Source organism: Panulirus ornatus, chromosome 51 (assembly GCF_036320965.1).
Source record: "Panulirus ornatus isolate Po-2019 chromosome 51, ASM3632096v1, whole genome shotgun sequence".
NCBI lineage: Eukaryota > Metazoa > Arthropoda > Malacostraca > Decapoda > Palinuridae > Panulirus > Panulirus ornatus.
Genome location: NC_092274.1, coordinates 4,469,852 through 4,614,030, shown reverse-complemented (window position 1 = coordinate 4,614,030; position 144,179 = coordinate 4,469,852). Strand labels below are relative to the sequence as shown.

Sequence of the window (144,179 nt, the reverse complement as noted above, 5' to 3'; positions counted from 1 at the left end):
GTGTGTATATAAGTGAATGGGCCAGTCTTCATCTGTTTCCTGGCACTACCTCGCTGACATGAGAAACAATGATGTTGTATGTATATATGCTGGCTCTGCAAAACAGGGAGAGTTCATCTACTTACACTCGATTTGGTCAGTAGATTTAACATGTTCATTTAGATTGCTAAAATGCTTACTTTTTTTCTTCTGATGCACGTAGTTTTTTTGTAACTGAAGACATCTCTGTATATGGAAAGAAGGATGCTCCGGTGTAATCATAGTTATTTGTAACTTGAGACCTCTCTATGTATATAGAGAATGCATACTTTTGATTTAAACTGAGTGTGGGAAGAGGACATATGTACAAGTAAGAGTAGAGTCCTGCCAAAGTCTATGTGGCAGGAATCCTTTAAAGAGTGTAAGGTTTTTTTTTTTTTAGAGTGATTAGTATTGTATTGTTATTTATATTTTGTATTTTTGTGTTATGAGATACCAACCTGAGAAATCTGACCTAGATTAACCAAGCTTAACATAACTAGATGGAATAGAATTCTGGTTATGGAGCAAATCTGTTGATAATGATTTTCATTGATATTGGTTAGTTATTTTTCCTTGATCTTAGGGCAAGTAGTTTCAAAAAATTTTATTTTGTAAGTCAGGCCTATATCTGACTTTGGAGAATGTCTGAGAAAAGAAGAAAAAGGAAGGTAGGTGAAAATGCAATGATTGTTTCTGAGAAAGATGAATTTCTGTACAAAATACAGTTGTAAAAGATGGATATCTTAGAAGATTTTAAAGATTTTGGTCAAGATTGGATGGTTAAGTGAAAGATAGAACACTGGGATGGTATTGATATATGAAGAGAAAGGATGATCATTAATGAATGCAAAAGAAGAGAAGGATGGACTGTTTTTGAATGCGAGAAGGCTGTGAGGGAGAAATCTGTAGAAATGTATCAGGATTATGGTATATTAAAGAGGTCCAACATGGACTACCTCACTTGAAAGGAGAAAGTATATAGGATATCAAGAGATGTTCAAATATTGAAAAGAACTTAGTGTGAATCCTCAAATAAGCATGTTGTACATAGACTTGACTTGCAGAATTTTTTTCATTAGGAACAGCTTGTGGTTGGCCATACCTGATAGGAGGCTTTATAGTGGTTGTAACTATCGCTCTTCTACTGCACCCTATCCTCCCAGAGTCACCAACTTACTGTTACGTCATATCAATGGATGATACCAAGGGTTTGAAAGGTAAGAAACTGTTGATTGTATTCTTTGTCCTGCAGTATTCTTTTTCTTGTGATTATACATTTCATTCATAAAAATAATACAGCATATAAGAATCTCATTATTGAGGAAACCTGGAATAAAAAAGCCACCAAATTGTCTTAATATAGACTTTGAAATGAATATTTAGGTAAATTTGTATAACTTCACCAAGAAAACATATATGACTATTTATGACAAAACACTGACTTGTGAGGAGTAGTCACTTTTGGCAAGGTTGTAGCATCGACATTAGGTGGAAAAGAAAATACTTGTTGAGAACCTTCTTACTTTCTCAGAGTCCATCATTTCCCTGTTCCTTCTTGGACTGTTGTTATGAAGCTGCAATAGCCCTGGTAAAGGGGTTCTAGGGACGTATAAGAATGAGAATAGTAATCTTTTCGTTTCCGTTATATTTGTTCACCATTCCCCACTTTAATGAAGTAGCACTATGAAAAGACTGAGAAAAGACCTTATTCACCTACATCCATTATCTAGCTGTCACGTCTAATTCATTGAAACTACAGCCCCCTGTCCACAACCAGGTTCCACAGACTGTTCCATGATTTTCTCGAACACTTCAAATGCCCTCGTTCAGTCCATTAACAGCATGTTGCCCTTACTATTCCACGTTACTTCATTACCTATGCATGCCCCTCACCTTTTTGCATGTTCAAGCCCCGAACATTCAAAACTTTATCATTTCATCCTGCATTCCCCAATTTGGTCTTTCCCTTTCCCCCTGGCTTCTGACACATACATGCCCTTTGTCAACCTCTTCTCATTCATTTTTTCCATATGTATTTCAGCACACTCCCTTCATATCTGTCAGCCTTACTTATGTTATTAACACATTTTCTATCCCATCATTACTTACTGTTAACCTTCCTCACACTGCAATTTGTCCTTAGATGTTTCCAACACATTCTCTGTCTTCCATGCATTCTCATCTATAATGTATGCCTTGCATTTATACAACTTGATTTGAACTTCCTCTTCCACTCCTGAAACCACATCGCTCCTCCCCAGTCTGATGATCTGCGTATGCCACCATCCTCTCTTTCAGCATTCTCCCATACAACTTTCCAGGTACACTCAAATTCAGGCATCTGCTTTACCTCACTCCCTTATGCAGTGGCACTATACAAGTATTCTACCAATTATCAGGCACCTCACCGTGATCTATACATACACTGAAAATCCTAACTGACCTAGCATCAACACAGTCACCCCATTTCTAAGAAATTCAACTGCAGCACAATCCACTCTAGCTGCTTCATTACATTTCATCTTATTTAAGGTTTTTACCACTTTTTCTCGTTTACCCTTAACCCGCTCACTTCACATTACTTCCCCGACCTGATTTCTCCTAACACTGTGAAAGAAATGGTACCTTTAGAAGGTTGTGTCATCATGTAAAAGAGTGCATTCCTATCATTGAATTTTGCATTCTAAAGAAGGCCATCATTTCCCTGGTCCGGTTGGAGCACCGTCTTGAAGCTGCAGGAGACCCATAAAAAGGATTATTGGGTTATGTATTTATGTATATACCCTCATAGATGTTGTTGAACTCTTCGTACGTATAGTTACACAGCAGATAAGCCACCTTTGACAAAGCTATAACATCATCATTGGATAGCAACGAGTGTAGAGTCATCAGTGACATATTGACACCAAATGGGTTCATCATTTCGCTGGTCTCGTGTTGAGTGCTGCCTCAGATTTGCAGGAATGTCATGAAAAGTGCCCTGGGATATATGATTATATGTGCATATAAGTACTATTTGATAACCATAGTAATTCTCAAAAGAGAACTTATGGAGACCTTTTTGTCATGGCCTTCCCTTGAGGGATGGATAGACAGGTTGATAGATAGAATTTGTATCTTCCAAGATATACAATACCAGCCAAGTTGCATAACACTAGAGTAGATAGAGAATTAAAGCATCAAACTGCCTGATAGACCAGACTTTCACTAAGGGAAGTTTGCTCACAGACCAGGTTGCAGAGTTACAGAATACTTCCTACGTATTCCCTGCGTGTCTTAGAAGGCAACTAAAAGGGGAAGGGGGGGGGGCTGGAAATCTTCCCCTCTCATTTTTGATTTTCTGAAAGAAGGAACAGAGAAGGGGGGCCAAGTGAGGATTTCCTTCAAAGGCACAGTCCTCTGTTCTTAACGCTACCTCACTAACGTGGGAAATGGCGAATAGTATGAAAAAAAAATCTATTTATATCTCTGATGCCTACTTCCTTTTAGAATTCCCTCAAGGGGATGGCCATAGCATGTATGTGTGTGCATATGTATCTTTATTTAAGATAATTCCATGATACTTTTGTCGCTTGACAGCTGATGCCACTAGTTGAACTATATCTAGTAGCACCAGTTATGAGATACTCTTTTATGTTAGGGGTTTGTAACAGTAAAGGCTTGCATTTCATGTCATTTGTGTAATGTTTATCTCCAAAAATATTAAGAAAAATGACTCTTTTATGTTAGGGTTTTGTAACAGTAAAGGCTTGCATTTCATGTCATTTGTTCTATGTTTATCTCCCAAAATTGTAAGAAAAATTAGAAGCTCATTTTGATTCTGCTGATCTTTGCCAGAATTGCAACGCTTACGTGGAGACAAAAAATACATTGAAGTAGAAGTGTCATCATTGAGAATGCTCGCCAGCGCTGGAAGTAAAACTCGCCATGGGAAAGCATGGGGACTTTTGAGAGTGCTGCAGTCCCATGGATACAGGATGTCATTAATGATTTGCATCACATTTAATGCAGGCCAACAGTTTTCTGGTATTAATGCTGTAAGTGAATTTGAATTTGTATATGTTTAAGGGTGTATTTAGGTACTACCAGATATTTCTCTTGTCCATCAAACCTAAAATTAAGTGTTGTTGCAAAATGAAGCTCTTTTAAGATTCCTGTGTAATTGTTTACCCTGTTACATGTCACTGCATGATTGCACATGCAAAACCTTCCCCATTCATTTTGGTTGTCTATCATCCTAATGTTCTCAAGTGTTGTGATTCCAGTAGCAACACTCCAAGTATTTGTTTAAGATTCTGGTACTTAAGCAGGTGCTCTTAACTTAGTGTAAAAAGATAGAATGTAGGACAAAAGTAAGTGTTTTAATAAATCTCTCAGCCTGTCTCTCAGTTGGTGTTACTGTCTGTGTTGTGGAGAGAGAATTTACACTTGTGTTGCCCCCATCTTAACCTTGTAAATATGTACAATGTCATTATTCGTATATATTTACACACACACACTCACCCTAGCTTATGTCAAGTACACATTTTATCTACCAGCCGATAGGTGGAGATGAATAGTTTAGTTAGCTGTGAACTGGCTGCCATGACCAGGATTCGAATCTAAATGGGTTTGATCCCAGGAAGACAGTGTATGCATGTTTTTCTGTTTATTCATTTATCTATCTGTCTGTCTATATATCTGTCTATCTCTCTATTTATTTATCTGTCTATCCATCTATATATCTCACCATCTGTATATCTCTCTATCTGTTCTCTTCATATAGATTATTACCATTTCCACACTAATGGTGCAAATGGGGCATATACAACCTCAGCATATATCACATTCATAACCCATGCTCAGCGGATTAAAGTCAAACAAGGTCTTCATCACTTTTTTCCCTTTACAAATGAAGTTGATTTTCCAAGTGAGACCACTTCTCTATTCATGCCACTTCCATGCATTGAATGTTTCCATTGCATCCGATCTCCTATAATTTCTCCAGCATCTAAAATATCCTTAGCCTTGAGCACTTCTCTGTACACTTATTTGTCTCTTCTGTGGTCTGTTTCTTGCAACATTTACTTTCCTGGTGTATATTTTCTTGACTATATCACACCACAAACCTCATTTTTATTCTTTCTTATGTTTATTCTCCTAACTCCAGATACATTGTGCATGTTATCCATCCCTGTTACTCATATTTCGTTCCACCTATCCTTATTAACATACACTTGGGTCTTTGTCTCCATACATTATTACTGGAACAAGCACTCATTCATGTCAGCTTCTTGCACACACTGTGCTTAGATGTAGAGTGAGAAGTTATTTGATGAGGTTGTACCCCCTTTTGTCAGCAGACAATGATACAGCTTTGCCAAGGGTGACTTTTCATTTGCATTATAGCAAAGCAGATGGAGACCACTGACAGGTGTAATGAATAGGAATATATGTAAATGTGAGATTACTGCAGTGTGTATTCCAGCCATAAACACAATAAACATAGTATCATATGGATCATGCAAAAATTAAGCCAAATGATTAAAGAAGATTTGCAAAAGTGGAAGATAATAATTTCAATTCTACTGAAGAGAAAGAAAGAGAGCACTATATGGACTCGAAAGCAAATATGTAAATACAGGTTCATAAAACGTGTATTATTCTGTTTTCTTATTATTATTATTATCATTATTATTATACTTTGTCGCTGTCTCCCGCGTTTGCGAGGTAGCGCAAGGAAACAGACGAAAGAAATGGCCCCCCCCCCATACACATGTATATACATACGTCCACACACGCAAATATACATACCTACACAGCTTTCCATGGTTTACCCCAGACGCTTCACATGCCCTGCTTCAATCCACTGACAGCACGTCAACCCCGGTATACCACATCGCTCCAATTCACTCTATTCCTTGCCCTCCTTTCACCCTCCTGCATGCTCAGGCCCCGATCACACAAAATCTTTTTCACTCCATCTTTCCACCTCCAATTTGGTCTCCCTCTTCTCCTTGTTCCCTCCACCTCCGACACATATATCCTCTTGGTCAATCTTTCCTCACTCATCCTCTCCATGTGCCCAAACCGCTTCAAAACACCCTCTTCTGCTCTCTCAACCACGCTCTTTTTATTTCCACACATCTCTCTTACCCTTACGTTACTCACTCGATCAAACCACCTCACACCACACATTGTCCTCAAACATCTCATTTCCAGCACATCCATCCTCCTGCGCACAACTCTATCCATAGCCCACGCCTCACAACCATACAACATTGTTGGAACCACTATTCCTTCAAACATACCCATTTTTGCTTTCCGAGATAATGTTCTCGACTTCCACACATTCTTCAAGGCCCCCAGAATTTTTGCCCCCTCCCCCACCCTATGATCCACTTCTGCTTCCATGGTTCCATCCGCTGCCAGATCCACTCCCAGATATCTAAAACACTTCACTTCCTCCAGTTTTTCTCCATTCAAACTCACCTCCCAATTGACTTGACCCTCAACCCTACTGTACCTAATAACCTTGCTCTTATTCACATTTACTCTTAACTTTCTTCTTCCACACACTTTTCCAAACTCAGTCACCAGCTTCTGCAGTTTCTCACATGAATCAGCCACCAGCGCTGTATCATCAGCGAACAACAACTGACTCACTTCCCAAGCTCTCTCATCCCCAACAGACTTCATACTTGCCCCTCTTTCCAAAACTCTTGCATTTACCTCCCTAACAACCCCATCCATAAACAAATTAGACAACCATGGAGACATCACACACCCCTGCCGCAAACCTACATTCACTGAGAACCAATCACTTTCCTCTCTTCCTACACGTACACATGCCTTACATCCTCGATAAAAACTTTTCACTGCTTCTAACAACTTTCCTCCCACACCATATATTCTGTTTTCTTACTTTGGTAAAAAATCTTTCACTTGGTATAGATTGAATGAAAATGAAATGAAATGTCTGTTGAAATTTTTATTGATTACATATCTCTGTTCTTCTGACAAGGTACATCAAATGTGACTTTGTACAACCAATAAATAGGTTGTGTGATATCTCAAGTGTAGATGAATAGCATCATTGATGATGTTGATTTTAGTAATTCACTTGAAATTCATTTGAACTTTTATTGTTGCCAGATAATAATTTATGCTATGTATTTGCATTATTGATGATATAAGGCATTGCTGTACTGTATTTAACAGCTTTGCTTTTTCTTAAGGTATTCTTCTATTCAACACTAATTTTTCGGACTGCTGGACTGGACTTGCATCAAAGCCAGATTGCTTCAATTGGTGCTGGAATCATCAATTTTGCATTAAGCATACTTGCAGTTCCCCTTATCAAGTAAGATATTTGTACTTAGTACTCTGAAATATGTTAACCACTTTTTTTGTGTGTAAATACTTGTCAGTGAGGATTTTTCCCTCCAAGGCTCAGCCATCTGTTTTTGATACTACCTTGCTAGTGCAGGAAATGGTGAATTTGTATGGAAAAAGTCTTTCCCATCTCACTGAGGTAGTATCAAGAAAAGAGCCTTCAAAGGGATATTCTTGCTTCTGTTCCTGCTTTTGGAAAATGATGATACAGGAGGAGAGGATTTTCAGCTCCTTGAGTCATATTTACTTCTTGTGACGCACCCGAGATACTTGGGTAGTGTTCTTTCTCTCCTGCCCTCATGAATGATATACTTGAAAGAGTTACTATTCTAATAGAACTTGATTGGATCAGAAAATTTAATTAGATAATGTATGCCCTTGAATTTGGTGGAGTTGGATTAAAAGATTTAACTAAATAATGCATGCCCTTGAATTTGGTGGAATATAAAAGAGGAATGTTACTCCACTTCTTCCATTATATAAAAGAGGATTGTTACTCCACTTCTTCCGGTGTGGTATTTCTTATACATTATAACATTCCCTTTCATGCTGAAGTCTTTGACTTCAATCTTTTAAATTTAGGTTGGGTTTATGTCAAGTTAAGTAGTGATGTAGACGCAGCTTGCCTATTTAACCGAAAATTTGATAAACTTTATCAATGTCTTTTGAACAGGCACTGCAAACGGAGAGTCCTTCTTCTCACTTCTGTTGCACTCTGCATCCTGTGTCAGGTTGTACTGATGGTGGCCCTTCGACTCATTCCTATGTCTTCATATGCACCATATGTTGCCATTGCTGCTCTCATATTTTATGTTTTGGTGTATGGGATGGGCCTTGGACCTGTCCCATTCATGATTGCTACTGGTAAGTAGAAAGCATGCCATGGTATTGTATATATGTGTAATCATCTGTTTTTTATTACCTACCTGTGTGTCAAGAGAAGCCCTGTCCCCAATATCTTTAGATGTTTTATAGGGAGAGGGGAAGATGAATGAAGGAAGAGAGTTCCACAGCTAACTGTTCAATGGGAGAAGGGGATATCCTAATAGTCAGTCTTCACATGGTTAATCTCATTTAGAAACTGTTGTTGTCTTGGGTTCAAGCCTTGATGGTAGGGACATGTGCAGACAACTCAAGATAGCAGTGGCCAAATTGATACCTGTAAGAAAGGGGGAGAGCAGCACCATGAAAGCACTGGCCAAAATTTTTTTTTTTTTTCTTTTTTTTTTGCTTTGTCGCTGTCTCCCGCGTTTGCGAGGTAGCGCAAGGAAACAGACGAAAGAAATGGCCCAACCCACCCCCATACACATGTACATACATACGTCCACACACGCAAATATACATACCTACACAGCTTTCCATGGTTTACCCCAGACGCTTCACATGCCTTGATTCAATCCACTGACAGCACTTCAACCCCGGTATATCACATCGCTCCAATTCACTCTATTCCTTGCCCTCCTTTCACCCCCCTGCATGTTCAGGCCCTGATCACACAAAATCTTTTTCACTCCATCTTTCCACCTCCAATTTGGTCTCCCTCTTCTCCTCGTTCCCTCCACCTCCGACACATATATCCTCTTGGCCAATCTTTCCTCACTCATTCTCTCCATGTGCCCAAACCATTTCAAAACACCCTCTTCTGCTCTCTCAACCACGCTCTTTTTATTTCCACACATCTCTCTTACCCTTACGTTACTTACTTGATCAAACCACCTCACACCACACATTGTCCTCAAACATCTCATTTCCAGCACATCCATCCTCCTGCGCACAACTCTATCCATAGCCCACGCCTCGCAACCATACAACATTGTTGGAACCACTATTCCTTCAAACATACCCATTTTTGCTTTCCGAGATAATGTTCTCGACTTCCACACATTCTTCAAGGCTCCCAGAATTTTCGCCCCCTCCCCCACCCTATGATCCACTTCCGCTTCCATGGTTCCATCCGCTGCCAGATCCACTCCCAGATATCTAAAACACTTCACTTCCTCCAGTTTTTCTCCATTCAGACTCACCTCCCAATTGACTTGACCCTCAACCCTACTGTACCTAATAACCTTGCTCTTATTCACATTTACTCTTAACTTTCTTCTTTCACACACTTTACCAAACTCAGTCACCAGCTTCTGCAGTTTCTCACATGAATCAGCCACCAGCGCTGTATCATCAGCGAACAACAACTGACTCACTTCCCAAGCTCTCTCATCCCCAACAGACTTCATACTTGCCCCTCTTTCCAAAACTCTTGCATTCACCTCCCTAACAACCCCATCCATAAACAAATTAAACAACCATGGAGACATCACACACCCCTGCCGCAAACCTACATTCACTGAGAACCAATCACTTTCCTCTCTTCCTACACGTACACATGCCTTACATCCTCGATAAAAACTTTTCACTGCTTCTAACAACTTGCCTCCCACACCATATATTCTTAATACCTTCCACAGAGCATCTCTATCAACTCTATCATATGCCTTCTCCAGATCCATAAATGCTACATACAAATCCATTTGCTTTTCTAAGTATTTCTCACATACATTCTTCAAAGCAAACACCTGATCCACACATCCTCTACCACTTCTGAAACCACACTGCTCTTCCCCAATCTGATGCTCTGTACATGCCTTCACCCTCTCAATCAATACCCTCCCATATAATTTACCAGGAATACTCAACAAACTTACACCTCTGTAATCTGTTGACTGGTTGGTAAGGTTATTAAATGTATGTATGACTCATGGTGAGGTGCCTGAGGATTGGCGGAATGCGTGCATAGTGCCATTGTACAAAGGCAAAGGGGATAAGAGTGAGTGCTCAAATTACTGGCCAAAATAATACTTGTAAAACAAGAAGAGAGCAGCAAAATGAGAGCAGTGGCCAAAATAATACCTTTAAAAGAGGGAGAGAACAGCAGTAGTATGGCAGACAGAGAGGAAATATGGAAGAGAGGTGATGCCTAGAGAATCAATGAGAAGGAAATAATTTGATTCCACTTTGGACTGATAAAGGTATGAAATAGCTGCTTGCAAGAAAAATGACTATGCCACATATGCAATATCTCCTGCTTTTGGGAAGCATATTTTCTTATTGTTGATTAGATAGGGGTGTCGAGGATAGAGTGGAAGATTTTTTTCATATAATTTCACCCTGTCGTGCAGTAGCAAGGTAGTGTCAAGAACAGATGACCGAGACTTAGAGGGAAAAATTCTCCCCAGTCTCCCTTTCTGTAAGGGAAAAGTCCTTACTTAGCCCCATTTTCTGTACTTTCTTTTGGAAAGTAAAACAGGAGGAGAGGACTTAAAACCCTTCGCTTCCACCCATTTTAGTCGCTTTTTATGACATGCAGGGAATACGTCCGTAGAATTTTTTCTACCCAATCCCAGGGATAGAGTTAAAGATTTTTTTTTTTTCTTTTTTTAACTATTCGCCATTTCCCATGTTAGCGAGGTAGCGTTAAGAACAGGGGACTGGGCCTTTTTTGGAATATCCTCACCTGGCCCCCTCTGTTCCTTCTTTTGGAAAATTAAAAAAACGAGAGGGGAGGATTTCCAGCCCCCCGCTCCCTCCCCTTTTAGTCGCCTTCTATGACACGCAGGAATACGTGGGAAGTATTCTTAATCCCCTATCCCCAGGGATAAAGAGTTAAAGATATGGTTATATATTTTGCCAGGACTTTGCACACATTATTAATTTTACCTCTATGGAAATGCATTAAAAGAAAGTGATATTTTTCTTCATGGTGATAAATTTTGAAAAAAAAATTGAAGTGTGATTATAACCTAATTTTTCATGAGATCCATTCATTGCCTCAGAAATATTTTGCCAGAGTTGTTTCCTGTGGGCCCTCGGTCTGTGGGGTTATCACTTAGTGGTACAACTAACTGGTTGAGCAATCTCATCGTGGGTATCACATTTCCATTGATCCAAGAGATACTTGGAGAACTTTCCTTCATGTTATTCATAACTTCCAGTTGCCTGCTCTTCATCTTCATATATAGGTAAGATTGTTTTGATGTTTTGATGTAGATTAATTTATGCTTTGATTTAGATTTTCCGTAAATGAAAAAGTTTTCTCTCGTGATTTGAACTTAAATTGTACAGGTTTTATGAGATCATCATGATCATTGTAATACTGTTCTCTGTGAATGAATCTTTGCAAGTTTATAAAAGAACTTCAGTTGAAAAACTTGGAAGGAAAAGAGTAGAAGAGGGAAAATTTGATGGATGTTAAGTAGTTAGGTTGTATTTTCAGTACTCTTATATTTATTGCAGAGATCATAAGACATATAGCAAGCATGTGTTAGTACTGCATTTAAATGCAGCCTATAGGATGCATTTTTTATTTCCATACTATTCGCCGTTTCCCGCATTAGCGAGGTAGCATTAAGAACAGAGGACTGAGCCTTTGAGGGAATATCCTCTCTTGGCCCCCTTCTCTGTTCCTTCTTTTGGAAAATTAAATACGAGAGGGGAGGATTTCCAGCCCCCGCTACCTTCCCTTTTAGTTGCCTTCTATGACATGCAGGGAAAACGTCGGAAGTATCTTTCTCCCCTATCCCCATTATGCATAGCTTGAAAAAAACTTCAAGGTGGAAGGTTGCCAGGGCAAGAAGGTTTGTAAATGGTAGGAACAACATCATTATCAGAAGGAAAATGTGTCCAAAAAGACAAAGAAAAGGTTTTCTTAATAAAGAAAGGGTTCTACAAAAGACAGAAACATTTTTTCCTGAAGTGATAAGGCTCAGTCTACCATTCACATGAATTCTCTTCTATAAAAAGTCTTGCATTATGTCTGAAGAATATTAATGTTTCCTTTCTAGGTTCCTGCCAGAAACTTTTGGGAAGGAAGTGATGTCACTTCCCCATTTATCAGTGGAGGCCCAAGATAATGATGAGGGTATTTCAACAGGCACAGAAGCAGATTCTTTAGAGGTATAAGAAAAGTGGATTTTAAGTGGCTGGTAGAAGTAGAATCTCGGTAACATCATTTATGGTGAAGTAGAATCTTGCTGAGGTCATTTACGTTCAAATTGAATTAAGGTCAGGTTGGTCGAGTATCTTCTCTTTTGTGCATTATATTTGTATTCACAGTATTTGCTATTTCAGTTAGACTCAAGATTTAAGATTTCAATTGGTGGTGACTACTTATCCTCATGCAATCGTTCAGATTTGAAATTTCAATTAGTGGTGACTACTTTTCAAGCAGTTATTCAGTCATGAGAACATGAGTTCATACACAAAAAGCAGTAATCAGAAGAAAAAATGGTGAATACTTACTGTTAAGAATAAGTGTTATAGTTCCAAGTTAAACATGTTGAAGAAGCTAAGGGAAATTTTGCATTTTATTCTTCTATTGTAGGTAGAGATTATCTTTTGATTCATTTTTACTGATTAGTAAGGACAAATTGAGGATGCATCTGTTTGTATGAAACCTGCTTAAGAAAAGGACCCTCGAACATATTAATAGTTTATCATTCAGAATCCTACAGTGGTTTGAATGTATTAATGGTGTGATTACTAAGAATAGACTGGAGAAGTATCTGTGTGAAGCCTTCATAAGAAAAGGACCCTGGAACATATTTAGAGTTTATTATTCCAAATCCTAAGGGGGTGTGGATATATGGCTTGTACAGTTAGATGTGACAGAATGAGGAAGTATCTATGTGTGTGAAGCCAACGTAAGTAAAGGATTCTCGAACACATTAAGAATTTATTGTTTCAAATCCTAAGGGGATTTGGAATTATGGATGGTACAAGTCGAATAAAATGAGGAAGTATCTATGTGTGTGTGAAGCCTGCTTAAGAAATGGGCTCTCAGACATATGCAGAGTTTATCATTCTGAATCCTAAAGTGGTTTGGATATATGGATAGTATGATTAGATAAGTATCTATGTGTGTGATGCCTGCCTAAGAAAAGGACTCTCGAATATTTAGTTTGTTTATGAGGTATGTTCTGCAGTGAGCCAAGCAGGACAAATAGTCTTAAGCATTCATATTGAATGGATCACGTATGGCAGGGCTACATTTTTTGTTCAAAATTTGATTTTTCTAATTAGAGTGAAGTTGCACAAGTCATGATACTTTATGTCATAGGGCATTTATAACTTGCATAAGTGTATATGCTTAGCATATAACTGGAGTCCTAAATTGATATAGGAAATATCTTATATTTATCAAGGAAATATCTTATATTTATCATATTATAATGTAATAAAGACAACATTTGTTCATCATCAAGTATTCTATTCTATTTGGAATATATGATGTCTTATTATCTACCTATTTTTGCAATTTTTTTTATTGAACTTACCAGATGACATGGTAAGGAATTTTCATTAAATAACTACATATTGTGTTTTTCTTATTCTCCTCTGCAGTCTTAGTAATATTAAGAGCATATACAGGTTAGCTCTCAAAGATGTTATTAGCCATGGGGTTGTTTAAGAAAGATGACCTGACTGTTTCTTCAGACAAATTTTCTTTTGCAGTTGAAGTTGTACAAGTATGTGAATTATGAAAATTGAAAGAAAAAAGTTATATATTTAACCGATTTCTAGAAAAGTTATATTGATTTTTTGATAGGGATGCAGTCCTAAATCTCTTCACATAGTTCACACAAGCTGCTTCTTTGGATACCAGCATGCAGTGAATGTCATTGTATTTACTTTATCTGTGTTGTCCCTGGTTGCAGTGATTCATCATCTACTATGACCTTTGCTTCCATCTTGCACTGAGCCAGTAGCAATAGACATTTTAAAAATTTGTTAGGATAAGCCTTACCAGTGGATCTTTGTGTGAGATTCTTTAGACTTCCATTGGCAACTGTTGGAAATCTGAAGACTTCCAATTGTGATGCTACTGTACATTCATTCAATTTTGATGCCACCCATTTTTCAGCCTGCATTCATAAGAGTTTGATTTAAAACATGAAAGAAGTAATATAATCATGTCACAGTCATATTTGGTTCTACTTTAAGTTTCATGATTCCATGTTCAGGAATACATTTAAGACTAATAACATCTTGAACCACACAAACAACATAATTTGGTCTGTTGAATCTATGTAACATGCAGTTTTGCTTTGAACATTCATGTTAAATGGAAATAGTATACTAATGACATTTACACCTGTGAGGAGTAAGTGCAGGCTATGCCAAACATGAGATCGACTGGTCAGTTACCTGACTACTAAGGTCATACATTAGGCATTTCACTACCTCCTTTGGACATCTGAACTCTGAAATTTTATAGTACCATGATAGTAAACTATTACTGAAAACATTTGATGACAGTAGGTTTTGATATAATGTATATTTTATGTAGTTTCTTGCAAACTGATGCAGCAGGTATCAAACCATTTCCAATTTGTTTTTTGTTTATATGTCTAATATGTCGATTTGAGGACTTTTAGTGATATTTCATGTATGTATGTTTGACAAAATGCTCTTCAGGTAAGTGTAAACTCAATTTGACATGAAGATTAGATAGCTTAAAACAGAATAGATAGATAACTTGCATCTCATACATGGAACACATCACTGGGAGAAATAACTACCATTCTGTATCTGATCATTAAGACATATGTATTCATTTTGGAGTGATTTTGTAGTTCCTACACTTAATGCATTCAAAATGTGTTTGCCATTTACTTTATTACTAATACAATTGGGTGATCTGGTCATACAACCTGCCATTTACTTTATTACTAATACAATTGGGTAATCTGGTGCATACAACATCTCACTTTATTGATACAGATCCTCAACCACATCTGGCATTGTGACTTGAACAAGAACTTTCCTGCTTATATAAATGATTATTGATGATTTATTTAGTATATGAGTCATTAAATGAGACCAAAACCTCCATTCACACTACGTCTATGGAGCTTGTCCATGGAAAGAGGACTCTGGTTTCAGTACATTATTCATGATAACTAGAGACTGGAAGTTTGGAAACAAGTCCATTCTTCATCTCTTCATGGCACTTCCTCAGTATGCAGAAAATGGTGAAGAGGGGCAGATATGCAGTCTGTAGTGGTTGGAGGATCTTGGGAAATGAGTTGGTTGTTTTCTGATGATACTGCCGGCAGACTTAAGTGAGAAACTGCAGAAGCAGGTAGAGTGTATGAGAGCAGAAAGTTGAGAATTAAAAGTGAATGAAAGTAAAGTGATTATGTTTAACAGGGGAGAGGGATGAGTCATTTAAAGTAGGAGGGAACCTTGAGAAATGGGCACTGGATAGTGTTGGCCATGGGGCTGAAGTAGGTTTAGTAAATAGCAGAAGTCTTCGTAGCATTAACTCATCCACTGTAGTTCCAGTTGTTGATGAGACATTTTCCAGCCACATACACCTGGACAATGTTACGGTCATCACCATTGCAAAGGAACTTCTGGACCTTGTCCTCTGTAGAGTCCTACAATAAGAAAAAAAATAGTTTTGCTATTGCCATTAAATGTAATAGAAGCATACTTGTGTGGACGTGTATGTATATATGTGTGTATGTGGGTGGGTTGGGCCATTCTTTCGTCTGTTTCCTTGCGCTACCTCGCTAACACGGGAGACAGCGACAAAGCAGAAAAAAAAAAAATATATATATATATATATATATATATATATATATCTTTCTTTCAAACTATTTGCCATTTCCCGCGTTAGCGAGGTAGCGTTAAGAACAAAGGACTAGGCCTTTGAGGGAATATCCTCACCTGGCCCCCTTCTCTGTTCCTTCTTTTGGAAAATTAAAAAAAAAAACGAGAGAGGAGGATTTCCAGCCCCATGCTCCCTCCCCTTTTAGTCGCCTTCTACGACACACAGGGAATACGTGGGAAGTATTCATTCTCCCCTATCCCCAGGGATAAAATATATATATATATATATATAATATATATATATATATATATATATATATATATATATATATATATATATATTTCCTGCGCTAGCGAGGTAGCGTTAAGAACAGAGGACTGGGCCTTTTTTGGAATATCCTCACCTGGCCCCACTATGTTCCTTCTTTTGGAAAATTAAAAAAAAAATGAGAGGGGAGGATTTCCAGCCCCCTGCTCCATATATATATATATATATATATATATATTTTTTTTTTTTTTTTTTTTTTATACTTTGTCGCTGTCTCCCGCGTTTGCGAGGTAGCGCAGGGAAACAGACGAAAGAAATGGCCCAACCCCCCCCCCCCATACTCATGTACATACACACGTCCACACACGCAAATATACATACCTACACAGCTTTCCATGGTTTACCCCAGACGCTTCACATGCCCTGATTCAATCCACCGACAGCACGTCAACCCCTGTATACCACATCGCTCCAATTCACTCTATTCCTTGCCCTCCTTTCACCCTCCTGCATGTTCAGGCCCCGATCACACAAAATCTTTTTCACTCCATCTTTCCACCTCCAATTTGGTCTCCCCCTTCTCCTCGTTCCCTCCACCTCCGACACATATATCCTCTTGGTCAATCTTTCCTCACTCATTCTCTCCATGTGCCCAAACCACTTCAAAACACCCTCTTCTGCTCTCCCAACCACGCTCTTTTTATTTCCACACATCTCTCTTACCCTTACGTTACTTACTCGATCAAACCACCTCACACCACACATTGTCCTCAAACATCTCATTTCCAGCACATCCATCCTCCTGCGCACATCTCTATCCATAGCCCACGCCTCGCAACCATACAACATTGTTGGAACCACTATTCCTTCAAACATACCCATTTTTGCTTTCCGAGATAATGTTCTCGACTTCCACACATTTTTCAAGGCTCCCAAAATTTTCGCCCCCTCCCCCACCCTATGATCCACTTCCGCTTCCATGGTTCCATCCGCTGACAGATCCACTCCCAGATATCTAAAACACTTCACTTCCTCCAGTTTTTCTCCATTCAAACTCACCTCCCAATTGACTTGACCCTCACCCCTACTGTACCTAATATATATATATATATATATTTTTTTTTTTTTTTTCTTACTATTCGCCATTTCCCGTGAATTGGAGCGATGTGGTATACCGGGGTTGACGTGCTGTCAGTGGATTGAATCAAGGCATGTGAAGCGTCTGGGGTAAACCATGGAAAGCTGTGTAGGTATGTATATTTGCGTGTGTGGACGTATGTATATACATGTGTGTGGGGGGGTTGGGCCATTTCTTTCGTCTGTTTCCTTGCGCTACCTCGCAAACGCGGGAGACAGCGACGGGGCAAAGTGAATAAATAGATAAATATATATAGGGGAGAAAGAATACTTCCCACGTATTCCCTGCATGTCGTAGAAGGCGACTAAAAGGGAAGGGAGCAGGGGGCTGGAAATCCTCCCCTCTCATTTTTTTTTAAATTTTCCAAAAGAAGGAACAGAGAAGGGGCCATATGAGGATATTCCCTCAAAGGCCCAGTCCTCTGTTCTTAACGCTACCTCGCTAATGCGGGAAATGGCGAATAGTATGAAAAAAAAAAAATATATATATATATATTATATATATATATATATATATATATATATATATATATATATATATATATATATATATATATATATATATATTCCCTGGGGATAGGGGAGAAAGAATACTTCCCACGTATTCCCTGCGTGTCGTAGAAGGCGACTAAAAGGGAAGGGAGCGGGGGGCTGGAAATCCTCCCCTCGTTTTTTGTTTTTTTTTCTAATTTTCCAAAAGAAGGAACAGAGAAGAGGGCCAGGTGAGGATATTCCCTCCAAGGCCCAGTCCTCTGTTCTTAACGCTACCTCGCTATCGTGGGAAATAGCTAATAGTATGAACAAAAAAAAAAAATATATATATATATATATATATATATATATATATATATATATATATATATATATATATCCCTGGGGATAGGGGATTAACGATACTTCCCACGTATTCCCTGCGTGTCGCAGAAGGCGACTAAAAGGGGAGGGAGCGGGGGGCTGGAAATCCTCCCCTCTCATCTTTTTTTTTAATTTTCCAAAAGAAGGAACAGAGGGGGCCAGGTGAGGATATTCCAAAAAAGGCCCAGTCCTCTGTTCTTAACGCGGGAAATGGCAAATAGTTTAAAAGAAGAAAGAAAGATTATATATATATATATATATATATATATATATATAAAACACTTTACTTCCTCCAGTTTTTCTCCATTCAAACTTACCTCCCAATTGACTTGACCCTCAACCCTACTGTACCTAATTACCTTGCTCTTATTCACATTTACACTTAACTTTCTTCTTTCACACACTTTACCAAACTCAGTCACCAGCTTCTGCAGTTCCTCACATGAATCAGCCACCAGTGCTGTATCATCAGCGAAAAACAACTGACTCACTTCCCAAGCTCTCTCATCCCCAACAGACTTCATACTTGCCCCTCTTTCCAAAACTGGGAGTGGATCTAGCAGCGGATGGAACCATGGAAGCGGAAGTAGATCATAGGGTGGGGGAGGGGGCAAAAATCCTGGGAGCCTTGAAGAATGTGTGGAAGTCGAGAACATTATCTCGGAAAGCAAAAATGGCTATGTTTGAAGGAATAGTGGTTCCAACAATGTTGTATGGTTGCGAGGCGTGGGCTATGGATAGATTTGTGCGCAGGAGGATGGATGTGCTGGAAATGAGATGTTTGAGGACAATGTGTGGTGTGAGGTGGTTTGATCGAGTGAGTAACGTAAGGGTAAGAGAGATGTGTGGAAATAAGAAGAGTGTGGTTGAGAGAGCAGAAGAGGGTGTTTTGAAATGGTTCGGGCACATGGAGAGAATGAGTGAGGAAAGATTGACCAAGAGGATATATGTGTCGGAGGTGGAGGGAACGAGAAGTGGGAAACCAAATTGGAGGTGGAAAGATGGAGTGAAAAAGATTTTGTGTGATCGGGGCCTGAACATGCAGGAGGGTGAAAGGAGGGCAAGGAATAGAGTGAATTGGATCGATGTGGTATACCGGGGTTGACATGCTGTCAGTGGATTGAATCAGGGCATGTGAAGAGTCTGGGGTAAACCATGGAAAGCTGTGTAGGTATGTATATTTGCGTGTGTGGACGTATGTATATACATGTGTATGGGGGTGGGTTGGGCCATTTCTTTCGTCTGTTTCCTTGCGCTACCTCGCAAATGCGGGAGACAGCGACAAAGCAAAATAAATAAAAAAAATATATGTTATCCCTGGGGATAGGGGATTAAGAATACTTCCCACGTATTCCCTGCGTGTCGTAGAAGGCAACTAAAAGGGGAGGGAGCGGGGGGCTGGAAATCCTCCCCTCTCTTTTTTTTCTTTTTTTTCCAAAAGAAGGAACAGAGGGGGCCAGGTGAGGATATTCCAAAAAAGGCCCAGTCCTCTGTTCTTACCGCTACCTCGCTAACGTGGGAAATGGCGAATAGTTTAAAAGAAAAAGAATATATATATATATATATATATATATATTTTTTTTTTTTTTTTTGCTGTCTCCCGCGTTTGCGAGGTAGCGCAAGGAAACAGACGAAAGAAATAGCCCAACCCACCCCCATACACATGTATATACATACGTCCACACACGCAAATATACATACCTACACAGCTTTCCATTGTTTACCCCAGACGCCTCACATGCCTTGATTCAATCCACTGACAGCACGTCAACCCCAGGTATACCACATCGCTCCAATTCACTCTATTCCTTGCCCTCCTTTCACCCTCCTGCATGTTCAGGCCCCGATCACACAAAATCTTTTTCACTCCATCTTTCCACCTCCAATTTGGTCTCCCTCTTCTCCTCGTTCCCTCCACCTCCGACATATATATCCTCTTGGTCAATCTTTCGTCACTCATTCTCTCCATGTGCCCGAACCATTTCAAAACACCCTCTTCTGCTCTTTTTATTTCCACACATCTCTCTTACCCTTACGTTACTTACTCGATCAAACCACCTCACACCACATATTGTCCTCAAACATCTCATTTCCAGCACATCCATCCTCCTGCGCACAACTCTATCCATAGCCCACGTCTCGCAACCATACAACATTGTTGGAACCACTATTCCTTCAAACATACCCATTTTTGCTTTCCGAGATAATGTTCTCGACTTCCACACATTCTTCAAGGCTCCCAGAATTTTCGCCCCCTCCCCCACCCTATGATCCACTTCCGCTTCCATGGTTCCATCCGCTGCCAGATCCACTCCCAGATATCTAAAACACTTCACTTCCTCCAGTTTTTCTCCATTCAAACTCACCTCCCAATTGACTTGACCCTCAACCCTACTGTACCTAATAACCTTGCTCTTATTCACATTTACTCTTAACTTTCTTCTTTCACACACTTTACCAAACTCAGTCACCAGCTTCTGCAGTTTCTCACATGAATCAGCCACCAGCGCTGTATCATCAGCGAACAACAACTGACTCACTTCCCAAGCTCTCTCATCCCCAACAGACTTCATACTTGCCCCTCTTTCCAAAACTCTTGCATTCACCTCCCTAACAACCCCATCCATAAACAAATTAAACAACCATGGAGACATCACACACCCCTGCCGCAAACCTACATTCACTGAGAACCAATCACTTTCCTCTCTTCCTACATGTACACATGCCTTACATCCTTGATAAAAACTTTTCACTGCTTCTAACAACTTGCCTCCCACACCATATATTCTTAATACCTTCCACAGAGCATCTCTATCAACTCTATCATATGCCTTCTCCAGATCCATAAATGCTACATACGAATCCATTTGCTTTTCTAAGTATTTCTCACATACATTCTTCAAAGCAAACACCTGATCCACACATCCTCTACCACTTCTGAAACCACACTGCTCTTCCCCAATCTGATGCTCTGTACATGCCTTCACCCTCTCAATCAATATCCTCCCATATAATTTACCAGGAATACTCAACAAACTTATACCTCTGTGATTTGAGCACTCACTCTTATCCCTTTTGCCTTTGTACAATGGCACTATGCACGCATTCCGCCAATCCTCAGGCACCTCACCGTGAGTCATACATACATTAAATAACCTTACCAACCAGTCAACAATACAGTCACCCCCTTTTTTAATAAATTCCACTGCAATACCATCCAAACCTGCTGCCTTGCCGGCTTTCATCTTCCGCAAAGCTTTTACTACCTCTTCTCTGTTTACCAAATCATCTTCCCTAACCCTCTCACTTTGCACACCACCTCGACCAAAACACCCTATATCTGCCACTCTATCATTAAACACATTCAACAAACCTTCAAAATACTCACTCCATCTCCTTCTCACATCACCACTACTTGTTATCACCTCCCCATTTGCGCCCTTCACTGAAGTTCCCATTTGCTCCCTTGTCTTACGCACTTTATTTACCTCCTTCCAGAACATCTTTTTATTCTCCCTAAAATTTAATGATACTCTCTCACCCCAACTCTCATTTGCCCTTTTTTTCACCTCTTGCACCTTTCTCTTGACCTTCTGTCTCTTTCTTTTATACTTTTTTTTTTTTTTTTATACCTCGTCGCTGTCTCCCGCGTTTGCGAGGTAGCGCAAGGAAACAGACGAAAGAAATGGCCCAACCCCACCCATACACATGTACATACACACGTCCACACACGCAAATATACATACCTACACAGCTTTCCATGGTTTACCCCGGACGCTTCACATGCCCTGATTCAATCCACTGACAGCACGTCAACCCCTGTATACCACATCGCTCCAATTCACTCTATTCCTTGCCCTCCTTTCACCCTCCTGCATGTTCAGGCCCCGATCACACAAAATCCTTTTCACTCCATCTTTCCACCTCCAATTTGGTCTCCCTCTTCTCCTCGTTCCCTCCACCTCCGACACATATATCCTCTTGGCCAATCTTTCCTCACTCATTCTCTCCATGTGCCCAAACCATTTCAAAACACCCTCTTCTGCTCTCTCAACCACGCTCTTTTTATTTCCACACATCTCTCTTACCCTTACGTTACTTACTCGATCAAACCACCTCACACCACATATTGTCCTCAAACATCTCATTTCCAGCACATCCATCCTCCTGCGAACAACTCTATCCATAGCCCACGCCTCGCAACCATACAACATTGTTGGAACCACTATTCCTTCAAACATACCCATTTTTGCTTTCCGGGATAATGTTCTCGACTTCCACACATTTTTCAAGGCTCCCAGAATTTTCGCCCCCTCCCCCACCCTATGATCCACTTCCGCTTCCATTGTTCCATCCGCTGACAGATCCACTCCCAGATATCTAAAACACTTCACTTCCTCCAGTTTTTCTCCATTCAAACTCACCTCCCAATTGACTTGACCCTCAACCCTACTGTACCTAATAACCTTGCTCTTATTCACATTTACTCTTAACTTTCTTCTTCCACACACTTTACCAAACTCCGTCACCAGCTTCTGCAGTTTCTCACATGAATCCGCCACCAGCGCTGTATCATCAGCGAACAACAACTGACTCACTTCCCAAGCTCTCTCATCCCCAACAGACTTCATACTTGCCCCTCTTTCCAAGACTCTTGCATTTACCTCCCTAACAACCCCATCCATAAATATATATATATATATATATATATATATATATATATATATATATATATATATATATATATATATATTCTTTCTTTCTTTCTTTTAAACCATTCGCCATTTCCCGCATTAGCGAGGTAGCGTTAAGAACAGAGGACTGGGCCTTTTTTGGAATGTCCTCACCTGGCCTCACTCTGTTCCTTCTTTTGGAAAATTAAAAAAAAAAAAAATGTATACTTAGAGAATGGGGGAGGAAAGATGGTCATATATTAGCCAAATGTGAGTGAATCAGTAACCTATTTGTGAGTGGGAATTGTCAATGTAAATTTCAATGCTAATCCTTTCTTTGATTTGTATTTACTTATTAAACAGGTGTTTGGATTGCCTTTTTGAGGCAAGCCATTGCGTTTTGTTCTGTTTAACTTATGGTTCTTGTCTCCATAAACAAAATTATTTATTACCTTGGAGAAAATGTCCAAAGGTGAGCCTGGTACTTCCACATCAATCAGAAGCGAGTCAAATTCTTTGCCAGTCTCAAAATTTCCAATGCGATCCTCCATGTGAACCACTGTAAAGAATTATGAGATTAAAAGCTAAAAAGTGAAACACTTTCTTGAGTTACTAGTGTTAATAATAGGTCCAATAGATAAGCTGTTATAACTGGCAGTTCTGTGGTGCTTATTCAGTTCGATTGTTTCATGTGATGTATAGCAATGCTCCTGAATGAATTATACAGATAGCCAGTATACTTGTTAAATGCCTTTTGGTTAATTTGTTTCTTCCATTTTTAAACATCTTTTTCATAATTTGTAGGAGATACTTATTATCCCTGGGGATAGGAGTGAAAGAATACTTCCCACGCATTCCTCACGTGTTGTAGAAGGCAACTAAAGGGGACAGCAGCTGGGAGCTGGAAACCCTCCCCCCTTGTATTTTAAGTTTCTAAAAGGGGAAACAGAAGGAGTCACGTGGGGAGTGCTCATCCTCCTCAGAGGCTCAGATTGGGGTGTCTAAATGTGTGTGGATGTAACCAAGATGAGAAAAAAGGAGAGATAGGTAGTGTGTTTGAGGAACGGAACCTGGATGTTTTGGCTCTGAGTGAAATGAAGCTCAAGGGTAAAGGGGAAGAGTGGTTTGGGAATGTCTTGGGAGTTAAGTCAGGGGTTAGTGAGAGGACAAGAGCAAGGGAAGGAGTAGCACTACTCTTGAAACAGGAGTGGTGGGAGTATGTGATAGAGTGTAAGAAAGTAAACTCTAGATTGATATGAGTGAAACTGAAAGTGGATGGAGAGAGATGGGTGATTATTGGTGCATATGCACCTGGGCATGAGAAGAAAGATCATAAGAGGCAAGTGTTTTGGGAGCAGCTGAGTGAATGTGTTAGTAGTTTTGATGCACGAGACCGGGTTATAGTGATGGGTGATTTGAATGCAAAGGTGAGTAATGTGGCAGTTGAGGGAATAATTGATGTACATGGGGTGTTCAGTGTTGTAAATGGAAATGGTGAAGAGCTCGTAGATGTGTGTGCTGAAAAAGGACTGGTGATTGGGAATACCTGGTTTAAAAAGAGAGATATACATAAGTATATGTATATAAGTAGGAGAGATGGCCAGAGAGCGTTATTGGATTATGTGTTAATTGATAGGCCCATGAAAGAGAGACTTTTGGATGTTAATGTGCTGAGAGATGCAACTGGAGGGATGTCTGATCATTATCTTGTGGAGGCGAAGGTGAAGATCTGTAGAGGTTTTCAGAAAAGAAGAGAGAATGTTGGGGTGAAAAAAGTGGTGAGAGTAAGTGAGCTTGGGAAGGAGACGTGTGGGGAAGTACTAGGCGAGACTGAGTACAGAATGGAAAAAGGTGTGAACTAAGGACGTAAGGAGAGTGGAGGAGGAATGGGATGTATTTAGGGAAGCAGTGATGGCTTGCGCAAAAGATGCTTGTGGCATGAGAAGCATGGGAGGTGGGCACATTAGAAAGGGTAGTGAGTGGTGGGATGAAGAAGATTGTTAGTTAAAGAGAAGAGAGAGGCATTTGGACGATTTTTGCAAGGAAATAATGCAAATGAGTGGGAGATGTATAAAATAAAGAGGCAGGTCAAGAGAAAGGTGCAAGAGGTGAAAAATAGTGCAAATGAGAGTTGGGGTGAGAAACTGCAGAAGCTGGTGACTGAGTTTGGTAAAGTGTGTGAAAGAAGAAAGTTAAGAGTAAATGTGAATAAGAGCAAGGTTATTAGGTACAGTAGGGTTGAGGGTCAAGTCAATTGGGAGGTGAGTTTGAATGGAGAAAAACTGGAGGAAGTGAAGTGTTTTAGATATCTGGGAGTGGATCTGGCAGCAGATGGAACCATGGAAGCGGAAGTGGATCATAGGGTGGGGAAGGGGGCGAAAATTCTGGGAGCCTTGAAGAATGTGTGGAAGTCGAGAACATTATCTCGGAAAGCAAAAATGGGTATGTTTGAAGGAATAGTGGTTCCAACAATGTTGTATGGTTGCGAGGCGTGGGCTATGGATAGAGTTGTACGCAGGAGGCTGGATGTGCTGGAAATGAGATGTTTGAGGACAATGTGTGGTGTGAGGTGGTTTGATCGAGTAAGTAACGTAAGGGTAAGAGAGATGTAAGGAAATAAAAAGAGCGTGGTTGAGAGAGCAGAAGAGGGTGTTTTGAAATGGTTTGGGCACATGGAGAGAATGAGTGAGGAAAGATTGACCAAGAGGATATATGTGTCGGAGGTGGAGGGAACGAGGAGAAGAGGGAGACCAAATTGGAGGTGGAAAGATGGAGTGAAAAAGATTTTGTGTGATCGGGGCCTGAACATGCAGGAGGGTGAAAGGAGGGCAAGGAATAGAGTGAATTGGAGCGATGTGGTATACCGGGGTTGACGTGCTGTCAGTGGATTGAATCAAGGCATGTGAAGTGTCTGGGGTAAACCATGGAAAGCTGTGTAGGTATGTATATTTGCGTGTGTGGACGTATGTATATACATGTGTATGGGGGTGGGTTGGGCCATTTCTTTCGTCTGTTTCCTTGCGCTACCTTGCAAACGCGGGAGACAGCAACAAAAAAAAAAAAAAAAAAAAAAAAAGATGTTTTGGAAGGAGGTAAATAAAGTTCGTAAGACAAGGGAACAAATGGGAACTTCAGTGAAGGGGGCTAATGGGGAGGTGATTACAAGTAGTGGTGATGTGAGAAGGAGATGGAGTGAGTATTTTGAAGGTTTGTTGAATGTGTTTGATGATAGAGTGGCAGATATAGGGTGTTTTGGTCGAGGTGGTGTGCAAAGTAAGAGGGTTAGGGAAAATGATTTGGTAAACAGAGAAGAGGTAGTTAAAGCTTTGTGGAAGATGAAAGCCGGCAAGGCAGCGGGTTTGGATGGTATTGCAGTAGAATTGATCAAAAAAGGGGGGGTGACTGTATTGTTGACTGGTTGGTAAGGTTATTTAATGTATGTATGTCTCATGGTGAGGTGCCTGATGATTGGCGGAATGCTTGCATAGTGCCATTGTACAAAGGCAAAGGGGATAAAAGTGAGTGCTCAAATTACAGAGGTATAAGTTTGTTGAGTATTCCTGGGAAATTATATGGGAGGGTATTGAATGCGAGGGTGAAGGCATGTACAGAGCAGCAGATTGGGGAAGAGCAGTGTGGTTTCAGAAGTGGTAGAGGATGTTTGGATTAGGTGTTTGCTTTGAAGAATGTATGTGAGAAATACTTAGAAAAGCAAATGGTTTTGTATGTAGCATTTATGGATCTGGAGAAGGCATATTATAGAGTTGATAGAGATGCTTTGTGGAAGGCATTAAGAGTATATGGTGTGAGAGGCAAGTTGCTAGAAGCAGTGAAAAGCTTTTATTGAGGATGTAAGGCATGTGTATGAGTAGGAAGAGAGGAAAGTGATTGGTTCTCAGTGAATGTCGGTATGCAGCAGGGGTGCATGATGTCTCCATGGTTGTTTACTTTGTTTATGGATGGGGTTGTTAGGGAGGTGAATGCAAGAGTTTTGGAGGGGGTAAGTATGCAGTCGCTGTCAGTGAGAGGGCTTGGGAAGTGAGTCATTTGTTGTTCACTGATGATACAGCACTGGTGGCTGATTTGAGTGAGAAACTGCAGAAGCTGGTGACTGAGTTTGGTAAAGTGTGTGAAAGAAGAAAGCTGAAAGTAAATGTGAGTAAGAGCAAGGTAATTAGGTACAGTAGGATTGAGGGACAAATCAATTGGGAGGTAAGTTTGAATCAAGAAAAACTAGAGGAAGTGACGTGTTTTAGATATCTGGCAGTTGGTTTGGCAGCGGATGGAACCATGGAAGCGGAAGTGAGTCACAGGGTGGGGGAGGGGGTGAAAGTTCTGGGAGCTTTGATAAATGTGTGGAAGTCGAGAATATTATCCCGGAAAGCAAAAATGGGTACATTTGAAGGAATGGTGGTTCCAACGATGTTATATGGTTGTGAGGCGTGTGCTATAGATAGGGTTGCACAGAGGAGGATGGATGTCTTGGAAATGAGATGTTTGAGGACAATATGTGGTGTGAAGTGGTTTGATGGAGTAAGTTATGAAAGGGTAAGAGAGATGTGTGGTAATAAAAAGTATGTAGTTGAGAGAGCAGAAGAGGGTGTATTGAAATGGTTTGGTCAGATGGAGAGGTTGAGTGAGGAAAGATTGACAAAGAGGATATATGTCTCAGAGGTGGAGGGAACAAGAAGTGGGACACCAAATTGGAGGTGGAAGGATGGAGTGAAAAAGATTTTGAGCAATCGGAGCCTGAACATGCAGGAGGGTGAAAGGCGTGCAAGAAATAGAGTGAATTGGAACGACGTGGTATACTGGGGTCGACGTGCTGTCAGTGGATTGAACCAGGGCATGTGAAGCATGTGGGGTAAACCATGGAATGTTTTGTGGGGCCTGGATGTGGAAAGGGAGCGGTGGTTTTGGTGCATTATACATGACAGCTAGAGACTGAGTGTGAACGAATGTGGCCTTTGTTGTCTTTTCCTAGTGCTACCTTGCGCATGTGCGTGAGGAGGGGGTTGTCATTTCATGTGTGGCGGGGTGGCGATGGGAATGAACAAAGGCAGCAAGTATGAATTATGTACATGTGTATGTATATGTATGTATATGTTGAAATGTATAGTTATGTATATGTGTGTGTGTGGATGTGTATGTGTATACATGTGTATGTGGGTGGGTTGGGCCATTCCTCCGTCTGTTTCCTTGTGCTACCTCGCTAATGTGGGAGACAGCGACAAAGCAAAATAAATGAATAAATAATATATATATATATTTCCCTCTAAGGCCTAGTCCTGTGTTCTTAACAGAGAACTGAGCCTTAGAGGGAATATCCTTACCTGGCCTCCTTCTCTGTTCCTTCTTTTGGAAAATTAAAACCAGGAGGGGAGGGTTTCCAGCCACCCGCTCCTTCCCCTTTTAGTTGCCTTCTACAACACACAGGGAATATGTGAGAAGTATTCTTTCTCCCCATCCCCAGCAATAATGTATACTTATTTCAACAAGTACAGCTTATAATATTTTTTATTCAAATATCAGATTAAACATGCACAAAGAAGTTTAGGGATTGTGATGGCAGGATATGAAGTTCATTATTCAAATTTGTTCAGATAAAAGACTTACCTTGTGCACCTCCAAGGGTGGCGAGACGAAAGATCTCTGATAATGAGAGATAAGTGTAATTTTCATGTTGTATGGCTAAGGTGTTGGACACATGCATTGCCCTTCGGATAGCATCCAACATCGATGGGCTGTATCCACCTGAACAGTCTATGCATATTTGTCATTAGAAATTTATGGTATTATAACTAGTTAACAGAAAAGAAAGTTATGTATATATATATATATATATATATATATATATATATATATATATATATATATATATATATATTTTTTTTTATTTTTATTATACTTTGTCGCTGTCTCCCGCGTTTGCGAGGTAGCGCAAGGAAACAGACGAAAGAAATGGCCCAACCCACCCCCATACACATGTATATACATACGTCCACACACGCAAATATACATACCTACACAGCTTTCCATGGTTTACCCCAGACGCTTCACATGCCCTGATTCAATCCACTGACAGCACGTCAACCCCAGTATACCACATCGATCCAATTCACTCTATTCCTTGCCCGCCTTTCACCCTCCTGCATGTTCAGGCCCCAATCACTCAAAATCTTTTTCACTCCATCTTTCCACCTCCAATTTGGTCTCCCACTTCTCCTCGTTCACTACACCTCCGACACATATATCCTCTTGGTCAATCTTTCCTCACTCATTCTCTCCATGTGCCCAAACCATTTCAAAACACCCTCTTCTGCTCTCTCAACCACGCTCTTTTTATTTCCACACATCTCTCTTACCCTTATATTACTTACTCGATCAAACCACCTCACACCACACATTGTCCTCAGACATCTCATTTCCAGCACATCCACCCTCCTGCGCACAACTCTATCCATAGCCCACGCCTCGCAACCATACAGCATTGTTGGAACCACTATTCCTTCAAACATACCCATTTTTGCTTTCCGAGATAATGTTCTCGACTTCCAAACATTCTTCAAGGCTCCCAGGATTTTCGCCCCCTCCCCCACCCTATGATTCACTTCCGCTTCCATGGTTGCATCTGCTGCCAGATCCACTCCCAGACATCTAAAACACTTTACTTCCTCCAGTTTTTCTCCATTCAAACTTACCTCCCAATTGACTTGACCCTCAACCCTACTGTACCTAATAACCTTGCTCTTATTCACATTTACTCTTAACTTTCTTCTTTCACACACTTTACCAAACTCAGTCACCAGCTTCTGGAGTTTCTCACATGAATCAGCCACCAGCGCTGTATCATCAGCGAACAACAACTGACTCACTTCCCAAGCTCTCTCATCCACAACAGACTTCATACTTGCCCCTCTTTCCAAAACTCTTGCATTCACCTCCCCAACAACCCCATCCATAAACAAATTAAACAACCATGGAGACATCACACACCCCTGCCGCAAACCTACATTCACTGAGAACCAATCACTTTCCTCTCTTCCTACACGTACACATGCCTTACATCCTAGATAAAAACTTTTCACTGCTTCTAACAACTTGCCTCCCACACCATATATTCTTAATACCTTCCACAGAGCATCTCTATCAACTCTATCATATGCCTTCTCCAGATCCATAAATGCTACATACAAATCCATTTGCTTTTCTAAGTATTTCTCACATACATTCTTCAAAGCAAACACCTTATCCACACATCCTCTACCACTTCTGAAACCACACTGCTCATCCCCAATCTGATGCTCTGCATGCCTTCACCCTCTCAATCAATACCCTCCCATATAATTTACCAGGAATACTCAACAAACTTATACCTCTGTAATTTGAGCACTCACTCTTATCCCCTTTGCCTTTGTACAATGGCACTATGCACGCATTCCGCCAATCCTCAGGCACCTCACCATGAGTCATACATACATTAAATAACCTTACCAACCAGTCAACAATACAGTCACCACCTTTTTTAATAAATTCTACTGCAATACCATCCAAACCCACTGCCTTGTTGGCTTTCATCTTCTGCAAAGCTTTTACTACCTCATCTCTGTTTATCAAATCATTCTCCCTAACCCTCTCACTTTACACACCACCTCGACCAAAACACCCTATATCTGCCACTCTATCATCAAACACATTCAACATACCTTCAAAATACTCACTTCATCTTCTCACATCACCACTACTTGTTATCGCCTCCCCATTAGCCCCCTTCACTGAAGTTCCCATTTGTTCCCTTGTCTTACGCACTTTATTTACCTCCTTCCAAAACATCTTTTTATTCTCCCTAAAATTTAATGGTACTCTCTCACCCCAACTCTCATTTGCCCTCTTTTTTGCCTCTTGCACCTTTCTCTTGACCTCCTGCCTCTTTCTTTTATACATCTCCCACTCATTTGTATTATTTCCCTGCAAAAATCATCCAAATGCTTCTCTCTTCTCTTTCACTAATTATCTTACTTCTTCATCCCACCTCTTGCTACCCTTTCTAATCTGCCCACCTCCCATGCTTCTCATGCCACAAGCATCTTTTGCACAAGCCATCACTGCTTCCCTAAATACATCCCATTCCTCCCCCACTCCCCTTACATCCCTTATTCTCACCTTTTTCCATTCTGTACTCAGTCTTTCCTGGTACTTCCTCATGCAAGTCTCCTCCTCAAGCTCACTTACTCTGACCACTCTCTTCACCCCAACATTCTCTCTTCTTTTCTGAAAACCTCTACAAATCTTCACCTTCATCTCCACAAGATAATGATCAGACATTCCTCTAGTTGCAAATCTCAGCACATTAACATCCAAAAGTCTCTCTCTCACGCGCCTATCAATTAACACGTAATCCAATAATGCTCTCTGGTCATCTCTCCCACTTACATACGTTTTTTTTTTATTATTTTGCTTTGTCGCTGTCTCCCGCGTTTGCGAGGTAGAGCAAGGAAACAGACGAAAGAAATGGCCCAACCCACCCTCATACACAATGTATATACATACACGTCCACACACGCAAATATACATACCTATACATCTCAATGTACACATATATATACACACACAGACCCATACATATATACCCATGCACACAATTCACACTGTCTGCCCTTATTCATTTCCATCGCCACCTCGCCACACATGGAATACCATCCCCCTCCCCCCTCATGTGTGCGAGGTAGTACTAAGAAAAGATAACAAAGGCCCCATTCGTTCACACTCAGTCTCTAGCTGTCTTGCAATAATGCCCGAAACCACAGCTGCCTTTCCACATCCAGGCCCCACACAACTTTCCATGGTTTACCCCAGATGCTTCACATGCCCTGATTTAATCCACTGACAGCACGTCAACCCTGGTATACCACATCGATCCAATTTACTCTATTCCTTGCCCTCCTTTCACCCTCCTGCATGTTCAGGTCCCGATCACACAAAATCTTTCACTCCATCTTTCCACCTCCAATTTGGTCTCCCACTTCTCCTCGTTCCCTCCACCTCCGACACATATATCCTCTTGGTCAATCTTTCCTCACTCATTCTCTCCATGTGCCCAAACCATTTCAAAACACCCTCTTCTGCTCTCTCAACCACGCTCTTTTTATTTCCACACATCTCTTTTACCCTTACATTACTTACTCGATCAAACCACCTCACACCACACATTGTCCTCAAACATCTCATTTCCAGCACATCCACCCTCCTGCGCACAACTCTATCCATAGCCCATGCCTCGCAACCATACAACATACAACATTACATACGTATACTTATGTATATCTCTCTTTTTAAACCAGGTATTCCTAATCACCATTCCTTTATCAGGACATAAATCTACAAGTTCTTCAGCAACAACACTGAACACCCCGTGTACACCAATTTTTCCCTCAACTGCCACATTACTCACCTTTGCATTCAAATCACCCATCACTATAACCCGGTCTCATGCATCAAAACTACTAACACACACACTCAGCTGTTCCCAAAACACTTGCCTCTCATATATATATATATGGGTATGTTTGAGGGAATAGTGGTTCCAACAATGTTGTATGGTTGCGAGGCGTGGGCTATGGATAGAGATGTGCGCAGGAGGATGGATGTGCTGGAAATGAGATGTTTGAGGACAATGTGTGGTGTGAGGTGGTTTGATCGAGTAAGTAACGTAAGGGTAAGAGAGATGTGTGGAAATAAAAAGAGCGTGGTTGAAAGAGCAGAAGAGGGTGTTTTGAAATGGTTTGGGCACATGGAGAGAATGAGTGAGGAGAGATTGACCAAGAGGATATATGTGTCGGAGGTGGAGGGAACGAGGAGAAGAGGGAGACCAAATTGGAGGTGGAAAGATGGAGTGAAAAAGATTTTGTGTGATCGGGGCCTGAACATGCAGGAGGGTGAAAGGAGGGCAAGGAATAGAGTGAATTGGAGTCATGTGGTATACAGGGGTTGACGTGCTGTCAGTGGATTGAATCAGGGCATGTGAGGCGTCTGGGGTGAACCATGGAGAGCTGTGTGGGTATGTATATATATATATATATATATATATATATATATATATATATATATATATATATATATATACTTATAAAAACAAATGGATTTGTATGTAGCATTTATGGATCTGGAGAAGGCATATCATGGAGTTGATAGAGATGCTCTGTGGAAGGTATTAAGAGTATATGGTGTGGGAGGCAAGTTGCTAGAAGCAGTGAAAAGTTTTTATCGAGTAGGAAGAGAGGAAAGTGATTGGTTCTCAGTGAATGTCATTTTGTGGCAGGGGTGCGTGATGTCTCCATGGATGTTTAATTTGTTTATGAATTGGGTTGTTAGGGAGGTGAATGCAAGAGTTTTGGAGAGAGGGGCATGTATGCAGTCTGTTAAGGATGAGAGGGCTTGGGAATTGAGTTAGTTGTTGTTTGCTGATGATACAGTGCTGGTGGCTGATTCGGGTGAGAAACTGCAGAAGCTGGTGAATGAGTTTGGTAAAGTGTGTGAAAGAAGAAAGCTGAAAGTAAATGTGAATAAGAGCAAGGTTATTAGGTACAGTAGGGTTGAAGGACAAGTCAATTGGGAGGTAAGTTTGAATGGAGAAAAACTGGAGAAAGTTAAGTGTTTTAGATATCTGGGAGTGGATTTGGCAGCAGATGGAACCATGGAAGCAGAAGCGAGCCACAGGGTGAGGGAAGGGGCAAAGGTTCTGGGAGCGTTGAAGAATGTGTGGAAGGCGAGAACATAATTTGAAAAAGCAAAAATGAGTATGTTTGAAGGAATAGTGGTTCCAACAATGTTATATGGTTGTGAGGCATGGGCTATAGATAGTGTTGTGCGGAGCAGGGTGGATGTGTTGGAAACGAAATGTTTAAGGACAATATGTGGTGTGAGGTGGTTTGATCGAGTAAGTAATGAAAGGGTAAGAGAGATGTGTGGTAATAAAAAGAGTGTGGTTGAGAGAGCAGAAGAGGGTGTTTTGAAATGGTTTGGTCACATGGAGAGAATGAGTTAGGAAAGATTGACAAAGAGGATATATGTGGCAGAGGTGGAATGAATAAGGAGAAGTGGGAGACTAAATTGGAGGTGGAAGGATGGAGTAAAAAAGATTTTGAGTGACCGGGGCATGAACATACAGGAGGTTGAAATGCATGCAAGAACTAGAGTGAATTTGGATAAGCCATGGAAGTTTTGTGTTGTCTGGATGTGAAAAGGGAGCTGTGGTTTCGGTGGATTACACATGATAGCTAGAGACTAAGCATGAACAAATGTGGCCTTTTTTGTCCTCTCCTAGTGCTACCTCATGGGGGGGAGAATGCTATTTCATGTGTGGCGGGGTGGCGACGGGAATTGATGAAGGCAGCAAGTATGAATATATAAATGTGTATATATGTATATGTCTGTGTATGTATATGTTGAAATGTACAGGTATGTATATGTGTGTGTGTGGCATTTATGTATATACATGTGTATGTGGGTGGGTTGGGCCATGCTTTCGTCTGTTTCCTTGCACTACCTCACTAACGCAGGAGACAGCGATTATGTATAATAATATAAAAAAAATTATATATTTATTCATTATATGTATTACACATAACCCACATGGGATGCATCAAACAGAAACATACACCACTTATACATAAAATTTTGAAGAACTGGGTTTTCAAGCTTAAAGGATAGGAGGACATACTTGGGGCAGACTTGCTTTCCTGTTAAAAACTATGTAAGAACTGTTGGCTGAGATAAAAAATAATCTTGTAATATTTTCACTTTACTTTGTTTCTTTGGATTACATTCCCAAAGAAACACTACTGTATGATACTGTTCTTGTGTTGGGTGCTCAAAAAATTTCACACATAAAAAAATAATATGTGACAGTTTTCATGCAGTGCACCATGGACATGTAAACAAATGCTTGTGATGATGAGGGTTGCAAAGAATTATGAAATAACATAACATAAACCAAATAATCTTAGTTTTTTGCTTGGTTAGTATTTATGGTCACTTGTTGATTTATGTTTGTTTGAGTTGTGTAGTCATAATTTTATAACTAGTGGTGTTCCTTACAAAGTGCAAGTTGCCATTTCACAGAATTTTTTTTCTCTGATTTTGAATAGAAAGCCCCTCACTTTTGCTACAATATTGCTACTAGAAAGTAAGCCATAGGCAACAATGGATTTGAGAATTGAACTGAAATTAAGAAGCAAGAAATTGATTGTTTGACCATGGGAGAACTACTTATTGCAGTTCTGGATCAGGCATCACTAAAACCTTTGATTGCCTTATGATAACAAGTTTTGTAATTATACAGTTCAGCAGTGAAGAGCTTCATTATTTTGAAACAGAAAGTAGGACCTAGACCTGAAAAGTTCAACTATTCCCCCCAGGACTCATAAGCTTTCAGAGGAATAGTTCCCGAGGGAAGGCTTCTTGCACTAGATCTTTATATTCTTTTGCTTCTGGTTGCATAAACACTCATCTGTCAGAACAAGACAAATAAAAACCTTGATCCCTGATCCCTTAACAAGGCACCAGGAAAGACTTTTCCATACTTAATGAAAGAAATTATTTAAACCAATGTAGATACTGAGTATCATCCACAAACAGCCTAAAAGCCCTCAGAATCTACAGATAGGAAATATACTAGAGCTTAAATTTTACCCTATACCTATATCAGGTAGAATTGTATTTACTGTACATACAAGATAAAGATGTGACAGCCATAGCCAGTCAAGCCAGTAAAGTTTATCCTGAGCATTATGAACTAAGGCCAGCCAGGACAAGAGCAAAGGGAAATTTACTTATTGTGGGCTAATATTCTGGTCTGTGCTAACTTGAAGTTAAATCCAACTTAAGTAATGTCTTACTAAAAACAAACATCAATTCAGACTTTTTTCTCTGCATGACATAAAAGCTATGGTACCCCCAGCTTGGTTTTATGGCTCCAAAAACTGTGTATTGTGCTGACTAAAAAGCCTTTCCCTTTTGCTCTTAAAAACATCATTTCTCTTCGTTACTGAATTTTCTTAGGAGCCCTTGAATGACAACCAGTACAGGGTACACCAAGTGAGCATTATGGTTGGATATAAATACTTGTATCTATGAAAATCATATAAGCAATAACATGTTTGACCATAACATCTACATATGAAGTATACATTACAGCAATATATAGACTTAAAGCCTATATACTTCCAAGGCTTAGTATTATTTAAGGACACAGAGCTTGCACTGTCCTCTTTAACAGAAATTATTAAACATGAAATTACATTGTAGTCTTAATATACAGTATATATGAAAAACAGTGCTATATCACATTAACAGGTAAGAATGGGAACACACCTGTACCAAGTCCAACTTTGATTCCTCGCTTAAGAAGCTTCCTAACATCACAGTGTCCAGAGCGTATAGATAAGTTAGAGTTTGGGCAGTGAGACACCCCAACACTGCGCTCCTTCAGCTGGTTTAACTCTTCTTCCTCCATCCACACACAGTGGGCCATGATTGTCTGACCAAAGGCAAGTTATACCTCATCATGATTTCTAGATATCCTGTAATAAGATCTTATAACATGCCTAGTTACTGTAGATCTTGCGCTGAAGTGTAAAAGAATATCAGAGGATTGTATAGCCTTTTTTAGTGGATACTTTAATTTTGTATGTAGCAACAAAATGAGAATGTCGTTACATACCTTATGCTCTTAAATGAATATGAGACCACATGTGAATGGATAAAATAATACTCACTTTATGAATATGTATAATGGATCCTTTATCAGCTTAATCCTTCCCTTTCCACAGAAGTATGATATTACCAATATGTTCTGATCACATGAAAAAATTAGTGTAAATTGTCATGCAACAAGGTACTCTATAGACATGTGATGTAGCTATTCCTTTTCTTTAGGTATGTGTGACAAAATTAAGCATGGTCAATTTTGTGTACCCTGGAAAAGAATTTCTAAAAGAAACTTTATGGAGCAACAACAGAAATATTTACAAGAAAGCCAAGTGGTTGTCAATCCCAGATGAACCTCATTTGTGCAAGGAATATGGGAAATGAGAGAAACGATAAACTGTATTGGTGATTCAACAATCAAGATATGCAGTGAGCATTACACACAGGCCCTGTCATTTTGGGAAATCTTCTCATAAGTAGCTAGGTATGTATCATAGGGTGTATATTTAGCATGTCCTCATAATGTCTGGGTTATGAAATAATTTGGGTTTTAGAGAGTGAGGTTATGGGTGTAATTACTGTATATCTTCATGTCCAAAGATAACTGTAACTTTATGTATGCTCTTTACAGTCTTAAAGAAATCTAGTGCATTAATGGGATGGAATTTTTTTAACATTATGAGAAAGTCTCTTAATCTTTGTTTACTAAGATACGGTCATTTTTTAAATAGCTAACTCTCAGAGTTCGCTGTTTCTTCACTCAGGTTCTTTCATTCACCTAGTACTCTATGACTACCTCTTACAGTAACTGTTGTGTGGTGACACAAGTCTGAAAATAAGGCTTTTGTGCGTCAGGCTTTATTTAAAGAAGAAATCCAATTACTCGTTGCTGGTTGGGATATTTTATGTCTGGCACCATGGTAAAGTACTTGAAATCAACTGAACCCAATTTACCATCTCAGTCACCCTTTGTTATTGAGAGTGAAGGGATGCACTTTTGCATGCAGTCCATATGGTTCTTAATGTTTACGATATTTCTGTCTCTTTATATTTTTTCATTACCAGTTTTGATGTCTTCATGAGCCTCTGATGAACTTTTGGGTCAGTAATTTACACCAACTTAGTCTTGTCAGTCTCTTATCATTACCTGTTTTCAAGCCTGAGCAAAAGCATCCCTAATTCTGCTTTATCTCTCATTCTTACAGTGAAAGAAGCTGATAACTGATGTAGTAATATGACAACCAAACCAACTCGTAATCGTCCTCCATAAATATTTTGCGTACTATTACTGGGATTCTAGTATTTATGTACATAGAGATGGATGTCAACCAAACTATATATGGAATGATGCCAAATGTGCTGACATCTTAAGTGTCTACATATTAGTCTGTTTATGTGCTCTAGCCAATATTCATGCACTCCTCCAAAAGCAAAGGGAAGGGATTTTATCCATGTTCATTTAAAAACATGGACTTGTTTGGATAGTGCAGATCTTTCAACCATAAGGTGCATTGCCTCTTCCTGCTAAGGTACTTGACATCTGCATGATTTCATTGCAGCTTGTTATGTCCTGCCACTACAAAACTCTTAAGATAGACAATTACATCAACACCTTTGCAATTGCCTGTCTGTCTGTTTGTGGAAACATTCTTATTAGCATCATATCCCAAACACAGTATGTAAACTTTTTACTTTTACCATAGAGAACTCCTGTTGAGGTGATGAACAGGTTAGATTTTTGGTCTTTCAGAAATTTGCAGCCAACGACCAGGGAGGTATATTACCGGTACTACCCACCTGGGTATCAGGAGGGTTAGTGACAGCTGCATAGTGAGTCAGCATTTCGCTGATCGTCAGATTGCATTATTCTGACCCAGATAGCTGTCTTTTCTTTCTGCCTCACCCACATGTGGACTACTGGCATTCTATCCACAGACATACAATCTCTCCTTCTCGCGCATAATGTTTGACAATGCTTTACCTCACACAGATCATTCTTCATAACTCCAGATTTTCCTGTGGTGAGTGCTATGTGCTAGCCTCTGCAAAGACTGCACTAGAGTTGCCCTATGTCAGTGGTCTGTTAAGGGTGTGGCATTAAAGGCTAAGAAGCAGCACTGGAGTTCATTAGTTGTAAAGACTTTATTACCATGGCCACCCCCTTGAGGAAGTTCCAGAAGGGAACAGGCATCAGAGATACAGATAGCAGATAGATAGGTTAAGAAAATTATATTTCTGCAAGTGACATAACCCTGGGGGTTAGTTCAAAATGGGGAAGTTCAAAATGATAACGTGTTGAAATAGGAAAAGACAGATTTCAATGCAAAAAATTTTTGCATTTTATGTAACTTAGCATAAGTTACACTGATATATAAAGATGAAAGTGCTCCAGGAACATCTAGTGCAGGACACATTAAAGCTCCTACATCTCTAATTTCATTCTGATCTAGTTGAAGCTGTTGGTAGAGTACGTTATAAGCCTCTTACCTTTTCCCCAAGGAGTCCTGTGCTGTCATAGACATCAGTGTAAGACTTATTAGAAGGGAAGAGCTCTTTAATCCAGGCAATCTCTGGCTTTGTTTCACACAAGTGACTTTGGATATGACAGTCATATTTTGCTGCTAACTGGCCTAGACCTTTCAGTTGCTCAAGAGGACAAGTAATTCCAAATCGTGGTGTTATAATGGGCTGCACCAGTGGTGACTGAAAGCAGACAGAAAGATTTAAACTTTAATACCACATACAGGATCATGGAAATGGATGTTATAAACCTTTAAGATAATCATTATATAAATGATGCTAGACACTGATAAATGGAAAATTTTAAGTAAAAGAAAACCTACCAAAACAGCTCATGCCCAGCCATTTAGGTTAAGTAGGATTTTTGAGTCAGAGGTCTCCTCTCACATCTCTTTCAGTCCTACTTGCAGTAAAAAAGTTGTCTTCCTAAGCTTGAATTTTCACAAAATTTGAAATATTGAATCAATCATTATGAACAGTAACCCAGTTGAATGTAGTGCTGCAGAAATGCAATTTATACCTTTGACTGTTTCTAAATCTCACGAATACAGTATTTGGTTTCAGAACATTACAGTTCAAACCTGCAGTAAGAAAATTGTGTTGGGCATAACTACATCCACTGCTTCATCTTAGAAACAACACATAATGCACAGCTCTAAAGCTGGGGATACTGTGTGGGTGCGGCAGTTATTTTTCTCGTAAGCAGCTGTTCCATATTTAAATGGATTCTCTCTCCCCCAGTGTGGAGCACAGCATCTTCTCCACCTCTCTCTGAGTCAGAGTGAAATTAGAATAGTTCTGCCTTTATCTATCCCTTTCCATATGTTTGATGGTGATGCTTAGTGTTTGTTCTGTTGGTAATACTATATTTTGTATGCTACTCTCTTGAGTTGTCTGCATTTGGTCCTGCCACCTGTAACGTAATATGTCACTGCTTCTCATAGTTTTTGTGTGCAGACCACACACACACACAAGAAATGACCACTATTATGCCTCCTACCTTCCTCATACAGCAAAGCTGTGGAATTCTCTTCCTTCTTTTGTCTTTCCTTATTCCTACAATCTTTCTTGTTTCAAATTTTTTGTCTGCACACCCCTAAGTAGCTCTTATTTTATCTCTTCATTTTTTTCACATTTTGTTATTCCTTTCATTTAAGATAGGCAAGCTTAGGGCATGTTTTCCCCCTGCCATGTCATTTAGTTAATAATAAAAGGCCACTTCAACCCAGCGTGTCAGACATTTAAACCCTGGTGCAACACCTGGCCATATAATTCTTGGCACACTGCTACCATTGAAAGCCACTCTATCATCCTTCACTCTCTTTTTCCTCGACTGCTTGGAGATCGATTCTTCCTCAGATGATATATTCAAAATCACTCCTAGTCTCCTAATATGTTCATTACAGAAGATTGTGTGAGGGGAGTGCACAGTGCTTTCCATGATAGTTTCTTGTGGGTGACTAAACCTTGTGGATATTTCTGCAAACTAGGGACAGTTGCAATTGATATATGTCATCCATACATAACTATCATAAGCACAGGAGCCATTGGTAGGAACCAATGGACCTTAGGACCCCACTGAAAATTGTATACTCAGTTTGATTGAGACTGCATGGTACAACTGAAGAAACCTCAAAACCCATCTCAAATTTTCAAGCTCCAAAAGATATTGAATTAAGCAACATTAGAATGTTCTTCAAGGTGGGATAGGGATGCCCACTGTTCATACAGTGGACATAAGATCATACAGGAGATATCTGTCAAGCTCATTTTCCACATTTGATTGAATTGCATAGTCCCCATCTCTTGTCTCCCACTGAGTTAGATCATGGGATTTCAGGAGTGATGTGCATATTTGACATCATAAAGTGACACTTGTCTCATGCCATATTCACCCTACAGCACTCTCATACTTGTGCCTTTTCCAGTTTATATAAAGTCTCCGTGTTTTGTAAATGTAAGTAATTTTTTGTCCTGTCTTTCTCACCAAACCAAAAGGCTTATTTGGTGTAACAGTTATGTTTCATGCTTATTTCATGCACTAATTATGCCAAACGAATATGAGAATACAGTCATTCTGCTACTGAAGATGACAATCTTTGGGCACTAGCTTATGAATTGAAGCTGACTGTGTGCGACATAGGAGATGGTATATCAGGTCCAGAAGAGAGTGGCAACCAATTACAGCATCCCTGTTGGGTCATAGGTTGTAACTGCCCCCTAAATTGAAAAGCGATGAGGAAAGGGAGACTTGATCACTTCCTTAAAATGTTTAAAACAGTTTGACAGTCTTGATGGTGGAAAGGTCTTTGTAAAATGCATAGAAAATAATCAAGCAACTCACTCAAACAAGTGTGAAATACTTTTTGTAGTGTCAGACTAGTGGATGAAATTGTGAATCTTAATTTTTTTTCAGGTGCTCTATGAATGCTTGTGTGTTTTCAGGAAGTTGGGAAAGGCTGTCATAGTCCTTCCCCATTCTGTTATTATTTTTTGGTATTCATTTTCTGCAAGTTATTTTTATTTTATTGCTGTGCTTGATGGTTTCTTTGATCAAATTTACATATTCTTTTACCTTTATGCTAGAAATAAACATACATATGAAGATGAAAGCTGGCAAGGCAGTAGGTTTGGATGGTATTGCAGTGGAATTTATTAAAAAAGAGGGTGACTGTATTGTTGACTGGTTGGTAAGGTTATTTAATGTATGTATGACTCATGGTGAGGTGCCTGAGGATTGGCGGAATGCGTGCATAGTGCCATTGTACAAAGGCAAAGGGGATAAGAGTGAGTGCTCAAATTACAGAGGTATAAGTTTGTTGAGTATTCCTGGTGAATTATATGGGAGGGTATTGATTGAGAGGGTGAAGGCATGTACAGAGCATCAGATTGGGGAAGAGCAGTGTGGTTTCAGAAGTGGTAGAGGATGCATGGATCAGGTGTTTGCTTTGAAGAATGTATGTGAGAAATACTTAGAAAAGCAAATGGATTTGTATGTAGCATTTATGGATCTGGAGAAGGCATATGATAGAGTTGATAGAGATGCTCTGTGGAAGGTATTAAGAATATATGGTGTGGGAGGAAAGTTGTTAGAAGCAGTGAAAAGTTTTTATCGAGGATGTAAGGCATGTGTACGTGTAGGAAGAGAGGAAAGTGATTGGTTCTCAGTGAATGTAGGTTTGCGGCAGGGGTGTGTGATGTCTCCATGGTTGTTTAATTTGTTTATGGATGGGGTTGTTAGGGAGGTAAATGCAAGAGTTTTGGAAAGAGGGGCAAGTATGAAGTCGGTTGGGGATGAGAGAGCTTGGGAAGTGAGGCAGTTGTTGTTCGCTGATGATACAGCGCTGGTGGCTGATTCATGTGAGAAACTGCAGAAGCTGGTGACTGAGTTTGGTAAAGTGTGTGAAAGAAGAAAGTTAAGAGTAAATGTGAATAAGAGCAAGGTTATTAGGTACAGTAGGGTTGAGGGTCAAGTCAATTGGGAGGTGAGTTTGAATGGAGAAAAACTGGAGGAAGTGAAGTGTTTTAGATATCTGGGAGTGGATCTGGCAGCGGATGGAACCATGGAAGCGGAAGTGGATCATAGGGTGGGGGAGGGGGCGAAAAATTCTGGGGGCCTTGAAGAATGTGTGGAAGTCGAGAACATTATCTTGGAAAGCAAAAATGGGTATGTTTGAAGGAATAGTGGTTCCAACAATGTTGTATGGGTACGAGGCGTGGGCTATGGATAGAGTTGTGCGCAGGAGGATGGATGTGCTGGAAATGAGATGTTTGAGGACAATGTGTGGTGTGAGGTGGTTTGATCGAGTGAGTAACGTAAGGGTAAGAGAGATGTGTGGAAATAAAAAGAGCGTGGTTGAGAGAGCAGAAGAGGCTGTTTTGAAGTGGTTTGGTCACATGGAGAGAATGAGTGAGGAAAGATTGACCAAGAGGATATATGTGTCGGAGGTGGAGGGAACGAGGAGAAGAGGGAGACCAAATTGGAGGTGGAAAGATGGAGTGAAAAAGATTTTGTGTGATCGGGGCCTGAACATGCAGGAGGGTGAAAGGAGGGCAAGGAATAGAGTGAATTGGAGCGATGTGGTATACCGGGGTTGACGTGCTGTCAGTGGATTGAATCGGGGCATGTGAAGCGTCTGGGGTGAACCATGGAAAGCTGTGTAGGTATGTATATTTGCGTGTGTGGACGTATGTATATACATGTGTATGGGGGGGTTGGGCCATTTCTTTCGTCTGTTTCCTTGCGCTACCTCGCAAACGCGGGAGACAGCGACAAAGTATAATAATAATATAAAAAAAATGAATAATATGTAAGACTGCAGCATGTTCTACCAGATAATTGCTTATTGAATTTTACTGGTAAACCAGAACTAGATCATCACCCTTCCAGAAACATCCTGCCAGTGCTTTTATGTGAAAGTACAGTGCTAGCTTGGTATCTTCTTGCCAAGAAAGAAGACATTGAAAAGCCAAAGGACAGAGAAAAAATTAGTTCCTAAGACAAGAGATGCACTAAAGGAGTTGCATAATAATTATGTAAGGTGAAGATGGAACAGGCTAAAGCTAGACTGAAAATACTGAAGAACTAAAATGGCTCACCTGTTTGTTGGCAATATAGCAGATTAATTCCTCTGTCTCTGCAAGTGATTCTTCAATGCTTGATTCCTGGTAATACTCGGGGCAGTTAACTATCATATTTACCTTACCAACAAGGGCTCGCTGTCCCCTTGCATGCACCACATCAGCTAAGACTTTGGATGCTGGCAGGTGGAGACTGGCAAAGTAGGAGGCAGTTGTGGTGCCATTCCGCACTATGCGCTCCTGCAGATATATCAGATTCAGTCCAAACACACATGGCATATTTGCATTATCTCATGTATTTTTTTTGTTTTAATGAAGGCTGAGACTTACCACAACCCTGGTGTAGACATTCCTTGCCAACTTGACATCAGAGAACATGGCCTCCATAGGGAAGGTGTAGTTATTCAGCCATGACAACAGGGGCAGGTCAAATTTAACCCCATTGTTGGGGAACTGTGGAGCATGTATGTGTGTATCTATCATCCCAGGCATCATAAACTGGCTTGAAGTTAAAAATGTGAGATGCATTAAGCATAATGTAAAGTGAGTAACTTTTATTTCAAGGTTATAATCATAACATCAGTTAACCATTGGACCATAAGTTGTGGTAATATGATTTGACCAAATTATATTGGGTATAACTCTGAATGTTACCATTCAACTTCAGCATGCCATTATCTTACTTTGTATTCTGGTTGATGAAAAAAGTAATAGTTTAAGACCCTAAGGAAGAGAGAATTTCTTGTAAGTAGCCAAGTAGCAAAATTGCTTGACTAAGCAGACTGCCCAAAGACAGAGTTGTCTTCAAAAAGGATAATTTCAAGAAAAATTGTATATTTTTTCCTGTTAGCTGAGTTGGTATGAGCAATTGAATGCCCTAAACAAGACCATCTCACTACCACTCTCTCGCAGAAGCAGGGGGTAGCAATGCCATTTTCTGTAGGGCAGGAGGATGACAGAAATAGGTGAAGGCAGGCAAGCATGAATGAGTATACATGTATATGCCTGTGTATGTGTATGTATATATTGATATGTATATGTTATTATATATAATACTTTGTCACTGTCTCCCGCGTTAGTGAGGTAGCGCAAGGAAACAGATGAAAGAATGGCCCAACCCACCCACATACACATGTATATACATACACATCCATACACGCAAATACACATACCTATACATCTCAACGTATACATATATATACACACACACAGACATATACATGTACATAATTCATACTGTCTGCCCTTATTCATTTCCATCGCCACCCCGCCACACATGAAATAACAACCCCCTCCCCCCCTCATGTGTGCGAGGTAGCGCTAGGAAAGGACAACAAAGGTCACATTCATTCACACTCAGTCTCTAGCTGTCATATATAATGCACCGAAACCATAGCTTCCTTTCCACATCCAGGCCCCACAAAACTTTCCATGGTTTACCCCAGAAGCTTCACATGCCCTGGTTCAGACCAATGACAGCACATCGACCTGGTATACCACATCGTTCCAGTTCAATCTATTCCTTGCACGCCTTTTGCCCTCCTGCATGTTCAGGGCGCGATCACTCAAAATCTTTTTCACTCCATCTTTCCACCTCCAGTTTGGTCTCCCACTTCTCCTCGTTTCCTCCACCTCTGACACATATATCCTCTTGGTCAATCTTTCCTCACTCTTTCTCTCCATGTGACCAAACCATTTCAAAACACCCTCTTCTGCTCTCTCAGCCACACTCTTTTTATTACCACACATCTCTCTTACCGTTTCACTACTTACTCGATCAAACCACCCCACACCACATATTGTACTCAAACATCTCATTTCCAACACATCCACCCTCCTCTGCACAACTCTATCTACAGCCCATGCCTTGCAACCATATAACATTGGTGGAACAACTATTCCTTCAAACGTACCCATTTTTGCTTTCCAAGATAATGTTCTCGCCTTCCACACATTTTTCAGTGCTTCCAGAACTTTCGCACCCTCCCCCACCCTGTGACTCACTTCCGCTTCCATGGTTCTATCCGCTGCCAAATCCACTCCCAGTTATCTAAGGCACTTCACTTCCTCCAGTTTCTCTCCATTCAAACTTACCTCCCAGTTCACTTGTCCCTCAACCCTACTGTACCTAATATCCTTGCTCTTATTCACATTTACTCTCGGCTTTCTTCTTTCACACACTTTACCAAACTCAGTCACCAGCTTCTGCAGTTTCTCACTCGAATCAGCCACCAGCACTGTATCATCAGTGAACAACAACTGACTCACTTCCCAAGCCCTCTCATCCACAACAGACTGCATACTTGCCCCTTTCTCCAAAACTCTTGCATTCACCTACCTAAGAACCCCATTGATAAAAAAATTAAACAACCATGGAGACACTGGGTGGGGAAGGGGTGAAGGTTCTGGAAGCATTGAAAAATATGTGGAAGGTGAGAACATTATCTTGGAGACAAAACTGGGTATGTTTGAAGGAATAGTGGTTCCAACAATGTTATATGGATGCGAGACGTAGGCTATAGATAGGATTGTATGAAGAAGGGTGGATGTGTTGGAAATGAAATGTTTGAGGACAATATGTGGTGTGAGGTGGTTTGATCAAGTAAGTAATGAAAGGGTAAGAGAGATGTGTGGTAATAGATAGAGTGTGGTTGAGAGAGCAGAAGATGGTGTGTTGAAATGGTTTGGAAATATGAAGAGAATGAATGAGGAAAGATAGACAAAAAGGATATATGTGTCAGAGGTTGAAGAGAGAAGTGGGAGACTGAATTGAAGGTGGAAGGATGGAGTGAAAAAGATTTCGAGCGATCGAGGCTTGAACGTACAGGAGGGTGAAAGGCATGCAAGGAATGGAGAGAATTGGAATGATGTGGCTGTCACTAACTGGAATTTAAAACTAATCTTAAACAAGATTTTGGGGGCTTTCTAGCTAGATAAATTTTAATTGTTTTAGAAAAGGTTTGATGTATCAGTTTGTATGGATATTACTTTGCATGGATTACTAAGACTTGTTTATTTACATTTAGGTTTGAATAGATTATTATGTTTTTAATTCTCAGTTATGTATTTATTTTATGTGTTGTCTAGTATGTATATGCATATAGTGTATTTGATTGTGGCTGGTTAACAACTTGCAAAATTATTCCTACTTTAGTCATTTAGCTCAGGGCTTTCTCATTTTCAGCTGTAGTTGCATGTTGGCGTTAAGACAATCCATATATGCTAACATATAATAGAATCCTTAAAATCTTTTATAGCCATAGACTAGTGACTATCATATCTAGCTAGCACACTTGCATCAGAAGTTTTAATCCTTGATCTTGTTGAATATTGTGTGTCTTTGGAATTGTAAATGTATTGGACATGTATGAGTCTCTGCAAAGACTGCACTAGACTTGCCATCTGCCAATGATCTGTTAAGGGTGAGGCACTAAAGGCTAAGAAGTGGCACTGGAGTTCAGTTACGGAAACTATTGCTGTGGCCACCCCCTTGAGGGATTTCCAAAAGGAAACAGGCATCAAAGATTAAGATAGATATGTATGAAAAAATACACTCACACACACATAAAGGCATTAATGGACTTCATTTCCAAGTGGTTGCATCATGAGTTTGAAGTCACCTTCCATTAGATTGGATCATCATCGTTGGACAATAAGGGCTGCAGTTTCATTGAAAAACCTCTCACTCTACTTAAGACAATTGTTAACCTACTACTGACTGTAGTACAGCCTTGAAACTTTAAGAACCTGTAAAAGTGTGCTGTAAGATTGAAATTAGTTATATGTATATAAGATGATGAAAATCTGATTCTCTGCATAACAAATGTACCAAAAGTTATAGGTGAAAAAAAGGAAATTTGCAAGATCTTTCATACTTTACATAATCAGGCAAAGCAACAAGAAATTGAATAAATTAGATAATATATATTGAGAGCTCTGAGTGTGGTGTTAGTGAGGTGATCTGAGGTAGCCTAAGTAATCTAATCCAACCTGACCTGTCAATTTTATGAGTAGGTATGTACCTTCATAAGTTATATCAGTAATGAACTTACCCTATGTAAAATGCCAACAGCTTATATATTTTGTTTTGAATGGTACCTGCACTTTGAATGTCATCCTAAAAAGGAATTATGTAAAAAAAAAAAAAAGAGAGACCACCCAGAAAGAACATCTTTAACCGCATGAAAAGGAAAAGAAAATCAACAGTTGATATATTTTTTGAGCCAAATATAAAAAAAAGACATCACTAAGAGAAAAAGATAGGTTGTCATGTTTTCTATGGATCACGAAATGTGTTACCTGATGAATTACAGAGTTGCAACAATTTTTGGTGGAGGAGAAATCTGAGAGTCAAGGAAAAGTAGTATCCTGACATGCCAGGTTTCTTACCCAAACTGTCCTCATAACACAATTCTAAAACCATAGATTGGATAAAGGAATAATCAGACAGGAAGAGATGTATGACTTTCTATCCACAGCAATAATCTCTGCTTTACACATGGTAGAAACAGAAGCATCGCCCCAAAATAATGCCATGCTCAAGCTCACTCGCTAAAGTTTCCATGAAAAGGAAATATTTCGTTTGCTCTGTTGTATCATAAACTTTGATGGAACATAACAGATTCTATAAGACTACCTTAAAGGAATATATTAATATTCTTATTTTCAATGATCCCTAATGATGCCTGTGGTCATATCTGCAAAGTCAGCATTTACAGTAGTCATGTATCTGGAGTCAGGATGTACCTTGAGGTCATGTACCTGTAGTCAGCATGTACTCTGGGGTTACCATGTACCTATGGTTAGCACATCCCTTAGGGTCATCCTGCAGCTATGGTCAGTATGTACCCTGGGGTCATGTTGTACCTGTGGTCAGCACATACCCTGGGGTCATGTAGGTGATGCAGGAGTCTGGAAAGCCATACTTGGCTCTGAGCTGCCCTAATTTATTCACTACCTCCACAAATTCTATCTGAAAACAAACATGTAGTTAATTTTAAAGAATCCATTTTCAAAATCAGTGATTGATATAGTAAATTTTTTTTTCATCGAAGCTGAGCATAAGTGGCCCGCTAGAAATAAAAGGAAAGCCCATTCTTATGTTCAGCCTTGAGAATATATTCTACATGTTCGATGTAAAATTTCTGGATACAGTATAATCAAGAATCATAATCAACATTTTAGATGGTGATTAGAGAATTGTAAAGATTATCAGAAAAGACTGTATGAAGAGCTTTGCATGAAAGGAGTTTGCTCTGCTGTTATGGACATCCACCATTATATGTGTGTGGAAGTCTTTTACCTAATAATGCAAACGAGGAGTCATACCTACTGGCAATTATATTTTAGCATAGAGGAGACACAGTCATACTCTGTAAGCAAAAGTTCACATTTATGTTGAGAGTGTCTGAGACTGTTAGCTTGTTGACTTGTTTACCTTGATTCTGAGGATAACAGGACCATCTGTGTACACAAGTTTACCTGAAAATTGAGTATGAGTAGGGCAGTGTTTGTAATCAAGAGATCATTTTGTCGTGATGATCAGAGTTACATCTATGAGCAACCTTATCTGTGTTAAGACGTCCAAGGCTTTTCCGGGAGCAAGTTTACCTAATTGCTGAGAATGCCTAGGAACATGTCTTTGGGTAAGAGTTTACTCAGAGTCATGTTACCTGGTCATTCAGGAAGTGAGAGGAGTGTTTAACTTGCAGATGGGAATATTCATGTCTGTTTTTAAGAAAATAGATGTATGTTTGTATTCAGGATTCCCAAAGTCATACATATGCATGAGTTTCTCTTGTTACTGAAGATATCTAAGGAAGAGTTTATGGTGCTGCAAAAGCACAGTGCTATATCTCTGCTGTTATGGATGCCCAGGTACATTTTTCTGAACAGGTTTATCTTGCATATGAGGAAATCCAGGATCATAATTATAGACTTGTGAGTTTACAGTACTACTAAGACCAAGTGTGAAAACCAGAGTCTACTGTAGTACAGAGGATGCTCAGACATAAGTTAGCATTTCCCTTTGTTTACCTTGTCTATAAGAATGAGTATACCTTTTTATAAACATGAGTTTTGTCTTTTCATGTGTATGAGTACATCTTTTCTATAAGCATGAGTATACCTTGCCATTGAGGATGCCCAGAGCCATGTCTGTGAGAATGACCATGGGAGACTCCCGGGTGGCATGAACGAAGGTCCCAACAAACACCTTCATAGTGTCCTTTTCATCCTGCAAAAGGTGAATGTGAATAATCAACTGCATTCCACTGATGAAGGCAAAGTGGCAAAGATTATATCTGTTTATGAATTAAATATTTCCCAACATTATGATGCTTGCAGATTCACCTCTTAGAAAAATCCTGCTAACATTTTTTGTTGACAGTGATAATGGTATTATAATAGACATTTAGTCCAGAAATATACAATATATTGCAGACAAAAGAATGGAAAACATGATGGCTGAATGTATGAATAGTCATACAGATATATGTGTGGGTATGTGTTACTGGTTCCACCTGCAAGAGGTTACACCATGAACAAGATGTCACCTTAGATGAGGTTAATAACAGAAGTGATGTAGTATTTAAATGACTTCATAGTTTGTATTAATATTGCAACTGTAAGTCAGTACAAAGAGTTGACTGATAAACCCATTTGAATTGGCTTCATCCATAATAGGTCCCATATAGGATTAAGCTGTAAAATGTTAATACAGGTGAGAATTTGTTCACATTACAAAGAAAATTCTTCTGGAAGAATATTCAGGTAGAATACATGACCATTCATAAAGGAGAGACACCATGTGAATGTTCACAGCATCAAAAGACTTTCTCCCAGAGGGGTCACATAGTGTAGCAACATAGCTATTCATACAGGAGAAAAACTATGCAAATGTTTACAGTGCTAAAAGACTTTTTCTTAGAGGGGTCACTTAGTGTAACAACATAGCTATTCATACAGGAGAGAAACCATGTAAATGTTCACAGTGCCAAAAGGCTGTCTCATAGATGGGTCTCATAGTGTAGCAGCATAGCTATTCATACAGGAGAGAAGACATGTGAACAGAACTGTTCCTCAGTCATATTCAAAGCCTCTTATGGATGACATGAAATTTATGAAGTTTGTTATGAATAAAGACAATAAAAATCCTTCTAAGGTATTCTTTGATTTCAAACAGTAACGAGACAACTTCGACATCAGATAATGAACTTGACTGTGAATCTCCAAATTGAATGTGATATCTAGTGTGCTCATGGAGAAGACTTGTGCTATCATTATCACATTCCTGTATATTAAGTAGAGAAAAGTTTTTGTTAAAATCAATTTGTGGGTGTATACCAATACAGTAACTCAGTTTTATGATAGTTATTAAATCTATAGTGAGTACGACGGATATTTCTATTATTTTACTAATGATTTTACCTGTATGAATAATGTTTGTGGACATGGAACTAGTTGCACCACTGATGTGTGGATATGAAATCCAAATGTATATAGTTCACTTTAGGTCAGAAGTACAAGCAGTAGTGACGAATACCTTTTGTTGTATGGTTGGGATTAGAAGAATAGGTTGAATGAGGTTTGGGGGCAAAGGTTATGTGATTTGAAAAAGCCATCAGAAAGGTACATGGATAAAAGTCTGAAAATTATATGGTCATGTATCATATAATCATCTAACACATTCAATAAATCTTCAAATACTCACTCCATCTCCGTCTCACATCACCACTTCTTGTTATTACCTCCCCATTACCCCCTCTTCTTCAATGTTCCCATTTGTTCTCTTGTCTTATGCACTTCCCAAGCTCACTTACTCTCACCACTCTCTTCACCCCAACATTCTCTCTTGTTTTCTGAAAGCCTCTAAAAATCTTCACCTTCGCCTCCACAAGATCATGATCAGACATCCCTCCAGTTGTACCTCTCAGCACATTAACATCCAAAAGGCTCTCTTTCACGCATCTATCAATTAATACATAATCCAATAATGCTCTCTGGCTATCTTTCCTACTTACATACATACACTTATGTATATCTCTTTTTAAACCAGGTATTCCCAATCACCAGTCTTTTTTCAGCACACAAATCTACAAGCTCTTCACCATTTCCATTTACAACAGTGAACACCCCATGTACATAAATTATTCCCTCAGCCGCCACATTACTCACCTTTCCATTCAAATCACCCATCACTATAACCCAGTCTCGTGCATCAAAGCTGCTAACACATTCACTCAGCTGCTCCCAGAACACTTGCCTCTCATGATCTTCCTTCTCATGCCCAGGTGCATGGGTCCCAATAATCACCCATCTCTCTCCATCCACTTTCAGTTTTACCCATATCAATCAAGAGTTTACTTTTTTACACTCTATCATATACTCCCACAACTGTTTCAGGAGTAGTGCTACTCCTTCCTTTGCTCTTGTCCTCTCACCAACCCCTGACATTACTCCCAAAACATTCTCAAACCACTCTTCTCCTTTACCCTTGAGCTTCGTTTCACTCAGAGCCAAAACATCCAGGTTCCTTTCCTCAAACATACTACCTATCTCCTTTTTTTCTCACCTTGGTTACATTCACACACATTTAGACACCCCAGTCCGAGCCTTCAAAGAGGATGAACACTCTGTGCGTGACTCCTTCATCCATTTCCCCTTTTAAGAAGTTAAAATACAAGGAGGGAAGGGTTTCTAGTCCCTCGCTCCCATCTCCTTTAGTTGCCTTCTACGGCATGCGGGGAATGTGTGGGAAGTATTCTTTCTGCTAGGTGATATTCCCTCAAAGTCCCAGTCCTCTGTTCTTAACGCTACCTCGCTATCGCGGGAAATGGCGAATAGTATGAAAAAAAAAAAAAATATATATATATATATATATATATATATATATATATATATATATATAGCGCAAGGAAACAAACGAAAGAAATGGCCCAACCCACCCCCATACACATGTATATACATACATCCACACACGCAAATATACATACCTACACAGCTTTCCATGGTTTACCCCAGATGCTTCACATGCCCTGATTCAATCCACTGACAGCACGTCAACCCCGGTATACCACATCGATCCAATTCACTCTATTCCTTGCCCTCCTTTCACCCTCCTGCATGTTCAGGCCCTGATCACACAAAATCTTTTTCACTCCATCTTTCCACCTCCAATTTGGTCTCCCACTTCTCCTCGTTCCCTCAACCTCCGACACATTTATCCTCTTGGTCAATCTTTCCTCACTCATTCTCTCCATGTGCCCAAACCATTTCAAAACACCCTCTTCTGCTCTCTCAACCACGCTTTTTTATTTCTACACATCTCTCTTACCCTTACGTTACTTACTCGATCAAACCACCTCACACCACACATTGTCCTCAAACATCTCATTTCCAGCACATCCATCCTCCTGCGCACAACTCTATCCATAGCCCACGCCTCGCAACCATACAACATTGTTGGAACCACTATTCCTTCAAACATACCCATTTTTGCTTTCCGAGATAATGTTCTCGACTTCCACACTTTCTTCAAGGCTCCCAGGATTTTCGCCCCCTCCCCCACCCTATGATCCACTTCCGCTTCCATGGTTCCATCCGCTGCCAGATCCACTCCCAGATATCTAAAACACTTTACTTCCTCCAGTTTTTCTCCATTCAAACTTACCTCCCAGTTGACTTGACCCTCAACCCTACTGTACCTAATTACCTTGCTCTTATTCACATTTACTCTTAACTTTCTTCTTTCACACACTTTACCAAACTCAGTCACCAGCTTCCGCAGTTTCTCACATGAATCAGCCACCAGTGAAGGCATGTACAGAGCATCAGATTGGGGAAGAGCAGTGTGGTTTCAGAAGTGGTAGAGGATGTGTGGATCAGGTGTTTGCTTTGAAGAATGTATGTGAGAAATACTTAGAAAAGCAAATGGATTTGTATGTAGCATTTATGGATCTGGAGAAGGCATATGATAGAGTTGATAGAGATGCTCTGTGAAAGGTATTAAGAATATATGGTGTGGGAGGAAAGTTGTTAGAAGCAGTGAAAAGTTTTTATCGAGGATGTAAGGCATGTGTACGTGTAGGAAGAGAGGAAAGTGATTGGTTCTCAGTGAATGTAGGTTTGCGGCAGGGGTGTGTGATGTCTCCATGGTTGTTTAATTTGTTTATGGATGGGGTTGTTAGGGAGGTGAATGCAAGAGTTTTGGAAAGAGGGGCAAGTATGAAGTCTGTTGGGGATGAGAGAGCTTGGGAAGTGAGTCAGTTGTTGTTCGCTGATGATACAGCGCTGGTGGCTGATTCATGTGAGAAACTGCAGAAGCTGGTTACTGAGTTTGGTAAAGTGTGTGGAAGAAGAAAGTTAAGAGTAAATGTGAATAAGAGCAAGGTTATTAGGTACAGTAGGGTTGAGGGTCAAGTCAATTGGGAGGTGAGTTTGAATGGAGAAAAACTGGAGGAAGTGAAGTGTTTTAGATATCTGGGAGTGGATCTGGCAGCGGATGGAACCATGGAAGCGGAAGTGGATCATAGGGTGGGGGAGGGGGCGAAAATTCTGGGGGGCCTTGAAGAATGTGTGGAAGTTGAGAACATTATCTCGGAAAGCAAAAATGGGTATGTTTGAAGGAATAGTGGTTCCAACAATGTTGTATGGTTGCGAGGCGTGGGCTATGGATAGAGTTGTGCGCAGGAGGATGGATGTGCTGGAAATGAGATGTTTGAGGACAATGTGTGGTGTGAGGTGGTTTGATCGAGTGAGTAACGTAAGGGTAAGAGAGATGTGTGGAAATAAAAAGAGCGTGGTTGAGAGAGCAGAAGAGGGTGTTTTGAAGTGGTTTGGGCACATGGAGAGAATGAGTGAGGAAAGATTGACCAAGAGGATATATGTGTCGGAGGTGGAGGGAACGAGGAGAAGAGGGAGACCAAATTGGAGGTGGAAAGATGGAGTGAAAAAGATTTTGTGTGATCGGGGCCTGAACATGCAGGAGGGTGAAAGGAGGGCAAGGAATAGAGTGAATTGGAGCGATGTGGTATACCGGGGTTGACGTGCTGTCAGTGGATTGAATCAAGGCATGTGAAGCGTCTGGGGTAAACCATGGAAAGCTGTGTAGGTATGTATATTTGCGTTTGTGGACGTATGTATATACATGTGTATGGGGGGGGGGTTGGGCCATTTCTTTCGTCTGTTTCCTTGCGCTACCTCGCAAACGCGGGAGACAGCGACAAAGTATAAAAAAAAAATATATATATATATATATATATATATATATATATATATATATATATATATATATATATATATATATATATATATGGATGGTATTGCAGTGTAATTTATTAAAAAAGGGGGTGACTGTATTGTTGACTCGTTGGTAAAGTTATTTAATGTATGTATGACTCATTGTGAGGTGCCTGAGGATTGGCGGAATGCGTGCATAGTGCCATTGTACAAAGGCAAAGGGGATAAGAGTGAGTGCTCAAATTACAGAGGTATAAGTTTGTTGGATTACGTGTTAATTGACAGGCGTGCGAAAGAGAGACTTTTGGATGTTAATGTGCTGAGAGGTGCAACTGGAGGTATGTCTGATCATTATCTTGTGGAGGCTAAGGTGAAGATTTGTATGGGTTTTCAGAAAAGAAGAGTGAATGTTGGGGTGAAGAGGGTGGTGAGAGTAAGTGAGCTTGGGAAGGAGACCTGTGTGAGGAAGTACCAGGAGAGACTGAGTACAGAATGGAAAAAGGTGAGAACAATGGAAGTAAGGGGAGTGGGGGAGGAATGGGATGTATTTAGGGAATCAGTGATGGATTGCGCAAAAGATGCTTGTGGCATGAGAAGAGTGGGAGGTGGGTTGATTAGAAAGGGTAGTGAGTGGTGGGATGAAGAAGTGAGAGTATTAGTGAAAGAGAAGAGAGAGGCATTTGGACGATTTTTGCAGGGAAAAAATGCAATTGAGTGGGAGATGTATAAAAGAAAGAGACAGGAGGTCAAGAGAAAGGTGCAAGAGGTGAAAAAAAGGGCAAATGAGAGTTGGGGTGAGAGAGTATCATTAAATTTTAGGGAGAATAAAAAGATATTCTGGAAGGAGGTAAATAAAGTGCGTAAGACAAGGGAGCAAATGGGAACTTCAGTGAAGGGCGCAAATGGGGAGGTGATAACAAGTAGTGGTGATGTGAGAAGGAGATGGAGTGAGTATTTTGAAGGTTTGTTGAATGTGTTTGATGATAGAGTGGCAGATATAGGGTGTTTTGGTCGAGGTGGTGTGCAAAGTGAGAGGGTTAGGGAAAATGATTTGGTAAACAGAGAAGAGGTAGTGAAAGCTTTGCGGAAGATGAAAGCCGGCAAGGCAGCAGGTTTGGATGGTATTGCACTGGAATTTATTAAAAAAGGGGGTGACTGTATTGTTGACTGGTTGGTAAGGTTATTTAATGTATGTATGACTCATGGTGAGGTGCCTGAGGATTGGCGGAATGCGTGCATAGTGCCATTGTACAAAGGCAAAGGGGATAAGAGTGAGTGCTCAAATTACAGAGGTATAAGTTTGTTGAGTATTCCTGGTGAATTATATGGGAGGGTATTGATTGAGAGGGTGAAGGCATGTACAGAGCATCAGATTGGGGAAGAGCAGTGTGGTTTCAGAAGTGGTAGAGGATGTGTGGATCAGGTGTTTGCTTTGAAGAATGTATGGGAGAAATACTTAGAAAAGCAAATGGATTTGTATGTAGCATTTATGGATCTGGAGAAGGCATATGATAGAGTTGATAGAGATGCTCTGTGGAAGGTATTAAGAATATATGGTGTGGGAGGAAAGTTGTTAGAAGCAGTGAAAAGTTTTTATCGAGGATGTAAGGCATGTGTACGTGTAGGAAGAGAGGAAAGTGATTGGTTCTCAGTGAATGTAGGTTTGCGGCAGGGGTGTGTGATGTCTCCATGGTTGTTTAATTTGTTTATGGATGGGGTTGTTAGGGAGGTAAATGCAAGAGTTTTGGAAAGAGGGGCAAGTATGAAGTCTGTTGGAGATGAGAGAGCTTGGGAAGTGAGTCAGTTGTTGTTCGCTGATGATACAGCGCTGGTGGCTGATTCATGTGAGAAACTGCAGAAGCTGGTTACTGAGTTTGGTAAAGTGTGTGGAAGAAGAAAGTTAAGAGTAAATGTGAATAAGAGCAAGGTTATTAGGTACAGTAGGGTTGAGGGTCAAGTCAATTGGGAGGTGAGTTTGAATGGAGAAAAACTGGAGGAAGTGAAGTGTTTTAGATATCTGGGAGTGGATCTGGCAGCGGATGGAACCATGGAAGCGGAAGTGGATCATAGGGTGGGGGAGGGGGCGAAAATTCTGGGGGCCTTGAAGAATGTGTGGAAATCGAGAACATTATCTCGGAAAGCAAAAATGGGTATGTTTGAAGGAATAGTGGTTCCAACAATGTTGTACGGTTGCGAGGCGTGGGCTATGGATAGAGTTGTGCGCAGGAGGATGGATGTGCTGGAAATGAGATGTTTGAGGACAATGTGTGGTGTGAGGTGGTTTGATCGAGTGAGTAACGTAAGGGTAAGAGAGATGTGTGGAAATAAAAAGAGCGTGGTTGAGAGAGCAGAAGAGGGTGTTTTGAAGTGGTTTGGGCACATGGAGAGAATGAGTGAGGAAAGATTGACCAAGAGGATATATGTGTCGGAGGTGGAGGGAACGAGGAGATGAGGGAGACCAAGTTGGAGGTGGAAAGATGGAGTGAAAAAGATTTTGTGTGATCGGGGCCTGAACATGCAGGAGGGTGAAAGGAGGGCAAGGAATAGAGTGAATTGGAGCGATGTGGTATACCGGGGTTGACGTGCTGTCAGTGGATTGAATCAAGGCATGTGAAGCGTCTGGGGTAAACCATGGAAAGCTGTGTAGGTATGTATATTTGCGTGTGTGGACGTATGTATATACATGTGTATTGGGGGGGGTTGGGCCATTTCTTTCGTCTGTTTCCTTGCGCTACCTCGCAAACGCGGGAGACAGCGACAAAGTATAATAAAATAAATAAAGTTTGTTGAGTATTCCTGGTAAATTATATGGGAGGGTATTGATTGAGAGGGTGAAGGTATGTACAGAGCATCAGATTGGGGAAGAGCAGTGTGGTTTCAGAAGTGGTAGAGGATGTGTGGATCAGGTGTTTGCTTTGAAGAATGTATGTGAGAAATACTTAGAAAAGTAAATGGATTTGTATGTAGTATTTATGGATCTGGAGAAGGCATATGATAGAGATGATAGAGATGCTCTGTGGAAGGTATTAAGAATATATGGTGTGGGGGGCAAATTGTTAGAAGCAGTGAAAAGTTTTTATCGAGGATGTAAGGCTTGTGTATGCGTAGGAAGAGAGGAAAGTGATTGGTTCTCAGTGAATGTAGGTTTGCGGCAGGGGTGTGTGATGTCTCCATGGTTGTTTAATTTGTTTATGGATGGGGTTGTTAGGGAGGTGAATGCAAGAGTTTTGGAAAGAGGGGCAAGTATGAAGTCTGTTGGGGATGAGAGAGCTTGGGAAGTGAGTCAGTTGTTGTTCGCTGATGATACAGCGCTGGTGGCTGATTCATGTGAGAAACTGCAGAAGCTGGTGACTGAGTTTGGTAAAGTGTGTGAAAGAAGAAAGTTAAGAGTAAATGTGAATAAGAGCAAGGTTATTAGGTACAGTAGGGTTGAGGGTCAAGTCAATTGGGAGGTGAGTTTGAATGGAGAAAAACTGGAGGAAGTGAAGTGTTTTAGATATCTGGGAGTGGATCTGGCAGCGGATGGAACCATGGAAGCGGAAGTGGATCATAGGGTGGGGGAGGGGGCGAAAATTCTGGGAGCCTTGAAGAATGTGTGGAAGTCAAGAACATTATCTCGGAGAGCAAAAATGGGTATGTTTGAAGGAATAGTGGTTCCAACGATGTTGTATGGTTGCGAGGCGTGGACTATGGATAGAGTTGTGCGCAGGAGGATGGATGTGCTGGAAATGAGATGTTTGAGGACAATGTGTGGTGTGAGGTGGTTTGATCGAGTAAGTAACGTAAGGGTAAGAGAGATGTGTGGAAATAAAAAGAGCGTGGTTGAGAGAGCAGAAGAGGATGTTTTGAAATGGTTTGGTCACATGGAGAGAATGAGTGAGGAAAGATTGACCAAGAGGATATATGTGTCGGAGGTGGAGGGAACGAGGAGAAGAGGGAGACCAAATTGGAGGTGGAAAGATGGAGTGAAAAAGATTTTGTGTGATCGGGGCCTGAACATGCAGGAGGGTGAAAGGAGGGCAAGGAATAGAGTGAATTGGAGCGATGTGGTATACCGGGGTTGACGTGCTGTCAGTGGATTGAATCGGGGCATGTGAAGCGTCTGGGGTAAACCATGGAAAGCTGTGTAGGTATGTATATTTGCGTGTGTGGACGTATGTATATACATGTGTATGGGGGTGGGTTGGGCCATTTCTTTCGTCTGTTTCCTTGCGCTACCTCGCAAACGCGGGAGACAGCGACAAAGCAAAAAAAAAAAGAAAAAAAAAAAAAAAAAATATATATATATATATATATATATATATATATATATATATATATATATATATATATATATATATTTATTCCCTGGGGATAGGGGAGAAAGAATACTTCCCACGTATTCCCTGCGTGTCGTAGAAGGCGACTAAAAGGGAAGGGAGCGGGGGGCTGGAAATTCTCCCCTCTCGTTTTTTTTTTTTTCCAAAAGAAGGAACAGAGAAGAGGTCCAGGTGAGGATATTCCCTCAAAGGCCCAGTCCTCTGTTCTTAACGCTACCTCGCTATCGCGGGAAATAGCGAATAGTATAAAAAAAAAAAAAAAATATATATATATATATATATATATATATATATATATATATATATATATATATATACATATATATATATATATATATATATATATATATATATATATATATATATATATATAAAGACATTACAATATACAGAGAGAGGAAGTAGACCACAGAGGAGTTGGGTAGATGAAGAGAATTGATGAGGATTTGGTATATTTTAGGCGAAGATGCTAGAATGATGAGGTGACTGAATGTAATAGAAGCATTTTGTGCTTGGAGGTGGTGTAAATGGAGCCCCATGTGATGAATTGACTTGGTATGGAAGGTGGAAATCCATATTTCACATATGATAAGGCTGTGGTTTCTTCTTGACATTCGTTTCATGTAGAATGTAGAAAAGAGATGATCATTGGAATGCTTTTCTATTGACAGGCATCACAGATAAGAACCATCATGAATTCTGTCGTCTATGACGAGCTGCTTTGCATCAAACAAAAAGGAGCAAGTATGCAAGATGAAGTGGTCCTTATCCACTGGAATGAGGAAATATGAGAGTAGGTAGGTTGATCATTTTCAAGTTAGCCTTCCCAAATTGTTGGAACCTTTTCTTAATGAGAAACGTTCTCCTTCCATTGACTATGTCCCAAATGTAATGTAGTGTTTTTCATAAATCCTTTCATCCTGAAGAACTGAAGGAAAACCACTGGTGGTGATCTGAACTGAAGCTTCGAGTAAAAAATAGAAATGACATGCATATGTTGTACATTCTTTGAGGAAGGAATAATGCTGATGCTAAAATTCTCATTACAGAACTATCTGTTATCACTGTCAATGGTTCAGTGAACCATTAATGCCAGGTGGCATTATTTGAACTATGAAGTTCTTTAAAGTAAAAAGCCGTGTTGATATCCTTAAGCAGGGCAGTATATACAACCCTCTGACCTGATCCTTTACTGGTTCGGCCAAAGGCTAGACCATCATATGGAAGGATCATGGTCAGCTCGAAGTGTCATACTCAAGGTCATACTACCGTGATTTAGTCACCTTGTCATACTAAAGAGAAGTGTAGTCTTGCTCTTGAAGCTAGGGATAGGGACTCGCTCCTTACGTCATCCTAGAGATGCTTGTTAATTGGCTAGAGTACTTGAAATCACCAATCAACTTAGTTTTTAGAATTAAAACAAACACAAATGCATCGTATTAATTCAATTTATATCATCAGTTTTTTGTGTACAGAAGCTACCAAAACAGAGGGAAGTAATAAATTCTTAATGAAAAGAAAGTGAATGAGGATCATTGGAGAAAAACAAATAATTTTCACCTGTGCATGTATTGGGTGACTCTCCATGGCTGTGCTTCCAATAGCCGAGCTGTTGTTCTCACAAGCCATGACGTTGCTTAACTCATGATCCGGTCTCCCTGTTGGCTGCTCCATGTTTGTGCTGAAGTCTTGCCACAAACTTGTTCGTTATTATAATGCCTGTCGATGAAACAAGAATCGAGAATTGATTTCTGTTTTACCGTCACACGCGCGCACGCACACACACACACACGCACACACTTCTGCTTCCATGGTTCCATCCTCTGCCAAATCCACTCCCAGATATCTAAAACACTTCACTTCCTCCAGTTTTTCTCCATTCAGACTTACCTCCCAATTGACTTGTTTCTCAACCCTACTGTACCTAATTACCTTGCTCTTACTCACATTTACTCTCAGCCTTCTTCTTTCACACACTTTACCAAACAGTCACCAGCTTCTGCAGTTTCTCACCCGAATTAGCCACCAGCGCTGTATCATCAGCGAACAACAACTGACTCACTTCCCAAGCCCTCTCATCCACAACAGACTGCATACTTGCCCCTCTCTCCAAAACTCCTGCATTCGCCTCCCTAACAATCCCATCCATAAACAAATTAAACAAACATGGAGACATCACACACCCCTGCCGCAAACCGACATTCACTGAGAACCAATCACTTTCCTTTCTTCCTACTCATACACATGCCTTACATCATCGAAAAAAACTTTTCACTGCTTCTAGCAACTTGCCTCCCACACCACATACTCTTACTACCTTCTACAGAGCATCTTTATCATATGCCTTCTCCAGATCCATAAATGCTACATACAAATCCATTTTTTTCTAAGTATTTCTCGCATATATTCTTCAAAGCAAACACCTGGTCCACACATCCTCTACCACTTCTAAAACTATACTGCTCTTCCCCAATCTGATGCTCTGTACATGCCTTCACCCTCTCAATCAGTACCCTCCCATATAATTTCCCATTTCATTTATCTATTATACTTAATCGCTGTCTCCCACGTTAGTGAGGTAGCACAAGGGAACTGACGAAAGAGTGGCCCAACCCACCTACATACACATGTACGTACATAAACGTCCACACATGCATGTATACATACTTAACATTTCACTGTATACGTACACAAATATGCACATGTACATATTCGTACTTTCATGCCTTCACCCATTCCGTCGGCACCCCGCCACACATTTAATAGAATATCCCCCTGCGAGGTAGCGCTAGGAAAAGACAACAAAGGCCACATTCGTTCACTCTTAAGTCTCTAGCTGTCATGTGTAATGCACTAAAACAACAGCTCCCTTTCCACACCCAGGCCTGACAAAACTTTCAATTGTTTACCCCAGACGCTTCACATGCCCTGGTTCAATCCATTGACAGCACATCAACCCCGGTATACTACATCGTTCCAATTCACTCTATTCCTTGCACGCCTTTCACCCTCCTCTATGTTCAGGCCCCGATCGCTCAAAATCCTTTTCACTCCATCCTTTCACCTCCAATTTGTTCTCCCACTTCTCCTCGTTCCCTCTATCTCTGACACATATACCCTCTTTGTTAATCTTTCCTCACTCATTCTCTCCATGTGACCAAACCATTTCAGTGCACCCTCTTCTGCTCTCTCAACCACACTCTTTTTATTACCACACATCTCTCTTACCCTTTCATTGCTTACTCGATCAAACCACCTCACACCACATATTGACGTCAAATATCTCATTTCCAACACATCCACCCTCCTCCACACAAACCTGTCTATAGGCCACGCCTCGCAACCATATACCATTGTTGGAACCACTATTCCTTCAAACATATCCATTTTCGTTCTCCGAGATAACGTTTCTCGCCTTCCACACATTTTTCAATGCTCCCAGAACCTTCGCCCCCTCCCCCACCCTGTGACTCACTTCCGCTTCAGTGGTTCCATCCGCTGCTAAGTCCACTCCCAGATATCTAAAACACTTCACTTCCTCCAGTTTTTCTCCATTCAGATTTATTTCCCAATTCACTTGTCTCTCAACCCTACTGAACCTAACAGCCTTGCTCTTATTCATATTTACGCTAAGCTTTCTTCTTTCACACACTTTACCAAACTCAGTCACCAACTTCTGCAGTTTCTCACCTGAATCAGCCACCAGCGCTTTATCATCAGCGAACAACTGACTCACTTCCGAAGCCCTTTCATCCAGTACAGACTGCATACTTGCCCCTCTCTCCAAAAGTCTTGCATTCACCTCCCTAACCACCCTATCCATAAACAAACTAAACAACCATGGAGACATCACGCACCCCTGCCGCAAACCGACATTCACTGGGAACCAATCACTTCCCTCTTCTTACTCTTACGCATGCCTTACATCTTTGGTAAAATCATTTCACTGCTTCTAGCAACTTACCACCCACACCATATACTCTTAACACCTTCCACAAAGCATCTCTATCATATGCCTTTTCCAGATCCATAAATGCTACATACAAATCCATCTGCTTTTAAGTATTTCTCACATACATTCTTCAAAGCAAACACCTGATCCTTGCATCCTCTACCACTTCTGAAACCACACTGCTCTTCCCCAGTCTGATGCTTCACCCTCTCAGTCATTACCCTCCCATATAATTTCCCAGGAATACTCAACAAACATATATCTCTGTAATTTGAACATTCACCTTTATCCCCTTTGCCTTTGTACAATGCCTCTATGCATGCATTCCTCTAATCCTCGGGCACTTCTCCATGAACCATACATACATTGAATATCCTTACCAACCAATCAACAACACACTCACCCCCTTTTTTTAATAAATTCCACTGCAATACCATCCAAACCCGCCGCCTCGCCGGCTTCATCTTCCTCAAAGCTTTCACTGCCTCTTCTCTGTTTTCCAAACCATTCTCGCTGACCCTTTCCCTTCGCACACCACCTCGACCAAAACACCCTATATCTGCCACTCTGTCATCAAACACATTCAGGAAACCTTGAAAATACTCACTCCATCTCCTCACTTCACCACTACTTGTTATTAACTCCTCTTTACCCCCCTTCACCGATGTTTCCATTTCTTGTCCTATGCACTTAATTTATGTCCTTCCAAAACATCTTTTTATTCTCCCTAAAATTTAATGATATTCTCTCACCTAAACTTTCATTTGCCCTATTCTACACCTCTTGCCTCTTTCGTTTGACCTCCTGCCGTTTTCTTTTATACATTTCCCAGCCATTTGCACTACTTTCCTCCTAAAAATCGTCTAAGCGCTTCTCTCTCTTCTCTCAGTAGCAATCTTAATTCATCCCACCACTCAGTACCTTTCTTAATCTGGTCACGTACCAGGGTTGTGTCGTGGAATTCAAGTCTGCAAGAATGAAGACAAGAATATACCAGACGTTCTGTTCGTCATGACAGTAAATTCATGCCAAGTATATTAGAAATCAGTTGTCGCTTTGACATTAGGCAGTCAAGCTTCATATTACTGGCAATTCGGATTGAAAATTACTTCGAATCATAAAGCTTTACGGTATATTTAGCCGTAAACAATTGAAGACAGGTCCACTTTCTGAAAGATCATCTCATCTATATTTATTCCTCAATCAAGGACGGGCTAGGGGGTAGGCTTTAAAGGGAGTAAGGACTTATGTGCCATGGATATAGTGTCCCCGCCCCACCCTCAAGGTTGTGACGAGAAGGAAAAACAAGTTTAGAGAAAAACTGGAATTGTTTACCTACACTGTAAATAGTTATCATTTGACTACTACAATTTTCTTTGTTCTTTTCGCTTTCGTTCCTTTATTATTGTTATTATCATTGAATTCCCAAGTGATTAGTTAGATTCCATAGTAGTAGTAGTAATAGTAGTAGTAGTAATATTATTGAATTTCCATGTAAAGAATAGTTATACCATTATTATTATTATCATTATTATTATTATTATTATCATTATTGAGTTCCCATACAAATATCACATATATACCACCATTATTATTATTATTGGCAAATTACCAGTTGTGGCAACATTCAAGGCAAGATTTTGATAATGGAGATTTTGGTGTACAGTGGTCGTATACTGGGAGCATGATTCCAAACTGTATACTTTATCTGCGATAAGAGATAAAGCGATAGTGGTGAGGCTTTTGATATATCCTTAACGACACAACGAGAGGCTATTCAGTATATATATATATATATATATATATATATATATATATATATATATATATATATATATATATATATATATATTTTTTTTTTTTTTTTTTTCATACTATTCGCTATTTCCCGCGATAGCGAGGTAGCGTTAAGAACAGAGGACTGGGCCTTTGAGGGAATATCCTCACCTGGACCTCTTCTCTGTTCCTTCTTTTGGAAAATTAAAAAAAAAAAAAAAAAAACGAGAGGGGAGGATTTCCAGCCCCCCGCTCCCTTCCCTTTTAGTCGCCTTCTACGACACGCAGGGAATACGTGGGAAGTATTCTTTCTCCCCTATCCCCAGGGAATATATATATATATATATATATATATATATATATATATATATATATATATATATATATATGCAGAAAGACCACAAGGAAATACGAGAATGCTGAGTGCTTTCGTGTATAACCACATCTTCACAGGACTAGTTAGAGAGAAAATACATACAGTTAATCTATACAGAACCGGAGGGAACATGGAATGGGGTCAAGTGAGCGTTTAAATAATGAGAGACGAGGTTGGCACAAGAATCTGTCTGACCCACATTGGTAAACAATTACAAAATCATTACAGTGTGATATAATACTACAGATCACCCTCCTCACCTTATACTGTATATTTGAATACATCAGATTTACTTAGATTTCTGGCGTAAATATATAAAGTTGTCTACTTGATGTGCGACTAGGTCTCCACATTACGTAATTCTTCAAACTGATACCACTAAATTAACGTGAATTAAGGTATGGTATTCGTAGAATTCATGTAATTTAGGTATGGACCTTAAATCAATGTAGCTTTAGGTATGAGACCTCAAAGCTATGTAGATTTAAAGTTGTACACCAAAAAGATAGTGATTTGGTGTAGAGATGAAGGCCGGAATCGTAGCAAAACACATCAAAAACAACTCGGGAAGTGCATAATATCAACGTATAGACTAAGATCGCAATGAAATTTACGTGTAAAATTGCTCAGTATGACGTGAAATTACTTCTAAATCAAAAATCATCGTAGAAGAGGAGCCTAAGGAGAGTTGAATGATTGCTATCTAAACATTTTCTCCTTGCGTTATAAGCTGTGTATAAGAAAGTAAAACAAAAATATGACTGATTCGGAAAAAGTATAATAATCGCAGTAGGAAAAATAATAACTTAAACTTAATTTGCCTGGATGGCTTACTTACGTTCTCTGCGAACGCTCGGCCGACACTGAGTCACTCATTGAATGTACCAGGTAACCAGTCCCTTCCGAAGGTTCATATTATAGCGTGCAGTTCCACATGATTTGGGACATCCTCCCACATTCCATGGTTAGAGTAAATCATCAAAACAGAGTAATTTAGATATTGATGTTGATTCCATATGATGTATAAGTCTTCGTCAGGACAGTGGGAAATGAAGTTTTGACGTAATGAATATTTGTGTATTGTGACACGGAGTATATGAGATGATACAGTGTATTTCCATATATACGTACTTGTGTGTTTTCCGCTCAGAGATGGACATTTATTTTGACAAATCCCAGTTAAAAACAAACAAACAAACATTTTTGGATTATTTCTATGGCACGATTTGTTAGATTCTCACGCGCAAGTGTGTGTGGGGAGTGTTGTTCATATGATTATTTTGCCTGTTTACACTTACAGTCACGTTTCATGTAAATCAACTGCTTTATCCCGAAAGGTAAGCGAAAGATGCACATGACTTCACTGGCAACACCTTTTGTTAAACAGGAAATGCTGGCGGAAAGAACTGGTCTTGTCTCGTTCTCCCTATTTCAATCTCACTAGTGTGAGACTTTATTATTCATACTCAAAGCGTAAGACACTATTTTTCATCTTAATAGCGTGAGATTCTCTCTCTCTCTCTCTCTCTCTCTCTCTCTCTCTCTCTCTCTCTCTCTCTCTCTCTCTCTCTCTCTCTCTCTCTCTCTCTCTCTCTCTCTCTTAGCTACGTCTCTTCTTTGTATATCAATTGACTTATATTGCTTTCTTGTATCTCCCGTGATGATGTGATTATTACACGAAAGTGCACAGGTCAAGTCGGCCTGTGCGTGCACTATTCACGTGCAGCGCAGTGTCCCCAGCGTACGTCCTTTGTACAGCTCCCTGTTTGCGTACACACACACACTGCTAAGATTCTCCTTAGGCCCATACTAGTGCACAACACAATCTTAAGTGGTGCACTGCACGACCCTAAAGTGGTGCACGACACGATTGTAAATGGTGCCCTGTTGGAATTGAAGTTATCAGTGTGTTGTTGACATGTTATTGACCCTTTACCCTTACAAGGGGAGGGGCCTTGTACACTTTATAAAGACATCCTGTGTAGCAGAGCGAGTTATGGTTCTCGGGGATTCCTGGGAAATGTTAACGTTATCTCCCCCTCCCCCCCTATGTTCTGCGTAATGTTGGCAATTGTTTCCGTTTCCTTGGTGAATTACTCGACTTATTCGTTTTGTCACTTGTCCACACTTGATACATTTCCGTTGACACATTAATTGTCTATCAGTATTCTTACAATCTGTTTTATTTACTGCTAACTAATTAGTTTTACATGAATATCCTTATCAGTAATCTCTTGATGCGTGAGTGAGGCATAGTGGTTCCTAACCCTGGCAACGAGACCTCACTGGGGTCATCCTAATGTCCACACACAGCACATACCACAAGTTTCATACCTCCCAGGCTGCTCCATATATATATCATAGGGTGGGGGAGGGGGCGAAAGTTCTGGAAGCCTTGAAGAATGTGTGGAAGGCGAGAACATAATCTCGGAAAGCAAAAATGGGTATGTTTGAAGGAATAGTGGTTCCAACAATGTTGTATGGTTGCGAGGCGTGGGCTATGGATAGAGTTGTGCGCAGGAGGGTGGATGTGCTGGAAATGAGATGTTTGAGGACAATATGTGGTGTGAGATCGAGTAAGTAATAATAGGGTAAGAGAGATGTGTGGTAATAAAAGAGTGTGGTTGAGAGAGCAGAAGAGGGTGCTTTGAAATGGTTTGCTCACATGGAGAGAATGAGTGAGGAAAGATCGACAAAGAGGATATATGTGTCAGAGGTGGAGGGAACGAGGAGAAGTGGGAGACCAAATTGGAGGTGGAAAGATGGAGTGAAAAAGATTTTGTGTGATCGGAGCCTGAACATGCAGGAGGGTGAAAGGCGTGCAAGGAATAGAGTGAATTGGAACGATGTGGTATACCGGGGTCGACGTGCTGTCAATGGATTGAACCAGGGCATGTGAAGCGTCTGGGGTAAACCATGGAAAGTTTTGTGGGGCCTGGATGTGGAAAGGGAGCTGTGGTTTCGGTGCATTATTACATGACAGCTAAGGACTGAGTGTGAACGAATGGGGCCTTTGTTGTCTTTTCCTAGCGCTACCTCGCACACATGAGGGGGGAGGGGGTTGTTATTCCATGCGTAGCGAGGTGGCGATGGGAATAAATAAACGCATACAGTATGAATTATGTACATGTGTATATATGTATATGTCTCTGTGTGTATATATATATGTGTACGTTGAGATGTATAGGTATGTATATTTGCGTGTGTGGACTTGTATATATATACATGTGTATGTGGGTGGGTTGGGCCATTCTTTCGTCTGTTTCCTTGCGCTACCTCGCTATCGCGGGAGACAGCGACAAAGCAAATTATATATATATATATATATATATATATATATATATATATATATATATATATATATATATATATATATTTCCCTGGGGATAGGGGAGAAAGAATACTTCCCGCGTATTCCCTGCGTGTCGTAGAAGGCGACTAAAAGGGAAGGGAGCTGGTGGCTGGAAAACCTCCCCTCTCAGTTTTTTTTTAATTTTCCAAAAGAAGGAACAGAGAAGGGGGCCAGGTGAGGATGTTCCCTCAAAGGTCCAGTCCTCTGTTCATAACGCTACCTTGCTAACGCGGGAAATGGCGAATAGTATGAAGAAAAAAAAAAAAAAAAAATATATATATATATATATATATATATATATATATATATATATATATATATATATATATATATATATATATATATATGTATATATATATATATATATATATATATATATATATATATATATATATATATATATATATATATATATATAATCCCTAGTGCAATAATGGTTTATTATATGCTTCATGAAAAAATATCATAGAATATGGCAGAGAGCAAGCCTCGTATCATGACCTTCAGAGCGCCTAACATCACAGCCCTGTGCACCATCCGCTTCCTCATTCCAAAGCAGATGGCCCCCCCCCCCTCCCTCTCTCTCTCTCTCTCTCTCTCTCTCTCTCTCTCTCTCTCTCTCTCTCTCTCTCTCTCTCTCTCTCTTACAACTGTTATTGTCTATATAGTTTCTCGTCGTCTCCCAAGGCCGTTTGTATTAAACCAACCGTAGACCGTTTTCTTTATATATGTATAAAACTGATCGATACTTGGGTTGAAATTCCAGGGGTCCTTTTATGTGAGTGGGGGTAATTATTCACATTGTTATACCAAAAAGAAATGGCTCCATGGGACCGTGCTGTTGGCTTCTGCCTTCGTGGCTGTCAAGTCTGCCATATGTCAAGAATATGTTTGGAATAACAACAGATTACAACTCTAAGATCTCATCTTGTATGAATGTATGTATTATACTCAGTAATGTTACATAAGGAAATTGATATCAAACTCCACGGCCTCTCCCGTCCCAGGGTTATATTTACAGTGAGGTGTGTTCATATGTTCTTAAAATTATATATATAAGAAAAATGTTTTCATAAGATTTTTCGAACTGGCGGTAATAACTTGACGTTAAAGCCTTGTCGACCGTGGTAGTTGATAGGCCCGACAACACAGATAACTCATCAACTAAGCTGTGTATTTACTATCGATGCTGATTAATATTATAAATTAAAGACAATGATAGTGACATCAAGTCTTACGATGGCGTGTTATTTCTCGTATAGTTTAACCTTGTAAAGACGAAAAATTAGGTATGTCTTTAAAAAAACGGTATGCCATAGGTTATGGGAGACTAAAATAAAAGTGATATTCGCTTCATATGAAATCATGCGTCTCTTTAATACATCACTGTGATATCTGTGAATTATTTTACCTGGAATAATAGTTGAACTTTCTGAGTGAGTTATGATCTGGGTGATATATTATCAATATATAATATATATACTATAATATATATACTATATATAACCCATTTCTATACATACGAAATATCCGAGGTTGTATAATGTACTAAGTTACACTTATATTTTCTCGTTGATTGGGATAGACAAAATATGATAATGTCGTTTTTAGATATAAAAGCAACGTATCATATCAATGGATGTAGTCATTGTCACTGACACCGCCACAACACAGGAGTGTTGAGCCAGTTATATAATTTCACGCTGTTCTAGAAAAATAATTACGTAGAGATGAGAACCAGGAAAATATGTAAGACGGATGAATATTCATAACGAAGATCACTTACCTGGAAGTGTCTGGATGGAACGTAAAATCCACTTCGCTATATCACCTAAATCTGTGTTTGTGATGGTCTGGCTTGAGCGTAAATCCGCTTTACAGTGTGACTTGGATCTGCGGCTGGCTGAACGCACTTCCTCAATGTGAGTTAGGCGGGCCAGGCCGGGGTTATGTGACCTGGGTCCATGGTTTCACGGAACTCTTCCTCAGTGACTCACATTTACCCGTTGTTACTGGCGTTTCAGCTATCGTTCTGACACGTCTCTGGATGACATTAGAGCTAAGTTGATCTAAAGGGCTGTTTGTGACTGCGTATATGGTGCACGGAAGCCAGAGGAGTGGACTGCGCAGTGGTTCGTTCGGGACTGAAGCCTTTGAATGGAGAGGAGCCAGCCTCTGTTCTTGGCGCTATCACGCTTATGCTAGAAAAGGCGATCAAGTATTATATATATCCCTTAGGATAGGGGAGAAAGAATACTTGCCACATATTCTCTGCGTGTCGTAGAAGGCGACTAAAAGTGGAAAGAATGGGGGAATCCTCTTACGTATATGATTTTCCAGAAGAGGGAACAGAGAAGGGGGCCAAGTGAGGATATTTCCTCTAAGGCTCAGCACTCTGTTCTTAACGCTACCTTGCTAACTCGAGAAATGGCGAATGTGTATGAATATATATATATATATATATATATATATATATATATATATATATATATATATATATATATATATATGTTATTGGTTGTGTGTGTGTGTGTGTTTGTGTGTGTACGCATACGAATATGCAGGAAATCCACGTGAAAATTAAACACGATAGTTCCCAAGTGCACTTTCGTGTAATGATCAGAGTATATACAAGAATGAGATATAGAACAGCCGGTTGATATACAAGGAAGAGACGTAGTTAGGATGCCTTTGGTAAACAAGTTTGGTGTGTTCGGATCTGGCACATGCTTGTCGTAGAATTTAATTATGTGGGCAAGAAAATGAACTGTCTACAAATTTTGTCTACAGTAAAACTCTCCAATTTGTATAGACCTTCTAATATTAATGTTACAATTCTTTGTGTATTTGTTAATAGAAGATGCACTGATATTTCTCGTGGTAAATGAGTTAATGTCTGGGATGGCATTACTTCATTCAGTACAATGATCATAATTTTTAACATGGTTGAACGAGGCAATTGATTCTTGTCCTGTTCTTGTACTCTATGTTGCTTAAGTGTAGCATAAAGATCCTTTCCAGTCTGCCCATCATAAAGATTTTAGAATCTAAATGTCTTCATGTTTTGTAGGTTTAGAAAGGAATTTACACTCATGCGTAAACGCATTCTTGGATTTCAGGTGGATGGCTGTGCATTGCGTATTGCGTAAACGTAATCTTGCGTTCGTGGGTGCATAAACCGTATATTGCTTAAGTATTTTATTTTCTAATTTATCGTTGGATTGGCTTTTGTGAGTTTTTTTTCATGTGACCTGTTAATGCATAACCTAGTCGTTAGGTGTAATCGTTGCTTGTTGGTCAGCAATTATAATTGTTGTATAACATCAAAATTCTTATTTAGAAATTATTGTGTAAAAGCTTTGGCTGGTTCTGTTATAACCCATATTCATGATCTTTAAAAGGTATGGTCAAAACAGGTACAATGTAATCAGAGATTCAGATATCCTGAGAAGGTATATCTAGAAACAGTGTGGTAAACACGTAAAAAAAATGTAATTTGCATGATAACCTAGTCTGACTTTTCTAGCCTAACCTTAGAAAATTAAAACTGCGGTTGATGAACCATTTATCGTCTTATTGAGAGATAGATAGATAGGTAGATGTGTCATTTATAAATGTTAGATCAGGTGCGTCTTACCATTTTAAGATGAAATCTTATATAGACATTCTGTACAGATTTTGGTGCAATGCGGGCACAAGCCGTCCCTCTGCATATTTCTTTTATAATGAAGAAGAGTTAGAAGCCAAGCGTAATTTTTTGGGTTCAAGATTTATCGTTCAACCTGTTTGCGTACTGACACAATCATTCACGGAAGATATACAGGTCACAACCAGACAGTGGACTCAATTGATTTAATCCGTAGGTACAAAATGGCTTGTACGTATGATTCCGTTTATTTATTCAATTTTTTTTTGTGTGTGTGCGGGTGTGTGTGTGTGTGTGGGGGGGGGGGGGGGGGGGGAGGTGAGGGTTATGGAAAATAGCCCTTATAAAGTGAGGAGGTCCCACGGGAGTTAGGATTGTATGTGAATGATTTATAAAGTGAGGAGGTCCCACGGGAGTTAGGATTGTATGTGAATGATTTCACATGTAGGAAAATACCCAATGATTTATGATCATCTTTTGAGATCTTTAAGTTTGGAGTGAGTCTGTCATCGTCTGAATGTTTACAATGATCCATTTGGATTTATGAGAGTAAAGTCTTAAAGCGATCTGTACAGTACAAATAGGTGATCACAGAGCGGGGTAGGATTAATTGAATTTATGAGAGGAGAAGTATAGCGGGCCATAAGTGGAGTAAAAGATGTGTTAGAAGATATGTAGTGATACCACGATTTGTGAATGTCTCAATCAGGATTGTCTTTTCAATTTCAGTTTTTCCTGTTATTGACGTCGCACTGAACTGTTTCCTCTAACTTTACATTGACAGAAAAAAAAAGAAAAATGACAGATATTCGAGAAATGTGATACAAGATATTTTTGTCATTATCCTTCTGTTTTAGCTATGCCACTGTATATAGTCCTGTCATTTGACTTAGAATAACACTGAACAGCCTATTATAACAGTGAACAGCTTAGGGAGACTTTACCTAGAAATATTGAACAAAAATGACTGGTGTCACGAAATGGCGTGAGAATGGTCAAAGGGCGTTCAGCACACACTGTTGGGTTTATACATTGTGTTAGCATACGTGATGGATGGGAAGGCAATAACCACAGTAAAATGATAGTAGTGTGGCGCGACTGTTCTAGTTTATGCATCTGTAAATATGAATTATGTTAGGGTACGTAACCTATGTTACTTATGCTTTCGTCAGTTGTACGCTTCAGCCGAGGAAGGAGGAGTGAATTTACCGATTTCTCCTGTTCCGTACATCCGTCTATTTATGGGGTCATTATCCACAGGATAACTCAGTTTTCCACAGATGTTTCCACATGAAATCTGGTCAGTTACATTGACGCCATATGTAGCGTTTTACACTGACATAGTACATTGTGTCGTGCTCAAGGAAGATCATGCGTTATATTGCCTACATGATGTTACGATGGTGGTCTGGGTTCGTACCGTCGTGCTCTGTGGTTGTACCGTCGTGCTCTGTGGTTGTACCGTTGTGCTCAAAGGCCGCACCGTCGTGCTCAGGGCTTGTACCGTCGTACTCTGTGGTTGTACCGTTGTGCTCAAAGGCCGTACCGTCGTGCCCAGGGCTCGTACCGTCGTGCACACGGGATCAAGGCATGAGAGACAATATCTTGTTGAGCAAGGCAATGGGAAATCACACACAGGTATAGTGACAATATCTTTAAAAGTTTAATTCCAGCAATAGGTCTTTATTATAGGTACGATCACGCACATGGTTGGTTGATAGTTAGATAAATCATTTGTATATAAACCTTTTTACACACAGATACACAGACACACACGCACACACACACACACACACACACACACACACACACACACACATATATATATATATATATATATATATATATATATATATATATATATGGTGGTGAATGTCTGCATTTTCAGGCAACAAGTTATCTATTTCTTGTAGATATCCTCCCGATAGAATATTATAGATATCCACTTTTAAGCACATTATATAGTCATTAGAATTTTACTCCCATACCTACATATACTTAAATAACACCGTATATTATTAATATACATCCTCATGGACCCCTCTCATGGGTCTACTGCAGCTTAGAGGCTGCGCTCCGCCCAGGAGCAGGGAAATGATGGACTCCTATGGAGTGAGAAAGTCCTTGATAAGACTATCAGTCCAGTGATAAACGACAAAACTTCACGGAAGATGAATTTATGTATGTGGTATAACCACTTGTTGTTAACACCCTTTATATACGTAATCTCATAAGCTTACCAAAGGGGCTCCTTCAGCTTCAAAGATGCGCTACATTCAGTAGGAGGGAAAGGATGGACTCCTTTGGAGTGAGAAGCTCTTCGATGAGATTGTATTCTGATGATACGATTCTGTTATGTATAGATTATGTGTGGGAAGGGGTGGAAGAGAGCAGTTGATGGCATGTGAATGGAAGTGGCCAGTTAATAGTACTTATAAAAGAACTGGTGGTTATAAGGAATGACTCACTGGTCCAGCAGTTAGGAAGGTACACAGTTGGTCATGAAATAACTGGGTAAATACGCTCGAACACTACAGGCACTGAGGCATACATATAATCATATTTATATACCACAAAAAAAAAAAAATCGACGAAGTCATACAAAGGAATTCAAACAGCAACACACCACTGGGTCCCTTCAAGGCTGTTTTTGAAAATGGGAGATATCAAAAATCCACAGATAAGTGTGGTAATAGTTCGGAAGTACACAAATAAATCAGAGAAGATAACCTGTACATTGTCATTTTGACTACGGAGGCGGAAATAATGAAAATCTTGGACTTGACGCAAAGTATTTATCAAGTATATTCTTAGACGCATCTATAGTACTGCTTTCAACCACACCACTCGGCAAATCGTTTCGTATGTTAACAATCCTGGCGAAGAAAAGGGAGTTCGTCTCATTCGAGATGAATCCATTACCCACGAGTTCGCCTGCATTACTACGAGCAAAATCAGACGAAGCAAGTCTTAGGTAACCGGATAGATCAAGATTATGAAAAGCCTTGGATCAATTTAGATACTTGTATTCGATCACCTCTTAACCTTCTCTTTGCTAAGCTAAATGGATTCTCGTCGTATACTATCATATCGTAGGGATTTCTCAGCCAGGCTCAGACGCTGAAGAATATACCCCAATATACCAAATTGAAGATGAGTAGGACCAGCGGAACACCCACCATCCGTATCCTCTGCAGGAGCGTCTCCGCTGTGAGTGATCGACTCGGCTTGCGCATCGTTGGATTGACCCGGATCGTCATCCTGGAATCAAGACAGTCGGCCACGACGTGGATGATGATGATGACGAAGAGCAGGATGATGCAGAAGAAGAACCACACGTCGATCATCTTGACGTCCGCCGTCTGGGGCAGCGAGGACGAGACCTGGTTGAAGAACGTGTACAGCACCAGCAGCGTGGTCAGGCTCACGCCCGAGCGAACCTGTCGAACGAAACGTTTGAATCACTTTGGTGAATTTTCCGAGACAGTCAGTCATGAGTTCCGCCCAGCCCTCCCCTCAGTGAAAAGCCATTAGTGTGGATTGTACAAAACAGGATTCCACTCCAAAGGCTTAAAGATCTGGAATATAGGGTTGCTGGAATAGGCTAACCCAGCCAGTCATTTTTACGTCAGCAGAGAGTGAATTGGTCGGTTGCTTAACTCAGCCCTTGACCCGTATTGTGTAATAACATGATCAGTGACTACTGCTTTCTGAGAGTAGTGAGTCAACCCACTTTCTTGAGGAAATTCTTATCTGCTATTTAAGTAGTCGTGAGAGTTTCGTGTGTGCGTCCAGCTCCTTCAGCAGGTGCTGAGATGTTCCAGGAATAGGACAAGTTAGTGGAACGTACTTACGTCGAGCTTCTGGACTTGTACGAAGAGGGTTGAGTAGCCGATGGCGATCAGCATGAGAGATGGGAGATATATAGACATGACGGTCATGGTTGAGCGCCTCGTCAACGTAAAGCCAATCTGAAGAGAAGGAGAAAAGGAAGAGGAGTTAAGGTTGCATTGTTTCATCTGTATGAAGGAATATCCAGGTCTTCAAAGCAGAGAGTGAATTGGAAATTCTTATCTGGGGAACCTAGATTTAATTGGTACGTTCCATTCTCATTTTCAAAGCCTCACTGAGGGACCTGGCTTTACATGGTCCCTCCCACATTGACCGCTGAGGGACCTGGCTTTACATGGTCCCTCCCACATTGACCGCTGAGGGACCTGGCTTTACATGGTCCATCCCACATTGACCGCTGAGGGACCTGGCTTTAGATGGTCCCTCCCACATTGACCGCTGAGGGACCTGGCTTTAGATGGTCCCTCCCACATTGACCGCCCTTTGTGGGATATGGTTGACAGACTTAAAGAAAACCACGATACAATGGATTCTTCCTAGAGGGTGCGACATTCGGCTGTACAGACCATCTCCCTGTGGAAATAAGCACATGATCGAGGTGTGATGCTAACTTGATTATAAGCAGATTAGAAAGGTCGCAGGTCACTCTAAATGAGTTGGGCAAGTCAGAGGTCAGTGTAAGGAAGAAGTAGGACCAGTCGGTGTCATATATATAACAGGCCTGCGGTGTTCGTCACGTTTTATGTACTCCCAGCAGTGCCAGTCGAACCCCCACACCACCCAAAGACTTGTGTCACAAGCGGACTCGCCTCCAGCAGGTCGCCACCCTTCTTGCCCGAAAGCTTCCGGGTGAAGAACTCGTGGATGATGTAGGTCCCGTAGGTCGAGTCGCCCTCGAACTCCACCGTCGACTTCGATGTGGTGAGAGACACCAGCTCGTGGCTGACGGAGGAGAGCTCGATCAGGACGCTGCACTGCTGCACGTCGAACGGGTACGAGAAGACGTCGAAGTCGCAGACGAAGCTCCCGCTGTAGTGCTGCTCGTACACGATGCGAGCAGCGTCGCCTCCGTGAACCACGTCTGGGGAAAGATGCATTACGTCTGTGGTGTTTGTCTTGAAGTGTTGGCCTAACTAGGGAGGACCTAGTGTTGTGTAGGAAGACTAACAGGTAAAGTCTCCATATGATTATAATTTTCACATCAGTTATCTATACATTATCGAGGTAGCATCGGAAACAGACGAATAATGGCCTCGATTACAACCCATCCCCTCAAGCTGTCATGTACATTGCAGTGAAACCAGGAGTTACCACCTACAGCCAAGCCCTACTTGACATGTCCTGGTTATGTCCTTCATAGCACGTCGTCTGCTCTATCCTACATAGATACAACTTGCTCCATCTCGTTCATACGTCTAACCTTCCTGAATGTTCAGGCCCCGATACCTCAAAGCCTCCTTCGTTTTATCCTTCTATCCTCCTCTTGGTCTGCTTCTTCCACTTCCTACCTCCTCATGTAGATCCTCTGAGTCATTTTTTCTTCCTTCATCTTCTCCATCTGTCCAAACCAATTTACCACACTTTGGTCAGCTCTCAGTCACAATTGTTACTCCCAGTCATCTTTACACTCTCTTGTCTCAAACCACACATCGTCCTGGGGCATTTCATTTCAACCACGTTCACTGTATAAACACTTTTTCTTCCACACGCTCTTATGAACCCTGTCACCGACTTCTAGAATCCCTTCCGAGTGTGTCACCAGAGCTGTGCCATCTGGAAACAGCAATTGATTCACCTCCCACATCCCAAACATCATTGGTATGCTGTAGACCCGCTCCTCGCATGATCCTTACATTAACCTTCCAAACCACCTCGGTTTTAAACAAGCTAAACAGCCACGGTGACACCAGAAATCCTTGACGAAGACCTAACTTCACCGCGACCAGCTGGCGCTTCCTCCTATGTACTCGCACTCAAGGCTCACTCTCCTAAGAAACACTCCTCACATAATTCCCCCTCACCTAACCTATAGTCTTAGCACCTTATATTATGCAAGAGCTTGTGTGTGTGCATATGATTTTGTATATATTGATTGGGTTTGATTGTTTATGAACAGTACAGATATCACTCGATGATTGGAGAGAGAGAGAGAAAAAAAAAAACCTTAGTGTTTTGTTGTCAGAATTCTTGCCAGTTCGTGGTTTCTGTGAATAAGTGATCGGCCGTTTATGTATTCAGTGCTCCGACCCATTAAGACACATGACTGCAATTGCCTTTTCTATTCGAAGCATTACTAACGTGTTGACTTTGAATTCGTGACTTGCATGTTAGACAGACGCGTTTTGTATATGTATGCATAGCTTGCTGGGTTTTTTTGTTTTTTTTTTTTCAAGAGAAACAAGCTGTATTGTTTTTATCCACCACAACAAATAAACACACACACAGACACACACAGACACACACAGACACACACACACACACACACACACACACACACACACACACACACACACACACACAGAGCCCTACCACCATCTTTAACTCATTTATGATAGTTTGAATTGGTTAACATTGTGACCTCTTAGTTATGTAATGCCTCAGCTGTGTATTTTCTAGCCGGCTGGCTACTTAAATTCCATAAACCGTTCATCATTGTTATTATTATTATTATTATTATTATCATTATTATAAAAATGGGTCCGAATCCTTGTCGTGTCGAACAGTCTGCCATCATCGAACCAAAGTATTCATCTACCCCTGAGGGCTGGTCGAGAAATGGGCACCTGACTTAGGTAGGGTTATGTGTGTGCACATACACAGTATGTATATATATATATATATACTTAGTCGCTGTCTCCCGCGTCAGCGAGGTAGCGCAAGGAAACAGACGAAAGAATAGCCCAACCCACCCACATAAACGCCCACACACGCATATATACATACCCATACATTTCAACATATACATGCATATACATACACAGACATATACATATATACACATTCTTGCCTGTATACATATATACACATCCATACTTGCTGCCTTCATCTGTACCCATCGCCATCCCGCCACACATGAAATAACAACCCCCTCCCTCCCGCACGCGCCCGAGGTAGCGCTAGGAAAAGAAAACAAAGGCCACATTTGTTCACACTCAGTCTCTAGTTGTCATGCATAATGCACCGAAACCACAGCTCCCTTTCCACATCCAGGCCCCACAAAACTTTCCATGGTTTACCCCAGACGCTTCACATGTCCTGGTTCAATCCATTGACAGCACGTCGACCCCGGTACACCACATCGTTCCAATTCACTCTATTCATTGCTCGCCTTTCACCCTCCTGCATGTTCAGGCCCCGATCGCTCAAAATCTTTTTCACTCCATCCTTCCACCTCCAATTTGGTCTCCCACTTCTCCTCGTTCCCTCCACCTCTGACACATATATCCTCTTTGTCAATCTTTCCTCACTCATTCTCTCTTTGTGACCAAACCATTTTAACACACCCTCTTCTGCTCTCTCAACTACACTCTTTTTATTACCACACATCTCTCTTACCCTTTCATTACTTCCTCGATCAAACCACCTCACACCACATATTGTCCTCAAACATCTCATTTACAACACATCCACCCTCCTCCACACATCCCTATCTGTAGGCCACGCCTTCCAACCATATAACATTGTTGGAACCACTATTCCTTCAAACATATCCATTTTTGTTCTCCGAGATAACGTTCTCGCCTTCCGCACATTCTTCAACGCTCTCAGAACCTTCGCCCCCTCCCCCACCGTGTGACTCACTTCCGCTTCCATGGTTTCATCCGCTGCCAAATCCACTCCCAGATATCTAAAACTTTACTTCCTCCAGTTTTTCTCCATTCAACTTACCTCCCAGTTAACTTGTCCCTCAACCCTACTGAACCTTGATCTCATTCACATTTACTCTCAACTTTAAGCTCTGCATCATCGGCAAACATCCACAACAGACTGCATACTTGCTCCTCTCTCCAAAACTCTTGCATTCACCTCCCTAACAACCCCATCCATAATGAAATTAACAGCCACGGTGACATTACGCACCCCTGCCGCAAACCGACATTCACTGAGAACCAGTTGCGACACGGGTCAGTAAGAATGTAAACATCTCTGCCTGTAGCACGCTGACATATTTGGATTAGGAAATATACAGGAAAGTGTTTGCTTTGTGTATGAGGCCAGAATTAAGAAAGTTGAGTCTCAAGTTTTGTCACCTCACTCAAAGAAGGACAAGGAACTTATCGAGACTCTGTTGAGAAGAAGACAGAGAAATCATGTCAAAATTGAAGTGAGCTACAGTGAGAGCTTACGATCCATCATCTACCCAGTATGGAAGAGAAAAGCGTTAGGATTTACTCCACCAGGACATCTAGATTCTGTAAACCAATTTGATGATGTTGACCACGAACAGTCCTTCGAAAGATGCATTGGTAGTACAACCAAAAACCATAACATGATTAAGCAAGAAACATGTTAGTGAAGATGTAAAGGAGTATTTTCATAACATCAGAGGTAGTAAATGTTGACAATATATAAAAGTTTAGGAAGTTGTTAATTGAGAAAGTTCAAGGGATCAGGGTCCTACGAGAGTAGAGCTCCTTCCTCCCCAATACAGCACAGATTGGTAATGACAGATAATTGATCACACACACACACACACACACATATAACCTAATGGTATGTCATCATTTCCATTGGTGGAGAGTAGTATCCATTTTTAAGGAAGTTGGTAGCGTGTAGTAGTTGTATCTGTGTAAGTTGGTGGAGTGTAGTACTCATCTTCAAGGAAATTGGTAGCGTATAGTGCTTATATCTGTGTAAGTTGGTAGCGTGTAGTATCTGTGTCGAACATATTACCAAGAAACACAAACAAAACACAACTACATCGTAAGCTGAGAGGAGAAGGATTACAGTTGTATTTTACGGAAATACCTGAATTTTGTCACTGGACAGTGGTAAGGGTTAATATTTCCTCAATTATCTTACAAGATTTGGTTGTAAGGAAGATAAGGCTTAAGGCCTTTAGAATAAACACCAAACTACCTCATGGCTTACCCATGTTGACGACATTGAAGTCTGCTGGTAGGGACAAGTTCATCCTTTGGATGTATATGTTCTCCTCCAGCAACTGCAGGACGCCGTCCTTCACGTTTGGAAACCTTAACATCGGTTTCCATAACCTGTCTGCCTCATCCTCGGACAGCTTATTGTCGTGGGTGTCGGCTCGTAGACTGAGGAACATGAGTCTCGAGTCCTTCCACTTTATGCTGACGATAAACTCCAGTTTGATTGTCTCCTCCACGTCCTCGATCTTCAGGAAGCGCAAGAACTTGAACACCAGGATCGGTTCCAGTGGCTGCGTCGGGTCCTCCAGATTCTTTGGGGGTTTGAAGCTGCGGTATCCAGCGGGCACTTTGAGGACGGAACAGTTGTCTTCATCCGTCTCGTCATCACAGTCCGTCTTGGCGTCACAGCGGGCCGTCACGTGGATACACTGACCGTCGTCACACATATACTCCTTCCCCTCCTTGCATCTGGAAAGACTAAGTTCCAACATACTGCCCACCGGCCGCTCACACACCGGACTGAACAGCTTCCACTGGTGCCTTCCAATGGGATAGCTCACGTCCGACGCCACTTTGAGCATGGCTACCGTGGTATTCGACACAGTGTCGAACATCGTCCAGTGTCTGTCCTTCCTCTGGATTATCATCAGTCCGTAGAAGCCATGGAAGAAGGGCTTGTTCGAAAAGCGATCGAGCACTTCGAACATTATCTCGGTCAGTCTCTCCTTACACATACCTCGCAGATACAGGGGCAAGTTAAGGGGCTCTTCGCAGAGAGCGCAAGACTGGTACTTTTTGCAGCTGTAGTCATTCCAGAGAGCGTCTCTGCCGCTCATAATGACACAGTTTTCTACTCTGGAAGTATCCGGTTGTCCAGGAGCCCAGTCTATGTCCGTCACTATCTTCTCATCGCTCACTCGTCTCCAAATACCCTCTTCCTCTTTGTCCGTCATGCCGATCCACAAATGTATCTTACGACATGGCTTTTTCGTAAAAAATTTCTTGTTCACTCTTTCAGTCATCTCTCGATTGAGTGGAGCGTACATATCGGAGCCAAGAAGATGACACATTCGGAGAGAGTCTGCGAAGGTTCGTCCTTCAGGTAGAATGAGAAAATCTTCATGCATCTGACACAGTTTCTGGAGAGGCTCTGTCTTCTCGTCGACATTGATAAGTTCTGTGGCGTCTCTGTCGCTGGAAAAGACGTCCCCCTTCATATTTTCCTGACAGGTGGCCATCTTAGCCACCTGCGCGTCCGACAGCCCGTAGCTCCAAATGTTGACCTGGGTGACGAAGCCTTTCAGGATTTGTTGGCTGTCAAACCTCCTGGAGAGTCCGTCTTGCTCCTGACCGACGACGAAGGTGCCATTAAGCGGGAGGCGGCGGTCGTCCACCACAATGGGCCCGCTGGCCAGGGCTTGGCCGTCCACGTACACCGTGTACGTGTCCCCGGACAGCACGTGGCAGTAGTGGCGCCACTGACGCAGCACTGTGCCCACCTCCAGCCTCTCAATGGCCGTCTGAGGCTTGTTGTTGTACCGGAAGAAGTGCGACCCGTCGATGATGTCTGGAATGAGGGGAAAATTATTACCAGTTGGTCCATTTGTGAGAGTTACATATAAGTCACCCAGACTGTTAGTCACACACCCAGGCTATAAGTCACACCCAGACTGTAAGTCACACACCCCAGGACTGTAAGTCACTCACACATCATGATGGCATTGGAGAAGAAGTCAGCCGTGGCGTAGGAGAGGAGGACCTGGAGTGTGGTCAGGCCTGTGAGGTAGACCCTGGAGCAGATGGTGAACTGGGTCAGGCTGGTGGCCACCTGCTGGTTGCTCATGTTGAACCTGATGTACACGTCGTCCCTCGGTGACTCCCAGATGTCTGGCTGTAGTGAGAACACCTGCACCTCCTCACCTGCAGGTGTAGAACACCTGTGGTTAGTACTGCTGCTACACCTGCACCTCCTTCCTCACCTGCAGGTGTAGAACACCTGTGGTTAGTACTGCTGCTACACCTGCACCCCTTTCCTCACCTGCAGGTGTAGAACACCTGTGGTTAGTACTGCTGCTACACTTGCACCCCTTTCCTCACCTGCAGGTGTAGAACACCTGCGGTTAGTACTGCTGCTAAACCTGCACCTCCTTCCTTACCTGCAGGTGTAGAACACCTGTGGTTAGTGCTGCTGCTACACCTGCACCTCCTTCCTCACCTGCAGGTGTAGAACACCTGTGGTTAGTACTGCTGCTACACCTGCACCTCCTTCCTCACCTGCAGGTGTAGAACACCTGTGGTTAGTACTGCTGCTACACCTGCACCTCCTTCCTCACCTGCAGGTGTAGAACACCTGTGGTTAGTACTGCTGCTACACCTGCACCCCTTTCCTCACCTGCAGGTGTAGAACACCTGCGGTTAGTACTGCTGCTACAACTGCATCTCCTTCCTTACATGCAGGTGTAGAACACCTGTGGTTAGTGCTGCTGCTACACCTGCACCTCCATCCTCACCTGCAGGTGTAGAACACCTGTGGTTAGTACTGCTGCTACACCTGCATCTCCTTCCTTACCTGCAGGTGTAGAACACCTTTGGTTAGTACTGCTGCTACACCTGTATTTCCTCACCTGCAATTGTAAAATACCATTGGTTAGCACTTATACACCTGGCTTTTGACGGCAGTTGGGGCACTTATCCACTCAGCCACCGGCGTTCAAAATAGAAAACTTGCTGATTGATGATAATTGCGCGTTTCCAGCGGTACTCCATGTTGGTATACGTCCGTGTTGGACGGGGAGAGACGTTACGACAGGTGGTTACCGTGCGTCAGGACGGGGTCTGGGTCCCTGTGTATGTACGAGGTGGTGGCTAAGGGCAGAAGTACCTTGATTTCTGTTACTTTGTTAAAGAAAAAAGGAATTATTTGAGATGGGTTGATGGGTCCCTGTGAAATCCAGTATTAAGGAAGGCTTGCAATTTCATTCCCAGATAGCCCCCGGATCTTGAGGGTCCATTTAATTTCCAAAATTCGATAGCCTCTTTTTTTTTTTTTTTTTTTTTTTTTTTTTTTTTTTTTTTAGCTACAGGGTGTAATCATAACTTGAAATGTAGCGGGTCATCTACGATATACTCTTCTTCCTCATTTTCCAAAGAATTCTTTCAACTGAGTATATTTCTGCGTTCGTAATTACTAAAGATATGGTGGCACTTAATGAGAAGCACACGGGAATTCCTTGATTTCAGACAGAGATTCATTGGTCCTAGACCGGACCGGTATGTGAGTAAATGTAAGGCAGATGTTGGACATGTTCTGGCTTGCAGATGGTTGAACACTTGTAAGATTTACCTCCATATGTTGTACATACAGAGGCTAGTAATGCAAGGCTGGACTACATTTATATCTGATTATCACAGGATGATCCTGCCTATCAATTATCATTGTTTTTATTTATTTTTTCTTTTAATCTTGTCTCTCTCTCAGATTCCGGCCCAAGTATATTGATTATCAAACTGGGAGGAAACTCTCCCCCATTCACACTTTCCCTACAGAATTTTCGTTCATCTTTTTCCCGCTGACTGTTGAGCCAGAGGGAGAGGTGGGTGAGGAAGTGCCTTTTGCTTTACGACCCAGTGTATACCACCGCGTTAAAATCTGATCTGAGAGTCTATGATGTTTCTCCTCATATTTTTCATGGCGACTGTTGAGCTGGAGGGAGAGGTGGGTGTGGTGGTGCCTTTTGCTTGACGAACCTACTGTTGAGCCGGAGGGAGAGGTAGTGTGGAACTTGTCATTTGTCCTCCTCATGTACCCTTGCGGTAGAGGCGAGATTACACTTACCATGAGAGGGATGGTCAACCATCAGGTCCGACAGGAGGAGGAAGAAAATCAAGGCGATGTGGCAGGCGCTCCCTAGCGCCATGATGGTGCTGGTGGAACTGACGCTGCCACGTGTGTGCTGCCGCGTGCCCCCCACCATCATCACGCTCCCGTGCCACCTCCCCTACCCTTTGCCTTCCCTCCCGACCCCTGACCTGACCTGATCCCTTGGTTATAACACTACCATCACTCACTATGTATGGCCCAACCCACCCACATACACATGTACATACATAAACGCCCACACACGCACATATACGTACCTATACATCTCAACGTATGTGGCCTTTGTTGTCTTTTCGTAGCGCTACCTCGCGCGCATGCGGGGGGAGGGGGTTGTTATTTCATGAGTGGCGGGGTGGCTGCGTGAAATGATGAAAACAGCATGTATGAATATGTACATGTGTATGTATTTTTATATGTCTGTGTATGTATATGTATGTATACGTAGAAATGTATAGGTATGTATATGTGCGTGTGTAAGTTTGTATTTATATACATATGTGTGTGTGGGTGGGTTGGGCCATTCTTTCGTCTGTTTCCTTGCGCTACCTCGCTAATGCGGGAGACAGCGACTAAGTATAATGAATATAGATTAATAAATAAATAAATGAATATATATTCATTTATTCATTTATTTATCTATATTCATTATATATATATATATATATATATATATATATATATATATATATATATATATATATATATATATATATATATTAACTGTGTGAATAGGGGAGAAATTATAGTGGCCACGTATTTTCTAGGTGTCGTAGAAAAAGCCCCCACTCCTGTATTATTACTAGAAGGATCTTGCTATAGTGGGAAAGATTAGCACGCAAAAATGAAAAATACATCTAGAAGCACACACACACACACACACACACACACACACACACACACACACACACACACACACACACAAAGCTGGTCTACAAGTCGGCATAACAGAGCAGAAGCCCCGGTGGTAAATTGTATGTTCCTATACGCACAACGAACCACATACTTTCAGATGTGTTTACATAAACACTAAATAAAAGATAAAGACTCACTGTACAGACATTGATATGACGTAAAGAAGGAAAAAAAGATTATATAAATATGGACTGAATTATCTTTTATACTAACGCATGCAAATGTCAACATGCCACCAAGTGTTTTAGACGCCAACGGGAGAAGTTGAACTCTGGTGTTCATAAACCATTAGGTCTTCTGTTATCTGTTCTTGTCATGTACTCCCATGTTCATGATGTTCATGAACCATTAGGTCTTCTGTTATCTGTTCTTGTCATGTACTCCCATGTTCATGGTGTTCACAAACCATAAGATGTTGTTATCTGTTCTCGCTCCGTACTCCCATGAACTACGGAGCGAGAATTAGGTGGATTATGGTCATCCAAAGTCCGATAGAAAGAAGAGGCTGAACGTTGGACGAAGTAGAAAATGGCGAACATAAGAATGATAAGAATGAAGGCAGACTGCTTTGAGTGGCGTCCGGTTGACGTGGTCCCGCTCAGAACGGGTCATTGGAAATGAACGGTCCAAAAAAAAATGCTGAGAAAATCGTACCAAATATTTGGTTGGCAGACATGTTTTGGAAATGGTCTGGATGAAATTTGGGAGGCCGTAAGCACAAGTTAGACTTGGTCCTTCCCAAGCGGCCTGTATACTTGACGAACTGACTTAAAAATGTCTTTGTTTTAGGATAAATGTACAGTACTGATACAAGGCCGGCAAGAAAAAATAATGGTTGTACGAATTGTGAGACATTACCGCCTGACTCACCCCAAATCACGTTCCTGAATCGCATGTTTTGTGAACACTTTTTAATTTTGTCTGTTTTAAGTGTAGTATCGTCTTGTGTGTGTGTGTGTGTGTGTGTGTGTGTGTGTGTGTGTACACGTTTGCTATCGGACGACGGATTTCAAATGCATGAACGTGAACGACATTGTTCCCAGAACCAGGAAATAACGAAACTGTCCGAAACTTAGATAAAAAAAGGTTGTCGAATTAAGGATATTCGGCCGTGAGAAAAGTTGTGGGAGGCAAAATTCGCAGAGGTTAAGTAAATGTAACATTTACGAATTGAAAAATTAATGCTGCTGTTTTGCCTTATCACTTACAATGGAAAAAATAAACGAATTAAGAATATATGTATATATGAACTTGAGAGAAAATTAGAGATGGTCAAAGTTCGACTAAAAAAAGTAAGGGGAATTTACGAATTGATATGCTTAACTCTGGCTCTAAAGTAATGCTACTTTTTATTACTTATAAAGGAAAAAGTATACATGTATCAAATATATTCGGATATGATGTCCTTGGAAAAGTAGAGTTCAAATTCGAATCACTTAGAGGAAAGAATCCTTCTTGACATAACAGTGGTTTATAAAGTAGTGTTACTTTGTGTCGTTACTTATTACTGAGACGTCACACTAATCACAGGGTCATTGGCATTGCGTGATAGAACAGTCGAATTGAACGAGTGGTCTGGAGGATAAGATAAGAGGAATTCAACGCCTTCGTCAATCCTACTATTGCGACACGGGTCTCGTGTATACAAAGGAATTCAGAACCGGATCAGAGACCATTTCATACTGCTTTTTGACGCTTATTGGTGTATCTTACAGACTGACATTTGTATTTGTGATGTGATGAACCATTTTTAAATGGCGTCAGCAAAATTCTGTAAACATAATAATGATAAGGGGTAAATATATAGATAGATGATATACAGGGCATGTAAACATAATAATGATAAGGGGTAAATATATAGATAGATGATATACAGGGCATGTAAATGTGGAAGGTGAGCCTAACCATAGGGAAGGTCATTTCCCTATAAGGGGCGGTCATAGCCTAGCGGTGTCGCTCCCGGCTGTTGCACAGGGGTCCCGGGTTCGATCCTGGCTGTTGGAGGTTTGTATGTTGTATGAAGGTGCGCGTTCGTATGCACTTTGTTCGTATACACGAAATATATATATATATATATATATATATATATATATATATATATATATATATATATATTTCACCGTTTGAAGAAAAGAGGAGTGAATAATGAATCACCTGGTATGAGTGCGGTGAATATAGAGGTGTGTGACATGCGATTGATTTATCACGGTATTGCCAAACCCGCACCGTTTTCTGTTACCCACATAAGCTTTGACATGTAGGTTTTGGAGAGCATGGCAACATAAAGAAGCAAGAGATGGTAGCCCCCCCCAAAAGAAAAAAAAAAAATCGGTAAAGATGAAAGTGAGTATGTACGACAGACCAGAGTATGGCGTAGGTGCGGACCGATGAAGTTACAAAGCCTCGTCCAGGACAGTACAATGATGATGACTTTGTGTCGGTATGACTCCGCGGGCTGTCTCCGACCCCTCACGCGAACTGGGCCTAATCTAAGCCAGCAAACGAGACGCAAGCAAACACTGACGAACAAAGACGAATGTTATGGAAGGATGTTGGAGCACGATCGAACGTGGGCGAGAGAGGAGGGCCGGAGATGGGTGACATAGCATTGAAGATTAGACCTTGACACCGTACATCATGAGAGCGTGATTGCAAGAATGGAAGATGTACCTTTTTTTTTGGGGGGGGGGAGGAGGCGGAATAGACGAGCACTCCCTTGGTAGGCGAGGTGGTATGCTCATCCAAAGTCTTCATGCTTCGTCCAACAGTAGCCATGAGAGGGCTGGGTTTAGTAGGAGGAGGCGGGGAAAAGAGGCGAATGGATTCCTTTAAAGTGGTTTAGAGACAGGGAGTTGTAAGAAAGAGCGGCATTGTCATAGCTGGAGAGATAGCCATGGACTGGTAGCACTCGGAAAGAGGCCAGGGAGACGGAGAACGGCAAAAGTTATTCGAGATACTTATAGTTAAGGACAAGAAAGATTTATCACATGAAGAAGTCATCACTCATTTCTTTTATACGAAACTGCGGTTGACTCGTCACACAACTTTGCAATGATTCCAAGCAATGGTGAAGGTGTATTGAGAAACGGGAACTCTTGCAACAAGTATAAAAACTGGAGTTTTTATATAGTGATCCAGATAGAAAAAAAAGAGAAAACTTTTTAGGATGGACAACGTGCGCTATATTATCAGCACAGCTGGAGGCATCTCGACCGACGTTAACTCGTATTCCGAAGACGTTTATCGACGTCCATCCGTATTTCCAGAGGCATCTGTGGACGTCCATCCGTATTTCCAGAGGCATCTATGGACGTCCATCCGTATTTCCAAAGGCATCTATGGACGTCCATCCCTATTTCCAGAGGCATCTATGGACGTCCATCCGTATTTCCAGAGGCATCTATGGACGTCCATCCGTATTTCCAGAGGCATCTATGGACGTCCATCCGTATTTCCAGAGGTATCTATGGACGTCCACCCGTATTTCCGAAGCCATTTATCGACGTCCGGCCGTATGACCGAGGCGTGGGCAGCATTCATCGTAAGGAGGTGGGCGAGAGGAGTGGAGGACGAGGACAGTAAGGTGCATGACGCAGTGTAGAGAGCACAGTCTCCCTCCCCGCTCCCGTGACAGAGACAACATCGCCATCATGGCCCGAGGCAAGACTAGGCTTGTCACCCTCTGCCTCCTCTTGTCTCGCCTAGCCAACGGTCGGTCACACACATGTTCTCTTATACATAAGGATTTTCCCACGTTGAGGAAACAATCGTAACTTTGCTACAATATTTAACCATTCTCTGTATGTATTTCAGTGGGTTAATATGTTATTTCTTATGTCGTCCATATCAGATCACCAATAGGACATATTAATTCTGGCTCGTTGAATATTTTTATATCATATATATTTTTTTGTATTTTGAGAAATTAAGGATAAATATTACGTCAGGTGTTGTATGTTGGATTCAACGACATCAAAATTCAGACAAGATTCGTAAGGTATGACGTAGCAGTTTTGTCGTAGTCGTACATCAGAACATACGATAGCGACGGACTTTCGTTAATACATGCAAATTCAACTTGTGCTACGAATTCCCGAGTGATTGACCTGAAGGCAAGTGGTTGGCGTAACCCGTAGTTAATGTTATTTTCTTCGTGGTTTTCATTTGAGGGTAACAAAAGAGATGGTGGCCAGTGGTGTATTATAGATAGCTAGTCTACACTCGCTACTGCAAACTTGATATTTATGCCAATCAGGATTTAAAAGAAAACATTGTGTCAGAGTTTTACACATTTCGAGAAAATTCATTTTTAATCAATGCTGAGATATAATACGAATGGAATACGTATAGTTCGCAGACGAAACACCCCACCAAAATTAGGTCGATTCGATCTGTTCTTCAGGTAAGCGGGACTTCATGATACTTGTCTCTGTCAAGACCAGAAGCGGGTTATAGTGGCTCAGCTGTGTCATGTGGAGGACCACTGCCCGCAAGGTAATCCCAGATCCTCAGCTTTATTGCCTTTTATTAAAGTTAGAAACGATTCGTGACCCTTCGAAGCGAATGGCGAAACCTGCTTCGCAAAGCTCCGAGACGATAGTCGAGAACCCTCCCCCTCGAAAACGAGCCAGGCGACTCTGATGAGAAGCTTGTGATGGTAAAAACGGACCTTATGTTCCCCAGAAAGGAACCCTCGTGATCCCAAAGAAAAAGGACGCTCTTGACCTTACGGGAAAAAGGATTTGGACCCCCTGAAAGCCCCCCCCCCCCCCAAAAAAAAAAGTCTTTTGCGATCCATACTTGTTGAATGTTTGTGTATGAATATTTTCAAAAAGTAGTTTGAAATCACTCAAGAACTGATGGTCCAGCTCTTTATATATATATATATATATATATATATATATATATATATATATATATATATATATATATATGTGTGTGTGTGTGTGTGTGTGTGGTGATAGTTTATTTTCATAAGGAAGGAGCAGGTATCTTATTCTAGAATATATTTCATGGATATGTCATTGTTTAAACAGATTTGAACCAGTGGTTTGAAGTAGTGATGGTCCTTTTATGTTTCAGACAGATTTGAAGCATTGCTATGTCATGACTCACTAAAGAGAACACATCATCACTAGTAACCATTAGTATCGCAAGACCCACCATTATTATGGCGTAATATTGGCTCATAATTTTCGCATATGACGCCGTCCTACGCGTCAACCGTTTCCCACGATGTCGGGGGGGTTACCGAACACAAAGGCACCTTTTACGAACCGGTCACGAAAGGCTTAACCAAACGAAGACGACTTTCAAGGTATGAACGAAACAACAGAAAAATGGATGCAGTCTCCTGTTCTTCGGTAACAGTAGGTAAACAGAGGCCGAACGGGGCGTTGTTTGGGGGGAGTATATGCCTCCCCATTGTCCTCACCTCTTTTAGGTAGACTTTGGCCATCTGTCAGGTCTGTGTGTAACGAGCAGGAGTGAAGAAAATCTTAATAAACCACGAGCGGAATCGATGTGTATGTGTGCGTCTGTTACACAACCCGCGAAACAGAGGCGTATCGGATTATTGAGCGATAACACAGATAAGACGACCGGTAAATAAGGCGTCTAGCAAGCTTTTATGAAAAACACTAAGAACTCATCTTCATCTTGAAGAAGTTCTTTGTCATATGCGGCAAGCGTTGCTACATAATGAGGTTTACCAGACAATGTGGCTACAGCTGGATAACACAACTCCACTTCTCCAAGATATTAACGTGGATTACACGTATATTTTTGCAGTGAAGACGTGTATGGCGTTGGAACTATTCTGAAACGCCTGAAGAAGACGGTCAGGTTCCGATTCGATGGTTATTAAGACAAACTTAATAACCCCCGCAGTTGGTAGGCCTAAAAACCAAATAAGCCAGACAAGTCATCTTAAAACGACACCTGATGTTAACGAGAATCAAAAAACGACAAATGGTATGATCATAAATCGTAGAACGACCCATGATGTCATCATAGATCTTAGAGCGACACATAATACAGGAGTGTATGGCAAACGTATCTCCCCGTATTCGTGGCTGGAATGCAGCAGACAGTGGCAGGAATTACCAGGGAAGGTCTCACTTGTTGTCATAGGTAGACGTCTTCGGGAGAATTCCAGTTGTCATGAAGATACCAACTTAAACAGGAAGATGGGATTGCGACAGCGAGAAGAACGCAAGATGGGGTGAAGACAGCGTGAGAACGCAAGGTGGCCGCGGTACAGATAATAACGTGTGGGTGTCCGGCCCGTAACATGTCGTAACTCGGGTGTAGACGTCAGTATTCTCCTGTTTCATTATCTTGGGGAATCAATTTCCGTTTAGAAATTCATGATAGGAAGAATATGGCGTGTGGCCGGCGGATAGTCTGTCCCGTAGAGAGAACGATGAAGAGAAATATCTCCAAAGCGGCAGTTGACGATGTCTTCGACCAAAGATAGTCATCTGCTGTGCATGATTAGTTACCTTTATTGCACTACTGTTTTTATCGACTTTCTCCCTCAGGTTCGTCTGCAGGTTGTTTGGTAGTTAGGCCAATCAACTGTCAAGAGGTAGCTAAACCCGGCGGCATCGAGGTTGTTTGTGAGAGACGTGAGATAGTGACAGATGAGGAGTTAAGTAGACTACAGATCATATAAAGAGAAGAACTGGTACACTGTCAATGTGACTTAGGGAGCGAGAAGAATGCAAGTCATAGACTTAAGCTAGTCTGAATAACCTCACCTAGTCCAAGACATCCCAGCAAGCGTTCTTTTAAAGCGTTAATATCTGCCACATTGGAAGAAGATTACAGGATTAAGATATCCCTATATGTTGCGCCATTTTCCAAAGTGCACCGAATGCCTATTGCAAACCCCTTCTCATGCTTCATTAATTTAATTCATTATCTGGAATCTCAGGCCAGAAACATTATTGGAACTCAACAAAAAGTGGTGAAAGACCTCTTTCATAAGAGTTACGCTGGACTTTTAAGTATCTCGTGATAACTCAATAGCATTGTTTCTGTCTTCGATTTGATATACAGATATCCGTTTATCGATGATTATAATAATTTTCCGCCTTATGTAAAAGTGATTATTCAACTGCTAAATTGGCACGAGTGAAATAGTACCCAATAAATTTTAATAATTGACGTGATTTGAATCGTGTCAAGGGTTTATCACATCTCCGTATCCTTCATTATGGCAGTATGTTCCTGGCTCAGACAAGAGGTAGAAATGTCTCAAATGATATATTGGCCTCGTTAAGAATGGATGATACTTCTGTTGTGATGTCGAGCTATAATGTTGGAGCTGAAAGGAAAACATGATAAGGTATAGCATCGTGGATAACGCTTTATACTTCAGTAATAAAGGTATATTAAGGAAAGAGGTGCCGTCTGTGACTGAATCTTTGACGCTGGGTAGGCACAGTCAGCCTATAAAGTTTCTTGGCCCCTGCTGCGTGCGATGGATTGGATATCGAGCACTACCACTCCTGTCTCTTTGTTGGAGTTTGGCGGGCGTGATTTGGACGTGAATGCATTATAGCAATCGACAGGAATTGTGTCATTGGTGGCTTCATACATTCCCCATACAAGGAAAGCAGGGCTACCCATGTAACGCAAGAGGAGAGAGCTTAATTCGGAGTTCTTCGGCAGTATGTCATATTGTTCGACACTGGAGGGGTAAAAATAATTCATTGTCTTATCCTACTTTATGAATGTCAGGGTTATTTGATGTCGTTTTTGCACCAATAAGAGGAGACGTGAGACGTGCTTGCAGTATAGACATGGCTAATGCACGACACATGATGGAAGTGTACAGAGGAGGAGGGCCCGTGCTTGCACTTTAGACCTGGCTAATCCAGAACAGATAAGTGGCACTACACAGCGACTGCTTCTTCAAATTTCGACACTTGCTTTACTTCACAAAACCTTAGTTTGAGTTAGATGTTTCTACAAAGAATCTTAGATACACAAACAAAAACAACACAACAGTATAGATCCTTGTAAACGTACGTAGAATAATGGTACAAACAATAAGATAGACAAACACACACACACACACACACACACACACACACACACAAATATACATTAAAGAATAGCACAAAGACACAGCAAACATACAGCAAACAAAACAAAAACGAACTCAAAAATTGGGCACACACACACACACACACACACACACACACACACACACACACACACATACGTACATTGTGAACACTGGCTAACGTGGTGAAGTGATTGGCATTACTGACCATGGCCCGATAAGGGTCTTCACGGGTTTGAAACCTGGGCGCGGCAGTCAGCCCACATGCAACTCAGGTATTCATCTTCCCTTCATAGCCGTCACTTACCAGTGGTGTTCACACTTGCGGCTGAGGTAGGAGTTGCCAGGATATGAGTACCAACCACAGGTGTTCTACACCTGCAGGTAAGGAAGGAGGTGCAGGTGTAGTAGCAGTACTAACCACAGGTGTTCTACACCTGCAGGTGAGGAAGGAGGTGCAGGTGTAGCAGCAGTATTAACCGCAGGTGTTCTACACCTGCAGGTGAGGAGGTGCAGGTGTTCTCACTACAGCCAGACATCTGGGAGTCACCGAGGGACGACGTGTACATCAGGTTCAACATGAGCAACCAGCAGGTGGCCACCAGCCTGACCCAGTTCACCATCTGCTCCAGGGTCTACCTCACAGCCCTGACCACACTCCAGGTCCTCCTCTCCTACGCCACGGCTGACAGTTTCGACAACGCCATCATGATGTGTGAGTCCAGAGTGTACTTTCCGTGAAGCGGTTCCTTTGTCTGTCATTAGGCCGTTTTGATGAATGTTTCTTCCCCTACACCTCGAAGCTTTGGAACTCTCAACCCTTTCATGCCTCCTCCAATAACTATTACATCTCACCTTTTAAAAGAGGTTTTTCACTTCCTCCAAAATTTGTAAATCCTTTTTCTTTTTTTTCTTTCATCATCCTGTCTATATTTCAATTTAGGCCTGGACGTCTATCCTTGACTGGAGCCTGCAGCATAAAAGAGAAATGATCTAGAGAGTTTCAGAACCTTTTAAGAAGGCTTGGCATGGGGTTCTCCTCGACAAATACCCTTCGATTGGTACCCCTGTGGTAGAACACGAGACTCCTTTGTGCTCTTCTGTGATACAGTGCGTATCAGTACCTGGTAGTTTGTGGGTAGAGTTCTTGATGCATTTCTTACTGTAATAAGTCCATCTTCTACCATTGTATAATGCCTTTAGAATGAACCATTAGTACCGTTCCAATGGTCAGCGTGTGGCAGTTTAGTGGAGGTGATCAATGAAATCTTCTTCGAAAGAGACTAACAAATAGTCTCTCACTTGCCTGTCTCCTCAGTTCACATGAATGTTACAGTTTTATAGACAGTTTGTGGTGGCGTTTTTGGCACGAGTTACCGGGAATGTGATGGATGATGACATTGCCAGTGACAGGTGATAACATTGTTCACGACAGTATGACAGGTGATGACAGTCTTAGCGACGGTATGACAGGTAATGACTGTGTTAGCGACAGTATGACAGGAAATATCGGTGTTCACGAGAGTATGACATGTAGTTAGTTTCTTCTTTGGTACTTCCACTGCAGTAGTTGTTGATGGAGCAACCTCCTTCTCTTCTATTGCACCGGTACTGGTGTTCCTCTGGGTTCTATCCCATAACCTAATATCTTTTGTTCTCTTCATAAACGAACCCTTTTCTTTCATTTCTGTCACTTTATTGAAAAGCTCATGATTACAATATACACTCCAGCTCATTTTCCTTTTAATGCTAGTTCTTTTTCTCTCACTAAACTTGCAGTGTTAGTGCCAGACATCTTGGAATGGGGAAACATTAACAATTGTAGTCATTTTTCGTGAGTAGACTACATATCTTCCCGCCCCGTAAGGCGTGAACCCCGAGGCACACATCGACTAGCTTCTGCTGCTTCCCCACAGTACCATTGTAGAGATTGGCCACTCCAGACTTGACCGTTATGATAACCCCCACTTCCCTCACACAGCTAACTAGTGGACACTATTATTTCTACTTTATATTTACGCATATGTTTTCCCTTTCTTATGAGACAGCCTTTATCCGGGGCGTTTTTTTTGCCCACGTTGGATGCTATGAAGAAAATAATGATGTCACGGACACAGTTAACGAAGACATTAATTTGTGGGTGAGGAAATAAGGTAATTTGAAAGGTTTTATTCGGTTTGCCATTTGGGTGGAGGGAAACGTATTATGAGTCTTTCTCGTCGGAAGTTAAGGCAAACATGACCAAAATGTCTTTTTTGATTGAACGAAAGCCCTTAGGATGAATGTCTTTACTTAGCTGAAATACTTTTTGAGTTTTTTTTATGTGTGTCTCTTTTAAATGCCATGATTATTCATTTTTTCTCCCCCTCTCGACGGCAGACATCAGAGACGGGTCGCACTTCTTCCGGTACAACAACAAGCCTCAGACGGCCATTGAGAGGCTGGAGGTGGGCACAGTGCTGCGTCAGTGGCGCCACTACTGCCACGTGCTGTCCGGGGACACGTACACGGTGTACGTGGACGGCCAAGCCCTGGCCAGCGGGCCCATTGTGGTGGACGACCGCCGCCTCCCGCTTAATGGCACCTTCGTCGTCGGTCAGGAGCAAGACGGACTCTCCAGGAGGTTTGACAGCCAACAGATCCTGAAAGGCTTCGTCACCCAGGTCAACATTTGGAGCTATGGCCTCTCCGCGGGGGACATCGATGACATCAGCAACTGTAAGGAGAATATGGTCGGTGACGTGATGTCCAGCGACAGAGATGACCTGGAACTCGTAAATGTGGAAGTCGCTGGTGCTCCTCTTGAAGGAATCTGCCGGGAGGTGGGAGACATCATCATCTTTCCAGAGAAGCGACCCTTTTACGATTCAGTGAAGATGTGTCACGTTATCGGCTCGGAGCTCTACGCCCCGCTCACCAGGGACAAGAACAACGAACTCTATAATATAACAGCGAGGGAAGAGTTTTGCGCCGGCGTGTTGAACCTTTGGATCGGCGTTACGGATGTGAGAGAGGAGGGAGTGTGGAGGAGAGTGAGTGACGACCAGACTGTCACCGACATCAACTTTTCACAGGGGCAGCCCGACCACTTGAGGTCTGAGAACTGTATGATGATGGTGAATGATCAGGGGCAATGGGCCGACTTCAGCTGCTCCGACGTGAACTTGGCCTGCGCTTCCTGCGAAGTCCACCTCGATGTGCCCCTTTACGTCAGGGGACTGTGCCGGGAGAGGAAGACTGAGACGATGTTTGAGATCCTCGGGTATGTGTCGGGGAAGCCATTTTTTCACGGGTATTACGGGATCATCGTCCACTTCGATAGTAGGAAATGGCTCCTGCTCGACACAGACACCAACGCGACCCTGGCCCACCTGAACCTCCCCAACAGGAAGTTGTATCCCTTCGGCAGGCACCGGTGGACGCTGCAGAGCCCCGTGTGTAACCAGGCAGTGGGTAGCGAGCTGGAACTCAGCCTCTCCATCTGTAAGGACGGGCAGTACATGTGTGACGACGGCCAGTGCATCGAAGTAGCGGCTCGATGCGACGCTAAGGACGACTGCGCTGACGAGACCGACGAAGACCATTGCTCCATCCTCAAGATCCCGGCTGGGTACCGGAGCTTCAAGCCTCCAAAGAACATGGAGAACCCAAGCCAGCCACTCCACCCCGTTCTCAAAGTCAACTTCCTCCGGTTTCTTATGATCGAAGATGTTCAGGAGACAATCCATATCGAGTTCCTCATCGAAATAAGGTGGACAGATTCCAGGATTAAGTACCGCAACCTCCGCTCGGATATGCTGGACAACCAGCTATCTCAAGAGGAAGTGGGCAACATCTGGAGGCCATATCTAGAGTTCCCGAACGTCAAAGATGGGAACGTGAAACTACTGAAGGAGAACTTGTTCGTTCTGAAGGTCAAAGACCCACTGCCTGTCGACTTCAATGTGGTTCAGATGGGTAAGATTGTGTTCCATGAGTATTTGTCGTATATTCCCGAATGAGTTACCCCACATCATTTCCAAGTAATGCCTGATATAAAGTCATCTAATTTCAGCCATGTTTGAAAGATAGCATAATAGTGTTAGATAATGTAATAGAGAAGAATATTAGTCTCCTGGTTTCCAGGGTTACTTTGCTGGGTTCATGCGAACACCTTAACACATAAGTGTTAACTTATATTTAGAGGTGTTAACGGAGTCCGGTTCTATGATGTTGCATTGAGCGAAAAAGACAAACTTTAGCGAGGCTGTATTACTGACAAGTATTATAGTATTGGACGTAGCGCAGTCTTTGAGCTGAAGAGCTCCTGGAAAAGGGTTACTGGGGTGTGAAGCGTCTGGGGTAAACCATGGAAAGTTTTCTGGGGCCTGGATGTGGAAAGGGAGCTGTGGTTTCGGTGCATTACACATGACAGCTAGAGACTGAGTAAACGAATGCGGCCTTTTTATTTTTATTTTTCCTAGCGCTACCTTGTGGGGGTGGAGATGGTATTTCACGTGTGACGGGGTGGCGACGGGAATGGATGAAGGCAGCAAGTAGAATATGTACACGTGTATATATTTATATGTCTGTATGTACACGTTGAAATGTATAGGTACGTATATGTGTGTGTGTGGACTTTATGTATATACATGTGTATGTGGGTGGGTCGGGCCATTTTTTCTTACGTTTGCTTGCGCTACATCACTAACGCGGGAGATGGCGATTAAGTATAATGAATATGAATAGATGAATATATATATATATATATATATATATATATATATATATAATAATGTGTGTGTGTGTGTATGTATAGTGAGTGTCCTTTTTTATAAACAGATGAAATCTACGGGGGCAAGGCTGCGCTCATGGTCCAAAAACAGCATTATAGCGGCAGCTTCGTCTGCAGCTTTGACGTGTTCTACTACCCCTTCGACGTGCAGCGGTGCAGCCTCCTGCTCCAGCTGTCCTCCCTGAGCAAGCAGCTGGTGGCCTTCACGAACCAGAGGTCGTCGGCCCAATACGGCCAGGACTCCAGGCTGCCCACCTACTTCGTGGACGACTTCTACGCCCAGGTGACGAGCAAGCAAACGCGCGAGAGTCATATAGAGGTCAGTACAGATCTGTTTCTCAAGTTGGGGAGGGGAGGCCTATGGAGGTCAGTGCTGGTCTTTATCTCAAGGTAGGGAGTCTTAAGAGGTCATTATACATGTGTTTCTCAAGGTTGAGAGTCTTATAGTACAGATGTGTTTCTCAGACCTAAGACACAAGTTAGTTAATGTCACTGATCTCTCATGTCTTGCTGTACTTGAGCTTTAGGTAGAAGTTAGTACACACAAGTTATTAATCTCTTTCTTACTGCTGAAGATCAGCTTTGAATAGAAGTTAGTAGCCTATGTATTTGTTATTAACCTATTGCTAAACAGATTCTGATACAGTTGATGAACATTATTCCCTGGCAGCTGTGAACACCTCACACCAATTTTTTTAATACGTTTTCAGAAGTGCGGCCCGTTAATAAGTCACGGTTCAGAATGGTAACCGCTACATCTCTGTACGAACATTGTGGACAGTATGTGCTCTGTTGGCAATGGAGACTTGTACTCCCAATTCAATTTGTCACGTTGGTTTTGGGTCATCCTTGCTGGTTTGTGCAGGTCTGTACCAGGACATGCTGGCTGTGATGCAAGGAGACTGATTTTTCGCCATCCAGGAATGATAAAAGGCCGAACTCATATTAAATTGAATTTACGAGGTAATTTCATTACCTGCAAGCTTTTTGGTGGAAGCAGTGGCTCAAAGAAGGTAATCCTGTTATCATGTTTTGATGGACATTAAGATCCATAATTCACAGTTTCGCACACACACCAACCCCGCCGTTCATTGGCTGAGGCCTGGCTTCTCCTGAAAAGATCATTGGCCCGCATTTCAAACGCGTGCTTAACAATGGCCCTTCGATTTTCAGAGGAAATATTGATATGACACTCATTAATCTCTCCTCTTGGTTTCCATTGCCTCGAGAATAGTGATTAGATAGGTCATTGATTGCGCCACATGTTGCTTTGAAAGCTCAGGTAATGAAAGTTGATATACGTGTGAGATGACCATCTGGCGTTTAGTAGATGGCCACATTGGTGTCCAGTGGACGGGCACCTGGTGTCCAGCTGAGGGCCATCTGGTTTCCAGCAGATACGCAACTGATGTCCTGTAGATGGCCACTTGATGTTTGCCCTACTCGTGGATGTTGCGCAGGTGTAAATTAAGGCAGGGAATGTTCCGCGCGAGAAAAAGAACGCTGATAAAAGTCGGGTGGACTTAGTGTGAATCGGCTTGAATCGTGTGCTTTATATTGAATATGGTTAAGGAGTGAAGAGAAACGGTAATGTATGGAGAAGATAATGATGGTAGGACATAATCCTTGGGAATACCATTGTCGACATGATAAGGATGAAGTTCTTAGTTTCCTCTGCAGTGGAACAACTGAAAATGAGATTTCGCAGAGAACAGAGAGAAGAGGAAAACCAAAGGGAGTGAGTAGCACATCCTGTTAGATGCTTTAGAAATGTTGAGGAGTCACGACTGGAGATAAGCTATGCAGGAGACGCATCCAGGAGGCCTTGCATCGCGAAGGCTGTGCTGTTGATGTACAAGATAGTGTTTGAGACAGTAGATGCTGAGGAGAGTTTGAACGACACTGGAAGTAGCAGAAATGAAAGCAGTGAGGCTATAGCTGGAGTTGTTATATCTCTCCTTTCTTCGGGATGGGCTGCACTAAGGCATGCTTCCAAACGGAAGGGAAAGTCTTGGTATTTTCGACAGACAACATAGGTGAGCAAGGATTGCTCTTACTTGAGTGGCACACTCCCTGAGAAGCGGAGGAGGTACGCAGGTGAACCATGCGCTTCGTAGACATACATGAGCTTGCCCAAGGAGACTATGGTAGGAGACTGGGTAGATATACCAGTAAGAGAGAGGATGAGATGTGGAATCGTCTAATAACAATTACAAGACCATAAATGGTCGAGAAGAATGGTTTTCTCAGAGAGCTGATGGCAAAATATCATGTTCGGGAAAATATCAACTTTATTTGGAAATATTTCGTATCAAAAACTGTTCTCTTCCATACAGTTTTTGAGAAATTATAGTTTTATATATTCCTGTACCCAATGTTTGTGTCATAAACCATCCATCCTGGGTCAAGAAGCGACCTCACATGACCCCAGTGGCTTAACATTGTTACTGTGTGTCTTCTTGGAACCCCGCAGGTTGGCTACACCCTCACCAGAAGATACACGCTCATCGTCTTGTCTATCTACTTACCCTCGCTCATGCTACTGGCTATTGGCTATGCAACGCTCTTCGTAAAGGTCCACATGCTAGAGGTAAGTACCTCTCTCTCTCTCTCTCTCTCTCTCTCTCTCTCTCTCTCTCTCTCTCTCTCTCTCTCTCTCTCTATCTATCTATCTATCTATCTATCTATCTCTATCTCTATCTATCTATCTGTCTATCTCTCTCAAAGAGCTCCACCCCACCCCATCCTGCACCCTCTCCCGCGTTATCTTCCCAGGTAGACTAACAATTTGTTGTCTTACGAACTAATGTGATTGATCACCGTTCTGAAGAGATGTTTCCTATCTCATACCTTGCCTTTTATGAGATTGTTTTTCCTGCTCAACCTGAAGTATCTCTGGGAGTAGGACACCTAATTGCCGGCCTAAACCCTAATATCCCCGTGCTTTGTCGGTCAATTATTTTACCAGTTTCAAGGCACTCATTAAACACACACACACACACACACACACACACACACACACACACACACACACACAAACACACTCACACACACTCTTAAGGAATGCAGTGGTTAGTGTTGTGATACCTAAAATGCTGGGCCCTAAATCGATTTCCGGATAGGACAGCTTTTTCAGGCAAGTTTCCCTCATAAATCTATTTTCTTTGGTAGCTTAAACAGAAAACGCACACTTTACAATATAATGGCAAACTATTATAAACGATTTTTTGTGGCCCTTTAAGTGTAATTTACAGGGTCCTACCCTTTAAGGGAGGCTAGTCGATGAACAAGTACCTGGCATAAGATGAGATATGTATAGAACACCAATGGAAAACGTTATCCCCCCTAACACAATTATATGACATTGGGTGACAATTAGCTGCAATTGATAGTGTCATTAGCGTATTTTTAATTTGTTCCTAATTGTTTCTTCGGAAGTTATTAACCTTTAATCATTTCATTTAGTAAGAGCAATTTTTCCAATACAAGATATGAATTTGTTGGAATATATGACACATAATTTACGACAACCGCGATTTCCTCCATGATTGTCTGATTACGTCACGTCATCGTGAGTTTCATTCATGTAGTTGTTTCTCTGGTGAAGGTGCGTCTGGTGGTGAGCCTGACGACTCTGCTGGTGCTGTATACATTCTTCAACCAGACGTCCTCCTCGCTGCCTCAGACGGCCTACGTCAAGATGATCGACGTGTGGTTCTTCTTCTGTACCATCCTGCTCTTCGTCATCATCATCCTCCACGTCTTCGTCGAGAGGATGACCTCGGGCTCGATCGTCCACGTCGTCCAGTCATCCAAGGTATCGCCCCGTCAGTTCCTCAGGGTAAACAAGTGTCACATGACGCCGGAGACGCTGCTGAAGGTGACACGTACGTTCCTTGGGCCAGCGGTGATCCTCGTCTTTTTCTCGGTCTACTGCTACATCTTGTTCCTGTAGGACGCCGTGTTTAACTTGAAGGGGTAGGGTAGATGTAGTCGCCACAGTAACTTTATATCCCAAATTAATTAAGATAATGACCAAATATTGTTTATAACGGTCGATGGGCAGATGCAAACACAGATCTACGGAGTTGTAGTGCCTTACACTATATCTTGTATTAATGATCATACAAGGGCGGTAATTGTACGACAAAAGACGGGTTTACATTCTATACTTAAAAAGCTGCAAATTATGAGTTTGAGATCATCTTGAAATAATCGTAAAGGTGCAAAGATATGAGCTTTTCTTATTGGCTGTTCTGATGTGTGGCAGCGATGGACTAGTTTGAATGTAATCAGAGCGAGGAAAGTACCTTATTAATGGAAGCTTGATATCTCGTGAGCATGACTGGAAGAAGGGTATTTGTATATAACTGAGAAGTTACTTTCAAGTAGCACTATGGCAATATTATTGATATTAAATAATGTATCAGGGTGGATCCCAATCTCACTTAGATTAGCTCTACGTACATCTCAGACGCACTGTGACCATATTCTGTTGATTATTACGAATTCGAATTCATGCTATAGCCTATCATTACTCCTCAGATAGCACCGTGGTTATGTTATCAATGTAGCGTAACAGGTAATTATGTTGGTTTTATAACCCATTTGTTGTGAACCCTAATATTTTCGAATCATCATTTATCGGAAGGATCACAAATCCTAATTTCCTAAATTTTATATTTTCTAAATACTACATGTACATTATTGATTCTAGTAACTTACCTCCCAACCATATACTCTTAATACCTTCCACAAAGAATCTATCAACCCTATCATATGCCTTCTGCAGATCCGTAAATGCTACATACAAACCCAACTGTTTGTGTATGTATTTCTCACATACATTGTTTAAAGCAAACACCTGATCCACACATCCTCTACCACTTGTGAAACCACACTACTCTTCCCCAATCTGATGCTCTGTACATACCTTCACCCTCTCAGTCAATACCCTCCCATATAATGTCCCAGGAATACTCAACAAACACCTCTGTAGTTTGAACATTCGCCTTTATCCCCTTTGCCTTGGCACTATGCATGCATTTCGCCTATCCCCAGGCACTTGACCATAACCATACGTACGTTGAATATCCCTGTCAACCAATCAACAACACAAGTCATCGCCTTTTTAATCAAATTCACAACTATACCATCCAGACCCTCCGCCTTGCCGGCCTTCATCTTGCGTCAAGCTGGTACTTCCTCACACAAATCTCCTTTCCAAGCTCAGTTACTCTCACCACTCTCTTCTACCCAATATTCTCTCTTCTTTTCTGAAAAGTTGTACAAATCTTCAACATTGCGTCCACAAGATAATGATTAGACATCCCTCCAGCTTCCCCTTTCAATACATTAACATCCAAAAGTCTGTCTCACACCCCATCAATTAGAACGTAATGCACTAACGCTTTCTGGCCATGTGTGTATGAGAGTTTTGAGGACAATGATGATAATGATAGGCTAAAGGAAAGGATGGTTTACATAATGTGAATTTGTTTGTTGAACGTTGTGTAGATATGATTGCAGTATGTCCTATTCTTTGATGATATGGTTACATGTAGTATACATATGTTTGTAAGAGGATGTAATAGATTTTGTTGGTGAATCTGTGTGCCGTAAAAGTATTGTGACTTTGTGTAATGAGAATTTAGAGGAATGTATGAGGGGGAGCAACGTGTTTTTGCTGAGGTTAAAGAGAATGTTGAGTGGAGTAGAGGCGATCTCGCATTGGAAATGATGTGTATAAAAGTTATAAACGCATTTCATTTGGAATGAGTTAGTTGTGAATGTGGTTGTTGAGTTATATTTGAAATGGTTATGTTGCTTTAAACAGAAAATGGTTATTGGTGTTTGACGATATGTATTAGATGTGTTATTTTAGTATGATTGTATTGTTGTTATAATGCCATGGATTATGTAAAGTTGTAACGTGTACGAAGTAAAATTGATGGTTATGATCATTACATAGTAAAGTAATGGTGTGGGAATGTGACATGGGCTGCACGTAGGTGTATGCGAGATTGTGAGCAAGTGTCTTGCGTCGTTGTACTTTGAACGTTAAGCGAAAATGTGTGGTTTACCATTGGTTCCTAGCAACGTCATTTATTTGATAAATAAGTTTTGATAATGTAAAATATATACGTTCATAATTGTATATATATGATAGTGAAATGTGTGTGAGGACTATATTTTCGTGACGTAATTTTCCCAATCGAGATAGTTTGTTTCTTACGCTGGAGAAGGATGTTTATTATGGATTTTCTCTATATTTTTCTTATAAATGAATATTGTTTTGTTGTGATGATTACTTATTTGTTTATTGCACAATGAATAATAGGGCCCTGTATAGAGCGTAGAGGAAAGCAGTAAACGATATCGGTTGTGTATTTGTAATATGAAGGCTGAATATAGGCATGTGAATGTTAGGAAAGATGTAAATTGATGGAAATTGTAAATAGACGTAATAATAAGTCGACTAAGCGCGTGTGCATCAGTGTTGGATGGGTATTTGTCGATGAGTCGTTCAGTAATGTGCATTATGTTACTTTTAGTTTATAAATTGATTTTCTGTCATGTTTCAGATGTGTATATGTAAGTGTGTTATCGTTGTAATGTTGATGAGTGTTGAAATGTTACGTAAAATGTTTTAATATGAAATTTTGTTGGGTTTAAAGATTGGTGAACCGGTGGTTAAGCGTGTTTGACAGCGTTCAGTGATATATATATATATATATATATATATATATATATATATATATATATATATATTTTTTTTTTTTTTTTTTTTTTTTTATACTTTGTCGCTGTCTCCCGCGTTTGCGAGGTAGCGCAAGGAAACAGACGAAAGAAATGGCCCAACCCCCCCCATACACATGTACATACACACGTCCACACACGCAAATATACATACCTACACAGCTTTCCATGGTTTACCCCAGACGCTTCACATGCCTTGATTCAATCCACTGACAGCACGTCAACCCCTGTATACCACATCGCTCCAATTCACTCTATTCCTTGCCCTCCTTTCACCCTCCTGCATGTTCAGGCCCCGATCACACAAAATCCTTTTCACTCCATCTTTCCACCTCCAATTTGGTCTCCCTCTTCTCCTCGTTCCCTCCACCTCCGACACATATATCCTCTTGGTCAATCTTTCCTCACTCATTCTCTCCATGTGCCCAAACCATTTCAAAACACCCTCTTCTGCTCTCTCAACCACGCTCTTTTTATTTCCACACATCTCTCTTACCCTTACGTTACTTACTCGATCAAACCACCTCACACCACACATTGTCCTCAAACATCTCATTTCCAGCACATCCATCCTCCTGCGCACAACTCTATCCACAGCCCACGCCTCGCAACCATACAACATTGTTGGAACTACTATTCCTTCAAACATACCCATTTTTGCTTTCCGGGATAATGTTCTCGACTTCCACACATTTTTCAAGGCTCCCAAAATTTTCGCCCCCTCCCCCACCCTATGATCCACTTCCGCTTCCATGGTTCCATCCGCTGACAGATCCACTCCCAGATATCTAAAACACTTCACTTCCTCCAGCCTCTCACCATTCAAACTCACCTCCCAATTGACTTGACCCTCAACCCTACTGTACCTAATAACCTTGCTCTTATTGACATTTACTCTTAACTTTCTTCTTCCACACACTTTACCAAACTCCGTCACCAGCTTCTGCAGTTTCTCACATGAATCCGCCACCAGCGCTGTATCATCAGCGAACAACAACTGACTCACTTCCCAAGCTCTCTCCTCCCCAACAGACTTCATACTTGCCCCTCTTTCCAAAACTCTTGCATTTACCTCCCTAACAACCCCATCCATAAACAAATTAAACAACCATGGAGACATCACACACCCCTGCCGCAAACCTACATTCACTGAGAACCAATCACTTTCCTCTCTTCCTACACGTACACATGCCTTACATCCTCGATAAAAACTTTTCACTGCTTCTAACAACTTGCCTCCCACACCATATATTCTTAATACCTTCCACAGAGCATCTCTATATATATATATATATATATATATATATATATATATATATATATATATATATATATATATATATTCCTATGAGTCCACGGGTAAAGTGAAACACATAGGAATATCTTGATCACGCGAAAAATTACGATCCTTTCCTATATATATATATATATATATATATATATATATATATATATATATATATATATATATTCATAAAATAACGAGTTCAAAATCAATCTTTTACATTTCTTACAACAAAACACATTATAACTATATTATCAAATACATTTCAATATTATATATATATATATATATATATATATATATATATATATATATATATATATATATATATATATATATATATATATTATTTATATTTAATAAATAAAATATATATATATATATATATATATATATATATATATATATATATATATATATATATAAAATATATATATATATATATTTTATTTATATTCAATAAATAAAATATATATATATATATATATATATATATATATATATATATTGAAATGTATTTGATAATATAGTTATAATGTGTTTTGTTGTAAGAAATGTAAAAGATTGATTTTGAACTCGTTATTTTATGAATAATGGTTAAGATAATTGTATCACATTGATAGATGTTTGTAGAAAGTACCTAAATGGATTCTATAGATTATTACTAAGTATAGGAATGGAGGAGTAAGGTCTGGTCGTAATTATTAATGTTGATGAGGTAATGGGCGTGTAGTTCTTTTGCTGGTGTGTATGAATTCCTTTTTGCATGAAAGGATATGTTATTTTGTCTATTATTTTTTGTTCATATTATGTCAGTACTGTTGGTAGTACGTTGTCGACCAATGTAATATATGTGTATAGGATTATGTTTACAAGATGTGTTGATAGATTGTTTGAAGCGACTGTTTTGTGGTTGTTTGGTGTTCGTTGGGTTCAGCCAATCAGGAAACAGTTCCAGGATTTTACTCAGCCAATCAGGACACTGTTTCAGGGTTTGAGCCGGCTCCAATGTTGTCGGTGTGTTGATGTCTCGAAATTTGCATCATGAATGCTGGTGGTCGCTATTTCAGTAATTTAATGAATGTATTGTTAAGTTAAATAGTGTAATACAGGGTTTTAGAATGGGGAAAAAATGTGTGTATTTATGAATTTTATGAATTCAATACTGATAGAAATTGCATGTAATGTTATTGATGAAGTTGTTTAAGAATAGGAGTAGTATTGTTTCATTGGTTTGCAGAGAATGAACCTTTTGAGTCAGTGGTGTTGATTTTGTTGTTGTTTAACGTAGTTACATGATATGTATGTATGTATGTATTTAATAATGTAATATAAATAACTTGATATTACTGTAATGTATATATTATCGTCCTAAAGCAGACTAAGAATGACTTTCTCTTAGTTAACCCAATGTAATGTTAGTATAGTGTTACTGTTCAATGTAATTCATTTTTATGTTAATGTAGAATGTTGAGATGTGTTTTAGTATAAAGATCTCTATATATAAAACATATTGAAGATGTATATTTTCTTGATTTGACAATGAAAATGTTATGGTTTGATTGTGTAATGTATGGTGGGTAAGATGATAATAGCATAATGTTTTTGTATTGTATTGAATTAGTAGTAATTGGTATATAGGAACGGGGGAGGGAGGTTGGAGTAGTATGCACGTGGGTTTGAGTAGGAATTGAATGTAAATAATGCTATCGAAAAGACTGGGGTAGTGTACATTAATCTTGGTCATTTTCATTAATTCCTTGTGCTATTTAGCGCCAAAAAATATATAGATAAAAAGGATGAAAATTTTTAGTTTGGTGAATATGTGTGGAATGGCAAGGAAACCCAGAAACGCTGGCCGTCAGTTGAAATGTCATTAAATCGTTGTAAGAGTGTTAGTACGTAAGAGTGTTAGTACTAATTTGTTTGTATTGTTGGATAATTTTATATCATCATAGCATTAATAATCATGTAAGTAGATAGGCATTTATAATATTAATTGAAATGTTTCTGTATTGTTGATCATGTGACATGTATGTATCTCTGGCTAAGTTGAGAGTATAATTTTTTGTCAAGAAATGTCAATAATATTTCTATGTAATGTTTAGTGTAACTAAAACATTATACATAGATGTAAGGTTTGCCTCATTGTTGTTATTTAGACGTAATGTGTTCAGTGTGTCTGTTAGTTAAACGTCTAGTTAGATTGTTCACTTTTTTGTAAATATTTGTATTTCATTCATTATGTTTAGTCTTAAAATTATCAATATCTGTGCATATGTTTTATCTGTATTTTCCTTGCAATAGATTATGTAGTTCATTAACATGAATCATGCATGTGATGTGACCCATATGAATTGCACATCATAGTTCATGTCTTGCAATAGTATAAGGAGACGTCTAATAATATTAAGAACATGGTAGTTACATGTGTGTTTTATATTGGAAGTGCTTCAGTGCAATTGTACATCCAGAAATACTTATCTTTACATTTGTGTATGAGAGCGTGAAGGCCCTCACACTGGGTTGTAGTGGATGAGGTTTTCTGGCTAATTATTGTAGGTAATTTTTCATGTTGAGAAGGCTTATTAATGAGCAAATCATTATTGAAAACATGATCACGTTTGATCATTATGGAAGAGTCATTCCTCACAGTTTATACGTAAGGAGTAATGTGTGGGGAAGTGTGAGGAGCAGGTGTGGAGTGACTGATTGAATTGGATGTCAGTAAAATTGTTATTGGTCGAGGTATGAATCATTGGAGTGTGAGGTGTATAATGTTGGTATAAAATGTGATGTAGGTTGTTATATATAAGGGTTGAGAAGGGTTAAGTGAGGGACGATTTGTTTTCGTTGATCATTATTAACTTTGTATGTTATTTGGGGGAATGGTGGGATGATTGAAGAGAAGGTAGGAAGATGTAGGTTGTGTCGGTAGGTAGGTAACAGTGGGTCGAAATCTTGGGTAGAATCATGAGAGAGGAGTAGCTCTTATGACGACTTGGTCATGAATGTCATGTGTTGGAGTTTGTGTGTGGAAGTGGCGTGAGGTCAAGGGGTGTGAGTGGATTTCCTGGATCAGTGTTTGAGGGAGGTGTAAGATGTGGCATAAGTTGATGTGTTGTTGGGGTTTTATGAAAAATAAATTGATTTTGTTGAGATATGTATAAATAATACATATATTAAGGAATTTGGTATTGCTTAGGTATGAAGGTGAATGTTTTGGCCAGATTATGTATTGATTTAATCGTTAGTAGATGATATTTGTTATGTTAGACATTAGATGAATACAAGTGGAAATGTGAAATTGTAGTATATTGTAAATTGTATTTATGTTTAATGTGATATTGTAGTTTTTATGTTTTGTTATAAGAAAGGTAATGTATTTGGGTAGGGATGGTAAATGTTGAAATGAAATGAGCTGTTTTTATTGTTGTCTCATTGCTAATGTTTTGAGGAAAGTAAAAGCGTAGAATATTTCTGTCTGTATTTTTGTAATTAATTTATCTTATGATTAATCGCCGTTTTCCGCTTAAGCCAGGTAGCGCAAGGAGACGGTCGAGGAATGGCCAACCTACCCACGTACACATGTATATACATAAAGGCCCACACATGTACATATACATTTTAACGTATACATAAATGTATACATATAAGCATAGTTGTTGGCTTCATCAAGTGTCGTGGGCAGGCCGGCCGGCGCACACGATATAGCATTCCTTCCACCCCCTCACCACCAGCAGCGGGCCAGACCAAACACGACATATTCGTTTACACTCAGTATGTAGGTGTCATGTAGGGATACCATAGCTCACTTTCCACATCCAGGACCCACAGTCCTTTCCATGGTTTAGCCAGACGCTTGACATGCCCTGGTTCAATACATTGACCACGTCAATTTTAGGGCTAATTATGAGTGAGGAATAACCCTTATGAACACAAGGTATAAGGTCGTGATTGGAATGTGGTGTGTGTGTGTGTGTGTGTGTGGCAGCGGCGTGTCACGGTGGGGTGAGGGAGCGGTAGTGGAGGTGGAGGAGGTGTTGCTGGGCCAGTGTTTGAGGGAGGTGTGAGATGAGGCATAACTCCGTTGATGTATTGTTGAGGTATGGGTTGTTTTGTACATTTATGCCACATCTTACACCTCACTTTCCCAGCAACTCCTCCTCCACTGCCGCTCCCTCACCTCACCGTAAGACGCCGTGCCACACACACACACTAACTCCACCACATTCCAATCACGACCTTATACCTTGTGTTCATAAGGACTATTGCTTTCATCATTCGACCTAACATTGACGTCCTATTAAACCAGGTCATGTCAAACATGTAAGTTAAACAATGGAAAGGTCTGTGGGGCCAGCATGTTGAAAATGAGCTGTGGTTTGGCTACAAGACAGCTACTTAGTGAGTGTGAACGAATATGTCGTGTTTGGTCTGGCCCGGTGCTGGTGCTGGTGGTGAGGGGTGGAAGGAATGCTGTATCGTGTGCGCCGGCCTGCCTAGCCACGACACTGGATGAAACCGCCAACTATGCATATATATACATATGTATATATTTATGTCTATGTATGTATACATTGTAATATATAAGTATGAATATGTGTGGCCATTAAGGTATATACACACAATATGAGCCATTCTTTCGTCTATTTCCTTGCGTTACCTCGCTAACGTGCCACATGACGATAAAGTGAAATATATATATATATATATATATATATATATATATATATATATATATATATATATATATATATATCTTTCTTGTACTTCCCCTGATGATGTGATTATTACACACAACTGCACATGGTAAGATGTGGTATTTCATGTCCCCGTGTACTACCAATATCACGCGTTAGATTATGATCCTTTGTTATGCATTATGGTGAAACGGCAGAGCATTGCCGGAATGTATACATACTGCCATTTTACCAAGCCAAACACGATAAAGGTGAATGTTCAAATTACAGAGGCATAAGTTTGTTAAGTGTTCTGAGGAAGTTATATTGGTTAAGAGGATGAGATTAGGGAAGAGAAACGTGCTTTTTACAAGTGGTACAGGATATGTAGGTAAGGTCTTTCCTTTGAATAATATATGTTCGAAATAGTTAAGAAAATAATTTCTAGGTAGCATTTATGGAAGTGCAGAACACATATGGTGGATAGATATGCTTTGTAGATTATTTTACAAGTATATAGTATGGGAAGTGAATGGCTGTAAACACTCGAAAGTTTTGACCAAGTCATGTATACTATAAGGAAGACAGGAAAGTAATTGTTTCCCAGTCAATGTCGGCTTCCAGCAGGGGTCCATCATGTCTCTATGGTTGTTGAATTGGTTTTGGGCTGAGCTGGTTAGGGAAGTGAATCCAAGAAGGTGAATGCAACAGTTTGGCAGAGAGGAACATATTTGCCCTCTGCTCTGGATGACACGGGTTGGGAAATGTCACTTGTTGTTGTTTGGTGATGATACAGCGCTGGTGGTTGATTCACCTAAGAAAGAAATTAAAGGAATTGATCATTGATAAAATATAGGAAAGAAGAATTTTGAAAGTTAATATGAATAAGAGAAACATTATCAGGTTGAGGGACAAATTTTAAGTGGTAGGTGACTTTGAATACAGAAGGAATGAAGGAACAAGTGTGAAAGTTAAGAAAGCAGAAGTGAGTAGGCGAGGAAGGGAAGAATGTGGGAGTGTTATAAAATGTGTGGAAGGCGAAAACGTTATGTGGGAGAGCAAAAATGGGTATGTGTGGTGGTTCCAATAATATTATATTTTTGCGAGGGATGGGTTATAAACAGGGTTGTGCTGATGACGCTGGATATGTCAACCGTCTGGGGTAAAGCATGGAAAGGTGTGTGCGTCCTGGAACGTGAGCTGTGGTTTCGGAGGTACACATTGAGTGAATAAATGTGTTCTTATGTTCCTGCCTCTCTGGTGGAGGGGAGGAAAGGTATTTCATGTGTGGCGGGTTAGCGACGACTGTGGATGAAGTGAGCAAATATGGATATGTGCATATTCATATATGTATATGTGCTTGTTTGTGACGTTATGTATATGTGATTGTGTTGGCCAATTCTCATGTGTGCCCTGCCGCTACCTTGATAACGCGCAAGACGACAGTAAAGTATAATAACAGCAATAGATAAATAAGAGAGAGAGATAAAGCGAAAGAATTAAAGCGTTTACCTTGTTTTATATATTAACAATAAAAAGAGCTCGTTTCATTTCCCATTGGCATCGGTACTCAAATACAACAATAGCTTTATTATAATAAAAATAACAAACCATAAACAATATCACATTAATGGTAAATACCAAATCCAATATAGTATATTTTAACAATTACATTATTAATCCTCTTATGTCTAATGTCAAACTTAACAAATATCACTTTAGCTAACAATAACTTGAATACCAAAGCAATAACAAATACCTTAACACTCAGTTGAATACATATTTATTTGTTCAACATATCTCAATTGAACAACATCACTTTACTTTTTACAACACAACGCCATATTTCAATAATACATGAACGTATGTATGAAACCTCACTTTCCCACCAACTGCACTCCCGCTCCTTCACCTCTCCGCCGCTGCCACACACACACTAACCACCACATTCCAATCACGACCAAGTGTTCATAAGGATTATTCCTCTTTCATGATTAGACCTACCATTGAATCAGGTCATGTCAAATATCTGCAGGGGGAAAGGGAGCTGTGGTTTCGGTACATTACACCTACATAGTAAGTGTGAACGAATAAGCCATTATTGGTGTGTTCCCGGGACTGGTGATGAGAGGTGGAAGGAAAGGTATTACGTGTGCACCGGCCTAGCCACGAGATTGGATGAAGCCGCCAAGTATGCATGGGTGAAGATTTGTGGAGGCTTTCAGAAAAGAAGAGAGAATGTTGGGGTGAAAAGAGTAAGTGAGCTTGGGAAGGAGACTTGTGTGAGGAAGTACCAAGAGAGACCGAGTACAGAATGGAGAGAGGTGAGAACAAAGGACGTAAGGGGAGCTGGGGGAGGAAACAGTGATGGCTTGCGCAAAAGATGCTTGTGGCATGAGAAGCGTGGGAGGTGGGCAGATTAGAAAGGGTAGTGAGCGGTGGGATGAAGAAGTAAGATTATTAGTGAAAAGAGAGAGGCATTTGGACGATTTTTGCAGGGAACTAACTGAGAGATGTATAAAAGAAAGAGGCAGGAGGTCAAGAGAAAGGTGCAAGAGAGTTGGGGTGAGAGAGTATCATTAAATTTTAGGGATAATAAAAAGATGTTTTGGAAGGAGGTAAATGAAGTGCGTAAGACAAGGGAACAAATGGGAATTTCAGTGAAGGTGATAACAAGTAGTGGTGATGAGAAGGAGATGGAGTGAGTATTTTGAAGGTTTGTTGAGTGGCAGATATAGGGTGTTTTGGTGGTGTGCAAAGTGAGAGGGTTAGGGAGAATGATTTGGTAAACAGAGAAGAGGTAGTAAAAGCTTTGCGGAAGATGAAAGGCAGCGGGTTTGGATGCAGTGGAATTTATTGAAAAAGGGGGTGACTTTATTGTTGACTGGTTGGTGAGGTGCCTGAGGATTGGCGGAATGCTTGCATAGTGCCATTGTACAAAGGGGATAAAAGTGAGTGCTCAAATTACAGAGGTTGTTGAGTATTCCTGAGAAATTATATGGGAGGGTGAAGGCATGTACAGAGCATCAGATTGGGGAAGAGCAGTGTGGTTTCAGAAGTGTTATGTGTGGATCAGGTGTTTGCTTTGAAGAATGTATGTGAGAAATACTTAGAAAAGCAAATGGATTTGTATGTTGCATTTATGGATCTGGAGAAGGCATATGATAGAGATGCTTTGTGGAAGGTATGGTGTGGGAGGCGAGTTGTTAGAAGCAGTGAAAAGTTTTTATCGAGGATGTGTACGTGTAGGAAGAGAGGAAAGTGATTGGTTCTCATTGAATGTAGGTTTGCGGCAGGGATGTGTGATGGTTGTTTAATTTGTTAATGGATAGGGTTGTTAGGGAGGTGAATGCAAGAGTTTTGGAAAGAGGGGCAAGTCTGTTGTGGATGAGTGCTTGGGAAGTGCGTCGGTTGTTGCTCGCTGGTGATACAGCGCTGGTGGCTGAGAAACTGCAGAAGCTGGTGAATGAGTTTGGTAAAGTGTGTGAAAGAAGAAAGCTGAGAGATGTGAATAAGTAGGGTTGAGGGACAAGTCAGTTAGGAGGTAGTAAGTTTGAAAGGAGAAAAACTGGAGGAAGTGAAGTGTTTTAGATATCTGGTAGTGGATTTGGCAGCGGAAGTGAATCATAAGGTGGGTGGAAGTCGAGAACATTATCTCGGAAAGCAAAAATGGGTATGTTTGAAGGAATAGTGGTTCCGACAATGTTATATGGTTGCGAGGCGTGGGCTATGGATAGAGTTATGCGGAGGGTGGATGTGCTGGAAATGAGATGTTTGAGGACAATATGTGGTGGTTTGATCGAGTAAGTAATAATAGGATAAGAGATGTCTGGTTGAGAGAGCAGAAGAGGGTGTTTTGAAGTGGCATGGAGAGAATGAGTGAGGAAAGATTGACCAAGAGGATATGTGTGTCAGAGGAACGAGGAGAAGTGGGAGACCAAATTGGAGGTGGAAAGATGGACTAAAAAAGATTTTGAGTGATCGGGGCCTGAACAAGCAGGAGGGTGAAAGGTGTGCAAGGAATAGAGTGAATTGGAACGATGTGGTATTCCGGGGTCGACGTGCTGTCAGTGGATTGAACCAGGGCATGTGAAGCGTCTGGGGTAAACCATGGAAAGTTGTGTGGGGCCTGGATGTAGAAAGGGAGCTGTGGTTCCGGTGCATTATTACATGACAGCTAGAGACTGAGTGTGAACGAATGTGGCCTTCGTTGTCTTTTCCTAGCGCTACCTCGCGTACATGAGGGGGTTGTTATTTTCATGTGTGGCGGGGTGGCTATGGGAATGAATGAAGGCAGACTATGAATTATGTACATGTGTATATATGTATATGTTGAGATGTATCGGTATGTATATTTGCGTGTGTGGAGGTGTATGTATGGGGGTGGGTTGGGCCGTTCTTTCGTCTGTTTCGTTGCGGTACTTGGCTAACGCGGGAGACAGCAACAAAGCAAATAATATAATATATATATATATATATATATATATATATATATATATATATATATATATATATATATATATATATTTTTTTTTTTTTTATTTTGCTTTGTCGCTGTCTCCCGCGTTTGCGAGGTAGCGCAAGGAAACAGACGAAAGAAATGGCCCAACCCACCCCCATACACAAGTATATACCTACACATCCACACACGCAAATATACATACCTATACATCTCAATGTACACATATATATACACACACACACATATACATATATACACATGTACATAATTCATACTGTCTGCCTTTATTTAATCCCAACGCCACCTCGCCACACATGGAATAACATCCCCCTCCCCCCTCATGTGTGCGGGGTAGCGCTAGGAAAAGACAACAAAGGCCCCATTCGTTCACACTCAGTCTCTAGCTGTCATGTAATAATGCCCGAAACCACAGCTCCGTTTCCACATCCAGGCCCCACAGAACTTTCCATGGTTTACCCCAGACGCTTCACATGCCCTGATTCAATCCATTGACAGCACGTCGACCCTGGTATACCACATCGATCCAATTCACTCTATTCCTTGCCCTCCTTTCACCCTCCTGCATGTTCAGGCCCCGATCACTCAAAATCTTTTTCACTCCATCTTTCCACCTCCAATTTGGTCTCCCACTTCTCCTCGTTCCCTCCACCTCCGACACATATATCCTCTTGGTCAATCTTTCCTCACTCATTCTCTCCATGTGACCATTTCAAAACACCCTCTTCTGCTCTCTCAACCACGCTCTTTTTATTTCCATATATATATATATATATATATATATATATATATATATATATATATATATATATATATATATATATATATGTGTGTGTGTGTGTGTGTGTGTGTGTGTGTCTGTGTCTGTGTATGTATATGTTGAAATGTGGTAGACGGCTTCATCCATTGTCGTGGCCAGGCCGGCACACCTGAAATAGCATACCTTCCACTCCTCACCACCACCACCACCACCAGCGAGCCTGTCCCAGGAACACACCACAAAGGCCAGATTCCTTCACACTCGGTATGTAGGTGTTATGTGTAATGTACCGAAACGACAGCTCCCTTTCCACATGTTGGCCCCACAGACCTTTCCATAGTTTAACTTTGACTTTACCTGATTCAGTGTATTGATATGACGTCAATGGTAGGTCGAATGATGAGAGAGGAATAGTCGTTATGGACACTAGGTATAAGGTCGTGATTGGAATGTGGTTGAGTTAGTGTGTGTGGCAGTGGCGTGAGGTGAAGGAGCGGGCCAGTGTTTGAGTGAGGTGTAAGATGTAACATAAATGTTGATGTATTGTTAAGGTATGTTCTTTGTTTGTTGAAAATGAAAGTGTTGTTGAAATGACATATGTTGAAATAATAAATCTATTGAGTGTTAAGGTATTTGTTATTGTTAGTTAATGTGATATTTGTTATGTTTGACATTAGATATATGAGGATTAATAATGGAAATGTGAAAGTGAAGTGTATTGTAGATGTAATTGTTATTATTCTTTTTCTAAGACAGGTAATGTAATTGAATGTTGTAGGGATGTCAATGGGAAATTTAGATATGAAATGACCTGTTTTTATCATTGTCTCATTGTTAATGTGTGAAATAAGGTAAAAGAGTTGATTATTTCTTTGTCTTTTTCTGTCTATCTCTCTTTCTCTTCTTTATTTATTCATGTTAATCATCGTTTTTCGCGTTAGCGAGGTAGCGCAAGGAAGCAGATGAGGAATGGCCAACCTACCCACATACACATGTATATACATAAATTCACACACACACACACACACACACACACACACACACATATATATATATATATATATATATATATATATATATATATATATATATATATATATATATTTTTTTTTCTTTCAAACTATTCTCCATTTCCCGCATTAGCAAGGTAGCGTTAAGGACAGAGGACTGGGCCTCTGAGGGAATATCCTCACCTGGCCCCCTTCTCTGTTCCTTCTTTTGGAAAATTAAAAAAAAAAAAAACGAGGGGAGGATTTCCAGCCCCCCGCTCCCTCCCCTTTTAGTCGCCTTCTACAACACGCAGGGAATACGTGGGAAGTATTCTTTTTCCCCTATCCCCAGGGATAATATATATATATATATATATATATATATATATATATATATATATATATATATATATATATATATATGCCTAGTTGACGGCTTCATCCAGTGTGGTGGCCAGGCCGGCGCACACGAAGTAGCATTCCTTCCACCCCTCACCACCACCACCACCACCAGTCTCAGGACCTCACCAAATATGACATCTTCCTTCACACTCAGTATGTATGTACCGAAACCACAGCTCCTATTCCCCATCCGGGCTCGACAGTCATTTCCATGGTTTAACTTTGACATGACCTGCTTCAATGTGTTGACAGCACGTCAATGGTAGGTCGAATGATGAGAGCGGAATAGTCCTTATGAACACAAGGTATAAGGTCGTGATTGGAATGTGGTGGAGTTAGTGTGTGTGTGAGGTGAAGGAGCGGGAGTGGAGTTGGTGGGCAAGTGAGGTGTGGCCTACATACGTTGATGTATGGTGTTGTTTGTTGAAAATGTTGGTTATGTGGGTGACTTTTGATATGTTGAATCGATAAATGTGTATTGAATTGGGTGTTTGTCAGGTATGAAGGTGAATGTAGATATGTTTTGAAAGAATTATGCAGTGAATTGGGTGTAGGCAAATATGGTATGGGTGATATATGTTTTCGAGTTGGAGGGAGAAGTGTGGGAGACCGATTTGGAGGTGGAAGGATGGATTGAAAAAGGTTTTGAGCGATCGGGGACTGATCATACTGAAAGGCGTGCAAGGAATAGAGTGAATTGGATTGATGTGGTCTTGGACCAGGGCATGTGAAGAGTCTTGGATAAACCATGGAAAGTATATACATATGTACATGTTCGTACTTTGTGTTTTCATGTTGGCACCAGCCTCCTTCCCCCGCGCAAGATAGCGGTAGGAAAAGGTAAAAAAGGTCATATTAGTTAAGACTCAATCTGTCTGCGTGTGATGTGTAATGTACCGAAACCATAGGTCCCTTCTGACATAGAGGCCTCCTAAAATTGTGCACGCTTTGCATGCTGTGGTTTGAGAGTAAGCCGTTCTCGGTGTACTATATCGTTGAGTGTATTGCTTGCACGACATTGTTGTGTATGTTTAGTTTTCATCATTGTACCTACAATGTCGTGTTTCGCTTTTCCTTGTTTTGTGTTTCTTTGAATGTATGATTAAAGCATTTGATGAGACTATTTTCTGCTCTCTTAATCATATGTCATTTTTCATGACCATATATGTATTGTAGCATGATATTAGTTGATTGCTGAAATCATGTCGTATGACATTTTATTCTCCAAAAATTCATGTCCAACACATTCACTGTGTTGAGCCAAAGCTTAGCTATAGTTGCAAGCATTCTTGGAATTACTATTATTCCTTGTAATATACGTATTTTTGTTCAGGAAGATAACATTGGTGAACGGTGGCAGAAGGTTGGTTTCTTTCGTAACCGTGTTCAATGTGTGCCTTTTTGTCCATTCTAAGTTATTTCACTTGTTCCTCAGCCCAAGTGAACCTTGCTCTTTTTTACATTTAGTCTGAGCTTTCTTGTTTCCTACACTTGACCAGACTCAGTCACCAATTTGCGCGGTTTCTCACCTGAATGAGGTATCATCAGCGAATAAGAAGCGACTCTTTTTCCAAGTCCTCTTGTCCAGAATAGAGTGCATGCTTGCCTCTGTATCGGAAAGTGTTGCTTGCATTGACCGGCATGTTGTTATTCCCCATTGTGATGTGTAAATGTATTATTTAGTAGTATGTAAGATATTGGGAATTGAGTTTAGTTCCAAGCGTGATAGATGTTGTTTTGTGAGAGTTAGCGTGTTTTAAAAGAGTATGAGTTGGTCACGTGACTGCTAGTTCACGGATCGGCCGTGTAGGTGGCGTTGATTTGTTTATGTTTAAACCGTGGCTGGCATGGAAGTAGCACTAAGTTTTGTGTTAAACTAGTCTACTTAAGTAAGAAATAATAAGAAATAACTTGATCATTAAGATTTCTTAAAGTTTGTAAGTACGTTTACAATATATTGTATTTAGACTTTAATATTTCACTTGAAGTTGTTAACGTATAGTGTTAAGCTGGTGGTCTAATTTTTCAGTCATTGTCTTGTATTTAACTTGAAAGATGGATAACTAAATATTTTGAGTGTCTTTTCTGTAAGTTAAGTTTTTGTTACCGAATCGAAGTAATATTTCTTCATTATTGATAAGAATACAGTTGATATTATTAACTTGATTAACTTTTCAGGTTGTGAAGAAGTAAGTTTTGCGCAGATGGAACATCTTTTTATTGGTATTTGTTATTAACTTGAGCTAAGTAAGAAAATGTTTTAACGTAATATAATTACATTCAAGGCAATTAATTTTCATTGGTACGCATCACTGGTTAGCAGTCTGGCAGCTCGTGTTCCTCGCCGTGTGGGTAGAGTGAGTATATAGATTTTGTACGTGTTTTTTAGTGCCCCAGGAATATCCCATGTTCCTACGGACCCATAATTACATAGGTGTTTGATGTCTTATCTGGATCAATAATTAATACTTCACATTAATCTTACTTGAATCTTCCATCACGATGAGGGCAGGGTGTCATAATGCTTTCGTCAGTTTGCGTTGCTGTGAAGTTATTGCCTATTGTCAAAATATTATGAATTTAATGAGAAATATTTTCATAAATGTGAAATAATTTGACTAAATTCATGTATCGGCTAAGGGTAAATATAACTTCTTTCCAGATTGTTGCTACTTATGGTGCCATGCTGACCCATTGAAGGATCTACGGTAAATATATATATAACTTAGTTAAGTTAATGTTCATGATGAATTTCAAACAAAATAATGTGATATTGAAATATTATTGTGAATAATGTTTGTCGAAAATGGTTTAGGGTAATATCTTTTCAGATTGCTGAGTTGGTTAAATACACGACTTTGGAGTGTGTACTATACATCATGAGTTCTAATAATGTTTTTGTGATAATAATGTAACGTAATGACAATAGTTAAATTTCCTTATATTTTAAACGTAAATATTGTAATGAAAATGTCTCTGTGTTTATGATAGTCCGACCTAAAGTCTTGTTAAGTTATGTTTATATTGAAATAATGTTTGAAATATTTGTACTATAGAATCAGTTAATGTAATAATGATTTCGTAGTATGTTTGTGTATTTTCTCTTTTTCAGTTAGTGTTAAGGTAATCGAGTTTGCGTGGGTCCCTCTGTAAGTCCATTTCTGTTTGATTATCATCGTCTGCTGTATTGAAAGATAAGTATGTTTATACATGGTATTTATTTTTTATCCAAAATTTACATACTAAATATAATGTCACGTAAATGTTAAGATTGAATTGTGTGTCTTATAGGGTTTCACATAGAGATATAGGCCATGTTACTATGGGCCCTAGTTACATAGGGTTGGTGTCTGTGTGCTTCACTGTAAGGCACATGACATTGTTTATTTAATACCATGATTTTATAAAGTTAAATGTTTCATAATTAACGTAATGAATTTGAGGATAAGATTAATGTTTGTATTAATCATGTTTGCTTTGTTTATATATTTCCAGGAGAGGTTTATGTCCATCCGTTCGTGTATGTGTGTGATGATTTCCATATCTTTGAAAGATAAGTATATTTAATATTAATCGTTTGTTCGATAAAGTTGAAGTGAGATAAAATTTTGTTATTTTTGTATTAAGTGTTTGCGAATGATAAATAGGCAACATTAGTTACGTAAAATGGTTAAGTGTTGTAGTGATAACGTGACTTTCAGTGTGATCTTAATTGTAATAATTTTTGAGTTGAACGGTAGGTATATTAATATGAATTTCTTTGTCTTTTCGTTTCAGATCTCATGACGGTTTGACTCGATGGTTGGTTTGTGTAGTTAGTCTTTTGGAAAGTAAGTATTTTGTTTTCTGTTTGTTTTTGAGATATAAATGAGATATAAAGTAAAGGAATAAAATGTTATGTGTCTTTCAGTGTTTGACATGGATATATAGCCCATGTCACTATGGGCCCTAGTTACATAGGATCGTTGTGTATGTTGTTCACTTTGAGACAGATAACTTTAGTTAATTAATGAATTATATCATTCTTAGGTATTTATTGTTGATGAATAAGTTCTTTGTATATCGTTTCAGGTAATGGTATGAGTGGCGGAGGCGAATTAGTTGGGAGTAGTTGTTGTGTGTTCATCTTGTTTCAAGTAAGTAAAATCTTTTTGTTTGTTGGTGAGTTTTCATCAAGACATATGTGAGTAAAGGAATATAATGTTATATGTCTCTTAGTGTTTCACATAGATAGATAGCCCATGTTACTATGGGCCTTAGTTACATAGGATTGTCGTTTGTGTGCTTCACTTTTAGGCAGATAACTTGGGTTTGCTTTGACTGTAAATGTTGTAATGTTAAATAATCATAATTTCATGGTAAGTTTATTATTAATTTTTTTTTTTTTTTTATGTTTTGTATCGTTTCAGATGGCGGTTGGCATGTGTGAGGTTGTCTGCTTGGTCTTGTTTAAAGCAAGTATTAGAATTTTTTGTTTTCTTTTTCAGTGTTATAGTGAGATTAGTTAAGTGATAGATAGTTATGTGTCTTTCAGTGTTTGACATAGATATATAACCCATGTCACTATGGGCCCTAGTTACATAGGATCGATGTCTGTGTTTTTCACTTTAAGACAGATAACTTGAGAGTTAATTTTATTTTTGTGTTAGGTATTTATTTCTTAATGAATAAGATTACTGTTTGGTTTTATATGGTTTCAGATGATGTTACGTGTGGCGGAGGTGAATTGGTTGCAAATTGTTGATACATCTTCATGTTGTTTAAAGTAAGTATTGTTTTATCTTATTTTTCCTTTCATATCTTAAATCTGATTGACACATATTAAAGGAATAGATTGTTATGTGTCTTTCAGTGTTTAACATAGAGCAAGAACCCATGTCACTATAGGATCATTGTGTATGTCGTTCACTTTGAGACAGATAACTTTAGTTAATTAATGAATTATATCATTCTTAGGTATTTATTGTTAATGAATAAGATTTCTTTGTATATCGTTTCAGGTAATGATACTAGTGGCGGAGGCGAATTAGTTGGGAGTCATTGTTGTGTGTTCATCTTGTTTCAAGTAAGTAAAATCTTTTATATTTGATGGTGAGTTTTGATTGAGACATAAGAGAGTAAAGGAATATAATGTTATATGTCTCTTAGTGTTTCACATAGATAGATAGCCCATGCTACTATGGGCCTTAGTTACATAGGATTGTTGTCTGTGTGCTTCACTTTTAGGCAGATAACTTGGGTTTGCTTTGACTGTAAATGTTGTAATGTTGAATAATCATAATTTCATGGTAAGTTTGTTAATAATTTTTTTATGTTTTGTATCGTTTCAGATGGCGGTTGGCGTGAGTGAGGTTGTCTGCTTGGTCTTGTTTAAAGAAAGTATTAGAATTTTTTGTTTTCTTTTTCAGTGTTATAGTTGAAATATAAGTGAGATTAGTTAAGTGATAGATAGTTATGTGTCTTTCAGTGTTTGACATAGATATGTAACCCATGTCACTATGGGCCCTAGTTACATAGGATCGATGTCTGTGTCGTTCACTTTAAGACAGATAACTTGAGAGTTAATGATTTATATAAGTATTTATTTGTTAATGAATAAGATTACTGTTTGGTTTTATATGGTTTCAGATGTTACGTGTGGCGGAGGTGAATTGCTTTGGAGTCGTTGTTACATCTTGGCGTTATTTAAAGTAAGTATTGTATTTTATCTTAGTTTTTGCCTCTTATCATAAATATGATTGACACATATTAAAGTGAGCTGGTGACTGAGTTTGGAAAAGTGTGTGAAAGAAGAAAGTTAAGAGTAAATGTGAATAAGAGCAAGGTTATTAGATACAGTAGGGTTGAGGGTCAAGTCAGTTGGGAGGTGAGTTTGAATGGAGAAAAACTGGAGGAAGTGAAGTGTTTTAGATATCTGGGAGTGGATCTGGCAGTGGATGGAAGCGGAAGTGGATCATAGGGTGGGGGAGGGGGCGAAAATTCTGGGAGCCTTGAAGAATGTGTGGAAGTCGAGAACATTATCTCGGAAAGCAAAAATGGGTATGTTTGAAGGAATAGTGGTTCCAACAATGTTGTATGGTTGCGAGGCGTGGGCTATGGATAGAGTTGTGCGCAGGAGGATGGATGTGCTGGAAATGAGATGTTTGAGGACAATGTGTGGTGTGAGGTGGTTTGATCGAGTAAGTAATGTAAGGGTAAGAGAGATGTGTGGAAATAAAAAGAGCGTGGTTGAGAGAGCAGAAGAGGGTGTTTTGAAATGGTTTGGGCACATGGAGAGAATGAGTGAGGAAAGATTGACCAAGAGGATATATGTGTCGGAGGTGGAGGGAACGAGGAGAAGAGGGAGACCAAATTGGAGGTGGAAAGATGGAGTGAAAAAGATTTTGTGTGATCGAGGCCTGAACATGCAGGAGGGTGAAAGGAGGGCAAGGAATAGAGTGAATTGGAGCGATGTGGTATACCGGGGTTGATGTGCTGTCAGTGGATTGAATCAAGGCATGTGAAGCGTCTGGGGTAAACCATGGAAAGCTGTGTAGGTATGTATATTTGTGTGTGTGGACGTATGTATATACATGTGTATGGGGGTGGGTTGGGCCATTTCTTTTGTCTGTTTCCTTGCGCTACCTCGCAAACGCGGGAGACCGAAAAAAAACCCGATAAAGTTAAGTGATAGATTGTTATGTGTCTTTCAGTGTTTAACATACAGAAAGAACCCATGTCACTATGGGCCCTAGTTACATAGGATTGATGTCTGTGTTGTTCACCTTAAGACAGATAACTTGAGTTAATTTTATTTAAGTGTTAGGTACTCATTTGTTAATGAATAAGATTATGTTTGGATAGATTTTTTTTTCTTTTCGTTTCAAGCTAGAAGTTTCAGTTTTCTAAATTGTTTCTTACATTTTTCATATGTATATATATGTATGTGTGTGTGTGTGGATATGTGCGTGTGTGTGTGTGTATGTGTATATATATATATATATTATCCCTGGGGATAGGGGTGAAAGAATACTTCCCACGCATTCCTCGCGTGTCGTAGAAAGCGACTAGAGGGGACGGGAGCGGGGGGCCAGAAATCCTCCCCTCCTTGTATTTTTTTAACTTTCTAAAATGGGAAACAGAAGAAGGAGTCACGCGGGGAGTGCTCATACTCCTCGAAGGCTCAGATTGGGGTGCCTAAATGTGTGTGGATGTAACCAAGATGTGAAAAAAGGAGAGATAGGTAGTATGTTTGAGAAAAGGAACCTGGATGTTTTGGCTCTGAGTGAAACGAAGCTCAAGGGTGAAGTGGAAGAGTGGTTTGGGAATGTCTTGGGAGTAAAGTCAGGGGTTAGTGAGAGGACAAGAGCAAGGGAAGGAGTAGCAGTACTCCTGAAACAGGAGTTGTGGAAGTACGTGATAGAATGTAAGAAAGTAAATTCTCGATTAATATGGGTAAAACTGAAAGTTGGTGGAGAGAGATGGGTGATTATTGGTGCATATGCACCTGGGCATGAGAAGAAAGATCATGAGAGGCAAGTGTTTTGGGAGCAGCTGAATGAGTGTGTTAGTGGTTTTGATGCACGAGACTGGGTTATAGTGATGGGTGATTTGAATGCAAAGGTGAGTAATGTGGCAGTTGTGGGAATAATTGGTATACATGGGGTGTTCAGTGTTGTAAATGGAAATGGTGAAGAGCTTGTAGATTTATGTGCTGAAAAAGGACTGATGATTGGGAATACCTGGTTTAAAAAGCGAGATATACATAAGTATACTTATGTAAGTAGGAGAGATGGCCAGAGAGCGTTATTGGATTACGTGTTAATTGACAGGCGCGCGAAAGAGAGACTTTTGGATGTTAATGTGCTGAGAGGTGCAACTGGAGGGATGTCTGATCATTATCTTGTGGAGGCTAAGGTGAAGATTTGTATGGGTTTTCAGAAAAAAAGTGAATGTTGGGGTGAAGAGGGTGGTGAGAGTAAGTGAGCTTGGGAAGGAGACTTGTGTGAGGAAGTACCAGGAGAGACTGAGTACAGAATGGAAAAAGGTGAGAACAATGGAAGTAAGGGGAGTGGGGGAGGAATGGGATGTATTTAGGGAATCAGTGATGGATTGCGCAAAAGATGCTTGTGGCATGAGAAGAGTGGGAGGTGGGTTGATTAGAAAGGGTAGTGCGTGGTGGGATGAAGAAGTAAGAGTATTAGTGAAAGAGAAGAAAGAGGCATTTGGACGATTTTTGCAGGGAAAAGATGCAGTTGAGTGGGAGACGTATAAAAGAGACAGGAGGTCAAGAGAAAGGTGCAAGAGGTGAAAAAAAGGGCAAATGAGAGTTGGGGTGAGAGAGTATCATTAAATTTTAGGGAGAATAAAAAGATGTTCTGGGAGGAGGTAAATAAAGTGCGTAAGACAAGGGAGCAAATGGGAACTTCAGTGTAGGGCGGAAATGGGGAGGTGATAACAAGTAGTGGTGATGTGAGAAAGAGATGGAGTGAGTATTTTGAAGGTTTGTTGAATGTGTTTGATGATAGAGTGGCAGATATAGGGTGTTTTGGTCGAGGTGGTGTGCAAAGTGAGAGGGTTAGGGAAAATGATTTGGTAAACAGAGAAGAGGTAGTAAAAGCTTTGCGGAAGATGAAAGCCGGCAAGGCAGCAGGTTTGGATGGTATTGCAGTGGAATTTATTAAAAAAGGGGGTGACTGTATTGTTGACTGGTTGGTAAGGTTATTTAATGTATGTATGACTCACGGTGAGGTGCCTGAGGATTGGCGGAATGCGTGCATAGTGCCATTGTACAAAGGCAAAGGGGATAAGAGTGATTGCTCAAATTACAGAGGTATAAGTTTGTTGAGTATTCCTGGTAAATTATATGGGAGGGTATTGATTGAGAGGGTGAAAGCATGTACAGAGCATCAGATTGGGGAAGAGCAGTGTGGTTTCAGAAGTGGTAGAGGATGTGTGGATCAGGTGTTTGCTTTGAAGAATGTATGTGAGAAATACTTAGAAAAGCAAATGGATTTGTATGTAGCATTTATGGATCTGGAGAAGGCATATGATAGAGTTGATAGAGATGCTCTGTGGAAGGTATTAAGAATATATGGTGTGGGAGGCAAGTTGTTAGAAGCAGTGAAAAGTTTTTATCGACGATGTAAGGCATGTGTACGTGTAGGAAGAGAGGAAAGTGATTGGTTCTCAGTGAATGTAGGTTTGCGGCAGGGGTGTGTGATGTCTCCATGGTTGTTTAATTTGTTTATGGATGGGGTTGTTAGGGAGGTGAATGCAAGAGTTTTGGAAAGAGGGGCAAGTATGAAGTCTGTTGGGGATGAGAGAGCTTGGGAAGTGAGTCAGTTGTTGTTCGCTGATGATACAGCGCTGGTGGCTGATTCATGTGAGAAACTGCAGAAGCTGGTGACTGAGTTTGGTAAAGTGTGTGAAAGAAGAAAGTTAAGAGTAAATGTGAATAAGAGCAAGGTTATTAGGTACAGTAGGGTTGAGGGTCAAGTCAATTGGGAGGTGAGTTTGAATGGAGAAAAACTGGAGGAAGTGAAGTGTTTTAGATATCTGGGAGTGGATCTGGCAGCGGAAGTGGATCATAGGGTGGGGGAGGGGGCGAAAATTCTGGGAGCCTTGAAGAATGTGTGGAAGTCGAGAACATTATCTCGGAAGGCAAAAATGAGTATGTTTGAAGGAATAGTGGTTCCAACAATGTTGTATGGTTGCAAGGCGTGGGCTATGGATAGAGTTGTGCGCAGGAGGATAGATGTGCTGGAAATGAGATGTTTGAGGACAATGTGTTGTGTGAGGTGGTTTGATCGAGTAAGTAACGTAAGGGTAAGAGAGATGTGTGGAAATAAAAAGAGCGTGGTTGAGAGAGCAGAATAGGGTGTTTTGAAATGGTTTGGTCACATGGAGAGAATGAGTGAGGAAAGATTGACCAAGAGGATATATGTGTCGATTGTGGAGGGAATGAGAAGAGGGAGACCAAATTGGAGGTGGAAAGATGGAGTGAAAAAGATTTTGTGTGATCGGGGCCTGAACATGCAGGAGGGTGAAAGGAGGGCAAGGAATAGAGTGAATTGGAGCGATGTGGTATACCGGGGTGACGTGCTGTCAGTGGATTGAATCGGGGCATGTGAAGCGTCTGGGGTAAACCATGGAAAGCTGTGTAGGTATGTGTATTTTGCGTGTGTGGACGTATGTATATACATGTGTATGGGGGTGGGTTGGGCCATTTCTTTCGTCTGTTTCCTTGCGCTACCTCGCAAACGCGGGAGACAGCGACAAAGCAAAAAAAAAAAAAAAAAAAATGACTCACGGTGAGGTGCCTGAGGATTGGCGGAATGCGTGCATAGTGCCATTGTACAAAGGCAAAGGGGATAAGAGTGAGTGCTCAAATTACAGAGGTATAAGTTTGTTGAGTATTCCTGGTAAATTATATGGGATGGTATTGATTGAGAGGGTGAAGGCATGTACAGAGCATCAGATTGGGGAAGAGCAGTGTGGTTTCAGAAGTGGTAGAGGATGTGTGGATCAGGTGTTTGCTTTGAAGAATGTATGTGAGAAATACTTAGAAAAGCAAATGGATTTGTATGTAGCATTTATGGATCTGGAGAAGGCATATGATAGAGTTGATAGAGATGCTCTGTGGAAGGTATTAAGAATATATGGTGTGGGAGGCAAGTTGTTAGAAGCAGTGAAAAGTTTTTATCGACGATGTAAGGCATGTGTACGTGTAGGAAGAGAGGAAAGTGATTGGTTCTCAGTGAATGTAGGTTTGCGGCAGGGGTGTGTGATGTCTCCATGGTTGTTTAATTTGTTTATGGATGGGGTTGTTAGGGAGGTGAATGCAAGAGTTTTGGAAAGAGGGGCAAGTATGAAGTCTGTTGGGGATGAGAGAGCTTGGGAAGTGAGTCAGTTGTTGTTCGCTGATGATACAGCGCTGGTGGCTGATTCATGTGAGAAACTGCAGAAGCTGGTGACTGAGTTTGGTAAAGTGTGTGAAAGAAGAAAGTTAAGAGTAAATGTGAATAAGAGCAAGGTTATTAGGTACAGTAGGGTTGAGGGTCAAGTCAATTGGGAGGTGAGTTTGAATGGAGAAAAACTGGAGGAAGTGAAGTGTTTTAGATATCTGGGAGTGGATCTGGCAGCGGAAGTGGATCATAGGGTGGGGGAGGGGGCGAAAATTCTGGGAGCCTTGAAGAATGTGTGGAAGTCGAGAACATTATCTCGGAAGGCAAAAATGAGTATGTTTGAAGGAATAGTGGTTCCAACAATGTTGTATGGTTGCAAGGCGTGGGCTATGGATAGAGTTGTGCGCAGGAGGATAGATGTGCTGGAAATGAGATGTTTGAGGACAATGTGTTGTGTGAGGTGGTTTGATCGAGTAAGTAACGTAAGGGTAAGAGAGATGTGTGGAAATAAAAAGAGCGTGGTTGAGAGAGCAGAATAGGGTGTTTTGAAATGGTTTGGTCACATGGAGAGAATGAGTGAGGAAAGATTGACCAAGAGGATATATGTGTCGATTGTGGAGGGAATGAGAAGAGGGAGACCAAATTGGAGGTGGAAAGATGGAGTGAAAAAGATTTTGTGTGATCGGGGCCTGAACATGCAGGAGGGTGAAAGGAGGGCAAGGAATAGAGTGAATTGGAGCGATGTGGTATACCGGGGTGACGTGCTGTCAGTGGATTGAATCGGGGCATGTGAAGCGTCTGGGGTAAACCATGGAAAGCTGTGTAGGTATGTGTATTTTGCGTGTGTGGACGTATGTATATACATGTGTATGGGGGTGGGTTGGGCCATTTCTTTCGTCTGTTTCCTTGCGCTACCTCGCAAACGCGGGAGACAGCGACAAAGCAAAAAAAAAAAAAAAAAAAAATGACTCACGGTGAGGTGCCTGAGGATTGGCGGAATGCGTGCATAGTGCCATTGTACAAAGGCAAAGGGGATAAGAGTGAGTGCTCAAATTACAGAGGTATAAGTTTGTTGAGTATTCCTGGTAAATTATATGGGATGGTATTGATTGAGAGGGTGAAGGCATGTACAGAGCATCAGATTGGGGAAGAGCAGTGTGGTTTCAGAAGTGGTAGAGGATGTGTGGATCAGGTGTTTGCTTTGAAGAATGTATGTGAGAAATACTTAGAAAAGCAAATGGATTTGTATGTAGCATTTATGGATCTGGAGAAGGCATATGATAGAGTTGATAGAGATGCTCTGTGGAAGGTATTAAGAATATATGGTGTGGGAGGCAAGTTGTTAGAAGCAGTGAAAAGTTTTTATCGACGATGTAAGGCATGTGTACGTGTAGGAAGAGAGGAAAGTGATTGGTTCTCAGTGAATGTAGGTTTGCGGCAGGGGTGTGTGATGTCTCCATGGTTGTTTAATTTGTTTATGGATGGGGTTGTTAGGGAGGTGAATGCAAGAGTTTTGGAAAGAGGGGCAAGTATGAAGTCTGTTGGGGATGAGAGAGCTTGGGAAGTGAGTCAGTTGTTGTTCGCTGATGATACAGCGCTGGTGGCTGATTCATGTGAGAAACTGCAGAAGCTGGTGACTGAGTTTGGTAAAGTGTGTGAAAGAAGAAAGTTAAGAGTAAATGTGAATAAGAGCAAGGTTATTAGGTACAGTAGGGTTGAGGGTCAAGTCAATTGGGAGGTGAGTTTGAATGGAGAAAAACTGGAGGAAGTGAAGTGTTTTAGATATCTGGGAGTGGATCTGGCAGCGGATGGAACCATGGAAGCGGAAGTGGATCATAGGGTGATGGAGGGGGCGAAAATTCTGGGAGCCTTGAAGAATGTGTGGAAGTCGAGAACATTATCTCGGAAAGCAAAAATGAGTATGTTTGAAGGAATAGTGGTTCCAACAATGTTGTATGGTTGCGAGGCGTAGGCTATGGATAGAGTTGTGCGCAGGAGGATGGATGTGCTGGAAATGAGATGTTTGAGGACAATGTGTTGTGTGAGGTGGTTTGATCGAGTAAGTGAACGTAAGGGTAAGAGAGATGTGTGGAAATAAAAAGAGCATGGTTGAGAGAGCAGAATAGGGTGTTTTGAAATGGTTTGGTCACATGGAGAGAATGAGTGAGGAAAGATTGACCAAGAGGATATATGTGTCGGATGGTGGAGGGAACGAGGAGAAGAGGGAGACCAAATTGGAGGTGGAAAGATGGAGTGAAAAAGATTTTGTGTGATCGGGGCCTGAACATGCCGGAGGGTGAAAGGAGGGCAAGGAATAGAGTGAATTGGAGCGATGTGGTATACCGGGGTGACGTGCTGTCAGTGGATTGAATCAGGGGCATGTGAAGCGTCTGGGGTAAACCATGGAAAGCTGTGTAGGTATGTATATTTGCGTGTGTGGACGTATGTATATACATGTGTATGGGGGTGGGTTGGGTCATTTCTTTCGTCTGTTTCCTTGCGCTACCTCGCAAACGCGGGAGACAGCGACAAAGCAAAAAAAAAAAAAAAAAAAAAGACTCACGGTGAGGTGCCTGAGGATTGGCGGAATGCGTGCATAGTGCCATTGTACAAAGGCAAAGGGGATAAGAGTGAGTGCTCAAATTACAGAGGTATAAGTTTGTTGAGTATTCCTGGTAAATTATATGGGAGGGTATTGATTGAGAGGGTGAAGGCATGTACAGAGCATCAGATTGGGGAAGAGCAGTGTGGTTTCAGAAGTGGTAGAGGATGTGTGGATCAGGTGTTTGCTTTGAAGAATGTATGTGAGAAATACTTAGAAAAGCAAATGGATTTGTATGTAGCATTTATGGATCTGGAGAAGGCATATGATAGAGTTGATAGAGATGCTCTGTGGAAGGTATTAAGAATATATGGTGTGGGAGGCAAGTTGTTAGAAGCAGTGAAAAGTTTTTATCGACGATGTAAGGCATGTGTACGTGTAGGAAGAGAGGAAAGTGATTGGTTCTCAGTGAATGTAGGTTTGCGGCAGGGGTGTGTGATGTCTCCATGGTTGTTTAATTTGTTTATGGATGGGGTTGTTAGGGAGGTGAATGCAAGAGTTTTGGAAAGAGGGGCAAGTATGAAGTCTGTTGGGGATGAGAGAGCTTGGGAAGTGAGTCAGTTGTTGTTCGCTGATGATACAGCGCTGGTGGCTGATTCATGTGAGAAACTGCAGAAGCTGGTGACTGAGTTTGGTAAAGTGTGTGAAAGAAGAAAGTTAAGAGTAAATGTGAATAAGAGCAAGGTTATTAGGTACAGTAGGGTTGAGGGTCAAGTCAATTGGGAGGTGAGTTTGAATGGAGAAAAACTGGAGGAAGTGAAGTGTTTTAGATATCTGGGAGTGGATCTGGCAGCGGATGGAACATGGAAGCGGAAGTGGATCATAGGGTGGGGGAGGGGGCGAAAATTCTGGGAGCCTTGAAGAATGTGTGGAAGTCGAGAACATTATCTCGGAAAGCAAAAATGGGTATGTTTGAAGGAATAGTGGTTCCAACAATGTTGTATGGTTGCGAGGCGTGGGCTATGGATAGAGTTGTGCGCAGGAGGATGGATGTGCTGGAAATGAGATGTTTGAGGACAATGTGTGGTGTGAGGTGGTTTGATCGAGTAAGTAACGTAAGGGTAAGAGAGATGTGTGGAAATAAAAAGAGCGTGGTTGAGAGAGCAGAAGAGGGTGTTTTGAAATGGTTTGGGCACATGGAGAGAATGAGTGAGGAAAGATTGACCAAGAGGATATATGTGTCGGAGGTGGAGGGAACGAGGAGAAGAGGGAGACCAAATTGGAGGTGGAAAGATGGAGTGAAAAAGATTTTGTGTGATCGGGGCCTGAACATGCAGGAGGGTGAAAGGAGGGCAAGGAATAGAGTGAATTGGAGCGATGTGGTATACCGGGGTTGACGTGCTGTCAGTGGATTGAATCAGGGCATGTGAAGCGTCTGGGGTAAACCATGGAAAGCTGTGTAGGTATGTATATTTGCGTGTGTGGACGTATGTATATACATGTGTATGGGGGTGGGTTGGGCCATTTCTTTTGTCTGTTTCCTTGCGCTACCTCGCAAACGCGGGAGACCGAAAAAAAACCCGATAAAGTTAAGTGATAGATTGTTATGTGTCTTTCAGTGTTTAACATACAGAAAGAACCCATGTCACTATGGGCCCTAGTTACATAGGATTGATGTCTGTGTTGTTCACCTTAAGACAGATAACTTGAGTTAATTTTATTTAAGTGTTAGGTACTCATTTGTTAATGAATAAGATTATGTTTGGATAGATTTTTTTTTCTTTTCGTTTCAAGCTAGAAGTTTCAGTTTTCTAAATTGTTTCTTACATTTTTCATATGTATATATATGTATGTGTGGTGTGTGGATATGTGCGTGTGTGTGTGTGTATGTGTATATATATATATATATTATCCCTGGGGATAGGGGTGAAAGAATACTTCCACGCATTCCTCGCGTGTCGTAGAAAGCGACTAGAGGGGACGGAGCGGGGGGCCAGAAATCCTCCCCTCCTTGTATTTTTTTAACTTTCTAAAATGGGAAACAGAAGAAGGAGTCACGCGGGGAGTGCTCATACTCCTCGAAGGCTCAGATTGGGGTGCCTAAATGTGTGTGGATGTAACCAAGATGTGAAAAAAGGAGAGATAGGTAGTATGTTTGAGAAAAGGAACCTGGATGTTTTGGCTCTGAGTGAAACGAAGCTCAAGGGTGAAGTGGAAGAGTGGTTTGGGAATGTCTTGGGAGTAAAGTCAGGGGTTAGTGAGAGGACAAGAGCAAGGGAAGGAGTAGCAGTACTCCTGAAACAGGAGTTGTGGAAGTACGTGATAGAATGTAAGAAAGTAAATTCTCGATTAATATGGGTAAAACTGAAAGTTGGTGGAGAGAGATGGGTGATTATTGGTGCATATGCACCTGGGCATGAGAAGAAAGATCATGAGAGGCAGTGTTTTGGGAGCAGCTGAATGAGTGTGTTAGTGGTTTTGATGCACGAGACTGGTTATAGTGATGGGTGATTTGAATGCAAAGGTGAGTAATGTGGCAGTTGTGGGAATAATTGGTATACATGGGGTGTTCAGTGTTGTAAATGGAAATGGTGAAGAGCTTGTAGATTTATGTGCTGAAAAAGGACTGATGATTGGGAATACCTGGTTTAAAAAGCGAGATATACATAAGTATACTTATGTAAGTAGGAGAGATGGCCAGAGAGCGTTATTGGATTACGTGTTAATTGACAGGCGCGCGAAAGAGAGACTTTTGGATGTTAATGTGCTGAGAGGTGCAACTGGAGGGATGTCTGATCATTATCTTGTGGAGGCTAAGGTGAAGATTTGTATGGGTTTTCAGAAAAAAAGTGAATGTTGGGGTGAAGAGGGTGGTGAGAGTAAGTGAGCTTGGGAAGGAGACTTGTGTGAGGAAGTACCAGGAGAGACTGAGTACAGAATGGAAAAAGGTGAGAACAATGGAAGTAAGGGGAGTGGGGGAGGAATGGGATGTATTTAGGGAATCAGTGATGGATTGCGCAAAAGATGCTTGTGGCATGAGAAGAGTGGGAGGTGGGTTGATTAGAAAGGGTAGTGCGTGGTGGGATGAAGAAGTAAGAGTATTAGTGAAAGAGAAGAAAGAGGCATTTGGACGATTTTTGCAGGGAAAAGATGCAGTTGAGTGGGAGACGTATAAAAGAGACAGGAGGTCAAGAGAAAGGTGCAAGAGGTGAAAAAAAGGGCAAATGAGAGTTGGGGTGAGAGAGTATCATTAAATTTTAGGGAGAATAAAAAGATGTTCTGGGAGGAGGTAAATAAAGTGCGTAAGACAAGGGAGCAAATGGGAACTTCAGTGTAGGGCGGAAATGGGGAGGTGATAACAAGTAGTGGTGATGTGAGAAAGAGATGGAGTGAGTATTTTGAAGGTTTGTTGAATGTGTTTGATGATAGAGTGGCAGATATAGGGTGTTTTGGTCGAGGTGGTGTGCAAAGTGAGAGGGTTAGGGAAAATGATTTGGTAAACAGAGAAGAGGTAGTAAAAGCTTTGCGGAAGATGAAAGCCGGCAAGGCAGCAGGTTTGGATGGTATTGCAGTGGAATTTATTAAAAAAGGGGGTGACTGTATTGTTGACTGGTTGGTAAGGTTATTTAATGTATGTATGACTCACGGTGAGGTGCCTGAGGATTGGCGGAATGCGTGCATAGTGCCATTGTACAAAGGCAAAGGGGATAAGAGTGAGTGCTCAAATTACAGAGGTATAAGTTTGTTGAGTATTCCTGGTAAATTATATGGGAGGGTATTGATTGAGAGGGTGAAGGCATGTACAGAGCATCAGATTGGGGAAGAGCAGTGTGGTTTCAGAAGTGGTAGAGGATGTGTGGATCAGGTGTTTGCTTTGAAGAATGTATGTGAGAAATACTTAGAAAAGCAAATGGATTTGTATGTAGCATTTATGGATCTGGAGAAGGCATATGATAGAGTTGATAGAGATGCTCTGTGGAAGGTATTAAGAATATATGGTGTGGGAGGCAAGTTGTTAGAAGCAGTGAAAAGTTTTTATCGACGATGTAAGGCATGTGTACGTGTAGGAAGAGAGGAAAGTGATTGGTTCTCAGTGAATGTAGGTTTGCGGCAGGGGTGTGTGATGTCTCCATGGTTGTTTAATTTGTTTATGGATGGGGTTGTTAGGGAGGTGAATGCAAGAGTTTTGGAAAGAGGGGCAAGTATGAAGTCTGTTGGGGATGAGAGAGCTTGGGAAGTGAGTCAGTTGTTGTTCGCTGATGATACAGCGCTGGTGGCTGATTCATGTGAGAAACTGCAGAAGCTGGTGACTGAGTTTGGTAAAGTGTGTGAAAGAAGAAAGTTAAGAGTAAATGTGAATAAGAGCAAGGTTATTAGGTACAGTAGGGTTGAGGGTCAAGTCAATTGGGAGGTGAGTTTGAATGGAGAAAAACTGGAGGAAGTGAAGTGTTTTAGATATCTGGGAGTGGATCTGGCAGCGGATGGAACCATGGAAGCGGAAGTGGATCATAGGGTGGGGGAGGGGGCGAAAATTCTGGGAGCCTTGAAGAATGTGTGGAAGTCGAGAACATTATCTCGGAAGGCAAAAATGAGTATGTTTGAAGGAATAGTGGTTCCAACAATGTTGTATGGTTGCAAGGCGTGGGCTATGGATAGAGTTGTGCGCAGGAGGATAGATGTGCTGGAAATGAGATGTTTGAGGACAATGTGTTGTGTGAGGTGGTTTGATCGAGTAAGTAACGTAAGGGTAAGAGAGATGTGTGGAAATAAAAAGAGCGTGGTTGAGAGAGCAGAATAGGGTGTTTTGAAATGGTTTGGTCACATGGAGAGAATGAGTGAGGAAAGATTGACCAAGAGGATATATGTGTCGATTGTGGAGGGAATGAGAAGAGGGAGACCAAATTGGAGGTGGAAAGATGGAGTGAAAAAGATTTTGTGTGATCGGGGCCTGAACATGCAGGAGGGTGAAAGGAGGGCAAGGAATAGAGTGAATTGGAGCGATGTGGTATACCGGGGTGACGTGCTGTCAGTGGATTGAATCGGGGCATGTGAAGCGTCTGGGGTAAACCATGGAAAGCTGTGTAGGTATGTGTATTTTGCGTGTGTGGACGTATGTATATACATGTGTATGGGGGTGGGTTGGGCCATTTCTTTCGTCTGTTTCCTTGCGCTACCTCGCAAACGCGGGAGACAGCGACAAAGCAAAAAAAAAAAAAAAAAAAAATGACTCACGGTGAGGTGCCTGAGGATTGGCGGAATGCGTGCATAGTGCCATTGTACAAAGGCAAAGGGGATAAGAGTGAGTGCTCAAATTACAGAGGTATAAGTTTGTTGAGTATTCCTGGTAAATTATATGGGATGGTATTGATTGAGAGGGTGAAGGCATGTACAGAGCATCAGATTGGGGAAGAGCAGTGTGGTTTCAGAAGTGGTAGAGGATGTGTGGATCAGGTGTTTGCTTTGAAGAATGTATGTGAGAAATACTTAGAAAAGCAAATGGATTTGTATGTAGCATTTATGGATCTGGAGAAGGCATATGATAGAGTTGATAGAGATGCTCTGTGGAAGGTATTAAGAATATATGGTGTGGGAGGCAAGTTGTTAGAAGCAGTGAAAAGTTTTTATCGACGATGTAAGGCATGTGTACGTGTAGGAAGAGAGGAAAGTGATTGGTTCTCAGTGAATGTAGGTTTGCGGCAGGGGTGTGTGATGTCTCCATGGTTGTTTAATTTGTTTATGGATGGGGTTGTTAGGGAGGTGAATGCAAGAGTTTTGGAAAGAGGGGCAAGTATGAAGTCTGTTGGGGATGAGAGAGCTTGGGAAGTGAGTCAGTTGTTGTTCGCTGATGATACAGCGCTGGTGGCTGATTCATGTGAGAAACTGCAGAAGCTGGTGACTGAGTTTGGTAAAGTGTGTGAAAGAAGAAAGTTAAGAGTAAATGTGAATAAGAGCAAGGTTATTAGGTACAGTAGGGTTGAGGGTCAAGTCAATTGGGAGGTGAGTTTGAATGGAGAAAAACTGGAGGAAGTGAAGTGTTTTAGATATCTGGGAGTGGATCTGGCAGCGGATGGAACCATGGAAGCGGAAGTGGATCATAGGGTGATGGAGGGGGCGAAAATTCTGGGAGCCTTGAAGAATGTGTGGAAGTCGAGAACATTATCTCGGAAAGCAAAAATGAGTATGTTTGAAGGAATAGTGGTTCCAACAATGTTGTATGGTTGCGAGGCGTAGGCTATGGATAGAGTTGTGCGCAGGAGGATGGATGTGCTGGAAATGAGATGTTTGAGGACAATGTGTTGTGTGAGGTGGTTTGATCGAGTAAGTGACGTAAGGGTAAGAGAGATGTGTGGAAATAAAAAGAGCATGGTTGAGAGAGCAGAATAGGGTGTTTTGAAATGGTTTGGTCACATGGAGAGAATGAGTGAGGAAAGATTGACCAAGAGGATATATGTGTCGATGGTGGAGGGAACGAGGAGAAGAGGGAGACCAAATTGGAGGTGGAAAGATGGAGTGAAAAAGATTTTGTGTGATCGGGGCCTGAACATGCCGGAGGGTGAAAGGAGGGCAAGGAATAGAGTGAATTGGAGCGATGTGGTATACCGGGGTGACGTGCTGTCAGTGGATTGAATCGGGGCATGTGAAGCGTCTGGGGTAAACCATGGAAAGCTGTGTAGTTATGTGTATTTTGCGTGTGTGGACGTATGTATATACATGTGTATGGGGGTGGGTTGGGTCATTTCTTTCGTCTGTTTCCTTGCGCTACCTCGCAAACGCGGGAGACAGCGACAAAGCAAAAAAAAAAAAAAAAAAAAAGACTCACGGTGAGGTGCCTGAGGATTGGCGGAATGCGTGCATAGTGCCATTGTACAAAGGCAAAGGGGATAAGAGTGAGTGCTCAAATTACAGAGGTATAAGTTTGTTGAGTATTCCTGGTAAATTATATGGGAGGGTATTGATTGAGAGGGTGAAGGCATGTACAGAGCATCAGATTGGGGAAGAGCAGTGTGGTTTCAGAAGTGGTAGAGGATGTGTGGATCAGGTGTTTGCTTTGAAGAATGTATGTGAGAAATACTTAGAAAAGCAAATGGATTTGTATGTAGCATTTATGGATCTGGAGAAGGCATATGATAGAGTTGATAGAGATGCTCTGTGGAAGGTATTAAGAATATATGGTGTGGGAGGCAAGTTGTTAGAAGCAGTGAAAAGTTTTTATCGACGATGTAAGGCATGTGTACGTGTAGGAAGAGAGGAAAGTGATTGGTTCTCAGTGAATGTAGGTTTGCGGCAGGGGTGTGTGATGTCTCCATGGTTGTTTAATTTGTTTATGGATGGGGTTGTTAGGGAGGTGAATGCAAGAGTTTTGGAAAGAGGGGCAAGTATGAAGTCTGTTGGGGATGAGAGAGCTTGGGAAGTGAGTCAGTTGTTGTTCGCTGATGATACAGCGCTGGTGGCTGATTCATGTGAGAAACTGCAGAAGCTGGTGACTGAGTTTGGTAAAGTGTGTGAAAGAAGAAAGTTAAGAGTAAATGTGAATAAGAGCAAGGTTATTAGGTATAGTAGGGTTGAGGGTCAAGTCAATTGGGAGGTGAGTTTGAATGGAGAAAAACTGGAGGAAGTGAAGTGTTTTAGATATCTGGGAGTGGATCTGGCAGCGGATGGAACCATGGAAGCGGAAGTGGATCATAGGGTAGGGGAGGGGGCGAAAATTCTGGGAGCCTTGAAGAATGTGTGGAAGTCGAGAACATTATCTCGGAAAGCAAAAATGGGTATGTTTGAAGGAATAGTGGTTCCAACAATGTTGTATGGTTGCGAGGCGTGGGCTATGGATAGAGTTGTGCGCAGGAGGATGGATGTGCTGGAAATGAGATGTTTGAGGACAATGTGTGGTGTGAGGTGGTTTGATCGAGTAAGTAACATAAGGGTAAGAGAGATGTGTGGAAATAAAAAGAGCGTGGTTGAGAGAGCAGAAGAGGGTGTTTTGAAATGGTTTAGGCACATGGAGAGAATGAGTGAGGAAAGATTGACCAAGAGGATATATGTGTCGGAGGTGGAGGGAACGAGAAGAAGAGGGAGACCAAATTGGAGGTGGAAAGATGGAGTGAAAAAGATTTTGTGTGATCGGGGCCTGAACATGCAGGAGGGTGAAAGGAGGGCACGGAATAGAGTGAATTGGAGCGATGTGGTATACCGGGGTGACGTGCTGTCAGTGGATTGAATCGGGGAATGTGAAGCGTCTGGGGTAAACCATGGAAAGCTGTGTAGGTATGTATATTTGCGTGTGTGGACGTATGTATATACATGTGTATGGGGGTGGGTTGGGCCATTTTCTTTCGTCTGTTTCCTTGCGCTGCCTCGCAAACGCGTTATAGTTGAAATATAAGTGAGATTAGTTAAGTGATAGATAGTTATGTGTCTTTCAGTGTTTGACATAGATATATAACCCATGTCACTATGGGCCCAAGTTACATAGGATCGATGTCTGTGTTGTTCACTTTAAGACAGATAACTTGAGAGTTAATGATTTATATAAGTATTTATTTGTTAATGAATAAGATTACTGTTTGGTTTTATATGGTTTCAGATGTTACGTGTGGCGGAGGTGAATTGCTTTGGAGTCGTTGTTACACCTTGGCATTATTTAAAGTAAGTATTGTATTTTATCTTAGTTTTTGCCTCTTATCATAAATATGATCGACACATATTAAAGTTAAGTGATAGATTATGTGTCTCAGTGTTCAACATAGAGAAAGAACCCATGTCACTATGGGCCCTAGTTACATAGGATTGATGTCTGTGTTGTTCACATTAAGACAGATAACTTGAGTTAATTTTATTTGTGTTAGGTATTTATTTGTTAATGAATAAGATTACTGTTTGGTTTTATATGGTTTCAGATGATGTTATGTGTGGCGGAGGTGAATTGGTTGCGAATCGTTAATACATCTTCGTGTTGTTTAAAGTAAGTATTATCTCATTTTTCTGTTTATATCTTAAATCTGATTGACACATATTAAAGTAAAGGAATAGATTGTTATGTGTCTTTCAGTGTTTAACATAGAGAAAGAACCTATGTCACTATGGGCCCTAGTTACATAGGATCGTTGTGTATGTTGTTCACTTTAAGACAGATAACTTGAGAGTTAATGATTTATTTGTTCATAAGATTACTGTTTGGTTTCAGATGTTGTGTGTGGCGGAGGTGAATAGCTATGGAGTCGTTGGTACATCTTCACGTTATTGAAAGTAAGTATTGTATTTTTGCTTGTTTATGATATCATGAATATGATTGACACAAAGTTAAGTGATAGATTATGTGTATTTCAGTGTTTAACATAGAGAAAGAACCCATGTCGCTATGGGCCCTAGTGAATAAGAATACTGTTTATTTTTATATGGTTTCAGATGTTACGAGTGGCGGAGGCGAATTGGTTGCGAATCGTTGATACGTCAGTATGGGACCAAGTTGCATAGGATCGATGTCTGTAATTCTCAAGAAAAGGAAAGTTCAGATGTTACGAGTGGCGGAGGCGAATTGGTTGCGAATCGTTGATATGTCAGTATGGGACCAAGTTGCATAGGATCGATGTCTGTAATTGTCTCAAGAAAAGGAAATTCCAAGAAAGGTTTAAGAAGAAAATTGTAAAAAAGAAGTTTTTAAGGGTGGACATATTATTATGGGCATGGCAAATGTTATATTTTAAAAATGGAAGGGAGTAAATGTATGTCCAGTATTATATAGTATGTTTTTAGGAAGGTTAATTGTTAAATTGTAGGGTTGATGTTTGGTGTATATTTTAGTAAATGGGAGTGCAGAATTACACAAATGTCAAAATATTTGGGAACTTAAAAAAAAAAAAAAAGCAGAAATAGGGCAATGAAATTGAGAAAATAATTTTTGACCATTTATATATTTTATAAATCAAAAATGAAATTGTGGTTTTGGTTTACAATAGATAAAAAAAAATTTAAATATGAGCCCAAGGTTATATAATATTGCCATGCCTACGATTCCAGAAAAAAAAAAAATTAACCCCACTTATATCATCTGAATCAATTCTGTTGCTCATGGTTTAAATACATTCAGCCAACTTAAAAAAAAAATTCACACATTAAAATAATTTCTCCAAAGCTGTTGCCTTGAACATAGAATATTTTTATTTGTATACAAACACTGTCACTACTTCAACTTACATTATATTTTTTTTTTACCTATTTCCTTCAATTATTAACATTTACATTTCCTTACACATTTATGTATATATTCTACTTTGATTATCTCTTGTTTTTTCTGTCAGGTGTAAGTAAAAAAAATTATATATATATATATATATATATATTACATTTTATTTTAGTTAACTTTTATATATATATATATATATATATATATATAAAAGTTAACTAAAATAAAATGTAAATATTTTACATTTCTTTTATTTATCTATATATATATATATATTTTTTACTTTACACCTAACTTACAAACCTGAAATAAATGACTGGAAAAAACAAGAGATAATCAGACAAATTAAGGAGTATTACAGTTCATTGTTGGTTAATTATTTTAAACGAGGGACGTTTGATCAATTTATATTGAAAGGCATGTCTGGGAAAGGTTTTAAAATATACTGTCACATATTGCTCTACATAGAGTAATATGTAACAGTATACTTTGAATCATTTCACAAATTTCACCCTCAATACAAATGTAATCAAACGTCCCTCTTTTAAAATAGTCAAACAACAATGAACTATAATATTAACTCCTTACATTCACATTACCAACTTCATTTCACTCAATAATGACAGCGACTTCCACATCGGACCTGAAAAATTAGAAAACTTGTATTAATACATTTCATTTCAAACCATTATATTCATACTAATAACATTACATAAACTTAAAACAATCACAATAAAACCCATTTGGTAAACACATGATTCTCACAAACATTTCATACATTTAGTAGGTGCACACATTAGGGAGTTGTTTTAATTTTTAACCAATAACATTTGTTTTAAGACCACTATTATTAACGTTATCATTCTTTTCCTATGTATTAATGCACCTCCTACCTACGACACTTTGACAAAATTACTCGTATGACATTAATAAAGTCATTAACATTCACTTTTCTCATAGCTGCACCCACGCCAGTTTTCTCCTGCTTAAAATATTCCTTATATTACTATTCCTCTATCCTACATTTATATTTCACCACAACCAATAGTAACTTTAATTATTATCAAACATTACACCTAAAACATTATTCATCTCAATGCCAACAACTTTATACAATAATTTATTTGCAAACTTGTAAATTTTATCAATGAACCATCTATACTACTTGAACTTACATCCAGTAAATATTTATTCTCAAAATCAACACTGCAAAGACATAAACCCCACATTTTATCAATGATGACTTGTAAACAATACATTCTACTGGATCAAAGTTAAAGTAGCCTACATCTTTATGTGATAAATACATTTACTTTCCAGCTAATTCACTTTATACAAGTATTCCAAATTTTCCAATTAACACAAACAATATTTCATTTCTCAAATTTATAATTACTTGTACTGGACTTCCAAACTTACTTAAATCCTTTAATGTCAATTTGCCTTTAGCAAACACAATTATTACACTCTGGAACTCAAGAATCATTGGGGCTGGGTGCATCTATAAACTTACACGTACATATTAATATAACTTTTATACGAGGCCAGCACTGCTAACGATCTTTCTCTTATACTTAACATAAATATATTCTACAAAGGGCACAAGAATCAAATGCCTTGTTTAATCTCATTCAAAATTAGCATCATTGAATTCACTCGAGTAATGCCATCTCACTTAATAACTCAAATAACACCACAAATATTACCGAGTCTTCAAATACACAACAAATTTTATTCTTATTATTAATGATGCTCTATACAATTTGGAATACTTAATTGTCGATAACATTTCTAAATATTTCACCTCCATAAAATCACTATATAATACACTCCTTGTCTCTCTACAATATTCATATTTTTATCCAAACCCATCCTACTTATGTCTCTTCGGTGTATATCAACTGACTGTTACATTTTTTTTGGACGTCTCCCCTCATGATTTCATTTTTACACCAAACTCCACTTGAGAACTTATCATCTTCCACTTTGCCCCTCAACTCGTAGGAATATCGCACACAAAATTGTGAGCTTTTCCAATGTATACATTCCTACGAGTCCCCGGGGAAATGAAACACAAATTACAAAGTGAAATTTCATAAGCACACCATCAGGGCATATAGACAAAAATCTATAACTCGAGTGATAGACGACAACAAACAAAAAGTGTACCTACGACTGGTAAATGAGTGACTTCTTTAACAAACACCATCCTACCTAC

General features: G+C 40.6%; 4 protein-coding genes across 16 annotated transcripts in view; 2 read left to right on the top strand and 2 right to left on the bottom strand.

Moving 5' to 3' along the window:
* LOC139764861 (solute carrier family 2, facilitated glucose transporter member 3-like) overlaps positions 1-60,114 on the top strand; it is a 252,485-nt gene extending 192,371 nt beyond the window's left edge. For 4 of the 6 annotated variants that reach the window (XM_071691879.1, XM_071691880.1, XM_071691878.1 and 1 more), the window contains 8 exons: positions 1,101-1,238; positions 3,859-4,058; positions 7,239-7,363; positions 8,069-8,259; positions 11,237-11,408; positions 12,231-12,342; positions 36,289-36,482; positions 36,871-37,300. In XM_071691879.1, the coding sequence (XP_071547980.1) occupies positions 1,101-1,238; positions 3,859-4,058; positions 7,239-7,363; positions 8,069-8,259; positions 11,237-11,408; positions 12,231-12,342; positions 36,289-36,327 (977 nt within the window). In that variant the 3' untranslated portion in view covers positions 36,328-36,482; positions 36,871-37,300. Of the gene's footprint in view, positions 1-1,100; positions 1,239-3,858; positions 4,059-7,238; positions 7,364-8,068; positions 8,260-11,222; positions 11,409-12,230; positions 13,764-36,288; positions 36,483-36,870; positions 37,301-59,971 lie in introns of those variants that run through there. The other 2 variants (XM_071691877.1, XM_071691881.1) reach the window with 2 other exon arrangements.
* On the bottom strand, positions 14,969-70,889 carry LOC139764864 (guanine deaminase-like). 8 transcript variants are annotated; one of them, XM_071691887.1, is made up of 11 exons: positions 70,543-70,889; positions 60,861-61,019; positions 49,871-49,978; positions 48,627-48,715; positions 44,074-44,245; positions 43,762-43,983; positions 39,130-39,345; positions 36,307-36,472; positions 28,552-28,587; positions 23,388-23,494; positions 14,969-15,827 (listed from the first exon to the last, which is right to left on the bottom strand). In XM_071691887.1, the coding sequence occupies exons 2-11, from the start codon at positions 60,972-60,974 to the stop codon at positions 15,714-15,716; spliced, it is 1,344 nt and encodes a 447-aa protein (XP_071547988.1). In that variant the 5' UTR covers positions 60,975-61,019; positions 70,543-70,889; the 3' UTR covers positions 14,969-15,713. The 8 variants fall into 8 exon arrangements, with proteins under 8 accessions (XP_071547988.1, XP_071547986.1, XP_071547984.1 ...); XM_071691885.1 differs by having other exon boundaries at positions 28,552-28,698; positions 43,864-43,983; positions 70,543-70,888; XM_071691883.1 differs by having other exon boundaries at positions 28,552-28,698; positions 70,543-70,885.
* A 3,587-nt stretch (positions 70,890-74,476) lies between these two features.
* LOC139764747 (uncharacterized) lies at positions 74,477-85,273 on the bottom strand. Its single transcript, XM_071691612.1, has 6 exons — positions 85,192-85,273; positions 83,064-83,276; positions 81,346-82,923; positions 77,064-77,335; positions 76,257-76,373; positions 74,477-75,842 (listed from the first exon to the last, which is right to left on the bottom strand). Exons 1-6 carry the CDS (start codon positions 85,271-85,273, stop codon positions 75,516-75,518), a joined length of 2,589 nt encoding a protein of 862 aa, XP_071547713.1. The 3' UTR covers positions 74,477-75,515.
* A 3,212-nt stretch (positions 85,274-88,485) lies between these two features.
* LOC139764746 (uncharacterized) lies at positions 88,486-141,971 on the top strand. Its single transcript, XM_071691611.1, has 20 exons — positions 88,486-88,491; positions 89,415-89,608; positions 94,675-94,937; positions 96,602-98,179; positions 99,044-99,315; positions 101,470-101,586; positions 102,604-102,813; positions 121,016-121,061; positions 121,185-121,239; positions 121,468-121,551; positions 121,849-122,183; positions 122,425-122,489; positions 122,763-122,807; positions 123,054-123,118; positions 123,354-123,418; positions 123,684-124,043; positions 140,363-140,424; positions 140,676-140,740; positions 140,963-141,024; positions 141,184-141,971. The coding sequence occupies exons 1-8, from the start codon at positions 88,486-88,488 to the stop codon at positions 121,049-121,051; spliced, it is 2,676 nt and encodes an 891-aa protein (XP_071547712.1). The 3' UTR covers positions 121,052-121,061; positions 121,185-121,239; positions 121,468-121,551; positions 121,849-122,183; positions 122,425-122,489; positions 122,763-122,807; positions 123,054-123,118; positions 123,354-123,418; positions 123,684-124,043; positions 140,363-140,424; positions 140,676-140,740; positions 140,963-141,024; positions 141,184-141,971.
* The last annotated feature ends 2,208 nt before the right edge of the window (positions 141,972-144,179 follow it).

Bases quoted from the DNA above. Each gene is read 5' to 3' on its own strand.
- LOC139764864 (XM_071691883.1), bottom strand. From the start codon at position 60,974: ATGGAGCAGCCAACAGGGAGACCGGATCATGAGTTAAGCAACGTCATG. The intron at 49,979-60,860 runs GTGAAAATTATT...CACCTTTTGCAG, and splicing joins GTCACCCAATACATGCACAG to GATGAAAAGGACACTATGAA. The intron at 48,716-49,870 runs GTATACTCATGC...GTTTGTTTTCAG, and splicing joins TGGGCATCCTCAATGGCAAG to ATAGAATTTGTGGAGGTAGT.
- LOC139764747 (XM_071691612.1), bottom strand. From the start codon at position 85,273: ATGGCGCTAGGGAGCGCCTGCCACATCGCCTTGATTTTCTTCCTCCTC. The intron at 82,924-83,063 runs GTGAGTGACTTA...CCCTCATTCCAG, and splicing joins CTCCAATGCCATCATGATGT to ACATCATCGACGGGTCGCAC. The intron at 76,374-77,063 runs GCGAGTCCGCTT...CCTTCTCTTCAG, and splicing joins AGGGTGGCGACCTGCTGGAG to ATTGGCTTTACGTTGACGAG.
- LOC139764746 (XM_071691611.1), top strand. The intron at 98,180-99,043 runs GTAAGATTGTGT...TTTTATAAACAG, and splicing joins CTTCAATGTGGTTCAGATGG to ATGAAATCTACGGGGGCAAG. The intron at 102,814-121,015 runs GTATCGCCCCGT...ACTTCTTTCCAG, and splicing joins ACGTCGTCCAGTCATCCAAG to ATTGTTGCTACTTATGGTGC.